Source organism: Magallana gigas, chromosome 5 (assembly GCF_963853765.1).
Source record: "Magallana gigas chromosome 5, xbMagGiga1.1, whole genome shotgun sequence".
In the NCBI taxonomy this organism is placed as follows: Eukaryota; Metazoa; Mollusca; class Bivalvia; order Ostreida; family Ostreidae; genus Magallana; species Magallana gigas.
The window spans coordinates 13,759,385-13,903,563 of NC_088857.1; the positions used below are offsets into that span (position 1 = coordinate 13,759,385).

Below are 144,179 nucleotides of genomic sequence, written 5' to 3' on the forward strand. Positions count from 1 at the left end.
CCACTTTTGAGATAAAGATGTTCGAGTGTTAAAAATAAACAATTGTACAGGAATTTTTCATGTAAAATGTTATCTTTGGGGTCTTTCTATCATTAAAAAGAAATTTATTTTTTGTTCTACGAGTTCACAAAATGTGGATTATGTCACATGCCACAGAAACTGCCGTTTCAACGAATTACCATGTCTCATAAACATTAAATAGGTTAGATTTTATTGACAATAAATTTAAAATAATTTGACAAAAGTTATGAATATTAAATTTAGATCTTAGATCGTCCTTTCATACAATATCTGCAATATTTGCCATTCAGCACACTGTCAGTCACAATAGATAGGTTAGTGTTAGTATTAAATAAATTAAATTGGAATTTTATCGTTCATCTGAATATTTATTTGCTAAATGCTACGTTTTTAGGGCTGTGAAGAAATTTGATAACACGTTTCGGGCAATCAATAAAACTAATTTGGGTTCAAATTAAAAGTTATTAAATTCGAAGAATTTACCTTATCATTCATTAATAATCATGTTGTAAGCACATCCATTGTATTGTAAATGATCTTTAAAAACCACTATAAAATATAGAAGGAAAAGGTTTCATTCAAATTTGGATTTTCATTGTTATGTTCTATTGGCGACGTTTTGTTAATTCTTAATAAGCTCCAAGTGGTTGCAGATTCATGTAAAATAACAACCTATGTAAGATTAAGTAAGAAAATACAAAAAATGTAACCTCTAAAAACTGAAAAAATATTACACCATTTGCAAGGTTCTGCATAACCTTTAAAATTCATACGGCGGTCGATAATTTATGCAAAGGTAGTGTAATCATTATTAGAGTTCAACTCAAACGCGATTTGTCAAATGATTTCAAAGACCTATTTATCTTGAATGGTTCCTTTAAAATGATTTAACACAAACAATCATAAGAACGACATTTTATCATAAATCTATTGATTTTGCGGTCACATGAAAAAAGATTTTTTACACAAATTTTACATTTTTAGCAAATAACAATTTGTCCTTGTGCATTTTAATAACCGTGATATAGCTAAATTTAATGCCAAATAGGAGCTTCTATGTTTTATTAGATTTTATACAACATTGTTAATGAATAAATTAAACTAGAACATTTTGTCCTAATTTGATCAAAACGATCTTTAAATAAATGTAATCGAAATTGTTATATAATAATAGACATTACCTTAGGCCCTATGATGCTGTAAGGACATTGCTACTATTTGAATATATTCTTCCAATATTATTCTTCTCTACAACTCTTTCTTTCATATCAGAATGGTGCATGGAAATATTTACATTGTGTACTTTATTGGATAAGTGGGTTTTTTTTAAACATATCAGGCTTTTCGGGGTTTTTTATCGATTACAACAGAAAAATTTAACTCTAATTTGTATTCGGACTAGGAACAATCTCAAACCATCCCATTCAACAAGTAGACTGTTTGGAACTGTGTTGTTTTCATTTATAATATTAAAAATATATTTGCAGTGCCTTTTGAAATAAATAGGGAGTGAATAAACACATCAGAAAGTAGTTACACATTTTAATAATCTAAAAATATCATTATTATTAATAGTGCGTGAAAAAAGCATTTATGTTATTCATGAACAAACAGATTTCTAAAAGTCTATTAAATTAGGTTTTTAAAAGAAGTTTTCAATTAATTAAAACTACAGTGGCACTTTTAAAAATAAACAACAATTAATTTACATTTTTCACATGTAAAAATTTTGGTTTTCATTTTTACGACACTAATTTGAATAATCTAATGATGAAATATAAACTTACCTTCAATTAAATTATTTACAACAAACTTTGTCTTAAAAATCTACATGTATATATCCATCCTAGACCACTATCCACTGACAAACATTATTTCACGTTTTACGAGCAGAAATGTTCTAAATAGAAACTATTATTCCTATAGAAACAAAATCGTGTCAAGTGAGAAAGGGCAGGGTTTGTTAATTAATTGTAATAATCATTGACACTGTAATCTAATTTAGTAATGCGTTCGACATTTCTGATGTTATAGCATTAAACGATATCATTTTTGATAACAGTTTATTCAGCAAAATCTTTTGGAATATATTGATCAAGATTCGTTCATTTAAATCAACACATTTTTATAGGAAAGTCTTTGTTCTAAAGAGACCTAAGATAATCAGAGAGTTTTAAATAAGATGGTATGAATATTCAATTAGGGATTACGTTTACTCAAGGGCGCAAAAATTTCACATTTAGGAACGAAAACTCTTAATTGTGCATTAAGTCCTTCTAAGGTAGTACTATTTTTCACTTTCAAAAAACTAGGTCAATGACCTACATTTCAATCTAGTCACCTCTAAATATTTATTTAAAAATCCGTCAAAAATGTGTACCCTAACAAAGATTTTCTTTATCTTCAAATTATTACAAATGATAAAAAAAAATGCCTATTTTGTTAGAATTTAAATTAAATAAAGTCAATAATCAACATTTTGTTTTCTGGATTTATTAACTTTTTTTATTTTTCCTAGAACGTGTCGGACATTAATCTGAAACTATACAACAAACTGATAATAAAACCATAAGATATCTAAAATGAAGCCTATTAGTACCAACGCCTTTTTTAGAGGCGTTTTATTGCGAAAAATGCGTTATAGCGCAAATAAAGGCATTATATTGCCTTTTCAAAAGGTGTGATTATGCCTCTTTAAAAAACATCGTAACGCCTTTTCCGAAAGGCATAATAACGAGAATAGAGACGTCATAACCCCTTTTCAAACGGTGTACTAACAAAAAAAGGCGTTATATCGCCTTTTAAAAAGTCAATCTTACACCTTTCTTCGCGTTATGACGCTTTTTTCGCGTTATAACGCCTTTTGAAAAACCGTTAAATATCAAGCCTTTTATTTTATTTTTTGATACATGAATGATACTAATTTCGTTCAAAATAACTTTACTTTTCGATCATACTGTTTTAAAAAGTTTTAAGCGATGTTTTAAAACAAATTGCCCGAAATACCCCTGTTTCAATTTAAATATTATCTGCCTTGGTCAGAGCATATCTAGCTGCAGGACTGAAGCTTCCGGTCTGTAAAAATTCGGATGGACGCCCTTGGAGCTACAGTGCCAGCCATTCAAAAAATTGTATACTTATTGCGCACAAAAACGTGCGCTACTTTTGGACTGATTAACCTCATGTATACGCAAATTCTTTGAAAACAATTAGTACCATTATTTTCTTCAGACTTTCTTCGGCAAGTATATTATTCGGGAAGTATATTAATTCACATCGAGATCGAGAGTCGCCATTTTTACATCAAAACAAACTGCACCACTTCACTTTACGGGGCTAGTGATGGTGTTTAAAAGATTATCAGAGGCAAGTAAAGAGACGATATCAGTACTAGTAGTAAATTGCATGAGGAGGTTGATGATACAAATTGTTTTCACAGAATTTGCGTATTGATAAGGCTAATCAGTACAAAACTATCGCACGTGTTTGTGCAATTTTTTTAATGCTCCCAGGTCGTCCATCCGAATTTTTTCATACCGGGAGCGACAGAACCTCAGCTTGGGCATATCTCCCTCAAATACTGTAAACGTACTACATTTGGCTGTGTATTCTATTTAGCGCTTTTGGCGGAATGCGACTTCCGCTAAATCAAATACATCGCTCAATGCCATGCATATATGTATAAGAATGGCATGCGCGGATCTAGAGGGGGGTCGGGGGGGTCCCGACTCCCCCTGGAAAATGAAAATTTATTAAATTTACATAGTAAAATTATCACGAAAATATGCCTCGGACCCCCCCGGCAAACACAATTATCCTTCGGACCCCCCCTGGAAAAATTTTCTGGATCCGCGCATGAATGGTCACATTCAGTAATACGTTAATTCAGATCTACACCAACCTGTTCAAAAACTAATTTCCGTCAAATGTCGTACACGCCAAATATAATATAAGGTTTAAGTACACAAAAGACATATCAATATTGATATATTTGTTTATAACGCTGTTTTAAAACAATTATTGACCTCACACATTGAACTTTGTAAAAATAATTTTTATCTCTCAAACCCTGAGTTAACTTTATCCGTGAGATGATAATTTTCTTAATTTCTTTTAAAATCCGTTTTTATCAAAGTCTATAATTGTTTACATTGCGAAATTTATTACATTTTGATAGATTTTAACTATTTACGACACTTATTTTAAAATTACTAAGTAATATTGCGCAGTAAAAAAATAAATTGTCCACAATTTGTTTTGTTTTTTTTTAGACTCAAGGGTTACCGTTTACAAAACCAATTTTCACAAAGTTCTTTGAAATAGAGGAAATCCAGAATATATTTTCCTTTTCCTTTATACGAATATTTTATATAGCAAAATAATTCTATTTATTTTCAATCATTTTGCATTTTTTGTGTGTATAATTTCACGTACGATTTCAGATGACAGATTGACAGAAAATATATACAATTTATGTTCTTATTCGTTAACACTCAAACGAACATAAATGATTTATAAAATAAATAACAACACGTATGTAGATGCAGAAGCGCTCTCAGAAGTGCAGTTTAATAATTACATGTATACAAATCACATAAATCAATTTTCTTGTGTTCTTTTTATCTTCAAAAACAAAACAACACATATTAGCAAAATATATATATTTTTCATAAAACCAAACATTTAAGACTATTTATGAGGGCGGGTGGGTGGGGAAACGTCTGATTGCACTGAGAGAGAGCCTTCGAATGACTTAAAACTCAAATCTTTACCAAATCGTGCGTACCTTACGAGAATACCTGTAGAACAGGTTTTCTATAAATATAATAACCAATCAAATTGGTTAGTCTTCATAACAAACACCAGGTAAACACGTGTTCGATCGAAACACGTGTTGTAATACCTTCAATAAATACATAAATAGTTTTAGGTTTCAGAAATCTGGTAGCAGGACCATTGGCGGAAGTCACACTAAATCTATCACTCACGTTCATGATGTCCTCTAGATTGGCATAATTATATCGACTCTGACACCACATTGCGACAAAAATGCAATTCCTCCATTTCAGGCTCTTGTAAACATTAACTACATGGTAGTAAATATGAGAAAACACAACGCAGGATGGTAAATTCATACATCATGATATTTTATTATACATGTTGCAATCATTGGTTGATTTCTCTGAACACTGTGACTGCAAAGATCAGCATTCGGTTGATTTATTGGTGACATACAATATGGTAGACAGTAAATCAGTTTGTTCAATGTATTCAGTAACCAAAAATTAACCAATCTCGTTCCACCATCTTTTGAATTATCAGTTAAACTTAATAACGAATCATTAGGCTGACAGTAGCTTAATGACCTATAATCATTGAACTTAATTGACAAATCAGAATTTATAAACGAAATGCACGAAAAGATTAAGGTAAGATTTCCTGAGCTGTACATGCGCCTTTTTTCCATATAGAATGAAGCTAAAACTTAAATTCAAATGTTGTAATCGATGGTTAAAAGACGAAAAATTTGATTTTTTATCGTTGACGTGTTATTTGGTTTTACTTACAATATGATTGACAGTAAAAAATAAAAATTGAAGATTATTGCGCCATATAGATAATAAAAAGAAACTTACAACATTGTATTGATATGAAAGAGTTTTATTGAGTCGTGTAGCTGTACAATATACGTTATAAGCTACATGTACCAAAAAAGTTATTAATGGTCTTACAAAAGCACAACTGCAAACGTCCACTAAGAGAGCTTGATGGTCATGACCATTTTTTAGACCATATTGATCTCCTTAATGAGAAGAACTCTGAATACAGATAGAGAAAAAAATTCAAATTTTAAAGTAAGAATACACGTCTATATGATTTTTTTTATTTGATAAATAATAGGTCACAGCTTAAATATTTAAGGTAGATCTGAGGGTTAATTCGTTGACCACCCAGCCTCCTTAAAGGGTTGACTCCAATGAATCTGCTAATTGAATGATTACATCAAATTAAGGGGGCGGGGGTGGCTGCCATTTTAGACAATATTGATCTCCTTTTAAAGAAGAGCTCCATATAAAAATAATAGAAAATGATAAAATTTTATATTAAAATATATGAAATTTTTCTATATTAAATAGTAGTTGATAGCTTCAGAAATCGCATATAAAATTTTCAAATAAATCTGATGGTTTTAAATTACATTATATTTCGACCCCCCCACCCCCCCCCCCCCCCCCCCCCAGCCTCCTTAAGAAGAACATGAATCATGAAACTTCTTCATATAAAGACCTTACAATAAGGTTTTTTTTCAAATTTTATTGCAGGGTTGGGATCAGTTACTCTTAAATGTAATTACATATATTATATACATTGCCGATTTTGTCAAATGAATAATTTGCATGGAATTACAATTACATTGGGTTTTTCAAATGCAATAAATTACTCTCAATTACTTTGACAAATGTTACTTTATTTTTATTTAGTGCGTGTTTTATTCTTTTCTATCAGGACCATTTATTATTATTTTTTGTCCTTAAAAGAAATTAGATCTTAGCTTATTGTCCTAGGCAGTGTGTCAATCTGTATAAACAACAGGTAATCATTATGAGACTCCTAATTATTGCACAAATAGAATCCAAGGTCAAACAGGTATGCAAACTAATCATCATTATAAGACACCTTTTTAACTTTTGGCTTGGAAAAAAGATAATTATAAAATGTAATTGAAAATACATGACATTTAATTGGAATGTATTTATATTCATTCAATTATTTGTAATTGAAGACAGACTAAATTACATCTTTGAAAAATGGAATTAATTACACTCAATTACAATAACTTTTTTTTAAATACACTATCCGTTTTATTGCATACTGTACAAATATATATTTAAAGATATAATTTTCAAAAAAATAATAACAAGTGAGTTCTTCAAATATCTCTACAAAAATAAAATTAACATTCATTTCAACTATAGGATGTAAAAAACAGTTTAACTCGATGGTATTTCTCATAAAGTAAAATCTTATAAATTATGTACCTCTAAATTACACAAAAATGAATGTCTAAATTTTTTAAGTTATATTATATTTCAAATAAAATTAGATATAAACAGTTACTATAATTTAAAATGTACAATGTTCAAAAGTAATATTTAAAGATTAAATACATCTCTCTCTCTCTCTCTCTCTCTCTCTCTCTCTCTCTCTCTCTCTCTCTCTCTCTCTCTCTCTCTCTGCATTTACTTTTCTTCTCTGTCTATAAATGGCATTTCATTCTTCTATTTTATCTTACATATTTAATACTTATGGAGGTGGTTTTAACAGAATGTTGCTTCATCCATATGAAAAAAGATCAGGTATTCAGCATGGATCTAATTGTATATTTTTTGGTTGCATTTCAATATGAGTAAGGAATAAGTAATTTTGGCTGCGAAAAAAAATTCAATCTGCAAGGCAACAAAAAATAAAATAATTAAAACTTCAAGAGCGTATGAATCGACAACTTCACAAGTTAAGAATCTTTGATGTAGCTGAACATTTTAATATTTTGCAATGATGACGAAAAGCGCAAAAGTATGATTTATGTCTTCATTGTACTTCCTTCAACTTTAAGCATTGAAATCAAAATCTATAAACGTTATAAACTAAAAGACATGAGTACTTTATCTTCTGCACTTCCTGCAATTATTGAATATTGCCAAAAATAATGAGCCACGGTCCTGCTACTGGTCCCTATTCCCCGGGCGTGGTCCAATCTGACTGATTAAAGGTACGTCTTCCTTCTAACATCAAAAGCCCTGAACCTGTAATAAAATTTATCGATTCGCTCACACCGAACATCAATTGCTAAAACATACATGTTGAAACATCTGTTTTGCGGAGAGGGAAGCGTGATTAGTATTCCCAGCACGATGATCTTGGAAAGCAACTTCTAGCGGCCAATGTTATCGACTTAAAAGCGCCAACTATATAGGTACTGTCTGTCAAAGATCGCTGACATGTTGATGTGTTCATCACACGTGAATCGAGCATTTTGGGTGGGCCTTCCATATTAAGTTTTTATTTATTAACATATTTTTTTATGTTTTGCTACTTTTCATATAATAAATATAGCGATCTTGACGCAAAGCTAACAATTTAAACATATAAGTACTTGTTTTGTTGTTATTTGATCATTTTTATCGTAAAATATATCATCAAAGATGAGAGGCGCCCAAATAACGGGCAGTTAGAAATATAATGCCGACGGATTTCGAACTTTGAGAAAAAAGAACCAAACAACCTACTGTATAGTTTTTTATTATACTATTTACCAATAAGGAGTAGATTGAATTCTATATTCAAAGGTAAAAAAATAACATTGATTTTTTCTTTATTTACAATTATAAAACTGAACAAATAGAATCATTGCTGTTTTTGTACTTTCACCCCAACCACAGGGTTCTGTTTTCAACATTCTATCTGAGATTGTTCTAGACCTTCTTTATAAATCTAGTCAAATATAAAAATTTGCTTTGATTGTTTTCAAATTGTATTTCTAAAATATTTATAGGAATACCTTTGGAATTAATTGAATCATTCTCAGCGAATTGCTCTTTTATAATCTAAGATTTCATGAAATTATGTAATTTTAAAATCATTCCAAAATCAATAAGGGCAATAGATGACACAATATTTTATAATTATTGTCATCTTTTGTCAATTAGTCTACATGTATACTTGGTAAGCAAAGTAAATGTCAGTTTTCCAAATGGTATAAGGACTTCCAGGATTGCTGGGGTGTTATAAAACGTGTCAAAAAGAAAGAACGTTGCATGTTAATATAAAGGACTAGCGTCAAAGCAGTCCCGGATGTGAACATAATATACCAGCGATTCAGATCCAAGGTGGAATAAAAACCTAACGATCTCTCTCTCTCTCTCTCTCTCTCTCTCTCTCTCTCTCTCTCTCTCTCTCTCTCACACACACACACACACACACACACAAACAAAATCTTGAATATCCACTCTACAGTTATGATAAGCATGGGCGTTTTGATGTTAGGCTAAGACTTTTGTGCTTTATTATTAGTGCCGTTAATATATGAAGTGTATGTATTATAAACCCCCTCCCCCCCCCCCCACACACACACACACACACACTTTTTTGCACAGCAAAGTTTTTTTCTCAATTTTATAGGGCCAAGTAAAAAAATTTAATTGAAAATAATGAAATAAGCCGTTAAATTGAAGTTAAAAGTATACTTGTCCCCCCTCCTTTTGGATGAGTCCCCCCCCCCCCTTTCAAAAACGATGCTACGTGCCTGCGATCTGCTCCGATTAATTATATATGTATGTGTCAACAGCACTAAACGTTTTGTTTACGTGTTCATAGTTGCTGTTGCACTTCTCCTACGAGCAAATATTGGTCGAAGAACAAAGATCAGTTCTTTTTAAAAAATTTAATTTTTTGAATTTTGTTGTACGTTGCTGAACGTTGAACTCAACGTTGCTGTATTATCATTTTCAATATTTTGCAGCAAAAACTGTATCTAGACTTCATTAAAGTAATGAGATTATTATCGCTTAAAAACCACATCAAAAGGCTTGCTATTGAACAATGGACACCTGCTTGTGAAATCTTATACACAAGAACAGGTGGCAAGTCAATCATGGATCTCTTAATAAAATTGTTAATTAGAATGCTCGTAGCACCGTTGATACTGTTTCAGAGATATTGTTATGACAGAAAGCAAGTACTTTGACAATGGTATATCAACTTATCTTTACTTAACGTTACTGTACTAGAGAAAAGTATATATACATACATAAAAGTATACGTTGATGTCTGATTTTACGTATAAACTGTAAGGTTATTTGAATGTTACAAGATATAAACATTCGGGTATTTACAAGAAGAGGGAAGACGGACGGAGAGAAAAGTCCAAAAAGTTGCAAATAAACATAACAGTTAGTGCATGAAGAAAGTGCCATAATGTTATATAAATATGTTGTAATGTAACTGCTTACATTATCACCATGAACAATTGTCATGAAATACTGAAATACATCATCTATAGTTATATATCATCGTCTTAATCCGATACCTGTTGGTTTGATCCCAAAAAACGAATTTAACTGACAACTAATTTAAATCCTTGCCAGATACTGATTAATCAACCAATTAGACTGTGTACTTGCTGTATCTGAATACATTTTAGCTCGAGAATTGACTTAAAATGTAAAAAAAGGAAAAGAAAATTCAATTGTTTACTAGTTTTTTTTTTTGTTTTTTTTTTATAAATAGAGACATTGTTTAAATGTTTTAAAAAGTGATTAATATGAGATGCTAAAAAATTCCTACATTAATTTCAAACGTTGATCAGTTTTTTTAAAACAAATCAGGAAAAGTCATTCAGACACAAGCATATAAATTCCACAATCCAAATGAATAAACTGAAGATTCATTGTGAATTTATAACAGATCAGCGTGTCTAGTAGTGCAGAAACATGTACATGTATGATCGAGGCAATCTTATAAATTGCAATTGGTAATCAAGCATAATGAAAGGAAAGCATTATCAAATTCCAAATTGACTGCAGCGATAAACATAGAGCAAGCTTTGAAATGTTTAGTATTACATGTATATGAATATTTGATTTATTTTCAAGTGTTTTGGTGTATTTTGTGTATGTTTCATCTATTTAAAGAGATTGGTTTTGTTATATGCAGATTTAAGATTTTATAGTGTCTTAATCCTCTTCAGCTTGTCTCTCTCACAGTCTCTGGAATAATGCAAATATCTTTATTCAGAAAGTACAACTTTGGGTAGTACAGCCCATCAGTACAAAATTGTAATAATGACATTAAGTATATTGACAAGCAATATTTACATTCCCTTGAGTTTAAGATGTGGGAGGAGGAGGGGAGGTGAAAGTGTTCCACGGTTCACACTTCCTTGTAAATTGAATATTGAAGGTATTAAGGTATATTAAACACATTTTAAGTGTGTCATTTTGTAAAGACATGCAGTCTTAAAACAATTATAATTTGTAGAAGAAGTACTTTTGAAAACACCAGGTATGACAACCCACAGCAGAGATCAAATAAATGCAAACATGTATGTACAAGGGTTGGTCTCAGTATGCACTGCGCTTCTCATTGGCGCTGTATTGTAAAAAATGATACATCAAACTTTTTCTTATAAAAATTCAAATTCAAATTTAAAATTTTAAAACGATTAAAATTCATTGAACGCTTAACAAGATATTGATGTTTATAGCATGATATATATACGTGACATCGCTGCGTCATGAATTTACGTCTTTTTTAAGGTTTGTATTTATGAACAAATTATATGCTTCAAAATTTGTAAAAGCCCGAATAACACAATATTTTGAAACAGATATATTATAAACTTTTTCTAACTGTTTTAAAAAATCAGGGAACTTTACCGTCCATTCGGATATCTATCCAATGCCTTTTGTCTCTAGATCAAGGAATAAAAAAGGCTGGACATGCGAATAGTAATATGATGCATTTTTTGCTTCGATGGATAGAAATCACTAATAATTGTACTGGAATTGATATATCAACCTAAAATTAAGAGCGAGTGAACAGGATACCATTAACATGGTTTCAATATCTAATAAAAGCATATGCCATGTTTTAAATAAATAAATTAGATAGACAGAAGTCATACGCTCTGAAGGAAAGTTAAAGCTGGGTTCTTACGTCAGTGGCTATATCATAAAGCTACGTTCATGACTTCTTGAGGCGACCTCGACAAACTGATCGCACATTAAATAATATACTACTTCATAGATTACAAAAAGATTAATTAGTTATTTTATTCTTTTTAAATGATTTTAAAAAAAACCCGTAAAATAGAGGAACGTAGCCAATTTATATACAGTACTAAATTACAAAATTTTACCAGAACGCCAAAGATCTAGTGTAGCGTGCGGCGACTATTCTTACCTCATGCTCTACAAAATATATTATCTTCCGAAATATATGTTTAATAATGCATTAAAATTTTCAGATCTGAATTAAATTAGTAGATATCTCAAACATGAATTTTTGTCACTTTACGCGGATTTTTCCCGATTTCATCGTATCTGTGACATTACTTTTGGATCAACTCTCGTATATCAGTTATTGTAAAACAAAAGACCAAAGCGGATATATTTACCAAGACCAAGCGAAGTAGATGTATAGTCTGAATTCAACAGCTGAAACAATTTAATACACGTACATGTATCGACAAAGGAGGTTGTCAGCACAAATTATACGACATCTGAGGCGATTTATTTGTTCAATAGATTATTTAATATTTGAATCGAACAACCATAAAATTGTCGTTAATTTACTCAAAAAAAACTCTACATTGTATTCATCTCTTTCGTTATCTTATAGAATTTCATGTGTTTTAATCAAGATATAATTCCGAATTCTGTGATTTCATCACATCGATGAAATGAAATATTTTGACGTGGTCAGAGTATCCGACCGTACCCATGATGTAAACCACATGTACCTATTGTCAATCATTACAAAACAAGGATAACAGTTTGACTTTTATATCCAGGTGAATCATTCAAATGTTTCTTACAATGACGTAGACAACATAGATAATATCTACACGGTATGTCAACTGAGAGGGAAGGGTGTCGCTGTGTAAACAGATGTATCAGTACTCGATGTGTAAAAATGTTTTCTTTAAATGCAATTTTAAGGGTGAGGTTTTAATATTGTTTGTTAAAATACCTGTGGGATTTCACCCGCAATTCACCCCTCTACTGTCAATTACGTATTTAAATCAGTAAACCCCTGAGGCACAGACAGGAAAAGATTTGAAATAACATTTCGTAACGTTCTTTCCGGGTAAAATCCGCAATCGGGGTACATAAGTCACCGCCTTGCAAAAGTTTTTATAATAACAATAAACGTTATGTATATAATCCACTTCGGAATTTTCACTCAAATGATAGGACACAAAAGAAAACCCCTTTAAATAAAACGACACCTCATTTGGTTTGTTATCTTCATTCAATCTGAATTCTAGCCTCTGTATTTTAAATGGTTCATCGCTTCGACATGTTTTCCGGGCATATGTGTCCGGCTGGGAATATAACTTTCATTTGTACGTACATTGTGCGTGGTTAAGTTTACCGACGAAAGTTTAGTGGTCCACCATTATGAGTAGATATTTGTTTCTGTCTTGTTATGTAACCCTTTGTAGTTTTGGTGTCTTACGATCGCAGTCACTTTTTGACGAATATGATTTCCGATGTGAGGAAAGGCGAGACCAAAAGATTGCTGCAAAACTGCAGTTATACGAAGACAAGATAAAAGCTCTGGAAAACCAGATCAAAAGTATTGATCTAAAAAACCAACAGGGTGAGTTAGTTTATTCTAATTACGGAAAAAAAACTATTTTGACTTTGTAAAAATCTTGGTACTCTAAGAAAAATGTCGCCCTGCCAGACAAGTGTCTGTGTTATATTAGTTTTGTCAATGTACAGATTTCAGATACATTTTGAAAGAATGTGACTTCGACCATTCCGCTACAAAAACTTTTGGTCATCTAATTTGTCTAATTCGGGGGGTTTTTCTGTGAATTATTGAATGCATTAAGTTATTTCCAAAAAAGGCACAGGTGACGGTAATTGTAATAAAAAGTGTCATTGAGTAAATAATAAACAACAGTTTGTTCCTAATTTGGGAATTTCTGTAATGTATTAAGCTCCTCTGTCCAAAAAGGAACAGGTGATGGTAATTAAAACCAAGTATTGTAATATAGTGTCATTAAGCAAAGAATAAACAACAGTTTGTTCCTAATTTGGATATTTCTTTTATTTTTATTTTTCAGATGCAGAGAAAATAAATGACAGAATTTTCAAATTAGAAGAAACGTTCCAAAATTTCACAAACAAAAATGGTAACGTTTAGCTATTGACAATCTTGGCAGTTATCAATTTAAATAAAAAATACATTATATTAAGATGGGTCGACATTTTATTCTGTCTGAGGGAAAAAAAATCTCTTAGGCAAGTCAGTGGCAAAGTTTAAAAAGAAAAGATTATTGTATATATTTACTCGGCATAAAAATATTCATTCAACGCTTCAAATGTGTGATCTTCGAATGATAATGTTTTCATACATGTGCGTATTATATAGGTTCGTCTACAAAGCCAGCACAGTTAATGGGCCGGGAATTTTACATGGTGTTTCCTCCACTGTTCTTTGATGGGGGCGACAGTTACTGTGTATTGTACATCGTGTCAATCACCACGGGTACCTGTACTGTAGCGCTGCCACTACTGACCAAAAGATACAACCTAGACCTAAAGCCAGGACAGAATACCCTGTTCCTACTAGCTTCATACATGGCCTTAGAGAATCAAATGGAAGGGAAAGGCGTCCATATTGACTGTAGCACCAGCGTTAACGTTTACGCGGCCAAGCACGACAAATTCACCACCACGGCATTTCTAGTTTTGCCCATTCACTCCAGATTTCATTACAAATATAGATATATTCCTTCCATTGAACCAAAGTCGGTGGCTCCGCAATATTATCATCTTTATAATAGTACTCTGTCCATAGTGTCCAGTGGCGATAATAACGTTGTTACGGTTAATCTGAATTTAACGGAGGGTGATTCAATCACTATTGATAATCAGACATACTGGTACAACGAAAGCATTCGACTTTTGATGAATAAATATGAATCAGTTGTGATATCTCATGGAATGGACTTAACCGGAAGTTCGGTTTCTTCCATTGATCCCATATTCCTTGCCACTGGTAACAACTGTGGACGACTGCACGACGACAATGCGTGCAGCGGAATGTATTCTGTGATTCCATTGGATGACTCGAATGACTCAAAAAATTACGAGAAAGAACATCTGTATGTTGCACCTTTCTTCTATCCATTTTTAAGAGGATATAGAATTAGGATAATGTCGAAGAGTTTAGATTATCGTTTGCAATATACTGTAGGGAGTGAAAATAAAACGGAAGTCTTATTTGTTCAAAGTAACTTTGTAGATATTGATGTGGAATCGAATGACCCCGTCTTTATCCGTGCAAGTAGATTTGTGTCTGTGATGGTTATAACACCTGGAAAAAATAACACTGATGGAGTAGGTACAGCATTCATGCTGCATGTTCCAGAACAACAGAGTCTTCTTTCAGAGTACCATTTTGTGGTACCAGATCTAAATACAACGAGTTATATAACAATCGTATGCAGAAATGTGTCGCAATTAAGACTTGACAATGGCGTCATTAACGGGGAAAGTAGAACTACGTATGGCGTCAACTCTGAGCCATATGAAGTGGTGGCTCTACCAATACCACCAGGGTACCACACGGCAACAAACATCCAGGGCGAAACTTTCTCATTGTATGTGTACGGGAAACAGAAGCCAAATCTTGGCTATGGATTTGTTGCAGGGTTCAAAATACAAGAATAGTTTTGATCTGCGCGATTTGATAAACCTTTATAGATTGTTTTACTTTTTATTCATGTGTTTTAATTTGTCCATAAAAACCTGATTTTTTGCATGCGATGCAAGATTGTGTAGTGCTATAATAATCAAAATGCCTGTGATCACTTGTATTCTAGTTTCAATATTGTTCAATTTACTATGTGAAACTTTTGATAATAAAGATGTGCCAAATAAACTTTTAACATGTTTTAAAACGTGTATTCATTGGTAAAAAAAAAATAAAGTTAATTTTGATATGATATTAACATTGGGGTGTCTAGTCGTATTAGTTAGCACTTTTAAAAAAGGTGCCTTTAAATTAGAGTAATGAAAATGAGAAGATTTCACATCCAGAAGTCATTTCAATGTTAGACTTAGGTCAGTTGAAAATTGTTTAAACCTGATGTCTAGACTATGTTGCCGGGCGGGAAGGGGAAAGGTTTCAAAAGGTGATGCAGAGTTTATAAAAATAGACTTGTTACATGCATTTACATGAATCAAGAATAATCACTCATTTATTAAAATTGATATCAGATGTAAAAGATAATTTTATAATGTGCGTGATAGAGAAAATGGAAAAAAAACCAAGATGTGCCCAACAATTTCTATTTCGTTAACGATATCCCGTTAGTATCGAATAATGCAATAAATTAAGAAAATAAAAATGTAAAAAAAAAAATGTTTTTAGTTGATGCTGCTGTATGAACAGAATTGCGCGATAATTTACGTAGATAAAGAACTATATCTGTAATTCATACTATTTGTTGAAAGGTGAAATTAATTGCAATTTAAAGCTTTGATTTATACATCTTAAGTTAACCATGTTAAAACACAATGATTTAATTTAAGTGTTTATGAATGGATTATCATTTTCGACAATTATAAAAAAAAGCCATATACAAATGTACACGAATGTAAAAACGCCGAATTTTAATGGTGTTTCATCTAAGAAAACCTTACCTGATTGGATATCAAATTAACCTTTAGTAAAACATTATCTATATTCTTTACCCCAAAAAATTAAAAACTACATGGATTTATTTAGTTGGCAAATGTTAATCATTTACATTTGACAGCAATTAAAGTATACACTGCAGAAAAACTGTTCTATGAATAACTCTGCGGCCGTTTACTGGGAATATACATATGCCGAATTTAAAATTTACGACCTAGCGGAAATGAAAGAAAGATTTTTAATTGCTTCTTTCCTCAGTTTCAAAGGGCATCTAATCCGTGGGGTATGAATTTATTAATACTTGAAGAAGCCAGGTGTTTGCAACTTTTTAACAGTATATATTAACGTTTTTATTATCTACTTTCGTATTCCAATGAAATCTTGTTTCCTCTCACGACCATTTGAATTTGATAAAATGAAAAAAAGAATTAAATTGATTTCGCGATCAGCATTCAACATCTGCAGCCTGAATTATGATAAATTTGATGAATATATATATTTTTTAATATCGTCTAATGAAAACAAAATTCAAATTTCTGGTTTCGATGCAATAAGGACATTTAAGTTACGACTTTGCAGCGTGACCTTTGGAAGAAGTGAATGAGGTCGTATATAAATGAGGGGTGGGTGTGTTTGCTTTGACAGACGACCAAGTATCAAATTTTATTTTGATCGATTTCCTGGATCGTCACTTCTACTGTATACGCTTGCACTTGAAACGAACTTAAAAAGTTCACCTTGCAATAGCAGACGAGCGAACCGCTTGGCGTGAATGCGCGCTGAAGATGAGTAATTCGTGAAAGTTTACTTCATATCAGAGTTTGCAACTTTTACTAACCAGAGGGGGGACTATTTGATCCTATCGCTACTGTTTCGAAGGAAACCAAGGCAGTATGTAAATACAGAGCACGTGCGAAGTGATTCAGTGGAAATTAAAATTCATACAACGTCCTTTAAAATTTGTCAGTTCGATCATCATTTTAATTCGAGCTGTCAAATATGTTAGTCATTTTGTTCAATATCATTGATGATACATGTATAAATTGATTACGCATCTGCATTGAGATTCAATATTCGATTGATCGTATGATAATTTGTTTTATTTCAACAGAGATCGATGATGTTGTTATAAATTTAACACTGATTTTTTGGTCGATAATTGAGATGTATAATGTCTTATTTTCATTCACTTTTCATGTGCTTGCAATTATTTGCATGTTATTTCGCTGAGGGGTGTAGAGTTGTCACCTGTTATGCGGAAACCGATCACATGTATTTATAAGTTAATTATGTCTAGAATTGCAAAATGTCTTTTTAAATTAACAATTCCCTCATATAAAACAAAAAAAATTATTGTTTGTATGCCTGCATGGCCAGAAACCTTTATTCAAAAATTTCAGTTTAAAATATACTTTGGTGTGTGCAATCAATTTTTTTTTTAGGGAAGGGGGGAGGGAGGTTAGAATGATATTTTTTCAGTATTTAAGGGCTGAAGCTGTGCGAACAATCGCAGCGTAAGATGTAGTTGTATTTGTCGAAGGTGAATAACATGTCAGTATAATTGTCAAAAAGCTTGTGTAAATTCTACGTTGTTCCGAACTTCAATTATACAGCATGTCACCGTATTGAAACATAGCCGTGTGTTAAAGATCCCCGCGGCCAAGGCATTCATACCTATTTAAGATATAAATCAACAAAATGCGTGGGCGCGATAAGAAAAAAAAATGCATTGTTCATTAGCAGACAAAATATACAGCCTAGATTGTAATTAATCTTAAACAGAAGCATTCTTCGTAGTTATCGAGATCAAACATTGTTAAGAGAAGCTTAGTGATATATATATATATCGAAACGTGGAATAAATATTGCTTCTCAATTAGTTAAAAAATAGGACCATGGATACCGTCTCCTGCACTTTTTCAAAAATGGTCGTACATCGTTCCCAGTTAGTCCTGGAACGTGTTTCATTTTAAGTTTCCTCATCCCCCAGGCTTGGTATCTTTGCCTCGACAGATTTAATGAATTAGATCGCAACCAGTTTCAGCGTACCACTCTGTAAGAGTTAGCTCTCTTATACGGATTTCTGCACACCTTTAATACGTCTTATGATAAGATAGATTTCTTGTTTCAAAAATAATAATGAATGCATAACTTATCACTTATAATATGATTTTTTTAGTTTACGTGCGGACCACCACGATGACATACATGTAATTTTTGTTTGTCTTACAAGTCATAAATAAACCTATTGCAGCTGTACTCTTTACGTCGTGCGTCAACCAACGTCTATTGTGCATTAATAATTGACTATTTTAAGCTAATTACTACATTATTCTTAGAAACTCGTTGGCTAATATTGTCCAAATGTGTAACGTATTTTATGGAAAATGCATGGCGCTGACAATTTATGTAATAAAAATAAACAAAAAAGAAAAAAAAACCAAATAGGAATATTTGATACAATCTTTAAATTCTTATCTAATCGTCGGCATCTGGCATGACAACTAAATATATGGTATAATGAAGCATCTACTAAATATGTGAAATCCACAATACCTCCTCTATAACAGGGAATTAGTATGCAAGAATCAGTCATGAATAGGGGTCCTTTGCTAAATGTACAAAATTCATAACTTCTGTGTCAGGGGTTCTTGTGTTGGTGCGAGATTTATAGTAAATGTGCAGTATTTCCTAAAATATTGAAGCGGACAACATTATAATTCTTTAATTGGATTTACGGGACTTCTGTACACAATTGAACATGATGTTCCGAATGGATGCTCTCTTCTTCATTTATGATTTGAAAATGACCTCTGCAAAAAGAAAGTATAATATTTAGTTTTTTCAGCATACATGCAAAATTGTATTTACGAAAGTATACTGCGTCTTTCAGTACAGTAAAACACGCTATTAGTGAAAACGCTTATAATGAATTGACAATTATTATGTTGAAATGATCTGCATCTCCGATTCTCAAAACGTCGAGGGTCCTGAGTGGAATCGTAGCCGTCCCACAAGTGGAGTCAGGACATTGGCGTGGCGAGGATGCTATCAGTATTGAATAAATATTTGTTTTGGATATTTTCTTTTCTAATTTCCTTGTATCTACTTAAAAATCTTGGAATATGTTGACGAACAAAGTTAATTGTCATATGATCTATTTTTTTAAATTAATGTGCAAGTATGTTCAACAATTAACATGAATTGTTACCGAATTTCTTTGTTTATTTTTTTTTTTTTTTGGTTTGACAGTTTTGTATTTGGGTTTTATTCTTTTCTTCTTTTTTTTTCAATTGAATAAATTGTTAAAAAGGATAGAATTTAACGACAAATGACACAAGAAAGTTCGGTAATGTACAGCGGCATTAAATTAAGATAATATAGTGATGCATGTTCTTGATTTAATTTACACGTGCAAAAAATTATAACAATATTAATTACATCAGTTTTAAATTAGAATATAATCCATCAAGTTTCCCCTCGGTTTTTCTGTGAGTATCATGTTTAAAATCATACTTTCTCGAAGTTTGAAAATTCTAATACGAAACACCTGCCTCCATAAATTATTTAAGAAAATATTAAAAATTGTCAAAGTAGTACATCATCGTCTTTCGTAGATTTAATTTTTGTGCTTTTAACACACTCTGTTTTGGCAGTAATGAACTGAATGCATGCGTGTAGGAGGGTTAATTGACATCCAAATACTAGATAATCGCAGACCAAAAGGTATTTTTAAATGAAGGGAAATCATTAAAATGACAAGTTTGTCAAATTTTCTGATCTTTTCGCTAAAAAATATCTATTCTGACATATTTCATCTACCATTGATGGGTTTGCACTAAAAAGAAGTGTTTTTCTGGGGTTTCCTTCTATTTTATGTTCAATATCAGGAACGATTTTTGAGTTGATTTTGTCTGATTACACGGTATTGTGCAACAAGTTACATCCGGGTGGTTGAGAATTTAGGACTTATTTTGCGTCTTTTAAGATTTCCTTAAACTACAAATAGAAAAAACAAGTCCGTGTACGAAACTCTTAAATAATGAAATAATACGGGGGTTTCCGGTTCGTTTTGCAATCAACGAATTAAAAAGATTTCTATTTGCAGTGTATATGATTGAAAAAAAAAAGCCTACAGTAATCCTGACAAAAAGTTATTTAAATCTCAAAATTCTATAATGCTTCGAATTTATTTATTTTTAAGCTTCAAATATTGAAATCCTTTTTCTCCAATATCAGTTCAACGAGTTTGATAATTAAAAGGAAGGGAATACTAGAGACATGCATGTATCTTTTTATAAAAACCGTGAAAATTAATAAACAAAATAACTTCCGATCGGAAATTAGGGTGTATGAAATATAAAAAATAACATTAAAACAATACATTAATCCATTAGATTTTGGTATTGCATGGAAAGAAAAAAGAAGGGCACTGAAATCAAGTATAAGACTAATGATAAAGACTCTTATTGTCATTTACAGTTAAAAATGAATCTTACACTACATAAACATCATCAGACCAGATTCTTGGATTTTGCACCAAAATGAATTTAAATGAGTTTAATTTGAAATAAGAAGACTGTTGAGTATGATAAACATCGTACTAATTTTTAAACACCTGTGTGTGTGACCACAAGTTTTGAACGCAATGAAAGTTTTGATAGCAATGAAAGTAATGAATAAGGATCTCGTAACTTTTAAGGATAAAACGATAAAAATACCTTTAATTTGAGTAATGCATGTTACCTAAATCAACAAATAGCCTAATTTGGTGTGTAGGTGCTTATGTATTAACACCCAGATTTAATTAATTAGTACTGTGTCTACCCTAACCTTTTAGTTTGGTAATTTCCTTTATAACCAAGACATTTTCTGTTTCCTTTATTGATATTTTCATCTCTGTTCCAAATTTCTCTCAATGAAATGAGTGCATTAATCAGCATTCAATGTACTGTTTGTACCTGGACAGTACAAGAGCACGTACTGTAATATATGCAGCTGGCATACTGACATTTAAATTCTTTTCCTATTTCACATTGTCCTCAGTTACCCTTTTTTATTTCATTGAGAAGATGTTATATGTCACTTTTTTAAAGCAGGACATTGACTTTAAGTAGCCTTGATAATTACATGTCAAATTTTGATTCACTGAGTGTGCAGCAATGACTATGTACTAATATTTCTACAAGGCTGCACTAGTACTTGTATATGATTAAAGATCAAGTACAAACCTCGCCCTTTCCAACACTTATATCCGCAGACTTCCTTGTAAATTATATTCAATTTAAATTCTTAATATTACAAGATATTGTAATTTTTTTCCTTCACCATTTAATGAACAGTTTACTGTTCTCAAATTAAAACTGTGGTTTACAAGTCTTAGAGTAATCCTTAACATGAGAAAATATGAAATAAGACTTAAAATCTTTGAAAAACAAATTTAATACTGTAAATCATCAACAAATATGACACTTCAACAAATATCTCACATCATAGCAGAATGAATATATACAAATAAAATACAGTATCTAAATATCATCAGAAAGTTCTGTAAAAAAGACATCTACAAAACAAATTGTTTACTGACAGTAAGGGAGATAACTGATATTCAACAAACTAGCACTTTTAACATCTCACATGAAACATGATGAATGCAATACATATCAGCAGGTCTACCATGAACATAATATGTAATATGATATATTTGTAGATGCATGTCCATAGTTTACACCTTAAACAACACTTCATATATCTGTCTGTAAGATTTATACACATGACTTGTACACTCTATATCTAACATACAAACTACTGACTCTCAGGGTTTATGTATACATTACAAGAACTTGTATCCAGAATCTCTTAACTAGAGATTTAATGTAAGAAATTCTTTCAGCCATATACAAAAAGATTTGTACTTTTTTGTGACACTGTTGAGACTGGGCTGTTCAATTCATATCAATGTCATCATGTACATGTATATCTATCAGGAATTCTTGTTATAATGAGGATTTCATGGCTTGTCCCACTTTAGAGTGTGTACTTCGTCCTAATGCTTGTGAAATAAATCGACCAGCTTCCACTGTCTTCTGCAGATCAACTCCCTGTGAACAACAGAATCATGATAAGAAAAGGGGTAGGTTTTATCAATTGTTTACAACTGCCATTTTCAAATGCATATGAAAGGCCCATAACTCATTTTGATTAAACCAAATATCAACAGATACAATGCAATAATGTATTTAACCAATGTAATTTTTACATAATTGCATTTGTAAAAGATATTACTCTATTTCAAATTTGCCCTTACATCAATGGTCATTTTTTAAGAAGCAATAATTTAATTTTTATTGGCCCTAACTAATATTTGATAGCAGCAATGAGGGTAATGGGGCAAACTAAAAAAAAAATAGTAAAGATATTTATGTTGACTTTAAAAGTGGCCAGGAACTTATATTCCACATTGAGGGTGGAACTTATATTGTAAGAATATTCTTTTCTGCTTTGGCATAAGAAAGGGAAAGGAGCTTCAAAATTTATTGTTTCTTCACATATACATGAACAGCAACCAGAGTTGTAGCGAAAGTATATATAAGCCCAGCTGTTATTTTCACATGTGAAAGAAGGTATATATCTTGAAATGAAGCAAAATCAGAGTTTCTTACTGTTTTGATTCCAAGCCCATCCAGCATGTACAGTACATCTTCTGTTGCCACATTGCCACTAGCTCCCTTGGCATATGGACAACCGCCAAGACCCGCGGTAGAACTATCCACGACAGACACGCCCATCTATACACAGAAAGAGAATGACTTAAATACTCACTAAAATTACCATATAAAGTGGAAAAGTAAAATCAAATTTTTATCACTTTATGTGCACTTTCATTGATAAATGCAATGCTCAAGTTTACATTTCGTAAATGAATACATTCAGTTCTTTTTTACACAATTAAAAATAGAAACATCTGCACTATCTAAAAATTGCCTTATGTTGTGCAAGAAGGTAATTTGTGCTAGATAAATCTATAAATTTTCATATCAAAAATCATTCTCCTACTTATTCATCCTATGATTAGTTTCCAATATTTATACTGTACATCCAATAGCTTATCAACATTTTTATGCTTTGCTGGATTATTTTTAACACCATTACCTGTAATGCTGCCAGGATATTAGCCAGAGCCTGTCCATAGGTGTCATGACAATGAACAGCCACTTTTTCAATTGGGACATGTTTCGTTACCACGGCAATCAGCTGTTTCATAGCTCCTGGAGTTCCTACACCAATGGTGTCACCAAGGGATATTTCATAGCAACCCATCTCAAACATCTGCTTGGCAACCTGTAATTCATTAGTTTTGATATATCATACATTTTAACGATGCCGGGTCTAATTTGTTCTGCCCTAGATTTTTGAATAAAAATTTCCACTGATATAATTATTATTTTAAGATAAAAAAAATAAGACATTTACCACACCGTTTGTTTAAGGGGTCATCTCGAAGTTTGATAATTTTTAACATAGGACCCTATGGGATTTTGCTTGAAATGTATCAATTTTTTACATTTTTTTTTACATTTTTTTAAGATTTCTGCCCTAGAGATTTCTTTTTCTGTTCTACATATTAAAGTTATTGCTAAAAGGCATCAAATGGTCAAATAAAAAACAAGAGGCCCATGGGCCACATCGCTCACCTGAGGAACAATAGGTATGATAAAGTCAGCTTAATGGAGTCATAATACAAACAATCTGGACAATGTACAATAATACATGTAGATCCTGTAAAAATAAAATCCATTTTTCCCCCTTGGAACTCGGATAGCCCTGATTGCTGCCAACATTTACAAGATCAGACTTAAATCACCGCTTCTGCACATATATAAGGACTCAACGTTACATAGGCAGGGATGACCGCACACCTACGCAACTCAACAGGTACCTCCGTTAATGCAAGCAGGGATAACACTCAATCTATACGTTCCTGTTCAAGTTTAACCCCAAACAGTCGCTCGTCAATATGCAATAGACACTGTCCCTATATAATATGTGCCGGCCTAAAATAATTCATAGTATCTAAAAATTGGAAATCAAAAATAAGCAAACTAATCCGGCCTAACCCAAAACTACTTATGCAGAACAACTTATATACATTGAATATTTATTATTGTATAAGAATAATCATCACAATAATTGGTTAACAGTGGATGCATTAATTAAAATAATCAAGAATCAATAAATCAAGGGCAATAACTCAATACAGTAATACAAAAAGATTCTAATGAAAAAAATAGCTGCCTGCTTCAAATTTATAGTCATATCACATGTTGAGTATTGCAGTTCTCAAAAAGATCCTTTACAATTGTTTATATATGGGATATTTAGCTGCAACAAACTCTGAACCTTCTTGTGAGGCCAAAGAATTGTCCTGGAGCCAAAGTCTTAACAATTATAAAGAATCATCTTGCTGATTAGTTTCTGAGAAGAAGATTTTTAAAGATTTACTCTATATATTCCTATGTAAAACTTTAACACCCCCCCCCCATTGTGGCCTCACCCTACCCCCAGGGATCATGATTTTCACAACTTTGAATCTACACTACCTGAGGATACTTCCACACAAGTTTCAGCTTTCCTGGCTGATTAGTTTCTGAGAGGAAGATTTTTAAATATTTACTCTATATATTCCTATGTAAAACTTCGACCCCCCATTGTGCCCCACCATACCCCCAGAGATCATGATTTTCACAACTTTGAATCTACACTGCCTGAGGATGCTTCCACAAAAGTTTCAGCTTTCCTGGCTGATTAGTTTCTGAGAAGAAGATTTTTAAAGATTTACTCTATATATTCCTATGTAAAATTTTAACACCCCCCCCCCCAATGTGGCCTTACCCTACCCCCAGGGATCATGATTTTCACAACTTTGAATCTACACTACCTGAGGATGCTTCCACACAAGTTTCAGCTTTTCTGGCTGATTAGTTTCTGAGAAGAAGATTTTTAAAGATTTACTCTATATTTCCCTATGTAAAACTTCGACCCCCCATTGTGGCCCCACACTACCCCCAGGGATCATGATTTTCACAACTTTGAATCTACACTACCTGAGGATGCCTCCACACAAGTTTCAGCTTTCCTGGCTGATTAGTTTCTGAGAAGAAGATTTTTAAAGATTTACTCTAAATATTCCTATGTAAAACTTTGACCCCCCATTGTGGCCTCACCCCACCCCCAGGGATCATGAATTTCACAACTTTGAATTTACACTACCTGAGGATGCTTCCACACAAGTTTCAGCTTTCCTGGCTGATTAGTTTCTGAGAAGAAGATTCTTAAAGATTTACTCTATATTTTCCTATGTAAAACTTCGACCCCCCATTGTGGCCCCACCCTACCCCCGGGGGTCATGAATTTCACAACTTTGAATCTACACTACCTGAGGATGCTTCCACACAAGTTTCAGCTTTCCTGGCTTTCTGGTTCTTGAGAAGAAGATTTTTGAAAATTTCTTGAAATTTTTCATTAATTTCTAATTATCTCCCCTTGAAAACGGGTGTGACACTTAATTTTCACAACTTTGAATCCCCTTTGCCTAAGGATGATTTGTGCCAAGTTTGGTTGAAATTGGCCTAGTAGTTCTTGAGAAGATGTTGAAAATGTGAAAAGTTTACGGACAGACGGACAGACGGACGGACAGACGGATGGACGGACGGAGGGACTGACAGACAGACGACAGACAAAATGTGATCAGAATAGCTCACTTGAGCTTTCAGCTCAGGTGAGCTAAAAACCTTTTACCTCCTGGTCTTATCAAAGTTGTTTTTTGTATGCCCAATTTCCCATATTTGTCAGATAATGGCTATTTTTTATTTGACAAAGGCGGAAATGGTGATCTTTACAGTATTATTAAAACATTTAGACTTATTTAAGTACTAAATAAATATAGAACATCACATATTAAGGGCCATAAATATAACATACGTGGTTACTGTCTTGAAATATGAATTAAGCTATATTTAGGCGAGTTAAGAAAACGTGAAAGAGGGCTAGACTTGTTGAACCTTCTTCATGTTTTTGGCTCGAGCCCAAATATAGCTTATACTTTGAGACATTTATGTTTATTCCACAATTAATATCAATTTTACGCATCAAACGAGCTTTTTCAACAAATTTCGCTGAATATCTGCAGTTGAAACTATCACGCCATGGCTTCAACCAAGCAAAAAGATGACGTCACAATACAAATGAAATGCTGCGCGAAAGCGTGCATTCTCGATCTGTACTCAGCCTCGTTAATTGAATTTATCACAATGAAAATTTCAAATGCTTCATAGTGGTTATTGAAGAATTCAAATCATATTTGATCAAAAGTGTGATTATCACTGCTAAAAGTTTTATCATAAGCAGTTAAAGCTTTCAAAACACATTCAACTAAACATCGTTATCAAATATTTTCAATTTACCTGTGCAACCTTCTCTGGTGAGACAATTTTTTCATAAGGACATCCAAGAACACACGAGACATACCTGCAATATAAAGACTTGTACTGTTTGCTTTGCCATTTTTCATAATTTCATAAATTTTCATTAATTGCTGATATATACACAGAACACAGACATTTAACCCTGTACCGGTACATTTTATTATCACTTACCCTCTAACAGGCAGTTTAATTTCCTTAGCTAATTTGACAACTTCTTCAAATCTCTGTAAACTCTCTGATATACTGCAATTTATATTTTTCCTGAAAAACAAATTGATTTTTGATATTTAAACTATCTTGTAAATTTGCAATCTTAAGAATGCTTCAAAGTCTTTATAAACACTTTCAACACACTTGCTGAATTGCACACGATTTTTTCAACAGACCTTTGACCTTTTATCTGATGTTGCTATAGTCTGTCCCAAGATATCTTGGATTCACATTTTGCTTAATTGCTTGTAATTTATATATACCTCAGGGTTCAAACGATGTTCATTCAAAAGTATAAAAAATTTCCAAGATTTCTCAGTCGAAACGCCCCTGTTAGCGTATCAGGTTTCAATACAATGCTAAAAAATGTGATGTCTACGGAGATTTTGTATTGCAGCAAGCCCGGATGATAACGTTGAAAAATTGTGCGATGTATTCCGAGTGTATTCCGAATGGAGTAAAGATGTAAACATTCCCCATTATAAATCTCCGTAAGGAATCTGTTTTCGTTCCTGTGAATTTTTCTGAGTGACAGTTGATAATGTGTCAATGAAATTATCTTGGAAATTATCCCTTTCAACTATTACAAGTGAACTTCTTTCACAGGTATGTGTATTTTTTTTTAAAAATCGTCCAAATATGCTGCATAAATATCTTGGGACAGACTATTCACATTGTTATTTTTAAGAAACATAATTTCCTCATGCAAAGGGAAATCACTGTACCATTATTATACTATTTCTGTGCAGTGCAACTGAGACTCAATAGATTTAGTGATAGATCATCTATGCACTCATGAATCCACGGCCCTACCAGTTTACTGCACATTATTAATTCACTAGATCAATAAACTTACTTGCTAAATGTTTCAGATGCGGCTCCAAAAATTGCAACTTCATTTACACCACAAGAAATCTATGAAGAAAATGCCAATGCAGGAAAAGGTAAAATACATGTGCATGTTTGTGTACGGTAAATTTACATATACCATTCAGATCTATTCTTTATGCTTCAATATTCAAATTGAACAACAAAAAAGTCACACAAAACATTTTCAGATATTAGTTCTTCAAACATTTACAACAAATATATATACTGTTATACATGTAACAAAAGTAAAGAAAGGCCTTTGGTATGTTAAAATGATATAACTTACAGCATCTTTGAGGCCTTTCAGATTTGGAGTGAGAGCTGCATAAGTGACTCCATCTCTCCTCTTGATCAATTTCAGAACTTCTGCATTGTCTGCCATCTGAAAATTAAGACACAAACCTGAAAGTACAATATTACTACATATATATATGTTTCTCTTTTAATCATGAATTATAATCTCTCTCTCTCTCTCTCTCTCTCTCTCTCTCTCTCTCTCTCTCCACATATAATTTTATGATTTCTTGCAGAACAGTCTATGACAGAAATGGTGTTTGTTATGAATACTACCTGTGGGACCCATTTTGGAGACACAAAACTTGTAACTTCAATGACTGACAGTCCTGCATCAGACAGCTTATTGATAAATTCCACTTTGGTTTCTGTTGGCACAAACATCTGTTGAGATAAGAAAATCTAATCTGAATACTGTATTTGGAAGAATTTATTTTTACCCGTTTCATTGTTCACCCATTGGGTTTTCTGACAGTGAACATTTTTTTCTCAAATGTAAACTGGTGCGAAGCTTCGGCAAGCACTGCGAGCTCCAGTGACAATGCCTGAACAAACAGAAAATTCACACTTCTGCTCCCTTTGACATACAGAAAATTCTGTCGTAAGATTCGCACCCCCAGTTACATGTAAATTGCATAAAGCCTCCAATGTCATGTTCTCGTGAGATCAGGTAAAAATGTATTAGCTATTTTCTTGGCAAATTGTTCGGAGCATTGTAACTCTGACAGAAATTGTCCAATGATGTTGTTCTATTAACATGATGTCAAAATGCCTAGACTGAGCATGCAACTTTTAGCATAATGAAAAAATGGATAAGTGGATCCAATTGTGCATGTTTCTAATGAATCTGATAGTGAAATTGGGATCGTGTTATTGGCTTCGCCCTTACAAAGCCACTGCGTACTGTGTAACGTAAATGTTTATATATGTATAGTAGAATGTAAAATATTTTATTTTTATTTATTTTTTATCACATTGATGCATCCATCAGGTAAACCATGTTTTTAATTAATCTATTATCTGTATGAAACATATTTATCAATTCAATTTATGCTGCGTTCGCCCCAATGGTTGCACCTTATACATATTATACTTTACATATAAAGCATAATTTTCATATCTCTGTGTAACTGGGTTACAAAATTCCCGTACTGGAAACTGTAGTGAATTAGAGACATATCTACTTCTTACTTACTCAGTGTAAATTTGAACTACCCCTTAATTATATCAATTTTAACTTTTATGACTAAGTAACAAGTCTCTACATTTTTCTCTTATGGCAAGACCTTTCCAAGAACCTGATCACAGCCTCCAATGTCATGTTCTCGTGAGATCAGGTAAAAATGTATTAGCTATTTTCTTGGCAAATTGTTCGGAGCATTGTAACTCTGACAGAAATTGTCCAATGATGTCTGCTCTATTAACATGACGTCAAAATGCCTAGACTGAGCATGCAACTTTTAGCATAATGAAAAAATGGATAAGTGGATCCAATTGTGCATGTTTCTAATGAATCTGATAGTGAAATTGGGATCGTGTTATTGGCTTCACCCTTACAAAGCCACTGCGTACTGTGTAACGTAAATGTTTATATATGTATAGTAGAATGTAAAATATTTTATTTTTATTTATTTTTTATCACATTGATGCATCCATCAGGTAAACCATGTTTTTAATTAATCTATTATCTGTATGAAACATATTTATCAATTCAATTTATGCTGCGTTCGCCCCAATGGTTGCACCTTATACATATTATACTTTACATATAAAGCATAATTTTCATATCTCTGTGTAACTGGGTTACAAAATTCCCGTACTGGAAACTGTAGTGAATTAGAGACATATCTACTTCTTACTTACTCAGTGTAAATTTGAACTACCCCTTAACTATATCAATTTTAATTTTTATGACTAAGTAACAAGTCTCTACATTTTTCTCTAATGGCAAGACCTTTCCAAGAACCTGATCACATAAGAAGCACCATGCAGTTTTACATGTTCAACTGAAACCTTTTGTAAGGGAATGGGAGAAAAAAAAATGCTGATCAGACTGGGATGCAAATTCGGGCCTCCTGAACATGCTGAATCTGTAGTCAGGTGCTGTACCAACTGAGCTAGAAACAATAATCTTACTGGGACCAGGCTACGCTCAGGTCACAGTAAGAATTGTCCCATAAACTTGCAATGTAGCAGCCGCAAAGCGGATCTGCTTCGCGTCGATTTTAAGTCTGTTGAAAATAATCTGCAGGGGGAAAAACACATTTTTATACACCACACACATTTTGGACATGCATTTGTAAGTTAAATCCACAATATAATCCATTTGATGGTTCGTATCAATGCATATTGTTAATATAGACTTTTGTAGTTGCCTTCCTTTTTGTCGGAAATCGCACTTGGAATGTCTCTGATATTATCATTAACATGGCAACCGTAAAACAGCGAGGTTTCAAATGTGATGTTCAAAGTGGCAGTCATTTTGTTGCAAAAACAGTGAATGTGGTCAAATGGGATTATAAAAGACCAACATTGTAGGTATTTGAGACTAATCATATGAAAAGTTAGGCGAGATACAGCTAGATCGATTTTTTTATTTGCTACGAAGCCAGTATATGGGACGAATTCTATTGTTAAACTAGGTCCGTAGGACATCTGTCATTTTAAAAATAGAAAATTCTTATCTACAACTAAGCTCTGTTTTGTCAGTATTTGTCCTTCCCTTGTTTACAAAATTTTGCTTTAAAAACTCCAGAAATAGAAATGTCTGAGCATGGTAACATCCCCGAAATATTATATCACATGTTTTATGGTTATTAAGGTACACAACAACACTTGCTAATACCCATGTTTAAAGTAAGATTTTACATACCTTTTCATTCTGAAGTCCATCTCTGGGTCCCACTTCTACGATTTTTACAAATGATGGTAAACCTGTACTCTACAGAAAAGAAAGTAGACTGTGCTTATTTTGTAAATCAATTTCGAGGAAATTCGAGATTTCCTTCATTTCATTAGTATATGTTACCCTTTAAAACACACTAATTCGTGTCACGATTCGTAATTTTAAAATAAATATCACAAGATTTTTATTTCAAGAAAGTATATATACATACAGCACGCGTTGAACAGCTCCTTGCTTGCTGTAAACACACTTTGTAAAATGAAAACATTCTAACAAAACAGGAAGCCATTCTGCAGAACCGGAAGCCCAGTTCTTTTTCTGCAGAAAATAAACTAAGCCAAACTCTTAAAAAAGTTCAAAATAAAGTTATGAGACGTAATTACGCATCATTTTATTAATTTAAATGGAGCGGTGATACAAGAAAACTTCTGAAAAATTAATAAATATATCGTTTGCTTTCTATTTTGTTGCAGAGTTGCAAAATGGTAGCCTCCATCATGCCACGTTGAGAAATCCACTGTCAATATTCACCAATTTTCACTTTTTTGCATGGTGTTACAATGTGCAGTTTCATTGAATTAACTTTATTGGGGTTTAATGCTTACTAACAAGTAATTAGATTAAGGATATTTAATCGAAATTGATGTAATTTTAGAGTTTAAAAGAGGTGTGTGAAGTGAAATTACACCGGTTGGAAAGTAGATTCTACAGTATATTATTTGTATGTCTAAAGTCGTAATGTATATTGACATCTTTGTAATTTGTAGGGACATTGTGTAATTAAGACTGAAAAAATTGTTCAAATTTTATTTTTTGGAAATTGACTTTCATTTTGGCAACTGGAAGCCATGCGTTATTGATAATGGTGAAAAGTTCATGAGTGTTTAACATCTTTTTTAAAGTGTACAAAAAGTATTTTCTTTTGACAGAAATTTAGATATAAGATTTGATTTACCTTTTTACTTGCTGACTAATTTTTATGGATAGACTGACTGTATGTTGTTTATAATATGAAGAGTAGCTTTTTTTATTAAGTAAACACATTTTGTATAGAATAAAGTAATAGGAATTTTTAAGTGTTGTCCACACCCTGTGACTTAAACTTTTTAAGACAGTTGATTTTTTTCTCCAAAACTGAACCCATTTCTGTCATTTTAAAGTTGAATATATGTCAGAATTCCATATCTTTAATGAATGAAAAAGAGAGGGTTGGTTTGGAGAACTTTTTTCAAGATGTGGAGGACCATTTAATGTGAATATTATATAATTATAGTTGCCCCCATTAAATCAGCATGATGCTGTTACATGCTATAGACAGGGTTGTCTCTAAGACCCGGGAGGCGGGGAATTCCCCCGCCTAAAGTGACGTAATTACCCGGCTATTATTGCATTTAAAACACAATCTAGCTATAAGCTAGACCTTCCGATCCCCTTCTACTTTTTTATTTCTCCCTTCTACTTCAATTTTTAGAGACAACCCTGTATAGATAATGGAAGCTGCAATACCAAGATTTTATTTGTACATCAAAATTGGGCCATCCAGTACCCTAGTCCCAATAATAAGAAGTGTAATTCTTTAAACAAAGATTTAAATATGTCAACAAAACAAATTTACTGAACTGAATTCATGAATGATTAAATTTTAAAAATGAGTTGACGAAACAAATTTACTGAAATGAGTTTATGAATGATTAATTTGGTAAGGTGACTTTGCCCCTTGTAAAGAGTTATTCTAATGTTGATCGAGGCAGGTTTATTTTATCAGGACTAGGGAATTTCTCAACAATAATCTAATCTGGCTATCAAACATTTTGAATTCTAAAAATTAAAATACTATGTTGAAATAAACTCATCTGATTTTTTTATGTTACCAGTACCTAGAAATGCTAGGAAATTTTCCATAGCAATTAAGACATATGATTTATTTTTAGCTATTTTTTTTACCATATGAGCTTTGTATTTATTGTGTAATCCAGCTAAAAGTTAATTTCATTTACATGTACTTTAGACAAATATTTCTATCTTTTAAAAGAGATGGATTCTACAGCTGTAATTTGGTTGAGAGTTTAAATCTAAAAAAATATTGGTTTGCCCAAAAATTATTTGATCCTTCAATGACCAAATAATCAAACTAAGAAGTCGTAAAGACCAGTGTTTCTAGACCCTGTTTTTGTGGGTGTGTGATAGTATCACCTATGACAGATGTTAATTCTCTTTCTTGCCTTACAACAGTGTGATTTTTATCTTAAAGCATTCTTTTAAATTACCTTTATCATCCTTATCCAGGTAACACCAGCTAAATTTTACATTCTCTTTAAAGGTAATTTTTGTAAAAGCTGTAAACATATGTGAAGTAGTGTTTCTATTTTTGCATGGATGTCAAAATGTTATCTGCACATGTGTCCTATGGTGTGCCGTGTTATCTCATAATAGCAAAGTACATAAACTATTTGGTTTAAGAACTTATCTATTCTTTTTCCACTCAATTATTGATATTGCACCACAGAATAAAATACATTGGACTTAAAGTCCGGTGAAAGTACATTTTATTGTGATTAACAATTTAATTGTGACAGTATATATTGCAGAGATTAATGTGGAGATAGCATTGTTATCATAGAATATTTAGGATAAAATTTGGACTCACGTTTTTAAGATCAATAATGTAGAAAGGTGGGATCAGGTAGGATAGCATGCATTTAGTGAAATTTGGTGGATATTTGATGGTGGTATTATGATTCTTTTTTGTAAAGTGTTTAAGTTATATCAAATATTGCAAGACTTGGATTTTTCAAATGATAAATGTATTTTTTAAAATTTCTTTTTAGTGTGACATGTTCATCTAAAACTGATCTAAAGATTCTCAAGGAGTGTATAGAACAAGCCACAGATTCGCCCTTTTGCTTTGATAATGAGCACAATGCCCCCAAAGCAAACCAAAACCCCAAACGAATCTGTCCAAGAGATGGGGAAAGGTAGGATTAAAAACAAATTATAAAATGTAAATGATTTTAACCATCAGTATATAAACACTTGATGTTATTTTACTTGAAAAGGAGGGAACATCCTTTAAAAATGATTTTGGTGTTGGTTTGACCACATGCAAAGGCACTGCTATTTCAAAACACTGTATTGTGTATCATGTCATATGTATGCTTTATTCAATGAAATTATATTTATACATGTTGATCTATTACAGAAGTGACAAAAGAATCCATTCGCAAGTCCGTGTGGAATTATTTGGAAGACAATGATTTGGTTCAGTTCCCTCGCCCAGTCCATCACAGGATTCCAAACTTTGTGGTAAGGTACCATTCTGCATGTACACATGCTCCTGTTAACCTCTTAACCTTGAAACACTGGCAACCCTTTTAACCCATTTATTTAATTTTATATGTTTAATTGGGCCTTGCTTATTTTAGTGAAAGTAATGAAATATTTCATCAATAGTGATGCTTTTGTGATATTTATTTATACTATGCATAATTTAAATGAAGATCTCATGTATGCTTGTAGGGAGCTGCCACTGCTTCTGAGAAGCTAACAGAACTGGATGTGTTCAAGAGAGCCCAGACTGTTAAAATCAACCCAGATAAACCACAGGAAAATGCTAGATTTCTTACTATGGAGGTATGTTTTATTTGTATTTTTAGTCATAGTTAATTTTGTGTTTGTTTAAAATGGCAAACTTTATACCCTATAGAATGATATATTCATTTTTAGTGGTTAGTGTAACAAAAATGATGAGTTTGATACTCTATAGAATGTTATACAGTATTAATTTTAAGGATGATGTTTACTCAGAATGAAAACAAATTCACTGATGAAAATGAAAAACCAACTATTGTGTGTTATAGACCTTACATGGTAGTGTCATTCAAAGTAGGTCAATGACCTACTTTTTGAGTTAATGGCCATTTGAATATTTTTTGAAAATTTAAGAAAAATCCATAAAAATTTACACTATGATTGAGATTTTCTTAAGGTGGCTCTATACACCCACAGTTTATTCCAATTTTCAATAGAAGACCACAAAACATATACTTATCAAATATTAAAATGATGATAGGGATACGATAAGTATTTTTAAAGAATTTTTTAATGTTATTTCGTGTTTTTGTAAACTGATTTTCAAAAAGTTAACTATTAACAAATTCAGAGAAATTTGTTTATCATATGATGGATATTTCCTTCGGACACCTAAAAATAAACAAAACACTTCTTAAAAATCAAAAATTTTATAATTGCAATTTTTTTTAGTATTTCCCCAAAACAAAATTTTTCATATTTTCTTACTCAGTTGACAAATCATCTGAAAAAGCTGCTTGATGTTATAAGAAAATGTATTTTAATAACTGTGACATAAAAAAATTGAATAAAAATCATTGAAAATAAACACAAAAAATATTTCAAATTTTATTTGGTATGAAAGTTCCTCAGGTAAGAGTTATCGTTCCTAAATCCCAAGGCCCAAACACCTTGGGGACTTTTCATTTCTGAGTTGAAGAAAATTTCCTAAATATCATGTTGAAATGATAAATACATACATATTTCATTAAAGGCCTATAAGTGAATACATTCGCTTTATTATGCAAAACTAAGTCAAATAAATAAAGGGGAAAATTAACTACCGGTAATAGGATTTATATATCCCAACCTGAGAGAAATTCAAAGCCACCCTCCCATCCCGTTAAGGTGGTAAGGAACATCAGTCGAAATTAATGTGGATTAAAGTATATCATAATTGAAATACTTTCACCGGTTTAGAATTTTCTAATTCAATAAAAAAATACGTTTTAGAAAACTTTGGAAAATTAAAAAAATCGTCCTCACCGGGGTTCGAACTCAAGACCAACAGATTTGAAGTGAACCCACTAACCAACTGAGCTATGCGGTATTTCATTGCTAATGGGAAAGAAACTATTAAAAAATTAAACTTAATTTTATTGTTTATTTCGATAAATAATACGACACAACGTGAAGGTGTCACATACCACATTACTTGTAAGTAATGAATTTTCCAATTATGAATTCAATCTAATCATTTAACAAATTTTTCAAAAGAGCGGTCACCACACAATTCGCCTCAGTTTAAATCAGCCAGTACCGGAATTGCATGCTTCCAGATTTACTTTTTTGCGTACTGCGTCATCAAAAAGTGGTGTATAGAGCCACCTTAATTGTGAAAATAATACAAATTGCTTAACTCTTTAACAAATGAAATACAGTTTATGAATGGTAGTGAAATTAAATAGATACAAAGCATTAAGTTTTCATTCACAATTTTTATAGATATTCTAGTCCTAATTTCTTCTATCAGTTTTCAAATTACTACCCATTTTTGATTCAATATAACAAAAAACTGAATGATGATAATGCTAAGACATTGATAGTATTAAACTAAGTATATTGACCTTTCTCTGCTGGCATGAAATTTATATGAGGTCAATGATCAAAGTTTTGAGATATGGTGTCTTTAATTATTTTTAAGCATTTTTCAATGTTTTTGTAGTGTGTGCCATGCGCTTATCTAAACGAAAAAGCAAAATAAAACCAACAGAAAATATGCAAAATTATGTTGACTAACAAATAAAATCTTAACTTTAAATATTATAGTACTACCAAAAATATTTCAGTGGAAAACAAAATCTGATAAATTTAGTCTGAATTTCCTCTCTTTCGCTAAAAGCACAAACTTTGTCAGAGCCTAATTCCATAATTTAGTAAAACTATCTATTGTTATGTCAATAATAATTCATTTCATAAATACTTTTTGTATTTAAAACAAGTTTTACTCATGAATTTGAACTTTTTCACAATCCTGATTTGAGAACTCAAACCCTGAGTAAACAATGTCCTTAATGAGTTGTTTAATAAATTTGAAGAGCTTGATACCCTATAAAATGGTACATTCATTTCTAGTGAGCAGTATAACATACATATAGATATTTTACTCATTAAAGAAAATCTACTGCAATGGTAAATGTAACTTTATTTGCTGCTAAGTATACATGTATAATGGAGACTTCTGTTGATGAATTTTCTGAAGGCTGAGAAGACTCTTTTGGTACCAACACCTCGATTACGCCATGGTCTGTTTAACAAACTGTTGCCCCCACAGGGATGTGGAAAGGAGATTCTCCGCTACTGCTCTACTTCTCAGGTATGTACAGAATTTGTGATCCCACATAGTCGCATACTTCTTTTCGAACCTGGTATAGTAATAACGTATGTTTTCATCTTCAGTTTTATGCAAGTATCACAAACTTACAAACATCATATTGCGAGTTTCAAGAATGGATAATTTATGCAAGAATAATTTTTTCAAATATTAAATCAGTAGGGAAATTTTATTTTTAGTAGTAATATGTACCCAGTCTATTGTTATTTAAAAGGAAATTCATTCTTAAATATTTTCAGTGGGGAAAAAATGATACTTTGATGCATAAATGTGAATTTTATAGGGATTGAAGGAATACAGTGTCCCCATTGGCTTGGAGGCCAAGGTCAAAGTTGATTTGGTTGTTATTGGATCAGTTGCTGTTTCCAAAGAAGGTAAATATACATGTGGAAAAAGAAATGACATGATATATATGAAATAGCATAGTCTGAAAAATTTTGATTCATAGAGTTTGATGTCTCTGACAATACATACTGACTAACTGTAGAAGCAGAAATATTCATTGAGAATTTAATTTTGTTATTTTCGTTGGCAGTAAAAATCAAAGAAATTAAATCCATGATGAATTTTTAACCAAATTTTAATGAATTATTAATGAATACAAAGAGATAATGATATGACAAAATTAAATGCCAACAGAATTTTTTTTGGTTCAAAAACAACGAAAGTTTGACCCAAGGAAAATATGTGCTTCTACAGTATACATGGATTTGCTTTCAAGATTAAAAAAAAAAAACCTTACTATTTCTTAAGTGATTTAGTTGCCATGCACCAGTTATTCATTTGCTTTATAGGATACAGAATTGGTAAAGGGGAGGGCTATGCTGACCTTGAGTATGCCATGATGTGTGCTATGGGAGCTGTGACCCCGGACACCATTGTTGTGACCACTGTTCACGATACCCAGATTGTTGACATTCCCGAGGAGCTGATGGAGGATCATGATGTACTGGTGGACTATATCATCACAGACACCCAGGTCATCAAGTGCAACCGCACTAAGCCTAAACCCACTGGCATCATTTGGTCCAGGCTGACTCCAGAAAAGGTACGTTTTTAGAGGGATAAATATCACACTGTATACAGTTTACCTATGTTATCTTATTAAACACCAAAGACCACGGATATCTGGAAGTCAGTTGGCATTTTCAGTCGTTTTTAGCCCACAGAGTTGAAGTCGGGAGCTTATGCTATACCCTACGTATCAGTTTTTGTCTTTGCTAAAAGTTTTTGTAGCAGGTTGTGAAGTCATATATATTACTAATTTTACCAAACTTGCTCTCATCATTTAATTCTCATATAATGTAGTTGACAGGTTTGGATGCTAAATCTGAGCCATATGTTACGGTTGATGGAAGAGGTAAAAGTTTTTGGAGTACTTGAAAGATTTAGGAGCAGATACTTTTGATAGTCATACGTGTATCTAAGTTATTACTGGTCCAATCTTTCTTAAATTTTTACAGATGGTGCATCTTGTAATACATTTGCAATTCACAGGCTTAAGCTAAAGCATCCAAGGATGCTTAAACTTAGTAATAGATATTGGATGCTGGAGGAATTTAAGGTTTCAGAGCAGGTCCATTTTGATGGCCTTATCCTAGTTAATATTTGACCTAAATCTTTACCAAACTTGCTTGGATAATGCATCTTGTACCGTATTTTCCCGACGACTCGTCGATGCGGACGACTCGTCGAATTGCCCATTTTTAGCCAAAATTTTAACAAAATCCTATGATACGTCGATCTCAGACCATACGTCGATCTTATCACTTCAAAATGGCCTATAAAACTGCAGTAACATTATCAGTGTATGATGCCACGATGTCACCGATATTTCTACCAATTATTATTAATGATTAACATTTAAACAATTACACTTTATACTTATGCATCAAATTTTCAAATACCGGCAACTTCTACAAAGTCGCTTGCATTTTAAACAATTCCCGATATCGCGTGTTATGCAAAACTTAACTTACTTTGTCAGAAATATTTTATTCCCAAGCATTAAAATAAGTATCCACTCTGACTATCGCCAGTGTATTCGCCATTACGTAACCAGCCACCTGTTGACTCGGCGCGTGGTCAATGTTTGTTTAACAATTTCCGGTGTCATAGGCATGCACCTGTCTCGTGTCGGACTTCAAAGGGGGATCTCAATTGCAGAAAGCTTAGCAATTACTTTGATTTGATGAAACTTGTTTACTTTGTATCCAGTAATGCAGTTACACGCTATTGTTTTACATAGACACTGTTAGAAATAGATCGATCATTTGTACGACTTGATAATGACGATATACGACATACATACGTTTCCTAAAAAAATTATCTAACAATAATCAAAGAATTGGACAATAATTAATCAATGAACTATAATCACTCTTATAACGGTACTCTTTATATACACAGGGAGTAAAATTGCCGTAAAGATCTCAGCCTTAGGGCAAGATTATTAACACAACCGGTGTCAGCCTATTGTATAAACAGTAGTATTGATAATTGCCGATTACGTATTTTAAGATTGAATTTGACCATTAAATATTTCTGATTTATACTTTCCACTAACAACTCTTTACAAATAAAATAATTAATTTTAAAAAAACATCCCCCGGACCTACTGCAATATTTTTTTCCATTCAAACTTGGTTTCAATTTTACTGCGCAATGTTATCTTCCTACTAGTGATACAGAGAACCATGTGACGATGTGTTTATAAAAACGGAACGGTAAAACTTTTAATTGATTAAAGACAAAGTAACATTTTTTAATAACTGTTGTTATTATTATGTATTTAAGTGTTGACAGATGAGTGAAAATGATAATTATTAAAGATGAACAGTGAATTCAACAACGTAATTTTCAATCACACAGCCAACTCATGATGATTAAAACCAAGATTTGTAATGCTATTTTTAAAAAATTTCTGACTTCGAGCTTACGACAAGTCGAACAAGACGATAAGTCGGGTGCTCTGCTTCAGAGGAAAAAAATACCGACTAATCGTCGGGAAAATACGGTAATATGTATTGTGAAAAAATAAACTCCAAAGACAATTACTGTTAATTGTTTTTGGTATTTTTATTACATGATCCATCTTGTTCATGCAAGAATATGTCAATTATGCACGTAATAAAAAAAGAAAAAAAACATTGCGGCACCAAAAAATAAATTATGTACATATTTATAAAAAAGCACTTATTTACTGTATGCATTTTTGTCCCCCGCCGCAACGCGGAGCGGGGACATAGAAATGCCGGGCGTCCGTCCGTCCGTGTGTCCGTGTGTCCGTGGGTCCGTGTGTCTGTGGGTCCGTGCGTCCGTGCGTCCGTCCGTCACACTTTTTGTAAGCGCTCTCATGCCTACAAATTTTGACGGATTTTCATTAAATTTATACCAAATGTTTATACCACTATTACCTTGGTCAAGTTCGAAAATCAGCATTGTTCGATACTTTTTGTTGGAGTTATGGGACTTTGACTGCAATAATGACTCTGTTTTATCCAAAAATTGACCTTGTAAGCGCTCTCATGCCTACAAATTTTGACGGATTTTCATTAAATTTATACCAAATGTTTATACCACTACTACCTTGGTCAAGTTCGAAAATCAGCATTGGTTGATACTTTTTGTTGGTGTAATGGGACTTGGCCACAATCATGACTCCGTTTTATCCAAAAATTGACCTTGTAAGCGCTCTCATGCCTACAAATTTTGACGGATTTTCATTAAATTTATACCAAATGTTTATACTACTATTACCTTGGTCAAGTTCGAAAATCAGCGTTAGTCGATACTTTTTGTTGGCGTTTTAGGACTTTGACCGCAATAATGACTCCGTTTTATCCAAAAATTGACCTTGTAAGCGCTCTCATGCCTACAAATTTTGACAGATTTTCATTAAATTTATACCAAATGTTTATACCACTAATACTTTGGTCAAGTTAAAAAATCAGCATTGTTCGATACTTTTTGTTGGTGTTATGGGACTTGGCCACAATCATGACTCTGTTTTTTTCCAAAAATTGACCTTGTAAGCGCTCTCATGCCTACAAGTTTTGACGGATTTTCATTAAATTTATACCAAATGTTTATACTACTATTACCTTGGTCAAGTTCGAAAATCAGCCTTGGTCGATAGACTCGATACTATTATACTGCTTGACCGGCGGGGGACTCTGGAATTCTATTCTTGTAAAAATTAAAGACATGTATACCAAAAGCACAAAATAGAATTCATTATGATGATGATGTGCATTGTTTTTGAATAGGTCCGCCAGGTTCCTATTTTGAAACATCTTAGAGAAAAAGAAAAGGAGGCAGGAAAAGACGTAACCTTGAAAGATGGGCGGGAAGAGGAGGACATACCAGAAAGGGAAGACAGGAGACGCATGGACTCGGACTATGGAAGGATGAGGTTTGTATTGTTTCTAAGCATGAGTTGACCAAACTTAAAATTACTGTATTATTGTATGTCTATGGATGTTAATACAGGTATATTTGTGAGAGGTCAAACTGCTATTTAAGGTGATCTTCTTTTATAGTCTGTTCCAAGTTAACGTTTCCTTTACTTTTTCATGATTTTAAACAAAAAAAACAATTACCTGTCAAAGAAGTACAATTCAAATTAATGAAAAAGGAAAAATCCAAGATTTCTTTATTGACACGTCATCTATTTTCACCCAGAGAAATTCACAGGAATGAAAACAACTTTCCTGTTGAGATTCATAATGGGAAATGTCATCAATTATCATTTGGAAGTCTCTCGTAATACCTTGCCCAATTTTTCAACATCATCCAGATTCTTTTATGTCTTTTGCAATGCAAAATCCCTGTAGACATTTTATTTTTAACCGTGTATTGAAATGTGACACACTAGAAGGGTGTTTTATGGGAAAAATCTTGGTGTTTTTTATGGTACTGAATAAACACTATTTGAATTCTGCATTATTAAAGATAAAAGATAATTTAAGAAAATAAGGTGCATGTATTTATTTTATGTCTAATAGAAATGAATTATTCTGAGCTCTTAATTATTAATAATGTTAACATGATATTCTGCAGTGTGTAAATTTTTTGCTATTCGGTTGTAATATGATTTTACTTAAGAAATATGTTACATTTTACATTTATGGTAGGTTCCGTGGAAGAGGAGGCAGATTCAGAAGGTTCCGTGGTGGACGTAGAGGAGGGGGACCCTACAGAGAGAGGAGGGACACCGAGGAAGACCGTGGAGAGTATGCTGAAAATGGGGAGGAACCTGGAGATGACAAATCTCGTCAAAGGTACAGGAAGAATATATCATTAAGTTGTGTGTTGTAGAACAATAAAACTTTTCTATATAGGCAACTTGCCAGACCATACAACATATCTTGCATTATAGTACGCACCTGATGTACATATAAGAAATGCAACTCCAAAGATGTGATTGGGGTTCAGAGACTTATGTTTCTATGTGTGATATATGCAAGGTTTTGATCCACGTTTATTTCGCATGAAATGGAAGTAGTCTTGATTAAATTGGTAACCATTGAAATCAAGTTACCGTCAAATAGCATTCAATCATTAAGGTAATGTCTTCGACATGTAATAAATAAAAAATGATTTTTACTATTTTATTTTACAAATTCAGATTCAGAAGGAACCGTCGTTTCCGCAGACGTAGAGGACCTCGCCGTCAAGATGATGGAGACAATAATGAAGAATCACATGATGATGAGCACGAAGAGGGTGAAAGCGAGGGGGAGGGTCGTCGTGGACAACCAAGACGACGAAACATGCGACGTCGTCGCCCACGAAGACGTGACGAGTCAGAGAACACCGGAGATGATGAGGAGCATGAAGATTACCGCCCAAGACGACGCAGAGGACCCAGGACCCGTGCCCCCATCCCGACACTGTTTGTAGGAAGTATCCAGAGATCAGTGCGAGTCAGCGAGCTGAAGGGAGAAATTCGCGGTAAGGATGTCAACCCTATCCGAGTCATCTGGAATGGAGCTAAGGGTTATTCCTTGCTCCAGTTCCAGGAAATGCAGGAGATGGAAGCTGCTCTGGATGCCCTGCAGAATCTGGAAATCCGTGGCCGAAAGCTTAGGGTGGAGAAATCTAACCGGCTGAAGCACGACGACTCCGATAATGCACATGACGGGGTAGTGGATGAGAAAGCTGATGATTAAGTAGTGAGGTTATCATGTAGAACTGGTAATGGAAATGTTTTGTTGCTTCTTTCGAGTTGAGAACAGTGAAGGATTGTTTTTTCTTCCATTTTATTCTTCAATTCTTTATTTTCAAATTTTGTATTCTTTTCGTCTATTTTTCATTTATTGTTATTTTGCAAAATTGGGAATGTAGTTTGTTTAAAAATGCATAACTTCTCAATTTTTACCATTCAATATTTGACTTTTTAAATTGTAGGAAATCTACTGAATAAATTTAATTTGTTAATTCGTATTTGTAAAATCATCAGCTTGTTATTCATTACATGAGATTAATTGTAGGGGTTATCAATTATTACACTGTGTCTCAACATTTTACACATTGTTATCATCAAAATTGTTAAAATAGAGCAATAATTTTACCTGTTTTCATGTCCTTACTGACCTTTCCTTTGGCATAACAGTTACTTCCTCACTTTTCACGTCTTTAGTTATTGTTTTCTATGTTTTCTGTGCTTAAGGTTTGCACTGTTGCCAAAAATCCCCAAATAGCTTTGGAATCATTATGTTCACTGTATTTTAAAAATTATTTTACTTAAGAGTTGTGTTAAGTATGATATGTTTTACAAGTTGTTAGAGTTTGGTATTTTTTTTCCTTGTTATATCAAGTATAAAGGTACATTGAATGATAAGCCTCATCCCCCACAAACTTATATCGTATTTAAATGTAATTAGTTATATTCCAATTTTGTAAAAATAGTTTAATTTTAAAGTTTTTTATTGTGTGTAAAATTGGTTGACATATAATATAGCAATATATATATATTTAAACGGTACCAATTACATGTACAGTAAAAGGTTGAGTACTCTAAATGAGATAGGATTTTGTAGAAGGTCAGTTCACCACATCAATGTTTAACACCATGTCCTTATCCTCTGTATGTAGGAGTCTGCAGACTCTCAGTGCTTTTTTCATGCAATATACAGCGTAAGAAAGGCTTTATTGATGATATTTTTTCAGTTGTCACAATCAGATAGATGTTAATATACTGAGAATTAAAAAAAATTGTAAAATGAATAAAGAGTTGTGTTTTATCATTTGAAGAATATTGGAAAAGAATTCAAAATCAAATCACATGGAATAGGTTGGGCATGCACCCTTGATATCAATTATATCATTGAGCACGGTCCTAGCTATAGGATATTTAAACCTCACCCACTGACAGTGTGGCACCTTGTATTTCGGTTTACTGGTTAATATAGTACAATAGGTGAGGGATTTTTGAAAAACCAAGATACCAGAAATGTGCATTAGCATGTACAAATCTGCTTCTTCTTTCACAGTGATTATTATATATTTGACATTTTACTTGAGTAACATAGTATAGGCCAAGCTCTATTGGTCATTTTGAAAGACATTTTCTCTATGATTTGCCTGGGCACCTCTTGGAAAGCATATTGCTATGATGAGCAAGGCAAACAAATACAATGCATGGTCCTTATAGTTGACATTGGAACCAAAAATTGAGACAAGCTTATTTCTGATGTTCAGCCTTGACCGAGTGTGAAGGCCCCGAAATGTGCTGATTGATTGGGGGCTTCATTGAGCTCGAGTTCATATGGTGAAATTATGTACACATGGTTACATTGAGTACTAAAGGATACTCTTAGTAAAGTCGTGAAATTAATAAGCCTGCGTTCACGTTTTGTATCACCTATTTTTAGCTCACCTGAGCTGAAAGCTCAAGTGAGCTATTCTGATCACATTTTGTCTGTCGTCCGTCTGTCTGTAAACTTTTCACATTTTCAACATTTTGTCAAGAGCCACTGGGCCAATTTCAACCAAACTTGGCACAAAGCATCCTTAGCCTAAGAGGATTCAAATATGTGAAAATTAAGGACCACGCCCTTTTGCAAAGGGAGATAATTAGGAATTTATGAAAAATTTTGAGAAATTTTCAAAAATCTTCTTCTCATTAACCATAAGACCAGGAAAGCGGAAACTTGTGTGGAAGCATCCTCAGGTAGTGTAGATTCTAATTTGTGAAAATCATGACCCCTGGGGGTAGGGTGGGGCCACAATGGGGGGTCGAAATTTTACATAGGAATATATAGAGTAAATCTTTAAAAATCTTCTTCTCAGAAACTAATCAGCCAGGAAAGCTGACACTTGAGTGGAAGCATCCTGAGGTAGTGTAGATTCAAAGTTGTGAAAATCATGACCCCCCCGGGGGTAGGGTGGGGCCACAATGGGGGATCGAAGTTTTACATAGGAATATATAGGGTAAATCTTTAAAAGTCTTCTTCTCAGAAACTAATTAGCCAGGAAAGCTGACACTTGTGTGGAAGCATCCTCAGGTAGTGTAAATTCAAAGTTGTGAAAATCATGACCCCCGGGGGTAGGATGGGGCCACAATAGGGGGTCGAAATTTTACATAGGAATATACATAGTATATCTTTAAAAATCTTTTTCTCATGAACCATTAGACCAGGAAAGCGGAAACTTCTGTGGAAGCATCCTCAGGTAGTGTAGATACAAAGTTGTGAAAATCATAACTCCCGGGGGTTGGGTGGGGCCACAATGGAGGATCGAAGTTTTACATAGGAATATATAGAGTAAATCTTTAAAAATCTTCTTCTCAGAGACTAATCAGCCAGGAAAGCTGACACTTGTGTGGAAGCATCCTCAGGTAGTGTAGATTCAAAGTTGTGAAAATCATGACCCCCGGGGGTAGGGTGGGGCCACAATGGGGGGGTCGAATTTTAACATAGGAATATATAGAGTAAATCTTTAAAAATCTTCTTCTCAGAAACTAATCAGCCAGCAAAGCTGAAACTTGTGTGGAAGCATCCTCAGGTAGTGTAAATTCAAAGTTGTGAAAATCATGATCCCCAGGGGGTAGGGTGGGGCCACAATGGGGGGGGGGGTCAAAGTTTAACAAAGGAATATATAGGGTAAATCTTTAAAAATCTTCTTCTCAGAAACTAATCAGCCAGATGATTCTTTATAATTGTTAAGACTTTGGCCCCAGGACAATTCTTTGGCCTCACAAGAAGGTTCAGAGTTTGATGTACGTTTATATCCCATATATAAACTATTGTTAAGGATCTTTTTGAGAACTGCAATACTCAACATATGATATGACTATAAAATCATCCTGTTAGAAAAGGGACTAATGATTATAAACATAAGAATATCCAGGGGAAATATGGATTTTATTTATACAGGATCTTCATGTATTATTGTACACTAGACTTTGACCCGTGCACGGTTGACATTGCATATCGGACATTTACGAAATAGGTTTATCGAAACACCTTATTGCTGACATTTACATAACAAAGCTATAAGCCTACAATAATGCTATTAATTTCACTACACTTTCCTTAGTTTGTATAATATAATTGTGTCTCGTGAAAGGCCCTCACCACAGTTAGAATGCCTTTTATATAACCGTTATGTAGCAGAAAATTGCAGAATCGCTCCGGAACGATTTTGGAGAAAGTTAATGAAGTTGCCTTGAAAATAACAGTCAAATTCAACACAACAAACCTTTTTGAGACTGAGAATACCTTTCAACTAAAAATTTTAATCGATAAAATGGAAGAATTCAACGCCTTTTCACCAACGTACACGTATTTTCTTTGTAAAACTGGGTGCGTCATCTTCGCTAGCCAATGGTTTTCGGTCCACTTTGCTCCCCGTAAACCCTTGGGTTTATGGGGAGCAAAGCAGACCGAAAACCCTTGGCTAGCGAAGATGTGGGTGCGTAGGACATTATTCATTTTTACGATAAAACATATTATATCTTCACTCTCCTAACAAATATAATGTAACTTTTTGGAATGTAATCAAATATTTTTGTCATCCAGAAGACAAAAGTAAGTACTTAGGTGAAATGTATATTTGTTATTTTATACTTTCTCTCATAAGAAATCATTAATTTATATGACCAGAATATATAGCAAAAGTCCAATGAAAATTTACCCGTATTTGTATTATCATTTCTGAGTTTATTCATGCAGATGTGATATTTTGGAAACATAAATTTAAGATCCCGTTAGCGTGAATGTATTGCTCATTCGCAAGATTGTAAAATCCAAATAATCCAGGTGATTTCCGGTAGTTTTTGAGGAATTTTCGTTGATTATTAATTAGCGAAGCTTAACTGAGAAAAAATAAAAACAAATTGGTAATCTTCAAGTACCAATGATGTTTGAAATATACAAAACAAAAGACAGTATTGTTTCGATTTTTTGGTATTAAAGACCAAAAATTCGAGTCTATTATTTTAATATAGTAGTATAGATTGTCCAGATAGTTTGTATTATGACTCCATTAAGCTGATTTTATCATACCTATTGTTCCTCAGGTGAGCGATGTGGCCCATTGGCCTCTTGTTTTCTTTTTGAATTGATTGTACTTAAATGATTACTGTTAAATCCCTCTCCAAAACTCGCATTTTTATGCTTGTTTTAAATAACCTATCACAGTAACAAAAATATCACCCCTTAATCACTATACCCCTCCCCCTTTAACAAAAGCATAATAAATAAGAACATTTTGTGCATGTTCTTTAACAGGGTTTTCTAAATAATACTCAAGTTTTAAGATTTATGTTATGACCAATCTTGAATCTTGTAGCACATCTCGATGGAGAAAAATCAAGCAACTCGGTCAACAAGCATCGCTGTTACAAAATGGAGATACAGATTTTCTGATAATCCACGTGGCTGTGTCATGTCTCCAGCATACACAGTACAAGTAACCCAAAGTTGGTTATGCATGCATATTGACAGTTTCTTAAAGTACACGGTTTTCATTACCCAGTAAAATTACCAAGGGGGAGAAATTATCAGTCGTCGGGTTTAAAAATAAACTTATTTCTATACTTGGTATATGATTCACTCAGCATGAATCATTCCATATAATGGCTATCTTAATCTCTTTCATTCTTATCACCCCCAATTGGTCCCGCGTCTGAAAAGTTTAGAAGACGCAGTTACTAACGTAAACCTTGAAGTCACAACAGCACTATGAAAGCTATCGACAAACCGAGTAACCCAGAAGTAGATAAAAACAGTGGCCAAACGTTATTTCGTTATGACGCGGTTTGCGTATGTCATTCAGAACTTTTGGGTCATTGTATGTAACGTATATAATAAAGTGAAACACCGGCTTAGGAGCGCAGTTTTCTTATTTCGTAGGGAGCGACAGTGTGTGCAATGAACATGATAGTCAGAGCAGCTTTATTTTTTGCAATTTTAATCTGTTTAAATTGCGAACCTCTAAGAACTCAAGCACCGAACGAAGCGGGTAATGGTTCTGACAATGCGCCGCATATTGAACAAATTGATATTGATAAAGAACTGCAGAAAGAAGTGAACACCTTAGAAAGCCGACTTGAATTCGTGGAAAACACTCTTCAAAACTTTCAAAACAATTACAACGCTTTAAAAGAGAACTTCAACGGTCTGAAAACAAACTATAATCAGGCCACCATGCGGATCCAGCAATTGGAGAACCTGACACATCAAACTGTAATGGATCTCCACGACCAGAGTTCCAAATACTTTACCCTAGAGAGCATCAACTCCAACCTTCAGAAAACGGTGGACAACACCAATGTACGGTTAGACGACAAGACGTCGGCCCTGTGGACGGAAATCAGTAATGTTACAGAGGAAGTCGTCAGTATATCCGGCATGACAAACCGGAGCTTTGACATCCTCCGGAACAAGAACGTGCTTCTGGAAAACAAGTTCCAAGAGATTTCCAACAACCAGTCAAACATTGTCTCCACACTAAATCAGATCAGTAAGTATTATAAAGTGGTCTATTTATTATCGCAAAATCCTAATTTTCTCGATCTGAATGCAATTTCCAAAGTTTACTTTTTCTGTTATTACTGGCACATGCAAAAGCTTTTCAGTGCATACGCCTTCTTTTATAGTTATGATTAAGAAAACACACACCAGTAAAATACTTTGAATTTTCCTTCCAGAATTTCCAGGACCTCAAAAGAACAAGCTCGTTGTTTTCGTCGCTCAGCTCTCCAGAGAAATTCTTATATCTACCAACAAAATAATTGTATTCGACAAGAACCAGTTAAACGAAGGGCGTGGCTTCGATCCTCACACGGGGGTGTTTACCGCAACAGCCCGCGGTATCTATACTTTCTCTGCATCCATCGAGTCCACGAATTGTGACGTCAGGGGTGCCATTTACCGAAACAATGAACAATTCGCTCACATAGCTGGGCATTTCGTTGACAGGGAGGGGGCACTGGGGAGTGCCACCAGTTACGTGCATCTAGATGAGGGAGACCGGGTGTGGGTCCAATGGATGGGGGAACTGAATGGACGTGTAGGGCACGTGCAGTCTCAGTTTGCAGGTCATTTACTACATGAGATGGACATATGAATTACAGACAAATAGCTTGATTCGTCCTGAAATGAGCAAATGTTGGCTTTGCAAATGTTGCAGAAATTCCTTGAGAAGTTGTGCAACTCGAACGGTCAGAAGTCAAAGATCAAATGTGTTTGTTTTGTTTTTAAACATTACGTCACGTCCATTCATGTGTTATGCGTACGAAATGTTGCACCATGGACAGCATCATTTGTATTGAACATCACTTTTCCTAACAAAGCATTTTAACGAATTGACTTAAAATAATGTACTAGAAAATATTAAATCATAGATGTTCAAAGCAAAGGTGTTTGCAATGGTTTTTGTTTTGTTTTTGTATATTTTTTTTTTTTGTAATTGTCTGTTTATAAGTTTTGTGATTTACTGCTTACTACAGTGTAGTAGTTAATAAATGAATTCAATTCGAGTCTGGCATTGCGTTTGTTAATTTAAACAATAAAATGCTTACTATGACGATACATACGGGAAACCGGTGTGAACAGAAGGTAGCGACATTGCAGAAAAATTAATCGCAATGATCGAGTATTATGAGGTGATCAAATTCGGTCGGGGGTGATCAATTCAATAAAACTCGAAGGGCTTTATGATAGATTTGATCACGTTCGATCGTATTTGATTACCTCATGTTACTCAAAGAATGATTTCCTCATTACTTACATTTATGTAATTTTCAGCAATTGTACGATTAATTATTAAAATCATCATTGATGAAATTTTTTGGGAATATATATTTCAAAATCGATTCGTAGTGTTATCACAGACAAAGACGCTGGAAAATGTAAATATTTGTTTATATTTACATCTTTCTTCAGCATATTAATGATTTTATCGTAAAGAGTAAGTAAGGTAACTTAATTATTGTTAATGTACATCAGTAAGTTGAGTGAACGGAACAGCCAAGTCGTCTTATATGGAATTGGACTCTGATATAATGATTATTTCGTGCAGTCTGTGATTATTCCTGGGTTGCTCAACTTGCTGATGGTATCGACCGGTCGAATATATCAGCCTTGTTAGCTTCTATAGAGCTATGAATCGCAATCGGTTTTCCTTAAAAAAAATTGAAGAAAAAATATTCGGTAGATGTATATAGTAGCGACGAAATAAATTCACTATAACTATTAACCATGAACCTTATAGAGTCACCTGGTCGCTGAGATTTTTTTTTTTTTGGAGGGGGAGGGGGGTCTACAACGTTTGATTTCTGCTAACGTCATAGTAAATCATTTCAACTCTATAAATTTTGATTAACTTAATTTGTTGACTATCCAGCCTCCTATTTGTGCTAATGTTGAGAAGACATATATCATAGAATTACAGATATAAATACGTATATAATATATATTAGATGACCCCATTGAATTTGAGTTCACAAAGTCAAACTACATTATACAATTATTGCCGTTTTTGAGGTCAATACGACGATTTAGCTCTACCCGAGAAGTACAATATTCACAGAGCCGAAGTCGAAAAAAACAACAATAATTGTTTAAATTCATTATATGATTTAGCGACGAATTGTCAAATCAATTGAGAGTGTTCTCAAGCGAACGTTTTTGTTTGAAGCAATATAGCCGAACAAATGCGATATTTCATTGCATGATTTATTTTCAGTCCAATGTAGAGGAAATCAAATGTTACATGTATATTGACCTCCTAGGTCACACATGTCACATGCAGGTGAATATAACGTTTGAATTTTTCTAGATTGGGCACCAGCCAATCAGAGAGCTATGAATTAATCGATTATATAATAAATGTAAATGTCTTGTCTGCTCAACATATTGAGAGACCTTCTCAGCTCTGAGGCAAAATTGCTCGAATGATTATAATTGTGCTTCAAATATGATTAAGAAAAATAAATTACAACCACCATTTATATGTTTTGCAACACAAGATACAAAAGGAGTTCTGGCACTGTCTTCTCGTGGTAAACCATAGCGCGTTATCAAATAGGAGTTTCTTCTCTTAATTTTGCTTATGACGAAATGAAGGTAGTCCCTAGAACTGCCATAACTCAACTATAAACATATCAATTATAGACTTACGTCAACCCAGTAGTAGACGTAAACTTACGACTGTATTTTGACGTAACGTCACACGTAAGACATTTTGTGAATAAGCAAAATCTTACAAAAAAATCTTACGTCTACGATTAAACGTACGATTTTTTTGTGAATAGATCCCCTGAACAATAGCTGTATATCTTATCAAATCTGCTTTGGAGTGTCAAACACAAAAATCAGATTATTAAAAATATTTCTTTATCTAAAAATTCACACATCACCTGATTGAGATCCCACCCTACCCCGGGGGTTATAATTAGAACAAGATTAAATTACCTGCTTTCTCACAAATTTTTCCAGCCAAATGCTTAAAGATTTTTGTAAATTTATTCCTCTGTAAAAAATCAACCCCTCATTGTGGTCCATCTCTGCCCATGGCTATTTGAACAAACTTGAATTTAATATGCCATCTGAGGATGCTTCCACAAAAGTTCTAGCTTTTCTGACCAAATAATATTTTCCCTTTTTATTTCTATGTAAATATTTACCGCCATCTGTTGTGACCTTACTCTACTCAACTGGGATCATGATTTGAAGAAATTCTAATATACACTACTCAAGGAGGTTTTCAGCCAAGTTAGCTCCTTTTTCAGAGGATGCTCTGTGCCAATTTAGCTTAAAAATGGCCCAGTGGTTCTTGAGAAATTGATAGTGAAAAGTTTTTAGACTGACAGACAGACTAGACAAAATGTGATCCGAAAAGCTTATTCGAGTTCAGGTAAATTTGCCTTTTTCCAACATTTATCATTTCCAAATCAGTATCCACCTTTTATGATTTTTATTTTTATTTTAAATATAATCTATAGGAATTTTTCAGCCATCCATATGATGTCCTCTTTTAATGTCTTAATAGTTACATGTATATATTTACATATGATATACCGATTATGATTCCCTCCATTTCTTACGGAAACTAAGATCATAGGAGACAATTCGGCTGTCGCTTTTAGCAAACGTACTGATGTACATTAACAATGATTTGGTCAATTGTTCTTACTTTTTATGATCAACTTATTAATTTGTTTAAACAAAGATGTAAATATAAACAATAAAATGCTTTCTTTGATGATTCATGTGGGTTTATATGAAGGTAGCGCTAACGCAAGTGATGTATTTTTTCTGCAATTAATTATTTCGCCACCTTCATATGCCGCATAAATCACCAAAGAAAGCGTTTTATTGTTTAAATGAATTATAAGTAGTAGCAACTATTATTGTTACTTCTTGTTACTCTTTTGTTTGAAAATATGACACAACAAATATTTATTTCCTTCGACCAGGACATATTTTATTTTTTTCTTCACTCATACAGTCTTTACTTTCCGGGAAGAATGATACCATCATACTGAAAAAAGAAAAGAAATTTCTTCAGTTAGTGAATGAAATATTTCCAACAAGCTTCTTTACATGAGCTAGGCTTTTGGAAACGATCCTCTATTATCATCAAATCAAAAATATACTCCACAAAGAGAACATATTGCTCTTCCACTACAAAAGTGTTTCCAGTCAATACAACCCAAATATTATTTACCAAGGTATAAAACCACTGACATTGATCTTATAGGACACCAATCATATCATAAAGGACATTTTGTAAGTAAAGTCTGACATGCGTATGAGATTGAAAAAGCCCATCACAATAATCAACTTGTATACCCAGTTTACACTTGGGTTAAGTGCACTAAATTTAAGCTAAGTGTTTCTATTCCTTCACATATCAATGGATTTTCATGTGATAAATTACTTGAACCTTTATCACATCAAACTCTTATGAGATCCAAAATAGCAAACATCAGTAGGTGCACAACAGGAGAGCATGCTATATTTATCTAAATGTCAACATAGTGGTTGGCATTCTAGCTATTACACAAACATATCCTTAAAAGCTTTCCTTGAGATTTTTTTCATATTTCATGGTATGCCTATCTCATTAAAAACTTTTGCACAAGCATCTTGCCAGTTGAAATTATTGAATAAAATATTTTTATAACATATATTTCATTAAAACAGGGAGTTTCATTGTACACAATCCTAAAAACAAATTAAGGTACTAGTCCCTGTAATCTTACAGTGCATTCAAGAAAACTTCACAGCACCTTTCTGTGCGCAATAAATATTCAGTTTTGTTTGTATGGGTGAAACTGAAGCTCTTTGGTCAACCTGAACTTCCCCATGAGCTATAGTTTTGCAGGTATTATATTACATACATTTTCTTGGAAAGAATATTGCAATCAGCATGCTTAATTTACAGAACAAAAATCTATTGTGCATGACCAACAAATACAGCACAGTGCCACTGACAGAAAGCAAATGGTACCTTGTATGGCTGATATATAATTGAACATTTCTAAGACAAGCTTAATTTGACATTCACAAACTAGTTACAGGCAAAAATTTGAAGCTTCAAGTTCATGTATTGGATGGACACAAAGAGTATTAAAATTCTGATGAGCTACTTTTTTACAAACTTTCATACAAAAATCAAAATGCAGTGTAAAGTACAAGACTTAAGAATCTGTTGCAGTGCAGTATGTTGAGAAGTTATGATGTGTAGAATCAACTATGTAATGATATGTCTTCAAAATGCACCAATTTATTTGATTCTATTAAATGTTTGAATAAAAGGAGCAATTTTGTATGCCTTGAAAAGTCAAAGTGTAAAGAAGTCTGTCTAAATCTTGGCATTATAATACTGTGAAACATGCCTATAATGAAGTGTCAGGGACAGGTGATTTATCTTCGTTACAAGTGTTATATCTGTCAAGTTTACAACATGCAATTAAGTCACATGGAATGAAAATCACTTTGCTGAAAGCGTCAATTCATTAAAAGCGTGTTCGCTATAACCGTGTTTTACTAAAATAATTTTAGGAGGCAATGAAAAATAGAGGAATCAGACCACTGGCTAGCACAGATGATCAACAGCCAGAAATAGAGATATTCTACAGTTGTAGACAGAGTGGCTTTGGGTTAATGCAGATAATAAACATACATACCTTCTGTTGAAACCATTTCATGGCTTCCTCCTTTGAGATTTTATGTTGTGGGCCTATCTTACTTTTTCTCTGTCGTCTGTAGGCAATGTTAAAACCTGAAGGGAGAAGGAAATTAGTAAACTTATATGTGACACAGAGCTACTATGTAATCTTTTGATGATAATGTAAACTGTTAATGTCATGCCAGCAACTCAAAGCTTTCATTAGAGAGGTTGAGATTTCAAACGTGTACGGATACGTGAACTAGGGGAATCATCTAAATTCTTTGTTTATTACGTCATCAGTTTTTGTGAAGACACGGTTTCTACACGTTCTCTAAACTTGTAGAGTGTCGTCTACACGTAAGTACAAACCTGTAGCTTTTTACAACAAATAAAGTCTTATTGATGAGTGAATGTATTCTTGTGATACATTATACAGATTTTTAAACTTCATTTGCATGAAAATTGATGAGAAATTTACCATTTATTTGGAATTAACTAAATAAATTCATGTCACAAAACTGCGTTGATTTATGAACACATTTATATCCTACAAGTTAAGAAATCTCAACTGATAAATTACAAAAATGTGTACGTGTAGTTTAACACACGTACGCGTACACGTTTTAAATCTCAACCTCTCTATTGTCTGTAGAATATTTATTTTATATAACAGAATATTTGAGTACTATAAGATGAGACATAGGTTACTAATCAAGGTTTTTACCTGGTCGACTTAGCACAACATAGAAATCCATTCCGTAAATACCAATGCCGGGGTCGTATTTGATTCCCAAATCAATGTGTTCCTGAATACCAAACCCAAAGTTTCCGGTGTCAGAAAAGTTGTTCTTTTTTAACTCATATTCTCTAACCTGGAAATAAATGCATAAGTATTTTTTTTAACTAATATTTATGTTTATGTATTGTGTGTAATAAATTGAATAAAAAATTTTTTTCTAAATAAAACACTTAACCAACACTTTAGTCCTGTTAGCCCAAACACCCAACACTCAACTATAGTATCAACATGACTGCAGTAATGCCCATTGAGATAATAATGAGTTGAGCAAATGACCAGAGATTAGAATTTTCATTCTATCAGGAGAGACTAATATTTTATCTTCTTTAGTTATGCCTCTTAAAACAGAGAAAGCTACTTCATGCTGTTTGATCTCATTTTTAGACTACAAAAATAATTAGCAAGGATCTTAACACGTTGTATTGTTAAAGTAAGACTCTTTAAAAAGATTTCAAGCAAGACGCCCACTATTATTTTTATCAGAGTAAGCTGCAGGACTGTTGATCTATTGAAAACAAGTGGACACTGTTACTCTCATACCTATTTGCTACAAGTTGGTACGTGAAAAAGTACTTGCACGTAAGGCCACATAAAATAAATATTTAGATTTTCATCCTCATTGGCAAAATTTTTCACTTTTTAAAACATTTCTAATTCACCGCTCATGTTCTTGACATAACAACAATTTTAGTTTAATAGTTAATGTTAATATGAGTACACAAACCAACTAGTAATCTTTGAATTCCATTTTGTTTCAACTTAACAGCTAAAACATGTAGACATTTGTATTCAAATAATAAAAAACTTGATTGAAATCAAACAATTATCCACGTCAAGCAGCCATTAAATTTCTGACTTTTATGCATACCCAGCACAATTTTTCCTCTACAATTTTTTTCCCCACACAATTTTTTTTCTTCAAAATTTAAATTCATCAGCACCATCAAGGGCTGCTGGGGATGAGAATCTAAATATTAATTGTGGCCCAAGATTGCAAGTTTTCATTGACAACAGCAGAAATGCAGCTTTATCAGGATAGTATTTTCTCACAAATCTACAGCTGAATGAATGGAATAGCAATTGTTTGGTTTCACATGCCAATTACTCACTTTGAGTCCTCTCTCCAGAATTTCCTCTGCTTTGGCTCCTCTCACGGTGCAATGTACAGCAATCTTTTCGTTTCTTCTGATGCCAAAGGACCTGACAGTGTAGCGGGCTAAATGAAAATAACTTAAGTTATATAACTTTAGAAATATGTACATACAAAAAACAGAATAGAGCACAAGTTGAGGAATCAAGAACAATGGATGGGTTGGAATAGTTAGGACAAAGGATCAATTAAGCAGTATTTCATTTGCAAATTAATTTTAGATCTTTAAAGGTATTGAATGTAGTGCAAGCAAGCAACATTTGCTACATTGTATTTGCATTTAATATCTTACATTGTGGCCAACAACCAATTTTTTGCACTTCCATGCTTCAATGCATAAAGAAGCAGGCAATCGTGAATGGTTACAAAATAATTTGCTAGACTGTAGTTTTAATAAGATACCTTTAGAGAAGACAGGCTGCTGGCCGGTCAGCTGTTCCAGCACCTTTGATGCTCGTGTCAGTCTGTCACCAGACTCTCCCACACAAATGTTGAGGCAGAGCTTCTGAATCCTCAGCTCTCGCATAACATTCTGTTTCTTCTCTTTCTTCTTGCTCTTGTCTTTGTCCTACAATTCAATAGCAACAATTCAATAGCAATACTTGTCAATTATATTCATTTAAATGAACAACATAAAAATCATGGACTTTCACATACGAATATACACAACTGTCAAACATTAAAATAGCACGTCTTCATATGTAACATCAATTTATGGTCGATTACTGCTCTCAGATTCTTACACCGACCGTGGTTGTTTAATTAAGAATTGCTATGTGTAAAAGTGTTCATGAGATACGTTAATCTTCAACAAAATCAAAGTATTGTGGCTCCAATTCAGACACCTATTTCATGGTATCTTCATTTCTACCAAGTCGATGGGTCAAAATACCCCCGTTTTCTCTTTTATTTCAATATGAATGGAAATAACTTGCAATACGTAATATCACCACATAACAGGGGATACGTTAGAACCTAAAGACTAATAAGAAAATGCAGCAATGCATCGATGTTCGTCGATTTTTGACGGCATGAATAAACACAAGACACTAACCGCCATGTTGGCTGTACAGGAAAAGGAAGTTGCATGTTTATTTTTACCGGAAGTTTAATAATAGCCATTTTTTGTAATGGCTGTCCGAGCATAGCAACACAACAAACTATCGGAAAACTAACTGAAATACAACAAATTACGGTCAAACATGAGTTCCAGTGGTGAGGAAGATGAAACTGGACCAAGCGTTGATTCAATGGATCCAGAGGAGAGAATCCAAGCAAGACGAGAGAGAATAAATCGACGAATTGATGCAGCGAAAAGGTACATTTCATTATACACTGTTATAGTTTGAAGTGTAATGCTTGATCAGTTATTTTAGAAAAAGTTGTTTTAAAAGTTCATTGCCAAAATTTATAATCACTGCTTGCAGATATCAGTTTACAGCCGATTTTAACGAATATACAAACTGAAATAAGTGAGGATACTGAATTAAGATACATTTAAGAGCAGTTCAAAGGGGTGATACTAAAACAAGTCCCACGGAGAAAACAAGTCCCACGTAAGTCCCACGGCAAATGCGGCTATATATCGATATATCTATGATTGATTATGATTAAATGTATTAAAATAATATTAATTCACACAACAAAATATTTTTATAAGCTTTTATTACGGATTTATCGATGAAAAATCAAAGATGTTGGTAAAGGTAGATAACTCGTACGTAGAATTCATACGGCAGTAGAAGAAATCTATATGCCCGCCGTTTAATTGATGGATAATTTTAATTTTCTCCAACAAAATAAAATCCAATAGCAGTAAAAAGTTGACTTTATATTCATTAATTAACACAAACTAAGTAAACGTTAGGTAAGTAGACAACTCCTACGCAGAATGCATTCGCCCGCCGAGAAAAGAGCACTCCTGCCGCTTACCCGATTGGTTATTTTAATGTTTTATATTTTCTAACTTAAAAATGATCATATTAATAAAAAAAATGGATATGATTTTTTCATTACCTTAGTTTTTTTTTTAATCAACTGTACGAGGGTTGTTAGAAAACTTCGCGGACAGTGATTTACGGCAAAATTACTGTGAACTTTGTAGGATGGCGTATGTTTTATTTTAAATGACTACCATTTGAAAATAAGTATGAATTTAATTTTTTTTTTCTCCAAAAGATACAGCGATTTTTACTTTGCGTGAATTAGATTTACGGAGCAACATTTCATATTTCCACGAAGTCAGGTGACATCAAACAACTGAAAGTCAAACATGTTAATTACTCTTTTTCAAAGTAAACACCTTTCAGTTCCACACACTTTTTAAGAAATTTAACCGATTTATAAAATGCACGTCCATACCATTATTTGTCAAGCTTTTGTATAATGCCTTTTGTGGCATATCGTAGATCATTTAGGTCCAACAATTTCTGTCTACGCAGTTTCGACTTTCGATGAGGTAAATAAGCGAAATCTATAAGTGCAAGATCCCGGCTGTAGGTGGGGGGGGGGGGGGGGGTGCTGCAAGGGCTAAACAACAGTTTTTCCATCTTTAAACCTCTGTAATTCAAGTTGTAAACGTTTTTCCTATAAAAAAAAAATAGTAGCATTCATATAAGAACCCTTTGGTGACCATCGGAGATTTTTCTGCGTGCACACAAAATTAAATGACGGCCCGGTGCTCCAAGATGTCCATAAATATAACAGACGTCAAAGTTTTTTTTACTCATTTTTCAAGCGTTGTTCGTCCAAGTTCGGCGATAAAACGGTCAGAAATTAATTCTCCAACTTAAAACTTTCATAAAATTACCCTCATAAGTTATTGTGATGTCATATGAAATATCGTTTATTTTTATGCACTTCAACGGTACATTTTCTTAATAAGGAATAATGCGTACAAAATTTTAAAAAATTAAAAAAAAAAAAAACCTGACATGCTCCGTGAAGCATACTCATCAAATAATTAAGATGTATATTTTTTATGGTGCATTTAAAACAAACAAATCGTTTCATATTTCTTAGAAAATAAAAGTTAAATCTGAAAAGTTTCGCTAGTATCATGTAAATAGTCCGCTTACAAGTCAACTTGTCCGCGAACTTTTCTAATAACCCTCGTATACATGAGTAAGAATTCAATAAGAATTACTGTGTTTTAAAAAAGTATACTGTCAAATATTATCATAACTTGTTCGTCTGGCGCGAAAGTTTGTGATCTTGATATCATTTAACTAAACCAATTAACGATTCAACAAATAACTATCAGATTATTATTAATATTAAAACGTAATAAAAACCATCCGTTCATCCAGAATATTTTTAGGGGTATATGCAGGTTTGTTAAGGGAGGGGATCGAGGAAATTTAAGAAATTTGATTTGTTCCACGGGGGGCGGAACTCCAACCCCGCCCCCCCCCCCCCTCCCCCACCCCCGAATCCCATCTAGATTCAGCTCATGAAAAGTATGTGATCGAAAATCATCTACAAAGCCAAAGAAAAATTCTTACATCTTCTCCAAGTTTTTTAAGATGTAAACAGTTACTAACATTGTACAAAACTGATTGTGTGTATACGAAAATGTGCGTGCACTTTGCTTTAAACGTATATTCTTTCTCCATAAAAATTTACTAAAATTATGAATTTTGGAGAACAAATAATTATAAAATCTGGAATGCTTACACAATACGTTAGCCTGTTCTTTTTCATATCTAGATCTAAGACTTTCACAGCCTAGTTCACCAAACTATATGTAAATCTTGAAGTCCTGATTTTGTTTCTAAAAACAATTATTACATACGTCATTCATAAGACTGTAGCAAAATTTTACATTGCATGATATCAGTGTAACGAATGTAACTGGGTATATTTTGGTTTCAGTTTTCACTGGAGAAAAAAAAAGCACCCGGTTCAATGTTTAACGTTGTAAAATGATTCAACTAAGACAACTCAATGACATGGCAATCTTCTTGTCTGTTTCGTAAATAGTAATGAATTATACTTTCCTTTACAAAAACAATTTTGTTTTTCTGTATTTTATAAGCTTCTCGAAGATATTAACACACATGTTTAAATGTTTACGGTTATGAATGTACTGTAGAAATTATACTTAAGTTTGACTAGTTAAAACACTGATGGCTTATAATATTTTTTGATTGAGTGTTGAGTGTAAGTGTACATGAGATACATAAGGATTGAGTGTTATTCGTCTTCAATTTCATATAGATTACATAACGATTACGTGTAAGTTTTAATTGGGTGTCAGAAACTCTGATAATTCTGTTGCATGTAACGACCTTGCTCTATCAACGGGAATAATAAAAGTGGACTGCATAGTATTTTGAAACATAACTATTTTGTGTTTCGTAGATCTACTCGTTCATAACTGTTATTTTTCCTAGTCACCTAAAACATTTGTGAGAGAGAGAGAGAGAGAGAGAGAGAGAGAGAGAGAGAGAGAGAGAGAGAGAGAGAGAGAGAGAGAGGGAGGGAGGGGAGAGAGAGAGAGGAGAGAGAGAGAGAGAGAGAGAGAGAGAGAGGGAGAGAGAGAGAGAGAGAGAGAGAGAGAGAGATGGGGTGGGGGTTGTGTACACGGTGTGCTTCACGGTCGTCTCCCAATATACAGGTAGGTAAAGGTCTATTGTTTCTTAAGCGACAAAAAACCGTTCAATTCACACAGAATATACAAGAAACTAACACGTGTATATATACACGTGTATTGCTATAGGTAGAGCCAACGACCACCAATCATCTTTGGACATGTAGCCCCCCCCCCTCCACTAGCCCCAAATATTATAGTAAAGTAGTAAAGGAAATAATGAGCAAGTTATTTTGTAATTAGTACATGATTTATAGAGATAAAAAAAAATACATTAATCAACGTGTTCGTGTTCAGATTGTGACAATGGTACCGCTTCTTTTTTTTTCTTTTTTCTTTTATACAAAACTCTGCGTGTAACCGTTTGAGGGAAAGTGAAGTAAATGATTGTTTGTCGTATGAAAAACATATGCACATGTCAATAAATACATGTATATACATTAAAAAATCAATAATATTTGGTAATGCAGCTATGCATTAATCTTGCATTATTCTTGATTTTCTTTTTATCAGGGACGTATATACTTAGTATATACGTCCCTGTTTTTATCAAATGTAAAACATTTCTTGACCTTCGATTCATTCTGTTCAGTGTGATTCATTAAAATTGTCGGAATGACATTTTGCTTTTCGAACATTTAGAATGTGAATGTTGCAGTGGAACTCTTACCGACTCGCTACAAAAATATTAAAATAATTTTATGTCTATCAGTTTGAAAATGATTGATATATTGTCACATATTTTTTGTGCATGTCTATAGCTATTTATTTATTTTCCTACACATTCAATCCCGTTTGCTTGATAGTTTTCTCTATACATGTATTTTAATTGTATTGAAAAAATACATGTACTAGAACAGTTAAACGCAGGTTCAACTACATCTCTCTCGATGAGAGAGAGATGGATGGAGAAGACGTAGAAAGGGATGAAGTGAAAGAAGGAGGGAAGACAAAGAAAGAGAGAGAGAAATGCATGTTTATATATACATATACGCTTGTGTGATTCTAGCAGTTATTATGAATAATTCGATAAAATAAGAAGTCGAAAACATTTATTTCAGTAGAAAGTTACTTTTAACATATGTATAGATTTCCGAATAAAGTGGGGGAATATAATGGAAATCTCGAGAAAACAGCTTGATTCCTTGCTGAAAATTGACAAGCAAACAACTATATATTTATACATGTTTTCAAAGCCTTCTCTTTTATCATAAGGGTTTCGAAAAATATGACGATCTCTGCTGGTTTCTATTTTTGAAACACGATTTTTCATTCATTATGTAGAAAAAAACCCCACTTTAAACAGAGCTGGTCTTTAGACCCAAAGATCGTGGAACAGTCTCGACAACGGTAAGCTGCCGTAGACTAGAATGTTCTTGCTGACAATAACAATTTAATAACAATACATGTATATGTTAGTATAACTCATGAACTTCCATCAAATATTATTTCAGTCAACATTTTTTTTGGGAGTAGATGCAAGATTTTTTCTTTGACCTTTAGGAAGATTTTCACCACTAACAGACTTTTCACGAGCTGGGATTCGGAGGATGGGGTGGAATCCCCCCCCCCTGGAAAAAAATCAAATTTTTTAAATTTTCATCGTAAAATGACCAAAAATATGCTTCGACCCCCTCCCCCGACAAACCTGAATAACCCCCCCCCCTACCCCCCCCCCCCCCCCAAATACTCTGAATGAACGCATGGTTTACAACATGACAGTTCTTAGAGAGAACAGAACTGGGCCAAACTTAAAAGGAGTGATATACGGACTATATAAAACTCGTATCACACAACTTCATGTAATATAATAAATTAATCACAGCAATAAGTAAACCTCTCTTCTGAACTTAATCATAAGGCAAAATGTTAACTTTACAGCCATCTGAAATAATTTACAAATAAAATGACATAACTATAAATGGCAGGCGTGCATTTTAAATCCACAGTCGTAAGAATTATTCTGTGTTGGAGTTTTCCCTTTATTTTTAAGTCATTCGCGCTTTTTTCCCCTTAAGAAATTAATAATTTTATCTATGCATTTTTAGTACAAAGAAATAAAAGACTAACATACAAAAAAAATAAAATAAAATAATTAGCATTCAGTTGTTTAGATTATGGATTCTGCGTAATTTTTTTTTTACTTTCATGATTTTTACTCATTTAGTGAGTGTTAATCAATAAATGTGGTATTTTTTTTTATCAATATTAATATGATCATTTTTTAAGTTAGAAAATAAAAGTAAAACATTAAGATCGCCCATCAGATAAGCGGCAGGTGTGCTCTTTTCTCAGCGGGCGAATGCATTCTGCGTAGGAGTTGTCTACTTACCCAACTTTTACTTAGTTATTTAATGAATATAAAGTCATTTTTTTTTTATTGCTATTAGATTTTATTTTGTTAAAGAAAATTTATTAAATTATCCATCAATAAACGGCGGGTATACAGATTTCTTCTGCTGCCGTATGAATTCTACGTACGAGTTATCTATCTTTACCAACATCTTTGATTTTTCGTCGATAAATCCGTAATAAAAACTTATAAAAATATTTTGTTGTGTGAATTTATATGATTTTATCACATTTAATCATAATAAATCATAATTATATCGATATATAGCCGCATTTGCCGTGGGACTTACGTGGGACTTACGTGGGACTTGTTTTCCCCGTGGGACTTGTTTTAGTATCAGCGGTTCAAAGGAATCAAAACAACTCACCTCCAGACAACTCAAGCTGTCTTAGCACCTTAAGAAAACTCTCCATACAAGAAAAAATCCCATTTTTTAAAAATCAGTTCTACAAAAGAAACAAATATAAATCACTTGAAAGAAATACTGATAACTTAGAACTTAGTGATATGAAACACAAATATAACAAAATATCAGCTTCAACAAACTGAGTGTTTTGCATGTAGAACCTTCAGAACAAAAATGTGATTCTTTTTACTGATAAGGCCTAATAAACTGGTAGCTATTTCTTCAATTAATAACGTTCTCTTTGTCACATACTCAATTGTTTTCTATTTGAAATCCGGAAGTTATCCGTCTTTGGTTTTGTCTTTTATGTGTATGAATAAATTAGAAACTAACATGGCTGCCTCCATTGTATTCAACATGGTGTCAGAATAAATCTACAAAATTCGCCCATCATTAGAGGCCATCGGCAGAAAAATACAATCTTAAAAATTGTTAACATACCGCTGCCACCTTTTAAAGACGAAAAATGGAAGGAATAGCAGGAGCTAGCCCGAAGATGGACTGGAATGCACCCGACCTAGTTACACAGTGGAAGTCATTCAAACAACATTGCCAGTTTTGGTTTGCAGGCCCCTTATAAAAGCATCGGAAGCCCAGAAATGCAACTACGTGATGATCTGGATAGGAGACAAAGGTAGGGACATTTACTCTACATGGGATCTCTCGGAGGAAGATAGCAAGAAACTAGACGTACTGTATACGAACTTTGAGAAACACGTCAAACCCAAATCAAACAAAATCTATTCCCGATACAAGTTTCTAAGCAGGGTTCAAAAAGATTCGGACACTTTTGAGGAGTATTTGACAGAACTTAAGTTATTAGTGAAAGACTGTGAATACAAAGATGCGGATGACATGATAAGAGACGCCATTGTGTTTGGAACTAAAGACCACAAAGTCAGGGCTAAGTGTATCGACGAGGGTTCAGATTTGACACTTGAGAAGGCAATTAATTTTGCAAGAACTCAGGAAATATCAAAGGCACAGTTGAAAACAATGAATGGTGAAGATAATTCAATAAATGCTGTAGCTACCAAGCAAAAACAAACCCCTTCTCAGTATGCTCATGGAAACTATGGAAAATTCAACAGGGGAACATCTGAAAAATCAAAATATCCATGCCGAAACTGTGGTGGCGTACACGAACCGAGACAATGTCCTGCCTATGGAAAACTCTGCACAAAATGTAACAAAAAGCATCACTTTCCCTCAGTATGTTTGTCATCAACTACATACAAGGAATTCAAGCCTATGAAACCGAAGCCACATAAACTCCACACACTCCACGTGGATGACAACACCAACTCTGAAAGTGAATCAGAACTATTTATCGATACCATAGAAGAAGTAAACTCTCTGACTATGGATGAATGGAAAGAGACAATCCTTGTGAACAATATACCTGTAAAATTTCAGTTGGACACAGGTGCTAAGTGCAATGTTATGTCTTTGGCAACATTGAAAGCCACATGCAGTGAACCTAAAATCCGGAGAAAAGATGTCCCACTCAAGTCATATTCTGGACATCTCATTAAACCTATGGGCATCACCTCCCTTACATGCCGCCACAGAGATCAAGACTTTCAGGTTGACTTTTATATAGTCAGAGAGGATGTACAAGCTATTCTTGGAGCAAAAACTTGTCAAGAAATGAAGATGGTGCAACGCATTTACAGCTTGACTCCTAGTGCATTACCGGAAGACATAGTAAATAGCAACATGTATGAAAATTTGTTCAAAGGCCTTGGATGCTTGCCTGGCATGCACACTATAGGTGTAGACAAAACAGTCACTCCAGTAGTACATCCACCAAGAAAGATACCTATTGCAATCAAGGACAAAGTCAAGACAGAATTGGATCGAATGACCGAGATGGGAGTTATTGTGAAACAGGAAGAACCTACAGAATGGGTTAACTCGATGGTCACAGTCATTAAACCGAATGGCAAAATTAGAATTTGTATTGACCCAAGAGACTTAAATAAAGCAATTTGTCGTGAACACTATCCTCTTAAAACAGTGGAGGAAGTTATTTCACAGATGCCAAATGCCAAAATATTCACCAAACTGGATGCCACTAGTGGATTCTGGCAACTTAGACTGGATGAGAAAAGCTCAAAATTATGCACGTTTAACACTCCATTTGGACGCTTTAGATTTACACGCTTACCTTTCGGCATCAAATCGGCTCCAGAAGTGTTCCAGAAAGTGATCTCGCAAATGGTCTTGGATATCGAGGGAGCAGAAGCCATTATTGATGACATCCTGGTGTGGGGATCCAATCAGGAAGAACATGACGCAAGATTGAAGAGAGTGTTAGAGAGAGCAATGGAGTACAATCTCAAACTCAGTGCAGAAAAATGTGAATTTAGAAAATCGGAAGTCACATATGTTGGCCATAGACTCACAAGCAAAGGAGTCAAACCTGATCCAGAAAAAATCAGAGCTGTATGCAACATGGTAAAACCGACATGCTTGAAAGATCTACAAACATTTATGGGATTCATCCAATATCTCAGCAAATTCATGCCTCACTTGTCTACAGTCAGTGCACCCCTAAGAACACTGCTGGAGAAGAACACAGCATGGCACTGGGATGAAGAGAAGGAAACAAGCTTCCTTAAACTCAAGGATATGGCTACAAATGCACCTATTCTTCAGTATTATGACCCGAGCAAACCTCTTACACTTAGTGTTGATGCTAGCTCAAAAGGACTAGGCGCAGTACTTATCCAAAATCAGAGACCAGTTGCTTACGCATCTAGAGCACTTACGCCAACTCAACAGAGGTACTCTCAAATTGAGAAAGAGACCCTAGCAATTGTGTATGGTTGCAACAAATTTCATGAATATGTTTATGGACGTGAAGTACTCATAGAGACTGACCACAAACCATTGCAGTCAATTTTCCAAAAATCTCTTCACAAAACACCTCCAAGACTTCAACGACTCCTACTTGCACTAGAAAAATATGACCTTGAAGTCAAGTACAAACCTGGTAAGGAGATGTTCTTAGCAGACCATCTGAGCAGATCATACCTACCTGAAACCAAAGAAATACTAGTTCCTGATATCAATGTCAATGAGATCCATCTCATTTCTCATTTACCAATCTCACAAGAGATGTACGAGAAGTTCCAGAAAGAAACTGCAAATGATGAACACCTACAGGAACTACAAGACGCCATATTGGATGGATGGCCTGAAGAAAAAAGCAATGTTTCCTATAACTTGCGACCTTATTGGACCTTCAGAGATGAGCTATCTGTCATGGACGGACTTCTCTACAAGTCAAGCAAACTCATTGTACCCAGAGCACTACAGAACTCAATGCTGGACAAGATTCATGAATCGCATCTTGGGATAGTCAAGTGCAAAGCACGTGCCCGTGAAGTTCTCTTTTGGATTGGCATGTCAACAGATGTCGAGAACCGAGTTAGGTCATGTGGACTATGTGCACAACATCAAAACATCAATGCAAAGGAACCAATGCTAATGCCAGAGATACCAGATCGGCCCTGGTCGAAACTAGCTGCAGACCTATTTGAACACGAGAAACACCATTACCTACTAGTCGTTGATTATTTTTCCAAATGGCCCGAAGTAATAAAACTAGAAAACCTGTCAAGCAAAACAACTGTCAACTGCTTAAAAGAGCTGCTTTCAAAATACGGACTCATCGATGAAATGATTACCGACAATGGACCCCAGTTTTCCTCTGCGGATTTCAAAGACTTTTCGTCTGAGTTCGAATTTAAACATGTAACCAGCAGTCCACACTACGCTCAATCAAATGGCCAGGCAGAACGAACTGTACAAACAGTCAAAAGGCTCATCATGAAATCTAAAGACCTGTTCAAGGCACTCTTGGACTACCGAAACACACCGCTAGACATCGGATTATCACCAGCACAACTTTTTCTCAACCGCCGACTTAAAACATCACTTCCAACCTCTGCGCCCTTGCTAAAACCTCTTGGATTAGATGCCAAAGAAATCGCAGCCAAATTAAAATCTCGCCAACTGAATAATAAAATCCAATTTGACAAACATGCAGGACCTGGATTGGAACCGCTTAAGGCAGGAGACGCAGTATTTCTGTACACAGAGGGAAAATGGAAACCTGGTCAAGTCATTGAACAGCATGCATCACCTAGATCCTACGTTGTTCAGTCGTCAGATGGAAGAAAATTGCGTAGGAACCGAAGACACCTTCGCGCAACCAACTACCGTGCTGAGAATGCACAGCGAAATGATGGCATGCGAAATTGTGTGAATCCTGAAGATTTGCGTGATAGCATTCAGTTACAGGACCGTTTGGACCACAGTAATGAAAAAGATGCAAACATCACTGCTGAACCAAACAACGCACCTGTTCCAGTTCAACCCCAAACCACGCGCTCAGGCAGGACCGTCAGACCACCAGCAAAATTCAGTGACTATATTGAATGACTCATTGTGTTGCGTTAAATAGCTATTACATTGAAAAATTAACAAAAACAATTAAAAACTGTAATTTAGAGTTTAGAAATTATGTATTTTGTTTTTGCATGAAAATCTAGTCTTGCGTAATTTCTAGTCAATTTTTCATTACAAATGCATAATATTTTGCTTTTGATGGAAAGAGAGGGATGTCACATACTCAATTGTTTTCTATTTGAAATCCGGAAGTTATCCGTCTTTGGTTTTGTCTTTTATGTGTATGAATAAATTAGAAACTAACATGGCTGCCTCCATTGTATTCAACACTCTTGTATTCAGTTATTGAAAGCATATATATAATAAATAAAGAGCCATGAAATACAGCTAAAGAAATAAAACAGGAATGCCTTATCTTTTTTGTAGAGCTGAACTTGGGGAAGATCCTAATGACAAAAAGGAGGTCAAAGAAGAACTCAGCAAGAGCCGGAAGCAGGTTGAACAGAGTCGTCTAAGATTGACAAAGTTAAAGCAGGATGGCAATGAGCTAGTAACAAATATACGAGTTGCTGGAGATTCCCGTGAAGCAGCAAGGCGTGCGGAGGATGATGATGCAAAGAGACAGAGGTATAGTCATATAGATGAAGCAATTTTCAGAGAAGTAATGAAGTATATTGGATTTATTAATTTTATTACAGATAATACAACAGTATTGCTACAAACGTTTTCATCTTGAATCAATGAGGCCTTAAATTCAAGTGTTCAGCTGATATTTGTTAATATTTATCTATAGGTGCATTGGCTTATTTGTAATAATGTTTTTGTAAATCTACAAATTAGTTAAAATAAAGTTGTTTAGAATGAAAGTTGGCTAATAGCTAGTGTTAAGTAACAAGCATGTTCTCCTCTCAGTTTCAGTATTTTAAAAATCCATTACTAGAGTAATAATTGTATGAATTGTTTCAACAAATTTTCATGTTTAAAAATTTTCAGGTCAGAAAATATTAGTATGTTTCATTTAGATCTCCATGTATAAACCTGTTTGTATAGTGTTTAGTTGATACAAATTCATTATCTCAAATAATTCTTTTTAGGAAAGACAGACTGGAGCAGGAAGCCAAATCAGGGGCAGAAAAGTTCGAAGAGGTAAATGAAACTTCTATATAGATATATTACATGTTTGCAGATTCTGGTTATTAATTAATTTACATTTTTTATATAGATCACAAAGAAATGGGAGCAAGCATTACAAAAAGAGATTCCCCAGTCTTTGTATCAGGTGAGAATATTAATAAAAGCGATATTCATATTAAAAAACAAGGTTTTTGTAGATTTCATTATAAATATAAAATCTATAACTTATCATAAAATGATTATTTTTTGTTTTGCAGATGTTGAGACAACAAAAAGATGCATGCAAAGCAATTGTTCTGGATAAAAACAAACTCATTAAAGACTTTCAAGAGGTATGTATTTGTCAAGTTTTGAATGAAAAGGACATTTGCAATATGAATTGATACTGTATGCTAGTATTAATGCCTAATGGACAGTGCTTTTACAGCTGTCTAAATCTTTATTTGTAATTGATAGGAGTTGCAAAAGAAAGATGACTTGTACATAAAGGATCTGAAGAAGCAAGCTGATGATATCGATTTGATGATTGAGAGAATGGAAGAGCAGATCAAAAGTCTGAGTACATCGTACAAAACAGAGATTGAGGAGATTGAGGTGGGTAGTATTCCCGATAGAACATTAGATCAAAGCAGAGAGAGAGAGAGAGAGAGAGAGAGAGAGAGAGAGAGATGGAGAGAGAGGGAGAATAAAACATCTCTATTCAAAAATAAAATGGAAACAATTAAGTGGACATATTTTGTATTGTTATATTCAGTAGTATATTCTCACTATATAACTCTATATAGACGAATAGTCAATAATTGTAATATTAGCTCGTCCGAAAAATATTGACCGGTCAATATTTTTTTGATATTGACCGGCTAGGAATAATATCTAGAGAACATTCCCTCTATTTCAAATAATCGCCTCTGATTTGTTGATTCGTAAACGATGACGTAAATAATCTTTCGCGACTCCAAAACAAGGTGACGTCATAATAGACAGTCAGTCAACGAAAGTAAACAACTGACGCGCAATGCGACGGTTTGCTATGATAACGGATTTAAGGATTTGCGAATTACTGTGAAGTAAAATCAGGTAGAACATCTGTATGTTAATTCTTACGGTCGGCGGAATATCACCAGCGACCGTTTGATGCTGAGGATAGTTTGAAATGAACTTTTGAATTGAATTCGTGAATTCTTTGTTGAGCAGAGAAAATTACGGCGATCTGTTTTCAATTAATTTCTTAAATTTTGGTTTGTTTCTTCATATAACAAAACAAATATTGACTGTGTTTTCGGGCAACATTGATTATATTAGCCCCCTTGGGACGAAAATATTGCCCTCCGCTTCGCGTCGGGCAATATTTCGTCCCTCGGGGGCTAATATTATCAATGTTGCCCTCAAACCCAGTCAATATTTGTATAATATTTTCTACTTAAAAGCTAGAGCATGAAAATTCACATTACAAAAATGATAAAAGGAGAGTTGACTTTACAGAGAGCATTTGTGGCAGAGAGGAATGAATTGTTAGAGCAACATAAAAAGAAATGGGAGGAGAGAATGGAATTCAGAAGACAGAAGGAAATAGAGTACATGAAGGCTCGGGAGAAGAGAGTGGAAGATTATGAACAACAGCTCCATAACATTAGAGTGCAGGATGCAGAGGAATACAACAGGATCAAGATCCGAATGGAAACTGATGTCCAGGTAAAATCAGCTGTAACAGCATTATATTTAGCATGTACAATATTTTCAATAAGCAAGTACAGTTTTGATTTAGTGCATTTTTGAATTTGCCTAATTATATTCATAAATGCATGACATTAGATGATGTACTAGTTTTTTTGTTGTTGCTAAAAATGCCAAATGTATTACACAGCTAAATGTATAATATGTTTACACTATATGCATGATATGTAATGTATCAGTATACATGTATAAAGAATTTTAGCAGATGATATTGCATGTATTAACTACATCATTATAGTTAAATGAGATTAACTACTGTAAATTCTTAATTAAACGCGAAGAATTATTATCCATGTTAAATCGTGAGAAGCACCCTTCACTGAAACTAGAAACTTGCCATTATTTTCTCAGAATTGAGAACAATGAGAAATAAGGTAAAGAGTTCCACATTCACGATTTTATATTCTCGCAATTTGATACAAAACAGCGGGATCGCGGAATTACGTACGTAAACTCACGTAAGATAAGTTTAAACATACACTCATTCATCATGAAAATTATCAAGCATCTATCTCAAGTCTATTCTATCTTCATAGATTTTGGAACAGCAATTACAGCAGATGAGGGCAACTTACCAGTTAAACCAGGAGAAACTAGACTACAACTTCCAGGTGTTGAAGAAGAGGGATGAAGAGAACCAGATTACAAGGAACCAACAAAAAAGAAAAATCACCAGGTAATGTTTGATTGATTTATCATACGTACCACAAGCAGTAAGCTTTAATTCTTTATGATCCTGAATATTTTGTATTAATATTAAATGTTTTTATGGAGAACCCTCATCAGCTTCTTTCCTCTGTTTTAGGTTACAGGATGTGTTGAATGGACTGAGGATAAAGATAGCAAAACAGGAGAAGCAATACAGGTATCAAAAATTGACTTGTACTAAAAATAATTATTGCAAAGAAAGTAGTATTGACTCACACCGACTGCAAGGAAAATTCCAAATATGTTTAACAGTCAGGGATTCTGTGCAGACTTTTTGAATAAGCTACAATTTTTTTTTCTGGTAGGGATGAAAACCAGCAGCTAACTGAGGACTACAAGAGAATCACAGAACAATTCAGAGATCTCCAGAGGAAATCTAGGTAAGAAAGAAAAATTTGAGCAATTTTTTTTTCCTACATACATTTAATTTTGAAATTCATTACTCACAAAGTGTTTCTGGTCACTTCATTCCTTGAAAACCACACAGAGGAGTGGAGCATAGATTTTGGGAAAATTGCAGAGTCTATTTTATGTTAATGAGTCTTTTTGGGTTTCTTGCAGGCATTTTATGCAGGCAGATTCTAAGAAGTTTGAGGATGTGTGGTGCATGAATGAGGCGGAGTGCAAGGAGCTGGTAACCACACTGGTGGAGGCTGATAGGGCCATCCACGAACAACAGCTGGGAATACAGTATCAAAACCCAGACCTGTAAGTATAGATATAATTGTGGCAATTACTGGATGATCTTTACCTGATTTGAGCTTTAGAAGCTATTGTGAATTTGGGTTTTTTTCCCTCATTTATTTATCAAGTATGCATTTTATGTCAGGTAGACACATTTCATTCAATGGTGCTAATTATTTACCAAGCTGTAACCTTCTTTGTTATCTTAGGTCCTTTGCAGACAATGTTGGCCCCATTAAGAGTGCTGCAAGTCAGAAAGGAGGCATGTCTGCTCAACAGCTGGTCCAAGAAATTTTGTCACAAGCTGGTAGGTGCTAGCCTTTTGTCATCTCCTTAGAAGTCAGGGTATATTAGATTACCAATGTCATCTATAGCTGAACAATTCTTAAGTCTCCTGAATTGTTATGTTTCTTCATGATTTGCACGTACTCTTGATGGCTTTGAAATGAATCTGTATATCTTAAACCCATGAGGATTTTTTTTTATTATTTGGTTTGAATATTTCAAATTCATTTTGTTGGAATATACTGGTATATCAGAGAGAGAGTAAGCCAGCTGAGAAATAATTGGTTGTTAGTTCTTTTGTTGTGTGAGCACTTCGGAGCAAAATCTCTCAAAGAGTTGTTCCCCTTGGAATGTGTTGATGTGATATTGTTTACTATTCCAGAGAGCCAGGGCGAGAAGGAGGAGGAGGAGGATGATGACATTCCCTCGGACAGGAAGCTTCCCAAGAGCACCCTGTTGTCCAAGATCTCTGCCACCACCATCAAAAGCGTGCTGGAAGTTCTGTGTGACGAATCGGTGAGTGAAAAAATAGTATCTCAATTCTTTTCATTTATGGTACCCAGAGAGTGATTGTCCACTCTTTTTAAGAGGTATTGAGATTGATGGTGATGACCATTTTTAGACTATATCAATCTTCTCTAGGAGATGATCGAGCTTTGTATAAAGATGTAGGAAAATATCCAAATTGTAACGTTAAAATATTAGGAATTTCTTTTTACTGAACAATAGTTATGGCTTAAAAAATCATCTATAAATATAAGGAGGATTTAATGGTTATTCTCTTGACCATCAAGCCTCCCTAAGTGACATCCTTCTAATGTTTAATGTTACTGTTTGATTTGATAGGGATTTTTGGTTGAGTCCAAGCTGAACAAACTCTTGGCTCCTTTGGAGAAGGACGAAAGGTCTCTGATGAAGTTGGATGCCATCTTCAGTGTGAGTAAAACTTGTCTTTTTTGCAATGGGGGTTAGGGTTTCAAAATATTTTACAACATATTAACAATAAATTACTCTGCAATTTTGTAAATTGTATCAGATGACATACTGTAGATTCCTTATTTTATGCAATTATTTAATTCCACGATCGAACTGTTTTGCATCAAATTGCGAGAATATAGATTTGTAAGTGCAGAATTTTTATCATTGTTGCATTAAGTTAAGTTCTCTTTGAAAAATAAAAGCCAGATTTTAAAATTAGCAAGATGTGCTTCTTGTGATTTTATGCGGATATAAAGTCCTTGTGTTAAATTAAGAATCTACAAACTTTTGAACCTTCAACCTGCTAGATGTACTTTAGTTGATGATAAAATTTACTTTGAAACAACACAGGCTCTAGGAATTGACACAGAGGAGGATGTCCATTTGTTGGCCAGTTACTTCATGCATGTCAAGGGGGGCAAGAAGCCAGAAGAGGAGGAAGAAGAGGTGACAAAGTTTACTTTATTCTAACTTGTCCATGTCAGGCGAAAACAATTAAGACTAGAGAATTTGATTGTTTGAAAAAATTTTAAAATGGGTTCATATGATCTTAATTGAAAAAATAAAGATACCAGTACCATTATATGGTATGGGAAGCTTACGGTACTACTTCCCATTATCTTAATATCAATACGAACATTTTCAAGTATTGTTTGTAGTTTATATTTTATAAATATACTCACAATATTTATTTTGTCTGATTTCAGAAGGAAACAACAATGGAGGAAACCCAGACAGAAGGAGATGTATGTTACCAATTTTTCATGCCTTTTGATTTGTTTGTAAAATGTTTTACTTTACACAATTTTCACCAGATCTTATATGCATTTTCAAGTTACATTTTATTCAACCGAAAATGATATTAATCTGATTTTAGATGGATGATATTGATGCCGAAATCAGAAAATTGACAGGCAAGGAAGGCGATGTTGATTCATCCAAGAGTGAAACAATAGAGTTGATCCACCACAATGAAGTGATGAAGGCTCTGAGAGCCTTTGTAGAGGAGAACAGACAACCATCCAAGTAGGTTTCTTTTTTATTGTTAAATTATGAAAACCTTAACCTCATATTGATTGATCATTATAAAGTTGATTCACACCATTTGTCATTCTGGTGTGCATAGAAGTCATAGATATTCAGAAACACAAAAAATACCGTATATTTTCAAATATTAAGTTTTGAAATACTTCAGCTGGTAGCTGATACGTTTTTTTTTACAACGTATATTTCAGAAGTTGAAGTTCTATATGGATTGAATAAAACTTCATTGATTTGTACTTCATGATGTATTAGAAATGACTCTTATGTGAACCTAAAAATGTGAATAATTGCATTGTACAGAGAGAGGGTGAAACAGTCCCAGTTTAAGATTGCCTCCCTGGAGGAGCGAGATAGTTCAGAGGACTCAGACTACTGGGCCAGCTATGCCAAACTAGTGGATGAGAAGAAAGAGAGGCTCTGGGATGCTCTTGTAGAAGGACTAGAGAAATACAGGTAACTGATTAAATAGAGAGAATCTGGTCATTTTACAATATGTTAACACGAGTAATTCACAGGATTGAAAATTAATATTCTCTTTATGATACGTGCCTATCCATGCTCGCTTGCATATATACCCTTTTTTGGAATAAAAGTTTTAAGTCTGTGTACCCTTGTTTAAATGATACACAATGAGGAATATAGGAACTTATAAACAATGACCATAACTTTTTATCCTCAGTGAGGTTCTGACATCCAGATCTGGCCTCATAAATGAGACTGATGCTCTTCGCCAACAAAATGCCGAACTCCGAATGCTACTCCATCAATATGTGAATTCTAAGGTAGGTTTACATTGATAAAATTAAATTACAAATTGTCAATTAAAATTTATTTCATAAATTTGGGTAATAGTGTTTCTGTCACTAGAAAGGTATTGATCAGTGTGTTAAAAAAGCAGTTTTTATTCAATAACTACAATCATTTAAAAATTATGTTTTTAGGTTAATGCTGAATTGGAAATTCCACCAACAAGAGTTTTACAGCTTGAAATGAATCCTCGATAAGGTGTAAAGCTGTTTCAAAAGATAAGAAAGAAGAACATATTGTTTTTAAGTGATCCGTCCGAACATTCAGTTTAAACTCTGTCAGGAGTATGTGTGATATTTTCTGTTAAATCTGTGTATAACATGTACTATTACTTTGTTGTAAATAAATACAAAACTCCAAAGATTTCTTTATTTCTATTATTTTTAAACCTAATGCGATTTTTATTCTTTATCGGTAAGTAAAAAGTAATGATTTGTAGGTATAAATTAAATCCTTTATTCAAAGAATAACATAAATGTATTTTTCTACAAATTAATATTGCACATACATACTTATTCTAATGAATAACAAGTTACAACAGAATAAAAAAGACAACAGTAGTTTTAACAAAATTGTTAATAAAAAGTTCATATGAATCTCAAAGGTCATCTGGTCCTGTAAAATCATCAATGTAATCTTTATCATCCTTAATGTAATCCTCAAAGAGAACATTATGTCGACTTGTTGGCGGAAATGTACCGGTACCGTTGTAATGGCTGGAATCTGAAAAGAAAAAGATATGGTTAAATGTGTAATGAATATGTAGCTTTGGGATTAAGATATTGAAAATCACATCTTTAGGAAGATCACATAAAAGGGAGCAGAGGATCATAAACCATTGGCTAGCAAAGATGGGGAGATCAGTGAACAAGATAAAACAATGGATACTACAGATACGCTTAAGGTGGAATAACACATCATCACAAAATGGCGGACCTCTGATCAAAACGACATTTCGTTTTATTAAAAGGATTTTATCGATGGATAAATGTAACTTACACCACATCTGAATTGATAACGTGTTGGACTTGTGATCCATACATCCCGAGTTTGAATCCAACAGGGGCTTTTGTTTTTACTTTAATACTGAATTGAATTTTTTAGATATTTATTTTTTATCCCCAAACTGCAAATTTCTCAATTATTTGACATATTTACAGTTTATTTATTATTATATCCTTTATAATCAAATAATTTACTGTTAATTTGAGTGACTTTTTCCAAGTGTGTTATTCCACCTTAAGGACTTTTTTTTACCTTCAGAATCCTCTTTGTCAGTTGTACACAGCTGAGAATCTTCTACACTGAGTCCAGCCAACAAATTTATTAAAATCCTGAAATTTCAAATGTAAGATAGACATAATGTATCAAAGATAAGATACATATAGTTAGAAACATTATATTGGGTGTGAGTTGTTAACACACATCAATCTTTTCAATTTTGATCCAAAATAAAAATTTACTTCTTTTCATACCATTACTATTCAGCATTTACTTTGATTGTATATAGACCTGATGAATATATTATCTAAATGAAATTATGAGTCTTAAATTTTTTTCTTTATCTAGAAGTTAAATATAAAACTAATATGACACTAAACAATAATATGCTGAAATCTTCTCGTTAATAATGAACAAATGATCAAAGCTTTGAGTTGTGTCTCCTGACCTACATATATATGCCGTAATCAAGCTTACGATTTTAAGATAAGTTTTTTGCTTACCACATTGCAAAGTTTGCTGTATAGAAGTCACTGAACACCAAATATGACAAGAAGGAAGCTAAAATCTGAAGATTGAGAAGAAACTGAATTAAAACAGGAGCATATGCAATATGATAATGAACTGGCCGGTATATATAACCATGACGCAGCTTGCACAGATGACAAGTAGATTCTTGCAGACAAGTACATGTGTATAACTGACACAGCAGTATGCTGGATTGTGGATAAATATTGTGACAGGCACTTTCATACAAAATAAATGCTCAAGGGACAATACTCTGTATCAAATAACATACATAACACTTCTTGCAGGTATTGGTGGATAAGCAATTCTAATTTTAATGCAACTTTAAATCAGACAAAACAGAGAAAAAAATCCAAACAATAGAGCACCAATGTCAAAGTAGACAATATAAATTGAATTTTTCTATTAGTTGCTCATTTAATAAAATGAATGCATTAAAAAATTTCTGAATGCTAAGAATACATTGTCCTGAAAAATGGCACAAGAAGTATATATTTGGAAATGTATCATTTGTAACTAAATTTAATAAATCTTGTAGCCTTATATTATTACTTATTAGGTTAGTTACTGACTCACTACGGTAATATATTGGGTAGATCAATCTCATAGATGGGGAGGCGAAGCCGAGCCGTCTATGATTGATTAACCCAATATATTTCCGTAGTGAGTCAGTAACTAACCTTATAAGTGTTTTGTTTTCCCGAGGACTATCAAGCGACATATTTACCTGGTATTCACAAATAGCGATGATCTACTCAAAGCCATGTACAAGATGCCTAACATCCAATTTAACTCATTTAAACTCTTCAAAATTTTGAATCTCACCTTTCAAATACTCTTTAAAAATCTTTGCTTCAGCCATGTTTACAGTACAATGTTTTGTTGCTATTCAATTTTAAATGTTTTCTCCCTTTCCTCTGCAGAGAATTGAGCAAATTTCGACACTGCCATTTTGATCTGCTCCAGACAAAACAATGTGACGTCAATATTCTAAGGGCAACTACTCTAATTTTAAAGAATTTCAAAGGGCAACTACTCCAAATACTTTAAGAACTTATGGCATGCGGTTTATGTATTAAATACTATGAAATGTCGAAATGAGTAAGCGCAGCTTCGATAAAAGACGGCCATATTGCCTAATATTATTTCTCACAGAACAAATATAGAGATATATGAGGCAATCACGTGCTATGTTTAAACCAATGAAAATGTGACATTTCAGTCCAAGGGAAAACAATATAGTATATTAAACACATCTACTCGTATATATAACGGTAGATGTAATTTTGTTAATTAAGCTGCAGAGTACTAGTAAACTTAAAGGTGAGGGTCAGGGCCAAGGAAAAGTACCTTTGAGCAGCCTTGAACTTTGGCAAAATTTACTGGTCCCGATTCTTTTTCTTGTAAGTTTATGGAATGTAAACTTAATAAAACACCAAACACACCACTGAAAAAAAAAAATAATAGAATGATGAAAACTTCCCTACACAGATGTTTTGAAACAAAAAATACAGAATATAAAATAAACTCATTCGATCATGACCACACCTACAGGCCCTTTTTTTTTTTAATCTCGCTACTTATGATTACCAGTACATACACTTCATAGTTATCATTAAATGTTTATACTTTAAGAGTTGTAGAATAATTCGAAGATCAAACTTCACTGGTGTAGACTAACGGGTACACCTACCTTAGAATGCAGCCAAACCAGAACTTTGAAAAATACAGATAAGGAAAGCTGGCTGCTTCCAGTGCATCACCTGAAACAATAAGGGAAATAGTTCTGTACTGGTGTAGCACTACCATAAATATTATATACAAAAAGATCATTCATTTTCTTTTTTGTGAAGGCAATTGCTGATCTATATCAAGCACTAGTTAGTAGTTAAAAGAATGTTTATGCAAGTAATGCATACAGCATCTTATTTGAAATCTTGAATTTTTGCATGTTGAGCTGACAATTGGTGGAAGTGCATTAGATTATTCTAGTGTAATGTAATAAGATTTTTACCAAAGTAAAACAAAATCCACTTACCAATCAAATAACTGGACGGTGCAAACAAAATTATGCTGCAAAGATTACAAAAGTGTAAAGTTAGTGTTAATCCAAATACAAAGCATTGGTATATCACGTAATTAAATACTGGTACCATACATGCATAAAAGATTACTCAACTGTTTAATTAACAGAGGGAAAAAATTGTAATTTATCCATACATATATTATATCCTTATATTTGATTGATGCATGAATGGTATTGCAAGAATACTCTTATATTACATTTATTTACTTTTATCACAGCATACTACACTGCGAATTTCAATCAGTACATAAAGTATAATCTTACCAGTAAATATAATTGCAATATAGCTTTTCTAAAGAACTGAAAAGAGATGGAAACAAGTCATATTAATCAAATTACTACATATACATGTATATGTAAAAATTCATGATTTACAGTTGTGAAAAGAATTACATGTATAGCATCTTGCTTACCTAGCTTGCAATCTCCCTGTTGACAACTTTGAATAAATTTGTAGCCCCCCTGAAACAAAAAAGTATGTATATTGACAGGGGAAAATGGGGAAATTCATGTAAAAAGAGGGCTCAGCAATCAAAAATTTCATACACATAAAATAAAAATAAATATTAATGTGACAATTTTATTTTTCTTACCCGTAAATACAATGTGTAATCCAACCCATATATATCCTTGTTGGTTAAACTAAAAAAAAAGGTAACAAATTAATGATATTACCGGTATTTTGAATTAAGTATAATAAGACTCTAATATTGTACGTAGATAAATACCTGAGGATCACTGTGAATGATGACCACAGAAGATATGACTGTCAACATCATCATACAGTAGGTGAAAAAGCTTGTGAGCTGTCAAAAGATAAATATATAGTTATGTGTTTTACATTCACAGATGTAAAGCAATTACCAGGTACATATTTGTCTGATTATTATCTAAATGACAATAATATACTTTTAATAATTCGTTGTTATAAGATATATTTTTAAAGACAACAAAACACAAAAATGATGATGAAAGATACTATATAATAATTCTAAAAACTAACTATGGAAATTTTCACAACATCAAATTTGTGAAAGTGTACCTAAATATGGTTGGGATTAATTTCCAAATAAGTAAAAACACTATTCTACATAATACTCTGAGACGTGTATACAACATACATGGAATAAATACATTTACCTCAAAATACATTAATGGCCTATTGTAAATAATGAGCTAATGTGTCAAAAAAAAAAAACAAAAAGAAAATTGTTATACGTGTATATAAACTTAAATTTCATAAATTGTGACTGTCAAAATTTAATCCATCAAAGAACTACATTGTACAGTATAGAGGTTCATATTCGCTCATCTTCACTTGCAAATGGTTTCGCTCTATCTTGAAATCGTCCAGACGTAATTTTGTTTAAAGAGAAATTATTTGTGACATTGGATTATGCCCAGTCTTAAATTCCCGACAGACAATGTGGGTGAAAGGGGCGAAAATAAAATCAGGGCAAATATTTCCCTGCATACAGTATATATTGTATGTTTTATTTGCAATAGAAAAATGCTTACTGTTTGAGTAATGATCATCTGGACCCCACACACAATGACTGAGGATAAGTTCTGGAGAGCAAAGAACACAGGCACTGGCTGAAACATGATCCAATATACGTGTTAAAAAGGGAGGTAATGCAGGAAAAAGGTAGAGGGTAGAATTTTCTCAAAAGTGATAGGTTCACAGGGCCCATACTTGTACTTTTAAAAAAGTGATTGGAAGTGTTAATCATGCTTCATAAGATTCATTATTTCTCTGCTCTGTTTACCGAACTCATAATAAAAATTTGCTATATTATATTATATTTAATTGCAAGTAATTGCTTTTCAAATGAATATACATTTAAATTCGAGAAGAACACAAATTTAGAATACCTTGCATGGTAAAATTTCACAAAAACTGCCTTTGAATAAATGAATATGCATGGGAATAAATAGTTATTTATCAAGGGAAAGTTATTTCTTTTACAAAGGCACACTTTAAGAAGGAAAGTAGAGAATACATGTACAGATGATAAAATAAGGAAGACAATTAATAAACAAGGATTGTCCGAGACAACCTACCAGGTTAGCCAGACCTTTAGAACCCGAGTAAACTGAGCCGGCAAACAACATCATGCCTGGTATCCACCGAACCCAGTCCGACCTGTGGAAGGAGACATTCCCATAACTATTGGCAATAACTTGATTTTGTTAAGTCCATGTACTTGATATAAGCATCATTTTTTATTCACGAAATGCCGATGATTTAATAATTGATCTGTGACAATTGTCCTATGGCAAGCAAGACTAATCATTTTTTTCTATAAATCATACATCAAACAGCTTGTCTGGTTAAAAAATATCTGTGAGATTTGTGAACAATCTCACAGAAATGTGATACTGTAGATTCCTTATTTTACGCGAGTACTTAATTCCGCGATTCAACGATTTGCCATCAAATCGCGAGAACATCAAATCGCGAATGGCGAAATTTCATCATAGTTTCATGTAGTTCACATGTCTTCTAAAATTAAAAGCGAGATTTTAGAATTCGCGAGACGGGCTTCTCGCGATTTTACGCGGATATTAATTCCTCGCGTTTAATTAGGAATTTACAGTACTAATGTTTACAGTATTCATTTTCTTTGCCCAGCACAAAAATAATAACTATGTCTGCTGTGTTATCACTTGCACATTATGAAAAAGGCTTAAAAGCTATGAGATCACAAGGACTTAAATGTTCTAACCTTTGAGTGTCTGTCAGCATTGCTGGAACATGTTTTGTAATGACAAGAAGACGGAGCACAATGAATCCAACTAGAGTCTGCCATCTGTGAAGTAAGAAACAGAGATCAAACTGTGATGCAAATGAAAGAAGTTTCAGAAGGAAAAAAATTACATAACTTTGATGCATTACTTCATCTGTATAATGAATACATGTTGTTATATTCGCCGATACATGTATTATTCATTGGTTTTAGGCTGGGGGGGGGGGGGGGGGGGGGGGCTTACATCAAGTTTGCACTGTTTTTTTAATGTAAAAATCATCATCATTGTATAGATTGATACACACATGTACCAGTTACTAAAGAGTAAATTAAATGCATTTTCAAAATAGAAATTTGAATGGAGAGCATGCAAACTTGCCTGGAACAAATTAAAAGATTTGAAATACCTACCCTTGAAACACGGTTGGGTATTTGAATTCCAGAACTGAGAGAACATACTGTGAGAGAAAAAGACAAAATGGCTTGTTACGGTAGAAATTAATTTTTAGTGCTCAATAAATTTTTTTGTTTTTCAGTATGTAAAAAGCATTTAAATGTTTTTAAACTCTTCTTTGGTCATGCAACAAAAGGAAGATAATAGATAAACTACTCCACATTTTAAACTGCAAATAATATAAGTTTAGCCCAAAGAAATGAAATGAAATCACGTAAAACAATCAATTTTTGACACCTAAAAATTTATTTACCTTGTTTACAAAATTTGTAAGGACAAACAATATGGCATAGATTCCTATGGCTGATGCCATTCTCCTGTCCTCCCCCTTAACTGTTAGCATCATTGGTCCCTACCCCTCAAGACACTCTACTGTCAGCTCATAATTATCTCCCTTATCTTCTTTCAAAATATCCTGCTCTGTTGTTCAAACTTTGGTGGAAGTTTCCATTTTTGATTTAGGCTTGATTCTGTTTTCATACAGCCACTACAACAAATCAAAATCAACATCAAAGGTACTACTTACCAATGCTAAAGCAATTTACAGGTAGATTGTGTTACAGTAACTAACTGATGAACTGTAAATTGCTGGAGTTATCAGCAGTAGCTACCGGTAATGATCAACTATTTACAGAGAACATGATAATAGTTTAGTTATTGTAAATACCTGTATATCTCTGTCAACGTGGTTAGAAATTTATTTTTAGTGTCTAATAAGTACCTTAATTAAAGAGTGGATTGAAAAAGGTACAAATGTTCTCTAAGACTGATATACTGTATACAGGGAAATATTAATTCAAATAAGACTTAAAGAGTGAATATAACAGAGAGAGAGAGATAGAGAGAGAGAGAGAGAGAGAGAGAGAGAGAGAAAGAGAGAGATAGAGAGAGAGAAAGAGAGAGATAGAGAGAGCATCGACTCTTTCCACATGAATGCACACAACACACAGGTATTGTTAGGAAATCAACAGTCATCTAGACAGGTGGCTACAGAGTCAGGGTTAGATGATGCAGCCAATTATTGACACTATAGGGTCATTAACAGAACAATCAACATTTATGCATGTAAACTGTATTAAATCAATATTTATAGTATGTACATTGACTTTGCTTTTAATGATTATCAATACTTCTTCAAATAAGCTTTTTCTCCTCCAGTCTGATTGCTAAAAGCACCCAGTAACAGGCTCTGCCAAATTTTTTATGTAATCAAATTTTAAAACAATGAATTTATACTAGATAAATATCATTATTATAAACATCTTTTACATTCAATCATTTCATTGAGTATAGAAATTACACCCCAATAGACCCTGCTGGTCACTCAAGATAAATAACATCTATTTTGATTTGGCCCCGCCTACTTTTTCAATGACTACGATCACAAATTTTTTTTTTTATAATTTTACTTCATTTTCTGTTGCTGACATTCCTGTAGCTCTGGTGAAAGGTGTAAATATTTTAATAAAATAATTTTTAGACAGTGTATTGAACAATTAAATTACATTCTTTTCACAAATATCATAACTGAGATTCCATATTACTTAGTCCAAAGTGGGCCCTGACAGACTGGTCCAAAAACACCTCAGCCCATATAAAGACACCTCCGCCAATATAAAAGACACCTCAGCCCAAACAAATTTCCACAGTGTAGAAATGAATTTATATACAAGGGTCTATCAAAAAATAGGCAGACTTTTGATATAGATTTTTTACTCAACATCTTATTATCACCCAATTTGGTAGATGTGATCTAGCCAAAATCTTCCTTTGAATTTTTTTTAATCAAATCTCAAAAACCAAAGATAAGAAAAATATTTAAATATGATTCCAACAGAGATAGGGAAATTTTGAATTTATTTATCAGGGTCTTTTGTCTTTTAAAATTGGTCAACATGGTCAGGGGGTTATTTTTTAATAATTCTTTAAAAATGCTGGTTTTCAATGAATTATATAGTATGTGAAAAGAAAACAAAATTCACATATTTTTTGCACCTGAGCGTATATTCCTGTATACCGGTATGTAAAAATTATTGAAAATTTAAATTGCAAAAATGAGTTCATGGCGCATGGTCAAATTATTTGTTATGTAAACAATAAACCATACATGTATTATATCAAAAGTAATGTTTCTATAATTTGGACCTAAAACCAAATCATAATATAACCTAAAATTAACTATTGCCCTAACATTCTGTTTACCAAATTTTGACAGGATACAATTGTTTTAATGAACAGATATCAGTTACTAGAAATAAACAGTCCTCGTTAAAATTCACTAAATAAGGTGATGCTGCCACTGAGAAGTGATAACAGTAACTATGTATTCAACTCAGCAAAGAATGAAACTGTGAAAATAAACGATAAATATAAATGCAAATAATGTATCAACAGTTTTTTGCTGTTGCGCATTTGTGTTTAAATGTATGTCTTGACACCATGTTTTGGACATAACCCTGCTCCGAGGTGACAGAACATGGTATTTTTAAAATTGGGTAAAAAAAAATTCTCTTTCAACACTGAACAGATGGAATGAAACTTCACAATACATATATGAAATAAATGTTTGAACATAAATTAATGTGATTAATGTGTTAGTTATGGCTTTCATAAAAAAAAACATAAGAAAGACCGCGACATTTTCTACATTTTTCTTGATTAACCCTCTTACTTATATATACCAATACATATATATTTCAAATATATTAACAGAGCAGATAATTGAAGACATGTACATGTATATAATAATTTAAGATGCACTTTTCTAACACTCAAGTTCTAACATATGCTCAGCGAGATTCGTCGAGACTGAAAATTTTTGACAGACGTCTCTTTGGAAGAGACATCCATAAAAAAAATTTCAGTTATGACAAATCTCGCTGAGATTAGTTCAAACAGTTTGATTAATTTAAAACATTTCTTTAGAGAATATTATTTAAGTACATAAAATCAATTCTTTTTTATGTTTGTACCGTTCAATGATTATTTGTCATGATGCTTCATAAAATAAAAATTAAACTGTCTTTATAAAGCCAAAAAATCTACGCCCGGCGCAATGTTCACACCGTATAAATCAGAAAAAATACAAAAAAGTAAGTTATTTTTACATAGCAGATAAAATAGGGCTATATAATGTATTGATTTTTTGTTATGTTTTGGTATCATGATCTTATGGTGTGTTTTTCCTACAAGTCGATGAATAAAAACTCACCACCTATTCGTTTGCCATCGAATATAGTCACTAAAAATTGAGGAGGATGGGGGATAGAACATGAACCCAAAACGGGAAAAAGAAACAGCTGACTAAATGTCAATGAAATGTGTAAATAATAACTTTCCGGATACATTTGCGTTTTTAATTTTCAGGTTAAAAATTCAATTCAATTGGCCATAAAACCCCTTTTTATCATTATAATGATTATTTTCCCTTTATATATTTTAGCTAGACAGTCTAAAAATTAAGATTACAGCCGTAGATATTTTGTTATATTTTTTTTCGGAGAACGTTGATTTTGGTTTACTTTCAACATTTCAGTCATGCTGTAACTTCCTGCAAAAGCGTGTGTCGATTTTTTGGAATCAAAAATGGATTTTAAAAGGAAAGCAGTAGAAACTGCGGTTGTTCCAGTGAAGAAACCTCGAACTGACATCACAGCATATGGTGCAGGACAGAGTGGAGCCCTGATAGAATCGGTAAATATGCTGAAAATCAATGCGAAATGGGCGATGTCGCGTGGTAATAGCCGCGCCGTTACCACCGGTAGTTATATTATTGGAAATTCATAAATACGAAAAGCTTTTGTGATCATATAGTGATACTGTGTTATGATTCATTGATCAATCTTGATAGGCTGAACTCAGAATTGATTTAGCACTGAAAAGTTTCTAAGTTATTTATTTAGAATTAGCATGCGCCTAACAGAGAAAATTCTAGCTGTGTTAACCCTTTTCCTCAGCCAAACCACAGAGGCTGGTGACAAGTGATGTTCTGATATTCTGCCATTTCTAGATATGTATATATATTCAAACAGCAGAGGGAAACATTTGCTTTCTTCAATTAATATAGGGTCTGAATAACAATGAAATTCGCTGTATGATTTTAAATAATCCCAGCAAAATTTGTCAACTGAAAAGTGTTGACTAACGAGTACTGTACAGTGTTTTCCCCAGGCCGTTTTTGCATGGCGGTACCGCCATGCATAGAAAATCCCCCGCCATGCATCACACAGTGCCGCCATGCTTCCCGCTATGCATACTTATTATAAAGCAAAAAATCTTTTTTTTAATTATTTCACATCTTAACAGTGATAAGTAGATGTAAAATTGTCGTTATTCCGTTCAATCTTCATAAAAACGCTTGCACCCGCAGAGAGCGTCGCTTACTTGGACATCGATCTCAGCAAGGGGTCACACGTGGTTAACGGTTAATGGACTTGGCTTATGATTGAGATATATTGAAAGTGAGTTTATTAATCGGTAATAAATGCACAAATAGAGACGTGATTACTTCTTGTTTTAATATAATGCGCCTTCTTCAACACCTCCGCCATTATTGAATGTTGTGGATTTTCCAAGATCTAAAAATAGCACAGTTTTCACTCGATGGTGTTAGCTTGGTTGCGATATGTTTGAACTGTTTATTTGCCGTAAAAATATTGGAAACTTAAGCAAATGTACACAATAAAGAAAAAAAATACAGTTAACTGCAAGTAATACACGGAAGCGATGTCACATGACTAGAGACATCGTATAGTATAGTAAAGTATGCCTCTGAAAATGATTGTGTGCACATGTATAGGGACTGACTGGCAAGTTATAGCACAGTAACTTAATTTAATTAAATCTAAATGATCAAATTATCACAGGAACTTTCATATAAACCCAACATTTAAACAAAAAATGTCGACTGTCCAGAATAAGTAGAAACAAGATTGCTGTAATTTCATGGTTCTGCCTTTTTCTTGTAACTCCCCCCCCCCCACACACACACAAACACAAGAAGTAACCTCCTCTGTATATAAAAGGTTAAAGAATAAAACAGAAGGTGTTGGAACTGCTTTATGAATCTATATTTCTTGTAAAAGCCTCTTGAATAAATTGATTTTTATAAAAATTCTATTAGTTTTGCTACAAAATAAACCCCAGAAAAATTATGGATAGATATATGAATTACAAATAAAATGAAATAAATAATACTTGTTGATGTAGATTTCATGAGAATGCATCAATTATAGTACATAACTTGTAGTACTATTACGCGCAGTGATTTTGCGCTGGCTGGGGCGCTGTTCCGTTGCACCGCGCACCAACGCTGCGTAACTTCCCCCATGCATTAAACATTTTTCTGGGGAAAACACTGCTGTATACCTTAGGAAGAAATGTTAGTCAGAGTTTTTCAGTTTTGACAAATCTCGCGGAAATTTGGTTTCTAAACAAGTGTTTATTCTACAATAATGGGTTTTTTCAAGTTAAGCCTGATCGACTGTAACATTCGAAAAATTCATTTATGTTGAAGTCCTTTAAGCTTGATAAATGCAAACAAGAGATGTAACCTTCATGGAAAGCTCCTTTGTCTTTTCACAAACTATCCATTGTATCTACTTAATTATTAGAATTACAGCTTTTTCCATACACCTAGAGGCCTAGCTTACTTAGCTGTAATTAGATATCAATAGACAACTAACTTTATTTGCGATCACTTTATTGCACAATTCACTGAAGGTAAACTGGTTCACGGTTGCTAATTTTCATGATCAACACACTATTTGTTATTTAGATGGTTGTGTTTTCTCATAATCTGTAAAGTTTCATTTATCACATTATCCTTATGATGTGCAATAACGCCTGAAGTTTTTTTGGGACTAAGACAGGACTGTTTTCTTCCAATCTGAAATCTTCATTAATCCAATGAATTGTTACAGGGCCCACCAAGGCTCTCTAACCTGGAGGCTCCTATAATGCAGCTGAGTGGACATGAGGGTGAAATCTACACAGCCAAGTTCTCCCCTGATGGACAGATGATAGCATCTTCAGGATTTGACAGATTAATTTGTAATTTTTTATTTTGACATTCTTGGATTCTAAGGGGAAAATATACAATAATATTGATTTAATGAACAAGAAAAAATGTATGTATCAGAGGTAATATATCTTATATAATCTTATAATATATCAAGACAGGAGAGAGTCCTTTCCGATAGCATACATATATCATGTCTGTGGTTTTTATTACTGGAAGAACTATAATGGTAAATCTTTTTTTTTCACTAAGTGTTCTGGACTGTGTACGGTGAATGTGAAAATTTTGCTGTATTGAAAGGACATACAGGAGCAGTCATGGAACTTCAGTTTTCAACAGATGGAAAGTAAAACTAAATTTTTTATAGATACTTATATACATAGTTACACCTGATTATATTTTATTATTCATTAATAAATGTTTAAATTTAAGATCTTTTTTTGAAATCAAGATATTCTGTAAAACATTCGAGATACATGTACCACTATTTCTATATAGATTTAGTAAAGACAAAAATAAAACAAGAAGGTAACACATTGATGTAAATATTGCAGCTCACTGGTCACAGCATCCACTGACAAAACTGTTGCATTCTGGGATGTTGAAGTTGGGGAGAGGATCAAAAAGTTGAAAGGTCACACAACATTTGTTAATTCATGTCAGATAGCCAGACGAGGCCCACAGCTCATTTGCAGTGGAAGTGATGATGGTACAATCAAGGTGTGTAAAATGAATTCGTTTCTACCATCTTGATATATCAATTCAAAATATATGTGTTGGATTAATCTAAACAATTGCTGTGAAATGATAAAAACTTGTGGTGGCTTAAGTTTTGTGGATTCTTTGGGTATCCCTCATAGCGTATTAACATCCTCAAAGAATTTTGAATCAGACATTTTCAGTATAAAACTATATCCTTAAAATTACATCCCCATGCACAATTAAATTTCACAAGTTTAAATGTACAAATTGATGACATTTTTGTTACAGCTATGGGATGCAAGGAAAAAGGGTTGTCAGCAGACCTTTCAAAGCACATACCAAGTCACTGCAGTGTCGTTCAATGATACTGCTGAGCAGGTCATATCAGGAGGGATTGATAATGATATCAAGGTTAGTAATAGTTTCAAATTTACAGTTCTTACATATATATACTTTTCTTACCTTCTTACTTTATTTTTAACGGAAATAAACTCATACTTACTACCGGTATATTTTTTTGTTTCCAATCTTATCTTGAAAGTAAGAACTAGCTGTAACTACAAAGAAACAGTTGGGAGCAATGTGTTAAAAAAATTCAGAATGTTTAGATAATAATATATTGTGAAGAAATAGAAATATTTTTAAAAACTTCTTTTGCTGTACATGCTGGTATATAGTCGTACACATTTTAGTCAGTTTGTTTGGTTGACTTTGTGCAGGTTTGGGATCTGAGGAAGAATGACATTTTGTACCGATTACGAGGTCATACAGACACAGTGACTGGACTTCAACTCAGTCCCGACGGATCTTACCTTCTGTCAAACTCCATGGATAACACAGGTCAGATATATACGAAGGCCATCCGTAAAAATAAGTTTGTTTGGAATTGCCACCTGGAGGTTTCTAGACCAAGGAGGGAGTTTTTTTTTCATCTTTTAAACTTGAAGTTTAGCTATCAAAAATTGGTAAAAAATAAAAATGTCCATATAAAAAAAAAGTCTGTTTATATTTTGCTCATGAAATTTTGTCAACAGGGGAGGTATTTCAATGAGACGGGTGGCAGTTTCAAACAAACAACAATTTTATTTTGGCCAAATCATTAGTGCTGGCTAGTGGGTTTAATGAAAAGACTATATTGCAAGCATTGATTCATAATATTTGTACTTGGTTTTGGCTTAATAGCAAATACCGGTAGGATTTTATCAAATTTTTTTAATTGAAAATTTTTTTTTATGAAAACTTTAGTTGTAGTTCAGATATTCATTCTTCAGCTACTGTGAAATCATAAGATTACGTGGTGGCTCAATTTTTGGTGGAATTTGTGGGTACCTCTCATCCACAAATAAACATCCTCCATGAATGAATAAATAAGGGTTAAATAGTCATATATCCTTTTGTAGATGTAAGGGGATTACGTCCCCATGAACCTGCAAAATCTAAGCAATCCAGTGAATCCACAAAAATTGCCCCCCCCCCCCCCCCAAATTGATTCCACAGTATTTTGCATTCTTCACACAGCATATTTGTTCCTGAAAATCAGATCCTATGAATCTATGACATAAATATTTTAATCCTTTTATGTTCAATTTTATTTCAGTGAGAATTTGGGATGTGCGGCCATTTGCTCCCCAAGAGAGATGTGTGAAGGTTTTTCAAGGACACCAGCATACTTTTGAGAAAGTAAATAATATATTTTTCAGGAAAATCATATTGAATAGTCCAAATTCTAGTTTTGTAAACAAAATACTATAGATATTTTGTTATTGCTAGAGAACAATATGTACATATTGTGTCTTTAAATCAGTAAGGCAAAGCTTGAGGAATGTTATGAAATGCAGTGTTCTAATCTATAGTACCATAAATAATCTTTTTTGTACCATCAGTCTTAAAATTTGAATGAGCAGCTGTAAACTTCATTGCAGAATCTATTGAGGTGTGCCTGGTCACCAGATGGCAGTAAAATATCCGCAGGCTCGGGGGACAGATACCTGTACATCTGGGATACTACATCTCGGCGAATACTATACAAGTTACCAGGGCATGCAGGGTCTGTGAATGATGTAGGCTTCCACCCCACAGAACCAATAGGTATGCATGCACTCATTGGTGCCATTATTAGGTCAACATTTTGTAAACAGTACTTTGATATGTAAATATTTAAGAGTTTTTAATCCTAACCGGCAATCCTGGCATATGTTAAAGCTGGTTTTGCTGTGGTGAATTTTTAATTTACTGGTAACTTTACCAGTATTTGAAACCAAAGAATACCACCCTACATTCAAATACCTTAATAAAAGTATTTTGAGAACTCTGAAATTATTAGCTCATGAAAAGTACATTAGATGTACATTATATAATATATACTGGAATTGTTGTTTTTGAAACATTTTAATAACAAATGTTATTTGTAATTTTTGTTTTTTTCAGTGATGTCATGTTCCAGTGACAAAAAGATTTATCTTGGAGAAATTGAATGAAATTTTGAGATTGGATGCATGTACAAAGTGTTCTTGATAACAAAAGGGGCACCTCTAAGTGGCAGCAGTAAAATTTACAGTGAGTTTCCAGAGTCAAACAACATAGACAACAGAAGTAATTCCTATGTTAGTTTGATGCATAAGTATTGACACAACTAATGGAGGATTAAAGCACACAATACATAGCTATTAGTGAGTTTGAACAAAGGTTATGCATCACAATTCCATATGATTCTGTGCAAGTGAGTGAAGAGATTTTATTGTAGAAGTTGACATATTGATATTTGTATTTGCTGAAATGTTGGATCTGAGAGTATTCATTGATTCTTTTGGTATGAATGTTTATTTCCATTTTAAACATTGATCCCATACACACTCTTGTAATTTTGTTAAAATAATAAATAAAAAACAAATGACTTCAATTAAAAGCATTTTTTATTGAAATTTTCAGTGTCAATTATAAAGATGGTTCATAATTTATCAATGTTTTCATTCAATACAGCGCATTCATAAATAAAATCAAAATCTCAAAAACATCTCAAGAAATTAGTAAATTATGAGTTTGAGAGTTGAGGAAAATTATGTTTTAGTAACAATCATTTTTTCCAGCAAGCACTTTTGCTTTAATGCATATAATCAGCTACTTTCACTTCCAAATTGACGTTACTAGGACCCTTTACATTTTGAATGTGTTTAAAATACAAATACTACTTATCAACCTAAAACATTCCTGACACAACAACATTTTAATATATTTACAGAAATTGAAGTTTAAAAAATTGGGATTGGGTTTGGGGTATTTCTCATAACTGAAAAGGTTATTTGGAACTTTTTGTCTATACAAGATGTCAATTAAATCACCGCCTAATTCGATCACAAGTTCATTTTCAGTGAATTGAGTCCCCTTTTACCATGTTTACAATCTCAATGGTTTCAATGTTTGGCTTGGATGTGGAGCTGATCCAGAGCAAGACTTGGACAATTAAAGGGACTTGGACATGAGTTTAGATCAAAATTTTATTTTTTAGATTAAAATGGGTTACTTGCACATTTTGAATGATTGACCAAAATGTTCATGTTATAATTTAAGTTATAAAGAGATACACAGTTAAGAATTCATTGTTTTGTAAACAAAGTCTTATATTTGTTTAAAAATAATGTAAAGTATGGATTACCATTTCTTCGACTAAATAACTCGTAAGAAACAAGGAAAACTTGTTCAATGTGATTATAAAATATATTATCAATAGAAGAAGGCACATTTGATTGAAACTTATAACAATAAAACACATAGGTATTTAAAAAATAACAAGGCTCGAGCTTTGTTTACAAAACAAAGAATTCCAAACTCTGTATCTTGTTAATAACTCAATATCTGACTTTCAATTTTTCATAAAGCATTAAAAATACCCATATTAATTATTCTTAACATTAGAAATGGAAAAATAAAATTTGAAATTTTGAGCTCAAATCGTGTCCAAGTCCCTTTAAACATTGTTAAAGCCTTGATAAGATCGTGTTTAATGTTACAGTATAATCCTATTGCTTGATCAACAAATATTTGTTCTAGCCTAAACATCGGTGTTTGTAATATAATTGAATGCTGTCAACGTATAACGTTGAGTATAAAGTAAAGAAACGAAAATATATTGGAAAGTAGGACAAACAAGAAAAATGCTATATCTAAATGTACCCCTGTCACTCTGAATTTATTCGTCAATCGAGGCTTCTCATCTGTGTCCGATTCTTCCTTGCTAGTAGAAAAATGAAAATGGACCAACAGAACGAATGCTTCAAGAACAACTACTAATCCGCTAATAACTAACTGGGTTAACAAATAAATAGTAAAATATGGAATAACATCAGATGATTTAGGCATGGAATCGTTGATTATAGTCAGAAATACAGCAAAAGTCAGAAAGATTGCCATAGCAAATCCCATTTTCTCTCCTGACTCGATGGGTACCACGAAACAGAACAAATTCAGGACGGACAAGATAATCACGGGTAACAACGTTGAAACGACAACATAGAAGGCCTTTCTGTCCACTTGTAGAAAGAAATAAATTTGCTGTTGAGTTGAATTCAAAGCGGAGATGAAAACATTATTTACATAATATGTATGGTTCTTGATATCCCAAACTTCGTTGGGTTGAAGATACTGAAGAAGGAAGCTCGAATATTCTTCGTTGAAAGTTAGAAACTCGGTTCCAAAATTGCTATTGCCCATCGCCAGACCGCAAAACTGGGTGTCAAACGGATATTTGGTGACATCGATTTTACACTGCGAGACACTGTCCAAATAAGTTGTATATAAAACGCTCCCATAACTGTAAACTGTCAATTGTTTGTCTTTAGCGTCGAAGCATTTGTCATTTCCAATTTCGTTATACATGCAAACAGATGTAGGGTACCATAACTTTTCGGCTTTCACTTGCACTGATGAAATATTACCGTACATTTTCGGGTCCCAGGATAGACGAGAATCACCCCAGCCTAACGTCACCCAATATGCCCCTGAAAACGTTTGCTGTTTTTCGTCCACCTCTGCTATACTCATGATGTTGAGGGATATTGTCACATAGGTACTTGTTAGGGCGGATTCAAAAGGAGCAATATCAGGGTCGACTTTGTTGATAACATTCTTGAATAATTCAGACCGGTTGGATCCTTTCACTTCACCTTGGAGAAGAAGTGCGGATGATAAAATAACCAATTCCAGTACTCTAAACGTAGCTTTCATGTTTCCCCTTCCATGAAGTCACTTGGCTGTTATGAATTCCAGAGCAGTGATTTTAGCGAAGGTTCTAAGCAATGTTAACTAAACAGACAAAAGCTGTCCGTTTACCGGTATTTTAAACCCCTTTCACAAAAACTCTTGCTCGCTGACCCACGACTAAGGCTTTTCAATTGAGAACAGTTCATTTTACAATACGGGATTTTGAAGTATTCGTAAACAGACATCAACAGTTATTAAAAGCATTGATGATTCAAATACAATTTCTCAATCAATCACGTATATAAAGCAACCAAATTATACTGTATTTGTCTTATCGATCGATCGACAATTAGCGTTAGGAAATAGGTAATATGTTCTGATAACAACCGAACAATAACGCTATCAATGCAAAGACATCAGATGCCACTGTATAATTTATAAATTCAATATAACGGTTTAAACCTACTTACGATTATCCTACATTTACCATTGTGTATTACAATTTCTATGTGAAGATTGTATAAATAGCTAGAGGTAATGGATACATATACTTATTAAGTTTCTAAAATTGCCAAAGTAGTTATATAATGTCCACAGACACCTTGTTAACAAGGGAAGCAATGAATAACTACGACTCTAGTTTGAAAGTAAATTGCAAAACAAAGTTTAACCAATAACAAAATTATGTCTTATTGAACATTTGTTTCACGTTTACAGAAGTAATTTTTGAGAGACGTATAATTTTCCGCTATTTATTTCTGCATAACATTTCATAATGCTTTGATAATACATGATTAACATTCATTTTCTTGCCAGGAAATCCTGTTATAAATAGAAGATTGGTTGAATGCATTTTTAAAGTGCTTCGCTTGAAATTCTGCATAAAGACACAAAGGATATTATAACTGGTAGAAATGCACAAATCTGCATGTTTGAATTTCGTTGAACAAATAAATCTCATAGGTTATATATGTGGAAAATGTGTATATACATATTAAATACAGTAAGTTAGCGACATGCAAAGTGTACATAATCGATTTTGATTATTAACATTAAGAGGTTTTTTTTTTTTCGTTTCCTAAAGATTGTTGGTGGAAATCTACATTTTGAAATTTGCATGTATTTTTTCTGACAGTCAGAACCCTCTTGCAAAAATGTATAGGCTTTTATCTATATCTTGGCCTTTATGGAATCCCTAAGCCTGACACAATTTTTGAATAGGTATCAAAAACATTTAATTGAGTTTCAACATCAAAATTCAAATTTTTCATTTTACTATGTATGCTGAAATTGCTTTGTTTCCCTGTGCTGCACAATGCTTTTGTGTAGATAAAAATTTACCATTGTAATTAAACAATATACCAAGATAGGTAAACTGACTCACTAATTACAGTCCAGTGATAGCACAATAAGGTTTTATTATTTTACAGAGTGGTTAACTAAAATTCGCTTCCCAATTTTCGACATTTTTCCGTGTATATAACTAGTTTTCTACATATGACAAAAATAAATCATAATGTTCTCTTATTGAACTCATGCTCGTTTACCCAGGTAAAATTATTCGTCAAGATTTTTTTGGAGTAGTCTGCCCCCCCCCCCCCCCCCACTTTAAAAAACGATGCTACGTGCCTGAACTAGATGCTTATTTCGAAATTTCACGCTTTAAAATCATGAATGAGAAAAAGCCATTTAGCAATATCGCCAAAATAGATGGATATAACAATTTGGCATCTTGCGTTCTATATAAATATGGCTGAAGTTGATAACAAGTTTAATACATGTATATCACAAATAAACCATTCAATGCCATATTGTTCTCTTATTTGCCCCCCCCCCCCCCAAAAAAAAAACCACTATACAAAATCACTGGAAATAAGTGTTTCTGGTCCCTTATAAATAAGTTACTAGTATACAACAAACATTGCGAATTATTTTATAAAGCAAATCCAGGCAGACAAATATCCAGGTTTGAATTCTGTGGAATTTTTATCAAATGCATATAACGAGGAAATGAACATGGCAAATATTTTTAGAGGTTTTAGAACTACGGGTATTTATCCCTTCAACCCCCTGGCTATTCCAGCACAAGCATGCGGACCATCAAACACTTCAGTTTTAGCGTCTGCACCAACCAGCATTGCAAGTCAAGGAGAAATCCCATCAGGTTATAAAATGCCAGTCTGCAATGAACAGCCAACCCAGGTTCCACAGAGTTCCTTACCAATCTCAGAAGACAATACAGACTGACTTCGGCTTCCAGCAGTTGTCAAAGAACCTACTCGAAGAAAATACTAGGAAAGGGCTTGGTGCTAGATTCGTTACATAAAATGAATTTATCAATGAAATCAGACAAAAAAGGAGGGAGAAGAAAATTAAAGACCAGAAAGAAAAAGAAATCAGAAAAAAGAGCGTAAATAAAAAAATGCAACAAAAGAGATGGAAAAGTTTAAGAAAATATATTGTCCCTAAAAGTGAATCAAAAAAGATTTAATCAAAGTCCAAAACAACTGGAAAGGAGTATGGTCGCCAGCTAGAACATTTTGTATGTTACAAGCACTGATAAAGTTCTTGTTTATGTGTTCTTCTTTCCTGTGTGTTGGAGAATGTGTTGTAATTTATGTAAAATACGGACTCTAATTAGATCGATAATTTTATGCCATTGAATTTAGAAAAAAAAAATACACATGCATTTCAATATTTTCGAGTCCAATTAATTTAATATAAGACTGTGTAAATGTATATTTAAGGTCAACAATTACGAAATTAACACTGTACATTTACCCCCAAATCCATGGGGTAACTAATCATTTTTTAAATTCATCTTCCAAGTCCATATTTTAAAAAAAATGAATGAGTGTGAGAAATACTTTACTAGTACATTAAAAAGAGAAAGAGCGAACTTTCAGTTGGGAGACTATAAGGAAAAAATTTGTTCAGATTAGATCGAAGTATTCAAACTTCTATGAAACCCTTATTGTGCTCCACTTTTCACATATACCCTGTATGTAGAATTAGATTGAAGGCCTGCTGAGTCAACTGTACAGTGTTTAAACCCGAGTTTTGTATGTTACACGGTCAAATTATACACATTCATACCGCTTTTTTTAACAGGTTGTAAAGGTTTTTAATGAAAGAAAGCTAATTAATAAGTTATATTATTTTATTCGTCTGATTAAAACCACCCCTTTTTGCAATCGCCAGGGGTGGTTTTAATCTGACAGTACATATTCCACCCCTTTTAAATCATAATCATTGTGACCTCACATATATACATGCAGCAAGAGAAAGCCTTAATTGTCACTGTGATGGCTTTCACACATAAGGATGCTTTTTGGCATATTGGCCGATCAAAATAATGTTCACTGAGCTTTGACGTCTCTGGGGAATGTTCTATGTTAACATAATTCTCTGCATCCACGATTATAAAACCTATCATTAATAATAGGGTTTAATGAGTTTTTAGCTTTTAACTGTCTAAATCTTTTATTTCTGTGTAACTTTTATTGGGAATGGATTTTTCCGAACTTCAGCACAATGCAAACATCCATTTCCACAACATATTTACCAGTAAATGCGTTCAATATGGTGTCGTGTTTATGAAATGCACTTTATTTGCAAAGCATTTGATTAAATACAAATATTGTTCGAAAATAAAAATTGATGTTTTTATCTTCTTTCTGTTCACATGTTACAGTTAGATAATACTAAAATCGAAGAACTGACATCCATCCCTTCGTAAATTAATTAAGACTATGTATGGAGTAAATTACAATTATGTTTGAGAAAATTGCAATTTGCAAAGCATTCCTACTTTAACTTTATTGTTATATATTTACATTTACCAAGTATTATTCCCTCTATTTCTTACGGAAACTTATAGTTAATTCATCGCTCTATAGAAACAGCCAGACTGAAATCTACACGCCCCATATATCGATTGGTCGAAATCTACAGCGACTGAAACTGACAAGAAAATGACAGGACAGATATCGACACGCCTTGTTTATCGATTGGTCCAAACCTATAGCGACCTAGGAAAAATCACGGACTGCACGAAATAATGATGACGATGTCAGACTTTACCCATATAAATCATTCAAAACATTAAAAAATGGAAAAATAAAATTAGAAATTTTGAGCTCAAATCGTGTCCAAGTCCCTTTAAATAAAGCCTTGTCTGCCTGCCTTGATAAGGTCTTGTTTAATGTTACAGTATAATCCTTTTGCTTGATCAACAAATATTTGTTCTCAACATCAGTGTTTGTAATACAATTCAAAACTGTTAACGTATGACGTTGAGTAAAAAGTAGAGAAACGAAAATATATTGGAAAGTAGGACAAACAAGAAAAATGCTATATCTAAATGTACCCCTGTCACTCTGAATTTATTCTTCAATCGAGGCTTCTCATCTGTGTCCGATTCTTCCTTGCTAGTAGAAAAATGAAAATGGACCAACAGAACGAATGCTTCAAGAACAACTACTAATCCGCTAATTACTAACTGGGTTAACAAATAAATAGTAAAATATGGAATAACATCTGATGATTTAGGCATGGAATCGTTGATTATAGTCAGAAATACTGCAAAAGTCAGAAAGATTGCCATGGCAAATCCCATTTTCTCTCCTGACTCGATGGGTACCACGAAACAGAACAAATTCAGGACGGACAAGATAATCACGGGCAACAACGTTGAAACGACAACATAGAATGCCTTTCTGTCCACTTGTAGAAAGAAATAAATTTGCTGTTGAGTTGAATTCAAAGCGGGGATGAAAACATTATTTACATTATATGTATGATTCTTGATATCCCACACTTCGTTGGGTTGAAGATACTGAAGAAGGAAGCTCGAATATTCTTCGTTGAAAGTTAGAAACTCGGTTCCAAAATTGATATTGCCCATCGCCAGACCGCAAAACTGGGTGTCAAACGGATATTTGGTGACATCGATTTTACACTGCGAGACACTGTCCAAGTAAGTTGTATAGAAAACGCTCCCATAACTGTAAACTGTCAATTGTTTGTCTTTAGCGTCGAAGCATTTGTCATTTCCAATTTCGTTATACATACAAACAGAGGTAGGGTACCATAACTTTTCGGCTTTCACTTGCACTGATGAAATATTACCGTACATTTTCGGGTCCCAGGATAGGCGAGAGTCACTCCAACCTAACGTCACCCAATATGCTCCTGAAAACGTTTGCTGTTTTTCGTCCACCTCTGCTATACTCATGATGTTGAGGGATATTGTCACATAGGTACTTGTTAGGGCGGATTCAAAAGGAGCAATATCAGGGTCGACTTTGTTGATAACATTCTTGAATAATTCAGACCGGTTGGATCCTTTCACTTCACCTTGGAAAAGAAGTACCAATGATAAAATAACCAAGTCCAGTACTCTGTTTCGAGCTTTCATGTTTCCCCTTCCTTGAAGTCACTTGGCTGTGATGAATTCCAGAGCAGTGTTTTTAGCGAAGGTTCTGAGCAGTGTTGACTAAACAGACAAAAGCTGCCCGCTTACCGGTATTTTAAACCCCTTTCACAAAAACTCTTGCTCGCTGACCCACGACTAAGGCTTTTCAATTGAGAACAGTTCATTTTACAATACGGGATTTTGAAGTATTCGTAAACAGACATCAACGGTCATTAAAAGCATTGATGATTCAGATACAATTTCTCAATCAATCACGTATTTGTCTTATCGATCGATCGACAATTAGCGTTAGGAAATAGGTAATATGTTCTGATTACAACCGAACAGTAACGCTATCAAAGCAAAGACATCATATGCCATTGTATAATTTATAAATTCAATATAACGGTTTAAACCCACTGACGATTATCCTACATTTACCAATGTGTATTACAATTTCTACGTGAAGTTTGTAGAAATAGCTAAAGGTAATGAATACATATACTTATTCATAATTCACAAAAAAAAATTAATAAAGTTTCTTAAATTGTCAAAGTAGTTATATAATGTCCACAGACACCCTGTTCACAAGGGAAGCAATGAATTACTACGACTCCAGTTTGAAAGTAAATTGCAAAACGAAGTCTAACCAGTAACAAAATTATGTCTTTTTGAACATTGTTTTCACGTTTGCAGAAGTAATGCTTGAAAGACCTATAATGTTTCGCTTTTTATATCTGCATTATATTTCATAATGCTTTGATAATATATGATTTACATTTATTTTCATTTTCCTGCCAGGAAATCTTGTTATAAATAGAAGATTGGTTGAAAGCATTTTTAAAGCGTTCCGCTTTTCTGCATAAAGATACAAAAGGTATTATGACAGTAAGATATGCACAAGTCTGCATGTATGTATTTCGTTGAACAAATAAATCTCATAGGTTATATATGTGGGAAATGTTTATATACATATTAAATAAAGTAAGTTAGCGACATGCACAGTGTACATAATCTATTTTGATTATTAACATTAAGAGTTTTTTGTTTGTTTGGTTTTTGTTTTTGTTTTTTTTTGTTGTTTTTTTTTTTGTTTCCTGAAGATTTTTAGTGGAAATCTACATTTTGAAATTTGCATGTATTTTTTCTGACAGTCAAAACCCTCTTACAAAAAATTATATGCTTTTTTCTACATCTTAGCATTTATGGAATCCCTAAATTTTAGCGTCATAGCTTGACACAATTTTTGCATAGGTATCAAAAACATTTAATTGAGTTTCTACGTTAAAATTGAAATTTTCATTTTACTATGTATGCTGAAATTGCTTTGTTTCCCTGTGCTGCACAGTGCTTTTTTGTAGATAAAAAATTACCATTGTAATTAAACAATATACCAAGATAGTTAATCTGATTCACTAATTACAGTCCAGTGATAACACAATAACTACAGGTTTTATAATTTTACAGAGTGGTTAACTAAACTTCGCTACCCAGTTTTCGACATTTTCCCGTGTATATAACTGGTTTTCTACATATTACAAAAATAAATCACAATGTTCACTTATTGAACTCGTGCTCGTTTAACCAGGTAAAATTATTCATAAGCAGAAAAATCTACTACATAAAAAAATTATATACAATTTCTTTCAATAAAATATAGTCACAGACAATTAAATTAATTTGATTGACCCTCCTCTCAAGGAGATGTTGTTTAAATCATCAAAGCAAACACGATTTCAATAGGACTACTGCCATTGAGAAATCTCGCAAAGACGTTCGAATGAATGGCTAGGGTGAATAGATGCTTATTTTGAAATTTCATGCTTTAAAAAAATGAATAAAAAAAAGTCATTTAGCAATATCGCCAAAATGGATGGACATAACCATTGGGCACCTTTCTAACTTAGGCCTTTCGTTCCGTGGGGAACGTACAGGCACGTAGCATCGTTTTTGAAAGTGGGGGGAGGGGCAGACTCATCCAAAAAATCTTGACAACCAAAAAAAAAAAAAAAAAAAAATTTCTTTCCAAAATCCTGAAAATCCTAATCCCCGGGGGGGGGGGGGGGGGGGGTATACTTTTCACTTCAATCTTTCACTGTTTATTTTCTTATCTTCAATTCAATTTTTACAGGGTCACAGAAAAGGGGGGGGGGGCAACTCCATGTTAATTAAATATTTTGTTTGTAAATTTAAGAAAAATCTTTGCTGCTCGAAAAAGTTGGGGGGGGGGGCAGCCCCCCCCCCCCCCCGATGCTACGTGCATGACATAGGCCATCAACAACAGTCCTCCAACGAACACGGTTCTGGGCTGCTCTGGCGGCACTAAATTGGGCACCTTGCGTTCTGTATTACTATGGCTCAAGAAGATAAATAACAAGTTTAATACATGTTTATCACAAATAAAACTTTTCAATGCCATATGGTTTTCTCATTTGCATCACACAACACACTAGACACAGTCACTGGACCGAAGTGTTTTTGGTCCCTTAAAGAAGGTACTAGTATACAACAAACATTGCGAGTTATTGGTTTGAAAACAAATCCTGGCAAAATAATATCCAGATATGACTTTTGCAGAATTTTCTTGAATGCATATAATGAGAAAATGAACATGATAAACATCTTTGGAGGTTTCAGAGCTACGGGCATTTATCCCCTCAACCCCCTGGCTATTCCAGCACAAGCATGCGGACCATCAAACACTTCAGTTTTAGCGCCAGTAACCAGCATTGCCAGTGAAGGGTAAATTCCATCAGGTGATAAAATGCCAGTCTGTAATGAGCAGCCAACCCAGGTTTCACAGAGTTCCTTACCAATCTCAGAAGACAATACAGACTGACTTCGGCTTCCAGCAGTTGTCAAAGAACCTACTCGAAGAAAAAACTAAGAACCGGCTTGGTGCGTCATGTTGTATATTTTATTTGATAAAATGAAATATATCAGAAAGGATGCTAGATTCGTTACATAAAATGAATTTATCAATGAAATCAGACAAAAAAGGAGGGAGAAGAAAATGCAACAGAAAGAGATGGAAAAGTTTAAGAAATATATTGTCCCTAAAAATGAATCAAAAAAGATTTAATCAAAGTCTAAAACAACTGGAAAGGAGTATGGTCGCCAGCTAGAACATTTTGTATGTTACAAGCACTGATAAAGTTCTTGTTTATGTGTTCTTCTTTACTTTGTGTTGGAGAATGTGTTGCAATTTGTGTAAAATACGGTCACTAATTAGATCGATAATTTTATGCCATTGAATCGCCAGGGGTGGTTTTAATCTGACAGTACATATTCCACCCCTTTTAAATCATAATCATTGTGACCTCACTTATATACATGCAGCAAGAGAAAGCCTTAATTGTCACTGTGATGGCTTTCACATAAGAATGCTTTTTGGCATATTGGCCGATCAAAATAGTGTACATTGAGCTTTGTCGTCTCTGGGGAATGTTCTTTGTTAAAATAATTCTCTGCATCCACGATTATAAAACCTAATATGTAAACGGTGTGACCGTTGGACCGAGCGCAGATTTAACACAGTGCAGTTTGATTTTTGTAAAATAAAATCTATCTAAAACGCACACAGTAGGATCCGCCAGCATGGTCATTCGTTAAAGTTAAACTAAACGTCGCGTGCTCAGTCTATATTATGACGTCATATTTCAGACGTAAAACGTCTTCGGAAATAGCCGAAGAGACTTACGTGATTCCGATTTTTATTTTATTTCTTCTTTCATTTTTCATCAATTTAATTTATATGAATGCCAATGTAATAAAATTGAATAATTTATTCAGAATCTTAAAGATCAGTTCCTTGACGTCAATGTTTTTATTTTCCATCTGATAATTTGATAAGACATACATAGAACAAGTCGTGTTTCTTGATTATAGCACTATTGAAACTCATCTGGTTTCCTTTTTAATTTCTTTTTATTCAAATTACCTTCTATTGAAACACTGGAACTTATTAAATCGAGTTTATGGGCAACAAACATCGATAAGTACCAATCAATCAATGATCGAACTAACTTTTTAAAAACAAAATGGCTGCCAATATGGCGCGCCCAGGGCTGGAAGAAATTTTTTTTGGCCTTAGTACCCCTGATTCAACTTTCATTTTTCACTGATTTTCTTATATATACGTGTTACCATTAATCCTCGCTTCGCGAGGCGGGCTTCGCCCGCCTCTCGCTGCGCTCGGTATAACTAAAAGGGTTTAATGAGTTTTTAGCCTTTAACTGTCTAAATCTTTTATTTCTGTGTAACTCTTATTGGGAATGGATTTTTCCGAACTTCAGCACAATGCAAACATCCATTTCCACAACCTATTTACCAGTAAATGCGTTCAATATGGTGTCGTGTTTATGGAATGCACTTTATTTGCAAAGCATTTGAATAAATACAAATATTGTTCAAAAATAAAAATTGATGTTTTTATCTTCTCTCTGTTCGCATGTTACAGTTAGATAATACTAAAATCGAAGAACTGACATCCATCCCTTCGTAAATTAATTAAGACTATGTATGGAGTAAATTACAATTATGTTTGGGAAAATTGCAATTTGCAAAGCATTCCTACTTTAACCTTATTTATCGAGTTCCAAGCAAATTTCACAATGATTGATTGGTTCTTTTAAATTGTTCATCCCCCAACAGTTCACATGCAAGTGTTTCTATTTATAGCACGTTTTCAGCAGCAATTCCTTGAATTAAATGTTAAGCTTTATGGTGAACGACAATATTAATTTTTTTAGATGCCACATGATTGTTATACAACAGGTAAAGAGGAATATGCATTGCATTAGAAATCAATCTTTAATATTAGTTTACGCTCGTTGGCAGTTTTAAGGTGGAGAGAAATGATGCTCTTTTATATTGGTTCCAACGGTGTTTATCTAAATAAAAACCAACAAAGTGCTGAATAAACCAACTACATATATTTATTGCATAGGAACGCCGCTAGTTACCGTTTCATTTATAATACATTCTTAACAACATTTGTGCAACATCTGTAATTCGTACTTTGAATTTATGAATTTCATCTACCCACCTTTTTTGTACCTTCTTTCCCTTAAATACCGCGTGGCCCTATGTAGTTATACTGTCTGTATATATACACTCTGACCACGTGACTGAAAACCTATTAGAATACGTTTACAATATAAAACCATGTCGCACAGAATTATAGTTATGAATTCATACCACTGACATTAAAACAATATAATAAAGATTGCATATTATATATTAGCGTAGTACATTAAAGAAAAAGTAAAGTACAGAAAACATATCGCAAAACACTGCACACAAAACAAATGCTATATCTAAATGTACCCCTGTCACTTTTAATGTCTTCTTCACAGTCAATTTGCCATTTTTATCCAACTCTTCCTTGCGAGCAGCAAAATGAAAATGAACCAACAGAACGAATGCTTCTAACATCACAATTAATCCGCTTATAACTAGCTGAGTTATCAAATAAATAGTAAAATATGGAAGAGCATCAGAAGATTTAGGCATGGAATCGTTGATTATCGTCAGAAATACTGCAAAAGTAAGAAAGATGGCCATAGCAAAACCCATTTTCTCTCCTGACTCGATGGGTACCACGAAACAGAACAAATTCAAGACGGATAAGATAATGACAGGTAAAACAGTTGAAATAATCACATAGTTTGGCTTTCTGTCGAGTTGAACGTAGAAAAATATAATTTGATTTGTTTTATTCTGATTTGAATCAAAAACATCGTGAACATTAAATGTGTGGTTCGTGATGTCCCAAACCTCACTAGGCTGAAGATACTGAAGGAGAAAATTCGAATAGTCTTCATTGAATTTTAGAAACTCTGTTCCAAAATTTACGTTTTCAAACGCCAGTCCACATACTTGAGTGTCAAACGGATATTTAGTGACATCAATTTTACACTGCGAGACACTTTCTACGTTTGTCAGATATCCAACAAACCCATAATTGTACACAGTCAGTTGTTTGTCTTTAGCATCGATACACTTGTTGTTTCCAATTTCGTTGATTATACAAACAGATGTTGGATACCAGATCTTTTCGGCTCTGACTTGCACTGATGTGATATTACCGTACATGTTGGGGTCCCAAGAAAGACGGGGGTCACCCCAACCCATCATCATCCAGTATGTCCCTGACACCGTGTGCTGTTTTTCGTCGACTTTCGATATACCCATGAGGTTAAGAGTTATCGTCAGTGGAGTACTCGTTGTGTCTGATTCAAAAGGAGCTATATCAGGGTCGACCGTGTTGATGACATTCTTGAATAATTCAACACGACTCCATCCTTTCACCTTACATAGGTAAAAAACTACCAATGATAAAATAATTAATCCCAGTGCGTTATTTGTAACTCTCATGTTGTCTTTCCTTCAAGTCGATTTGGCTTCAATTTAGGTATCTAAAAGTTTGCTTTAAGAGCTGTTGTTTTCTCACTAAACGGACTGACCAGACTTGACTTGTATTTATTAAATCTTTGTGCACAAATTGTTTGCTTTGTCAAAGACCATGACAATCATCTCTAGATACACAATAGTTTATACCATATTTACGTCAAAGGAGATCTTAAAATGCTCAAATTATAAACGTAAACATTCCGAACAAGTTCTTATTATGAGAGCAAACGATATAAATGTTTCGAACAAATATTGGGTAATGAGCATTCAGCTCTAAACTATCGAGTTAAATGTACCTCTACTGATAATCAGAGCATTGAGAGTTAAGAGAGCTGGTTGGTCGTGGCCATTTTTAGGCTACATTTACCTCCCTGTGAAGAAGAGCTCTATAAAGATTTAGGAAAATGCTCAAATTTTTAAAAAGCTGAAATATTTTGATTTTATCTTTTTTTAAATATGTTAGTTATTAAAGGTCAAAAATGTCATACATGTATGTCAAACCTTAAGGTAGATCTGATGGTTAATATGTTGACCACTCAGCCATCTTAAAGTTAAATGTATTTGTTTAAACGATCACGATTACAACCGACAAGGTTTTAAATTAAGTACAAGAATTTACTGTGTGAAATTCGGTGAAAGAGTCGCAATTTAAAACAAACAAAACAAATCAAAACATTAAGTTTGTTTCAATCCTTAAATATCATAAACTCTCATTAGAAAATGTAAAGTTTTGAAAATGGAATTTCAGCGTAAATATGTATAAATGTTGTTAAGAAAATGACTCGATGGGTAGAAGACACGAGGTCATGTTTTAATCCAGCACTTACTTACTCGCCAGTAAACATTTAAATGCATAATTATAATGTAATTTCACATTACATTACAATGTTTTAAATTTCATCTTATTGATAAGCTAATGAATGATACTATCAAATATATCGACTTCCTTCCAACCAAGATTTGTCTCAAGTAATGACAATTTTATATAATTTGGAATTTTGATTAATTTGCCTAAAAAAAACTTTCATAATAGCTACCCTGTTTAACATTCAGACATACAAATACACAGAAACATCAACTTTTAAGTTTTGATAACTATTTCTGAAGTTAAATTGATAGAAATGGAACATATTATTGTTGGAAAGAGAAGGTAATAATGTGGGGAGTAAAAGATAACGCTCACGAATCTAACAAGTACATATACTGCCAGCAAAGCTCATTTGAGCATTTGAATCAAGTGAGTTGATACCACTCTCGTAAAACAAATTTTTGAACAAAAACCCAAGTCCATATTTTGTAAGCGACTTTAAATCGTTAGCTAATTATAGTAGCCATCGTGTAAATTAAAATAAGGTTAGGTTATAAGATAGGTATCAAAGATAAACAGAACATTTAATTCTTCGTTCCTTTTGTCACGGCCTTGTCATCGCGTTCATTCCATTAAATACCTAGCAAGTTCTAGATTAATGTGATTATATTTACAAATTAACACATTAACCAATGTGTCCGACGCTACAACAAAAACACGCGGAACTTGCCAATTGAAAAAAGATCAAAACTAATACATGTGTACATGTACATTAAACATTTGAGGACAGGATGGCGGGAGGAAGGAGCGAGTCCGGTAAAAGTGATCGTTTGTCGTGGCTTACCAAAGACAAGGAACCGGATAAAAACTCTACAGCCAGTGCCCGTGCCAATATTTATGAGAAATTCAAATTATGGGGACTACTTTCTGCTTCGGAAGCCGATAAAGCCGAGAGGTAAGAAGGTCGGATTTTGCGCATCTTGATTGGATTTGCCAATATACATTTTCCATTGGAACTACATGCATAAATTATGCAACAAAAATGTACACAGTGTGGTCATCTTCATATATACGATTATCATATACGTACTTGTTTTAAACATCAACATCTGCATAATAAGGGGACAAATTCCGGGTATAAACCGAATGTTTTGTTGAGATATTCGATATCCAATAACAAATGCATGTTGAATGACTGTATATGTACTTAAAAACCACTCCCAAATAAAAACATCAACTGAGGCGTCCTTGGATTAAGAACATGTAATCCTCTACAACGATTTACAGGACGTGGAACCTTGCAACGTCTTAGGTAATTGGCCAAAAATTCAATCCAGCTTTAAAATGCAATTTCAACAAGATTAGTTGTGTAAATCGCCCTCTTAATAATATCTTTTTAATCTGGAAAAACTTGTTGAATACAATGCAACTAAACTTCACACTGAATTTTTGATTAATTATACTTTTCTTATAATTTCTTGTCACCCCAACACCGCCGACAAAAGTGGCTACACATCTGATCATCTGGGAAAGTTATGGATAACCTTGTATCATCCTTTTATTAATGTGTTTTTATGTAGAAATTGGGTTCGCCTGACCCTAGTCGTGGCCTCTCCGACTCCAAAATATATTATATATATATTTTTATAAAATAGAGTTCCCATTTTTTTTTTAACATCGAACTATTTATTTGTGAAATAGAATCACTTCTACTTGTTAAGTACTCCTTTAAAAAGCAACCAAAACATGAAGCATCGATAGATAAGCTTGCTTGCTTTTTAAGTCATAGCCTCCAAGGTCCCAAAATGGTTTATCTTATCTGTTTCTAATACTCACTAAAACTCACAGTTGGAACCCTTTCTAGTTCCTGGTTTGAATAATTCAGGCACGTAGCATCAAAAGGGGGGGGGGGGGCTGGTCCCCCAGTTTTTCTCGCAGCAACTAATTTTTTAAAATTTACATATAAAAAATGGAATGATAATGGAGTTGCCCCCCCCCCCCCCCCGATAAGGATTTTGGGAACTCCTAATTTCCTTTTTTTTTTTTTGCTTGTCAAGATTTTTTGAATGAGTCTACCCCCACCCACTTTCAAAAACAATGCTACGTGCCTGTAATTTTTATTATATCTACCATATACTGGTATATAATCTAACACTTTGGATAATACAGGCTTTTTTATAAATCAAAACACTCTATTTTATGCTTACAGTATCAAATATCTTCGCCTTGGGATAAAGTATGATCCCCAACTGCTTTGTGCCAAGCTGGGTTAAAATAAATCCCAATTTCTCAAAGGAATGATTCAACGCTCCCAATAAGTTTTTATCTGGCCACCTGGGGACATTATTTTCACGAACTTAATTTGGAAGCTGATCTGATAGTTTATGACTTATATTAGTAATATGTACTATATATTGCAACATTTGAGGTTTTTGAGAATATTGAGAATAATCTAATTTATTCCCCTTTGTAATAATTAGAACCCCCCCCCCCCCCCCCCAATGTGGCCCACCTACCCCCAAAGATTCTGATAAACTCAAAACTACACAATCTTTGGATGTGTTTACCAAAGTTAAAGTTTTTCTGGGTAATTGGTTTTCGAGAAGATTATTTAAAGATTTTCCTTTATACATATTCTTATGTAAAAAATTTGCCCCCTCCCCTACCATTGTGGCCCCACCCCATCATACCCTCGGGGATCATGAACAAATTTGAATAAACACTACCTGAGGATGCTTCAACACTTATTTCAGCTTTTCTAGCCAAATAGTTTTTTAAAGAAGATTTTTGAAAAATACCAAGAAATAATAATTCCAATAATTCTTAATTATCTCCCCTTTAAAAAAGCAATTGAAATTGGTCCTGTGGTCCTGGAGAAGAAGATGAAAATGAGAAGAGTTTATATCAACGACAGGCAAATTTTGATCAAAGAAGCTTTCTTGAGCCTTAGGCTCAGGTGAACTAAAATAAAATCAGACAGTAGAACCATAAAAAAAGAAGATGAAAATGTACAGGAAAATAATGACAACAGACAAATTTTAATCAGAAAAAAATATTTGAGCCTTTGGCTCAGGTAAGTTAAAAAGGTAAATAAGTATTTAGCTCTTTTGAGCCCTTTGTGAATAGTTTACAATTTTTATAGAAACAGGCCACAAGTTTGGGATCTTTACGTTTTCTGATCATTCAATTGATCGAGATGAAAAATATTTGATAATTTCTATATGATTTGAATGCATTATGTTCAATACACTCTTTTACCCATGAAAGCTTGATAATGAAAATAACAATGAACTTTATTGTTGAATTATTATATAAAGCACAACAAAATAAACCAAAGTGACCCTTTCCATGAGCACTTCAAGTTCAAAGTAGAACATTTATCTGTCAAGTCATTTGAAACTTTAGACATGACAATCTCTCACAAATAGTAAGTGACCTTGAAGCTGTTACAAGTCATTAAGCTTGTCAAGATCTGTTTAATTACAAACGAGCTTTTCCAAGACGACAGACGTTATTTCCCAGTTTGGTAAGTGGTTTGTTTTTTTTTGTTCTTCCTTACGACGTTGATGACAACAGACACAAGTTTGGTAACACTGCAGACGACAGACAATTCCAACATTCGCATGGAGAATCAATGTTATTAACGCACATGTAGTTTGGCTGACAGTTCCATATTTCGATAATCCATATGCTCCTGTAAATCAGATTTTTACAACAACATTCACTGACAAAAAGTTCAGTTGTCATTGTGAGTTCTAGAGAAAGCAAATAACCTTATATAAGATTATTTAAAAAAAAAAAGAAGGCCTATCACCAACCATTGATCAACAGACAAACAATGTGATCTTTTCCAGTGACCTTGTTCAGACAGACAAAAAATTAAAAAGAAATATTCAGACAGACAGTTTTTGACCATATAACACCCATGTACCACTAAAATTTTGATTCAATATTAACTATTGTTATAAAACTTTTGTGATTATTCAATTAAATTACAACAAAATCAGAACTCTGTTTTGGAAAACAATGTAATATTTCAACAAATGCAAGAGTTAACAGTTGTAAAATAAACAATGGTGTAAATATATATGAATAAAGGACTTTTAGGATTGAACACATGGGTGGTCACCAAGGCCACAAGGCTTTCTCACATTATCATGTCGTAAACCACTGACATTTCTCCTTCCTAGAAGTTAAATTGGTACATTTTTCTTTCTTTCCACGAGATCATTTGATAGTACTTACACATACTAATCACAAATCAACTTGAACATTTATATGACCTTCATAATGTCAGTTCTGAAAACTGCATTAGCAGGTAAAAAGTGTATATATTAATGAGCTGTCTATCAAATCGCTGCACTCACAAAATACATGAGTTGGTATCACAATATAACATGATGTAACAAAACCTTTTTCAAAATGATTAAATCAACATCAAGAAACTACCAATATCGAGAAAAATCAATGTACCTTTTGGACAAGATTGAGTTGCTTTAAAAAGAAAACAATGAAAAACTTTACTGATGAACAATTACAATTGTGCAAGAAAATCATCTAAACTTGACACATTATTGTCATTAGAGTTTTCAATGAAACCTGCTAAATCTTGCACATCAGGCAGAGATTCTTCATCACATAACTTTGCATTAGCTGACTTTATGCTTTTAGTGTTGTGTGGGATCTCTAAATTTTCTGGTAAAGATAGATTTAATGCATTGTAGAGATTTTGTAAGACATCACATCCTTCTGATGTTGGCACGTCAATCAGTTCTTCCACGTGGAACGACTCAGGAGAACTAGTACTGGAGTCACTGCAAACAGATTTCCTCCTCTTGCTGTTCATCTCTTCCATGTCTGTAAACTTTCTTTTCTGTAGCGTGTAAGTATCACTAAAGGAACTTAAAGTGGGACTATTTGCACGCGAGGAGTCACCCGATAAAGAGTAAACACTGGAACTACGAAAGAGTCCTGAACCTTGGGGGGTATTAGACTTACAATTTTTCTGTGAAAAATACCCTTCAAACTTCTTTTTTCCCAGTACAGGAGGTCTAAAGTTTGTAGCACTTAATCCTCTCAGCCTAGCTATTGCACCAGTACTTCCATGGAAGGAGGGAGATTTTCCAGCACGACTCTCCGCCTGCAAGACAAGGGAGTTTTTAGACTTTTTCTGAATAAGTGACTTTAGAAAAGAAGGGGTGTATGAACCAACAGGATTTGACAGAGCTGGAGAAGATTTTGCATCTGGTTGGTTCTTTGTGGCAGCAGTTTTTCCAACACGCTTGGGTACTTTGACTTTTGAAGAGCTGCTGTTCTGCAGCACTGGGCTGTAATTTGGACTAGGTGTAGAGGTAACTTGATTTTGAACTTGAATTAACTGTCCTGTGTGTGTCAACTTTACCACCATATTGGGCTTTAAAGAAGACGAACGCAGGGCCTTCACACTATCTTGGCAATCATCTTCTGTGGGAGTGTCAACTGACATTGGCGAATCAACCCCAACGGAACCTGTGTCAGAGCTCTGCAAGTCGATTTTATTATTTTTCATTTGATCTTTGATTAATTGCGCTGGAGACTCTATTTCCATTTTCACTGGTATATCCTTGGTCTTTGCTGTTGAAAAACTTTCCCACATTACAATATGGATCTGTTGAGCTGGAATCCTTAGGTCCACTTTTTGGGGCTGACAAACAGGGGACTTTAAGTCATCACACTCCATCCAAGTCATATCTGGAAAGAGGTCAATAATTTCTATTAAGAAGATCAAATTTCCTATGAACACTTCAAATGTAAAGTAAGATCCGAAACAAAATTTACCATGTTTATTTTTCTCCACAGAACAAATTTTCTTCTCAATACTTTTACCTTTATGTAATTTCACCTAGTTTCTAAATAAGATAATGTAATTGAGGCAATTAATCATGATAATTGACGTACTTAATTAATATATTCTTTATTTCTTACCTTCAGCATTGTGTATCCAGGTTACAAAGTGATCTGGGTTATTAAGATACTGGATCAAGCCCCTCACTCTATACTGTCTTCCTCCGAATGAAAATGATAAGGACTCAATGTCATTACTCTGCAAACCCTCCACAAAGTGTAGAACCACAACTTCTGGTAACCTGACAAAACAGATTTTCAATAATTATTTATATATTAAAATTTAACATTCATTTAAAGCAATAGTAATTGAATGGTCATAAATATGTTTATTTACTTTATCATATCAACACTAAAATTCATAATATTGAATCAATAATAAACTCACTTTTCAAATATCATTTTTCGCTGCTGCCATGGTGCTCTACATTTAAAGCAGGATCGTTCAACTGTTGGTTCTGCTATGGCAATATTCTGTGGAGGTTTAGGTAATGTTGGCAAAACCTGTTCAAAAGAGTCGCTCTGCATGTATCCACATGCCTTACAATGAAAGTCAAATCTATACTTCATCCTCATTAATTTCTCCACTACAGAATCTCCTTTCACCAGAAGAGGGATGGCAAACAATGGACTGTCATTTTTCCCCTTTTCACACTGTAGTTTGGGTTGAAGCTTCAGAAAAACAGTTTCTCTGACATCTTGCAAAATGTTAAATGCATGAAGGTATCTGTCTTCAATTACATTCATTTCCTTGTTAATCTCAGAACTAAATTTAATTCCAGCACCTGTTTTAACTTTGTCAACAACAGACATTTGCTGAAAATTTCGGACAATGTCTGAAGATCTCTGTGATGCTGTTAAAGTTTGTATTACTGGTTGCTGATATTCAACCTTGGTCAAATCAAGTTTTGGACTATCTTGTTTTGAATCTAAGCCATTGTTTAAAATTTTGCAGGCCTGGTTGTATGCAATAAGTAATGTTTTGAGCACAGTTTTGTCATCTTCAGTGTATGACTCCAAGTTTTCTTGCAAATTTTTACAGTGTACAAACAGACATATAACAACGTCTAACCAGCACATTGCCTCTTTGTTTTGCCATTGTGGGAAAAAAGTCCAGTCACTCTTTGATTTGATATTCTCTTCTTCCTGATACGATAATGTTGTTTTTGTAGCAAGGATTTCTCTGTCATGATTTTGTTTTGATTTTCCAGGAATGTAAGGAGTTAGGGGTCGTTTGCCAGTTGGAGAGCATACTCTGTTAATTGGGGTATCTAAGATCTTCTTAATACTTGGTAAGCATGGAATATGACTCCTGCTCCTTAATTTGGCATTGATTGGTTGTGATTTCTGTAGTGTTGTTGGTGTCACTTTTTGGGTTGTTTTCTTTGGAGAAATATCTGTATACTTCCTGTTTAAAATTAAAGAGTCTGTAGCTAGCTGACCAGCAGGATAGGTACACTGAAAAATCAAAGGAATTCTTTTTTAATTTGTTAAAATACAAATTCCATTTAGAAGAAAAGTGTTTATCTAATAAAATGTTATTTTCTTATCTAAAGAAGCTATGTGTTCCCCTTAGCTGAATGAAACAAGAGACCAAAGGGCCACATCACTCACCTGAGCAACAAAAGTGGTAGCTCTGATCAAATTGGCTATATGGTATCAAATGCAAAATATCTTCATAATTTAGTTTATATGATCTTATTTGAGGTGGGTTCCTACCCGGCATTTTATTGTTTTTCTCTTGAAACTATTAGATCATCCCTACGATAAATTTTAAAAAATTAGTCTTATCCAGATATTTTCCTGAAATTTTTTTTTGCAATTCTCCACAAATATGTATACTCCCTTTTTCATAACACATTTACAGCCAATTTTTTGGTTCTTTACTATCAGATTTGAACGAAGTTGAGGAAGCTTTCACACAAAATTAAGCCTTTGTTGTCAAATGGGGAGACCATATTCCTATGTAAAAAAAAAAATCCTTATCGTGTCCCTGAGAAAGGGCCTGGCCCTTCATTTAACAAATGTGAATTTCCTTCACCAAAGGATTCTTTATGCCAAGTTTGGCTTAAATTGGCTTAGTGTTTCTAGAGAAGACATCAAAAAAGAAAAAAAGTTACATACAGACTGACGCCAGACAAAAAGTGATCATAATAGCTCACTTGAACTTTCAGCTTAGGTGAGCAAAAATAAAAAGGGATTCCAAACGACAAATTAATACAAATTTTTACCTTATCATCCTCACAAAAGCGTACTGCCTCGTCAAAATTTATCTGGTAAACTCGGAGTCTACTCGTCTTCCCTTTCGAGGAACAGACATGACAATTTTCTGGACTGCTCATGGCGACCTACAAATTGGAAATACGGTAGGAGATAAGTATTCAGCGTTTAACGACTTTCATACGTTTGATACCATGTGACCAAAACCGAAACGAACGTTTATAAGACGTCCTGATAAATTCTACTAATGAGTGCAATAGTTCAGAGTTTTAAATATGAAAATTCTAGAAATAAAATGTAAACTGAACTAGATTTACCTTTTGTACACGATGTCTCAATTGCAAAAGTACCAATGTAAGACATTACATTTGCTCTCTGAGTCTCTCTCACGGAAACACATGCCCGACGCCATTTTCTCCAATACGCTGAGAATTGTGGGAACAATGATATGGGTAAATAGGGAAATCACTATGTCTGTATTTATGTGAAGACAAATTAAATATCTGTCATTTTTTAAACAAAAAAATCGTAAGATATGCTCTTTAAAATTCGAAACATAATGATTTAAATTTAGACGTCATTTCTCTGACAGATTTACTAAATTTACCCACAGTAAGCGTTTTGTTAACCCGGATCTTTTGTTGACATGCAGCCAGGCAGCAATGAACAGATCGTAGATTTGAGATAATTTCAGCTTATCAATGTAATTAATTACTGGAATCAATTTATGCTCTTAAATTAATTTTAATTGATCTTTTACAATGCATTTTTGTTCGCAATGTTTTGAGGCGAAAGAGTCTTACGAAAAGTTGGTCGAGGCCATTACTATTTATATAGTGAAGCACTGATATATTGATAAAAAACTTAAAAAGCGATCCACGCAGATCAGCTACAAATGATGAATAGTTTCTAAACAAAAGGAAATAGTTTGGTCTTTGAATTTCTCTTATGTGAATGGATATACTGTAATTGTTGTTACTAATTTATTTTGAAAGTGCATGGGAATTGACATATTTATTTGTCCTTCGATATATGTATAAACTGAAAATGCTTGTTTTGTTTTTCAAAGTCTGTTATGATAATTTTTTTTATTTTTTTTTTTACATTTACCAGATACTACACAAGGAAGATGACAGACACATTTGTAATAACTGGAACTCGTCCCCCATCATCTACAGGTAGTCGACCTCGCAGTGGATATCGCAAAGTCAGCAATACTGCAGAAGTTGATGAAACTCTTTTTAGATCTCATAACTTTACCCAACATCATGACAGTCCAAGGAATGATTTTTCTTTGCAATCAAAAACTCCAAAAGATAAAAAGCGAGGACCACCATTGATTTGGGCTCCTAGTTCCACTGACCCAAAGCCTAGCAATTACCATAATATAAAATCTCGCATCAATCACTCTCATGAGTCCCAGAAGTATAGATTTCACAACCACAAACCTACATTTGTTGATGAAACCTTGTTCGGACCTAAATTGGAAGAGCCTTCATTTGAGGCCCCTTGGGCAGAAAAGAAAAAGAAACCTACCCCATTGCATTGGTCACCTCCAGAATTTTCAACACGACAAATGACTCAAGCTAGTTCTGTGATTGAACCATATTCTTTGGATGGAAGGCCTCCTTCTAGGCAAGGAAGGCGACCTGCTAGCACTAGAACCAGACCATGTACTGTGGAAAGTGTGTCAAGTGCTAAGTCTTATTGGAAGCCATAATTCTGTTGGCCATATTTTAACCAACTGTTAGGTACATGGGATTTCCCTAATTATACACAACTGCACTTTGTAAACTAAGCATATTATATTTTCAACAAAATGTGAACTTCAGATGATGAAATAATTGGCAATGTTGAATTTTCATGCTTACAAAGTTTATGTATATTGCCAATGAATCTGTGACAATATACAGTCAGAGTGATTAATGATGTCAAATATTGATAAATGGAAAAATGTAAAGCTTGCATATACAGTATATATCTAGATCATGCAGTCAACTTTTAAAATTTTGTTTGCCCTCTTCAGACGAACTGTTCTGTGGCTCACTACATCTTGAAATAGTTTCTCAGCAGAAAATTACTTGATAATGATCATGACTATTATGAGTCAAATAGGTGAAAAAATATGCAATTTTGAATTTAAAAAAATTATGATTTTCAAATATTTAATTTACTAAATCCCCAGGCCGATTCGAACTCATAATCCTCGGTTCACAATCCCAATACTTCAGCCTCTGAGCTATGATGATATTCAACCAAAACGATTGATATAAAGTAAACAATTTAACAAAATATTTGTTGATGAATCACCATCTAGTGATATTATGTATTGACTTAAAGAGGAAAGTTCTTGATGAAGTGAGGTCTCTAAATTTTTGGTCATAAGATAGGAAAATATTTTTATAAGTTACTTGAAAAACTTAATTTATAACTGTTCTAATGTAGTAAAACATCTTTTAAAAATGCTGATGCCTTGAATGCAGAAAAATTATGTAATCTTCATAGGCGTCGGAACCGGTAAGGTCTAAATTTTTTTTGCAAAGTTAGACCTTACCATTAGGTACGTAGGATCATAGAGGGTCAGCCCCCCCCCCCCCACCCCCCCCCCCCCACTTTTTCTTGCAGCAAAGATAAAAGTTCCTAAATTTACCTTGAAAAGATTGAAATATCGAGAAGTTGGATTACCAGGTAATTGGTATACTAGCCCCCCCCCCCCCCATGGATTAGGAATTTGATGATTTTGGGAATATTTTTATTTTTTTTTTTTTGCTTGACAAGATGTCTGAGGATTAGTCTAGCCCCCCGCCCCCCCACTTTCAATTTGTTTCAATGCCACTGATCTTAATATCTTGCTGTTGGAATTAACCCTTCTCTCGAAAAGGATAGTTTTAAAAAAAAACAACAATAAAAAAAAACAGAGCAGGCTGAATAAATGGAGGGTTATAAAGAGAGAGATAAAATCAAATGTAAAACATTAGTATTAGTTATAATTGTATTTCAATGACTGTGTGTTGTAAAAGCATATAGTAAAGTTTGAATTATTGCTCTTTAGATTGTATGTACATGGACCTTGTTAAAAGAGGATTTAAAATGACATGGTTCAGTGCTTGATTGGATGTTATTTATATCTTACAATGGGTACTTGGACTAGATTTTCAAACTTGAACCAATGTTACACGAGTTATCATTTGCATTTATCATAAGTTCGTTACCATTACTTGTAATTTTATTGATATGTTCATATTTGGTTGTTATATGTACATTTTTTTTGCATACACTATTAAGGGACTGCATTTTTGTAATACATGTATAAGCTTCATAGAAAGTTAAGTTTTGTCAGTATTATTTTATTCAAAGCACTTACATTTTTTTCTTCTTACTGTTTTCATGTTATGGTGGTGTATATATACGTGTACTTATATGAGGAAACAATTTCTGAACATTTTTTTTCTAATTTCAAGGCCTGTGATATTCATGCTACAGTGTTCTCTGTATAATTTTGATGCTTGAATTGCACATTGCACAGTTATATTTGGGAAAGAACTATAATGGCACCAAGACCTAAGCTCAATTTGATTAAAATCATGATCTGTTTTAAGAGGTTTACTCATACCCCCCCCCCCCCCCCCACCACCACACACACACACACACGCAAAATAATAAACAAAATATCAGAGTGTTAGGTTTTTCCCAGTTAATAAATATGGACTTTCAGAAAATATCTTTGACTACATGTAAATTTAAAACAATAAAAATTCACATATATTTATTTATGTGTACTAGTATTAAATAAATATATTAGCATGACATCAATGATTTAATTAACATGGACCTGATGATATAATTCAGCAACTCCAAATTGATTAATTCAACTCATTGGATTACTGGAGTTCTGATGAATTAAATTCAGGCCATATTATAATTGTTCTGTTTTAGTTTGAGATCATTCTCACATAATATATACATGTATGCTTCATGTACATGTATAGGTACTTACCATTTTAAAACTCTTTTACATTTTCATTGTGGCTACATGTACTTACTAGATTCTTTTGGGATCTAAATCACTTGGAAATATGCCAGAGAGAGAGAGAGAGAGAGAGAGTAGTGCATGTATACCTTTTACAATTTTGCAAAAAGTTTGTAGGTCTATTTCATTTTCTCAGTGCCTCAGATGTTTGTTCAATTAACCCAAAAATCTGTTTTAATACCAGTATTTGCTAATAAATCACAAATGTGTCCAGATGTTATTGACATTTGTAGGGTAATAACCACCCATATGCACCTTTTTTGACCTTTTTTTGTTGTTGTAAATTGCAAGATATGTTCATTATTACAAAGGATAGCAAGAAGCAGAGACAGATGCTTTTTTACGGTTGATTATAGAGTTTTCATTTTATTCAGTGGTGTTATAGTATATAGATTGATTGTACTCTTATACTATAATGATATATTTTAAATAAATGTGACATATTTGAAATAAATATCAGTTGCATGTTAATACATGTATAACTTGTTTTCCTTTCGTATTTTTTAGCTTAATTCAAAGAGTCGAGGGGAACCTATTCTAATTGTCGGCATTGGTTGGTTAGAACCACAGGCACCTGATGTTATAATTTTTACTCATAATAAGAATAAATACCTTATAACTAATAATACATTATGTTATTAGGTGAAGGGTATTTATATTTATTATGAGAAAAATTATGTTTGAACTTATTTTACTGTAATATAATTATAATGGGATTTGGCTCAAGTTCTAAAACTTATGTAGCCTTTTCCCTATACAATAATTGACATACACTTTTTTCACATGCAAATAAAATGTCTTAAATTTGTATATAGATACAAAGATTCAAAATAATATTCATTAGATGTTTCAGCACATTTTGATACAAATGTAAATACGTTATCGAAATCTGTTGGATTTTTTTCATAAAAATGTGAATTAAGAAAAACAAGTTATATTTCACAGCATTATTAAGATTGTCATCGCTCCGAACAAAATGCGTATTAACAATATTACATATTGCCAATGCTAAATTTTTTTATTAAATAACTCATCTCTGGGTTCAGCATATTTAGTACATGAGAAAAATAATGATATGCGTCTTCAACCTTTCCACGTGTACATAAAGCAATGTCAACAATATTGTACATTGTATTTGTGTCATGTTGTAAATTTTGAATTTACCGGGCGGTGTTGTAAATTTTGTATTTACTGCCACCCGGTAAATTCAAAATTTACAAGATGACATTTTAATAAGTCACACTCTAGTATGCAAATTATGGCGAAGTTTAGTGTGACTTATATTAACACTCAGAGAAGGATAATCGCAAACCTTTTTAACGTTAAAATACACAGCTTTTGTTTTTGTTGGGTTAAAGGTAAAGAACGTACAAGGCCTGACAAATTCCCTCGTACCCAGGATTTTGAAATGGCATATAAACATATAAAAAAAAATCTGTACATTTGAAAGTGTGCATCAGTACATGTACATATATAATACAGGACTGCATTCTCTGACAAATGAATAATATCAAGGTTGGGGTTATTGAAAAAAGTAATTGTAATTGAGCGTAATTAATTACATTTTTTAAAAGTAATTGGAAGTAATTTGTAATTGAGTCTGCATTCAATTTATTTCATTAATAAAAAAAAAAAAAGAAAAACAAATTTAATTATTTAAATACATTTCAAAATTACTAGTATCATGTATTTTCAATTACTTTTCAATTATATATTAATTACTTTTTTCCAAGTTTAAAATTTCAAAAGGTGTCTTATTATGATGTTTAGTTTGTATACCTGTTTGGCATGTCTTTTTGTTTATACAATAGTTAGTCTTATAGTGTTTAATATATTTATACAGCATGACGCACTGACCAGGGCAATAGGTAAAGGTCTAAATTTGTTCAGGTGCGAACCCCTCTCATACTAAAAAACTCCCCTATTTTAGAATCTCGGGGGTCTAAATTAATCATACTCTTGTGAACTATAGACATACTATTTATATGCTGTACTGCCCAAAAGTTGTACTTACTGAATAAACGTATCTACACAAATAAAAATTCGTAAAAAGTATAGAGAAAATCTTGTTCAGAACCAAACATGAACTCAATGAATGATACTGGATGAAATCAATGTGAAAGAATTTTTTTTTTTTTAGATATTTTAAAGCAAAATCTATAAATGGTGATTCAACTTAACTCTAACATTTAAAAATAAATACCGTACATAACGCTTTATGTATATCTCGGTGCTGTTTATACATGTATTTGTACTCAAGATTTTTTTTTAGAAATAAAAGTAAAGTAATTGAAATGTATATTATTACATTTGTCAAAGTAATTGAGAGTAAATAATTACATTTGAAAAAAATCCATGTAATTGGAATTGCGAGTAATTGATAAAATTATCAATGTTTTTGAAAGTATTTAATTACATTTCAAAGTAATTGACTCCAACCCTGAATAATTTACATTAATACAGGTACTTGGTACTTATATCTCCTTTATTTTATTTGTTTGCTTTCTAAACATTTCTAAACATTACAGCATGATCTCGTATATCTATGCTAGCGCTATCCACATTGTGTGTACAGAACATGAACACTAGTTAACTGTTGTCATTATATAAATGGTATTTGATATTTTTTTTTATAATAATCCTATAAAAAAGTAAAAAATATTTTACTTAAAAGCAAATGAATTAAAAATAAAACGCCGTCTATACGATTCGAACACCCTCTCATTCTAGAATGTTGTACTACGAGCCTCCGCCAATCACAGTGTGCTACGTTGACATAGAGAACAGGTGAATAAATTTAACTGTTTGACAATAATTAGTAAAGTAAAACTTTTTTTGAAAACCACGAATTTGACCCATTATGGATATAGACTCCATTTTGATAAATCAATAATAAAAATAAATGAAAACTTAATCTTCAAATAAAAGTTAGTACTTTTAGGATGGAGCCAAGACCCATTCATACATAAAGTTTGCTATTCTGAACAGTAAATGATCCAAGATTTTGGCATAAAACGATGTGCAGCTTAATTTGGAAACGTATACCTGTCGTGTTTATAGAATGAAAGCACAATATTGACTTCCACCGTAAAATTTATATTAAAAACAATACAAACAAGCCAAAAATTAATATTCTAACTTTAATTGAAATTCTTTCGTCTTCATTGCCCCAATCGGGGGATAGCCTTGTACCCCTCTACTTTAAGAAGCCATTTTTTGAGACCAATTCTCAAGTTCTTTAAGATCCTTATTTTTTTATGATTTTAAAATTTGAAGAATCTTGTGAACTATTATCGTCAGCAAAAAGTCTACAAAACGCATATTATCAGCTGAATCATTCACGTACATTAAAAATAACAGAGGTCCTAGTACTGACCCTTGCGGAAACCCTGAAATGTATTTATTGAAAGTACCACAACACGTGTTTCGATCGATCACGTGTTTATCTGGTGTTTGATATAAAGACTACCAATTGGATTGGTTATCATAATGATATTGTTCTATAGGTATTACATAACTCTGTGTGCTATCGACTGAATAACCATTTAACAACTGAGCAACAATAGGCATGATAAAATCAGCTTCATGGAGTCATAATACAAAATATCTGGACAATATGGTATAATACATGTAGATCCTACACAAACAAATCCGTTTCCCCCTGGATATTCTTATATTTATAATCAAGTCCCTTTTCTAACCGGATGATTTTAAAGTCATATCACATTCAGCATTGCAGTTCTCAAAAGACCCTTAACAATTGTTTATATACATAATATAAACCTACACCAAACTCTGAACCTCTTGTGAGGCCCAATAATCGTCCAGGTGCCAAAGTTTAAAAAACTTTAAAGAATCAGCAATCTATAAAAATGCTTACATATGCTTAGTAAAAGCATATATAATAACATTTCAGTTTTTGTGAACAATTAAAATGTTTTCCTTTGTACAACTGAATCCCCAGTGTGGCCCCACACTACTCCTCAAGATTGTGATTTGAACAAATTTGAATCTACACTATCTGAAGTTGCTTTCACTAAAGTTACAGCTTTTCTAGGCAAATGTTTTCTTATATTCCTATGTAAAAATGTGTAACCCCCCCCCCCCCTTTGTGACCCCATCCCCCCGGGAATCATGATTTGAATAAACTTCTTGAGAAGAAGATTTTTAAAGATTTACTCTATATATTCCTATGTAAAAAGTCCACCCCAAATTGTGGCCTCACTGAACCCCTGAGGGTCCTGATTTTCACATCTTTGAATCTACACTATCTGAGGATGCTTCCAAGCAAGTTTCAGCTTTCCTGGCCAAATGGTTCTTGAGAAGAAGATTCTTAAAGATTTACTCTATATATTCCTATGTAAAATTTCAACCCCTATTGTGGCTCTACCCTATCCTCGGGAGTCATGATTTTCACAACCTTGAATCTACACTACCTGAGGATGCTTCCATATAATTTTCATCTTTTCTGGCCAAATGGTTCTTGAGAAGAAGATTTTTAAAAATTTACTCTATATATTCTTATGTAAAAATTTGACCACCTTTTGTGGTTCCACCCTACCCCCGAGGGTCATGATTTTCACAACCTTGAAATTACGCGAGCTAAGGATGCTTCCACATAAGTTTCGATCAACTGTCCTTGCCAAATGGTTCTTTAGAAGAAGATTTGTAAATATTTTCTCTATATTTTCCTCTGTAAAAACTAGACCCTCCACTGTGGCCCCACTCTGCCCCGAGGGTCATGATTTTCACAACTTTGAATCTACACTACCCGAGAATGCTTCAACACAAGTTTCAGCTCTCCTGACCTAATGGTTCGTGAGAAATTTTTCAATAATTCCTAATTATCTCCCTTTGCAAAAAGGCGTGATCCTTAATTTTCACAATTTTGAATTCCCTTAGCCTGAGAATGCTCTGTGCCAAGTTTGGTTGAAATTGGTCCAGTGGTTCTGGAGAAGATGTTCAAAATGTTAAAAGATTACAGACAGATGGACAGACGGACGACAGACAAAATATGATCAAAATAGCTCATTTGAACTTTCAGCTCAGGTGAGCTAAAAACTGCACACATTTATAAAACTTTACCCTAATCAATGGCTTTTAAAATACAACCATAACACCCCACAGAAATAAGAAATATTCTTTATTGTTAATCTTAAACAAATATTACTCTCATACTATTTGCTTAAATCGGACCTCACCAAGCAGTTTTAAAGAAATTTCAAAGGTAGCAGCAAAGCAGATTGATTAATAAATTCATTGAACTATTTATTAATAATTAAGAAGGATACGTGTTATTTGTTTTCAGACAAAATCAATTATTTTCAATATACATGTAGGTTGTGTATGATCATATAAAACACAATTCGGGTAAATCCTGCATATCCATGACTGAAACTATATAGTTATCTGTAACTAATAGAATTGTTTTTTACGACTATATAGGACTACCTGGTATTTACTTCGGAGTGGGATTACAATATATATAAGTTGAAAAGTAAAATTACATGAAGTTCTTTCCATTGATTCATATAAAATAAAATGTCAAATCCGATCATTTTAATATGTAGAAATTAATTAATTATGATCGTTGTTATTTAAATATTAATCAAAATTGAATCAAAGTTTCTGGAATGAAAAAGATAGACTGAAAGGGTGATCCAGTCGACTTGGAATTCTTTTCAAAAATGCACCATTTTATATAGATCTTCTCTCGTAAGAATGGTATCTTTTCTCGCAATAACGAGATAATAAACTCGTCATAACGAGATCTTTTCTCGAAATAACTAGATAATTAACTCGTAATAACGAGATCTTTTCTCGTTATTACGAGATCTTTTCTCGTAATAACGAGATAATTAACTCGTAATAACGAGATCTTTTCTCGTAATAGGATTAGAAAATAGCATTGTAGTATTTCCAAAAAGGGTATTATATGTTTAAATTTGATCTAAAGTCTGGATATCATCATATAGATATTTGCGTAGCACAACAAACATTCTTGGGTTTTTCTTGGAATAATTTATTTTATGTATTTACTGTTTTGCCCTCGGTCTTTCTTCAGCGCCTTACATTTTTACGAAGTGTTTACGACCAATGGTAAGATAATGGAGGCAGTCGACTGTAAACATTGTTTCTGTATTTAGACGATGGCTTAGGATTGGCTAAATTATACGAGAAGGGAGTTTCTTATAGCCTTTTTGTTAAAGAATCGTTAGAAAATGCAGGGTTTTTCGTGAATTCAGAAAAGTCAGTTTTTGAACGTTGTCAAAGGTTAGAATGGCTTGGAATGTTATGGAACACTAAAATATTTTGTTTGTCTATTCCAGAGAGACGCGTACAAGAGCGCTTTAGTAAGCTTATTTCATAGATTACCAAAAATTACAGCAAGACAAGTGACTTAATTTACTGGCAAGGTCATTTCTATGGGAACGGTTATTGTTAACATTAGTAGACTTATGACGCGAAAGTGTTGTGAAGTTATAGAGTCTAGATTTGCATGGGATAGTCCTAGGCACCTGATCCTACCTCTATCTTTTTGGAGGTCCGTGTTGCTCTGCTTTGAAATTGTATTTCGTTTTATGGATTTTGAGATGGATGAAGGTTTGTTATTGTCATTTTTTCATTGATTAGATTTGATAGTTGACATGGATTTTTGCAATAGCTTTTGTTCTGGTCAAAGAATTTGGAAACTTATAACTGTCGGTTTATGAAAGAATATTCCAAATCATTTGCTATTTTGTGTACAGATGCTAGTTCTGTAGCTGCAGGGACTGTTTGCCAATTATCAGGTACACAACAGTACTTTCACAGTAATTTTTCAGAGGTAGAGAGTGAATTCTATCTGGAGAGAACTAAAGGCTATTCAGCTTGCTTTATTTTCTTACAAAGATATAACCTCAGTGGTAAGTGTGTGAAAATATTGACTGACGGTAAAAACTGTGTTTCTATTGTTCAAAATGGTAGCATGAACAATGCTTTACAGGAGATTGCTTTTTCTATTCGAGGGCCAATCATAAAATACGAAATCACTGCGACTGTCTATCATATATTTTTCATTAAAGTAACAACTAACAAATTAATTTACGCAACAGAACTTATTTTATTGATAAACAAAGTTTCATTCCATTTAATGAAAAGGTATTTCTGTTACCCAGTTTTAAAATCAACATGTTTTGTCACCACAGCGCACGGTAACGTTGAAAGCATAACGTCAAGATGACGCATGCACAGTTAATAGAAGTATTCAATCTTTATATCACCATGAGTCTTATGTGCTTTTCATCATACAATTTAATTAAATATGCACTATTTTTCTTGACATCTACATGTAATTTGTTCACATTTGTTCGAAAATCATAAGTTAGTTCCTCGGAGTTTTCTTATTTTTTACCGCATGTCCTTCGTTTACAGTAAGAACATCCCGGAATGTCAGATGACGTTGTTTATCTTTTTTATAAAATATTAACAGATATTTACGAAAGTCCATTGTACTAAAGCCCATTAGCTCATTTTCGTTGGTAAAAAAAAATCGCGAATAAACACATTACTTTCGCGAATAAACACGTTACTTTTGCGAATAAACGCGAAACTTCAGTATAAATATTGTCATTTCATACAAGAACAATGATATTTAAAATTGTTAAAATATCTGCAGTAGTAAGTGTATCTTCCTTTATTGAATGATTCATGCTCGATTTGCATATTTGTATATAAGGTAAATATTTATTTTCATAAATTTATTTTTGTAATATTTGATATGTACCCTGTATTTGCCAAGTGGTTTTGAGTGATTAAAATCACTAATGAACATCACATAAGGAGAATCTGGTCCGATTTTATTACCTCTACACGTAATAGCTCTCTGTCATATTTCAGATTTTATTGCTATAGAATTCTATAAAATATAAATACGTCTAAACTAAATATATATTTATATCTTTTAAGTGATATTAATTGGAACAAAGGATAAATATATTTGGTTTCTGAAAATTCGCATTACTTCTATGCTGACTTAGAGCATAGGAGGAAATTAGAATCTACGTGTATTAAAGTATGGGTTTCTGATTCCTCACATCGTGAACTTTAATTTATTATGAAAATGGATTTTTTTTGCAAATTAAAAGTTACTTGTAATTAGTAAACGAACTGTCTTCCTCCTATATTTACAACCAGTTTTCTTCATTTATGGAAGGGTCAAATTTTTTTGAAGGGGGGGGGGGGGTCCGACAGGTGTGGTCTATTTTCGGTAACTCATGACTGTGAATTTAATTGAAAAATAATATTTTTTACCCCTAGCTCACCCCCGTGCATGGCAATCTTTTAATGAGATTTCAATTATAGTAATGACACATGAATAACCGGCATCTATGTGCTTGGATATTAACATCAGTTTACAAGTTGTTAAAACTCATCTGGAAATAAGACATGTAAACAAACCGAGTTGGTTTGGGCATTGATTTTAGTATAATTATATAGTTACAATGTTTGAAGACTTAAAGGGACATGGTGACGTACAAACCCATGCTTCAGCAAATATCGAATATTTACATGATTTCCAGATACTTTATCATATGTAAAGATGAACTTTTGAAAAATTACGGTGTTCAAATGTAAATAAATGAAATTAAAAAGAGAAAAATAGAATGAAGCTTTGGGCCAACACAAAAATATTGAGTTTTCCTTCTGCCTCATAGCCACGCAAGCACAGAGAAATGTAAATACTGCAGCGTGGCATACATCATGAGCCAGAAACCTCTCATTGAAACATGGTGTCTCCAAGAACTATATATTTATTAAGATGCATTCTCTATAAATGCATATTTCTTACCACAGTCATTGAATAGCTTCAAATACAAATTCTTTTTTTAGTGTGTCAATCCTATTGCAACTATTTTTAGACAGAAATCGCAATCACGTGACACTAAGCTAATGCCCAAAACAACTCGGTTTGTTTACATCTGCAATTTTCGGATGAGTTTTAATGACCTGAATATAAATTGGTGATGACTTATGATGCGCGAAACCTTCCGTATGATGAAATATCGAGTAGCTCTTTTATTTCCTTTGTCATAATCAAAAAGTAAAACATCTATTTTGAGTCACCGTGCAACTTTAATAAAAAAGTTAAATATTTCCATTTCTCCATTTAACATTTAACGCATTACACATTTAGAAAACACAAATACACATTTTAATATAGATGAATATTCAATCCTTTGGATTTCCATTGAATAATGGTGCCCAAAGGGTTTAAATCTGACACATCCAAGCAATTAATAGTATGCGAATGATATGATATTTATGTAAACTCTCCGGTTTACATGGAACAGTCATCTCAATGTCCTACGTATGCTTCGTCTATCCACAGGGGATCAGCGGTGTAAAGAAGAATATTGACCCCCGTAAAATAATGACCAAGGGTCATTTTTTACGTAGAATAATGTACACTCCAGATGTAAACCTTTTTTTAACAAAAAAACACGTTGTAGAAAAAAACTAGGGGTCAGTTTTCTGAATGTTACACCAGATAAATACTGACCCCTATAGAAAAATGACCCCATCCCAACAAATTTATATAACATTTAAACAAATTGACTCGAAGTGTCAATGTTATTGTATATTATTTCATATATCTTGCCTAATGTGACCTCATTACATTCTTAATTATAAGTCTCACAACTATGATTCAGTAAAGAAACTATAATAACCAATGTTGCAAAATTATGTAGAATATCAAATATTTGAACGTTAAATTATTGTCGAATTCAAAGCCAATTTTCAACTTTAATCTTGGAATTTCCAAATTTTAAGTTGGTTTTCCCAAAATAAATATTAGAATTCCCAACTTTAAAATTGATTTTTCCAAAATTTCTAACTTAAGAATTGATTTTTCCAACTTTAATGTTGGATTTTCCAACTTTAAACTTCTGTTGTTATTATGCCCCCTTCGAAGAAGGGAGGGCATACCAATTGATTTGATTTCTATTAAACACAGACGCATTCATAATTATTATGAAGGCGAGCTTTTCGGTCTCCGAAATCGTCAATCTCGTTCAAATTATTGATGCATTGATCATCTTGAAATTTATTAAATTATGCCGCTGATAAAGTAAGATATAATTTTCTGTTCGAGTACTCTCAGTACTTTGATGATTTTCTTTATTGGCTGCTAGCTTCTACTTGCTTGGCTTTTATTTTTTCTTTCTATCATTATATCGTTATTTAAGTAAACCCTTTATTACTGTATTCGTTGTAAGTTAGTTAAATATCCATGTAAATGTTTTAAAAAGTGTACACTATAAGTATTATAAATATTTATACCTTGATCTCAGATGGACAGAACTAATATAGGGTATTTTTGCCTGCTGTTCAATCCATTATCACTTATATACTTATATGTATATTTTTGAATAAAATATTTTTTAAACTTTATGAAACTTTTAAACTTTAAAGCTAAATCTAAGTTGAAAGCAGATCTAATGGTTAACTTGTTGACCATCTAGTCTCGTTAAGAACTCTGTATAAGGTAACACATTATACTTCAGTAGGTGCCTACACGGTGTTTACAGATGCATCGTATTTACTTTTACCTAGAATTGCTATTGAAACTTAATTAACGTAAAGAATAAAATCTTTAATGTGAACAACATGTAAATATTTTTTTTTTTACCTTATCAACGCTTTTAGAAATAATCTCTTTTTATCATATCCTATCAGTGTTTATTATCTATTGAAGATTTACTATAGTCAGGTACTCTTCACACAATTGCTCTGAGAAAATAAAGTTCTATTCATGATCACAAAACAGGTACAACATTACGACAAATGTTTAGAATATCAATGTATATATGTATCAAATAGAGGAAAACAAAACTAACGTAAATAAAATGATTTTTTTTCTTAAAAATCACTTTCCCCCGAAAGGTAAATACAAAGTATTCATATTCCTACGTTACCTGCCTCCTAAGTCTTTTTTCACGAAAGTTTATGTTATTTTTCTATTATTCTATTCATATTTCCATTTCAATGAATATTGCTTATATTATTACAACAAATATTATTTCATGATTATTGTTCGTTAATTATCACTAAATTTCTTTTGAGAGAGAAAGTTAATTACTCATTGTGTACTTTCAGTTCAGTTCAGTTTATTTCACTCAACACCATATAATGGTACAAGAGGTACATAAGAAGACCAAACATATTTACATATATACAATATAGTTGTTAAGTTCAAGAAAGTAAGTGGGGTGAACGAAGAGTATGATTAATTTTTGAAATAAAGAAACACAATTTTCTTAATGTGATATAATCGACTGAAGACATGATTTCATAGAACTTTTTAGTGTTAGGAGAAGAACAGTAATATGTATCTAAAAACTGACATCGTAATTTACTTAATGCCTTGCATTCTAATATAACATGAAATTCATCACCAATTTTGTTACAATTACACAAATTACAATAACGTTTACTTCTTTCAACAATACCCCATCTTCCTATTTCAACCGGAAGATGATGATTTGTAGTTCTAAACTTAACTAATATTTTTCTTAATTTACTGGGTAACAAGAGTAAGTAGCGTTCACATTCAAAATTTGTTTTATAAATTCTATATATAACACCCTTAGTCGATTCCTGAATATCGTTATGCCATTTTTGTAAAAAATGATCTCTTAACCTTTGGTTAATAGTTGTCTTAATCCAACTGGAGTTATAATGGTACGATTCATGATCACACCATAAATTTGAAAGCCCGCAATTATCTAAAACATTTTTTTAAAGAGCATAGCCATGGATTTAATATTTGTCCCTTATCAAAAAGAATACGTACATACATATATATGATTTTGCTTAACTTGTTTCACTGCTATTGATTATGTTGGCCCAGAATGAAATAATTCTAGTAAAAATGGTCATATACAGAGGAAATCGTCCAGTTTCACCATATACCATGTAACTAGGTGTACGACTTTTCAGATTAAGTATATGTTTCAAATATTTTAAATGGACACGTTCAATAATCTCAATATTTTCATAACCCCAAACTTCGCATGCATACAATAAAATTGGTACAACAATTTTATCAAATAAATCTAATTGACAATCAATAGGTAAATTAAAAGTTCTTATCTTCCTTATAACTCCGTACATGGATTTCTGTGCTTGCTCACATAGCCGTTTTTTTGCTTTGAAAAATGAACCCGTTCTTGAGAAAATTACACTGAGATAATTAAATTCCTTAACTATTTCAATAGGTAAACCATTATATGAAAAGACATATTTGGGTTGACGACCTTTAGAAAACTCAACAATTTTTGTTTTACGAATATTAACAGTAAGTTTCCACGTATCACAGTATCTATAGAATTCATTAAGGGCAAACTGTAAATCGTTTGCAGACTCAACTAAAATAACAGTATCGTCTGCATAAAACAGGATAAACATTTTTAAATATAAAAAAAAGTTCCTTTTCAATTCCCTCAGTAATTGTAGACAGTCCAGTTACGTTTTTATCTAACAAATAATCTTCTAGATCATTTATATACAAGGAAAACAAGAATGGAGATAAACTTTATCCTTGTCGTACACCGACATTACAAGTAAAAAGATCAGATGAAAAGCCATTAATACATATTTTTGATTTTATACCTTTGTACATGTTTTTTATGTATGTAAAACATTTACCATTTATTCCACTTTTAAGAAGTTTGTACCAGAGCCCATCCCTCCATACTGTATCAAAAGCTTGTTTGAAATCTACAAATGCACAGAATAATTTCTTTTTACTGTTGTTCAGTGTGTGTTAAAAACTGCAGAACTAGAATATTGTCAAGTGTGGAAACCCTTTCCTAAATCCCGCCTGACTTTCTTTAATAAGTGAAATATCATCTGCAAAATGTTCAATGCGTGTTCCTAAAATATTAGTAAATTCTTTCCCTAAGCAACTTAATAAAGTGATTGGTCTATAATTTTCTGGATTAGATGGGTCACCCTTATTTTTATATATTGGTCTAATAATGCCTATTAACCATTCCTCTGGGACAATACCAGTATCAAGAATAATGTTAAACAAGTTTTCATACAGTGGTAAAAAATTAGACATTGTAGTTTTAATATGTTCGTTCATAACAATGTCATAGCCAGGGGCTTTGTTGTTTTTTAAACTATTAATTGAATTTACAATCTCTTCCCTAGTGATAGGGCTATTAAGTAATTCATTCACCGTATCCGATTGATCAATAATATTATCACATGTTTCAGCGCCTTCATTTTCATTCAATACTTTAAAAAAATTATACAATATATCAATATCCGCAGAACATTTTTTTGTCTTATTTGTATTGTTAAGAATGTTCCAGTATTCTCTAGTATTCAACGCACGTAGATTCTGCAATTTATTTGATAAGTCATTTCTGTATTTCTTTAAGGATTCGCCCATAACTGTTTTATAATGTTTACTTGTTAACTTTAAGGTGGCCTTATTTTCTGTAGATTGATTGCGGCTGTGCATAGGCTTCGCTAAATGAAATTTCTTCCTTGCTGTCTTACATTTGGAGTTAAACTATGGTTTATCCTTGGAATTTACAGGAGCACTTTGTTTTTTCCCAAAAGATTGTTCTGCCGTTGTAATGAATAATTTACACAATTTTGTCATCACCGTTTTACTATTTTCCTCATTCATATACATAGATACTGAAAAAGCTCTAGACTACATAAAACATAATCTACGGTACTACTATTTTTGCACGTGAGTGCACCAACACGAATATCATTACCAACTTGACCATTTGCAATAAAAAAGTTGTTATTTTTACAGAAGTCTATCATCTTATAACCAAAATTATTACATACAGTATCTATGGCAGCTCTAGAAATAGGGATTCCTAAAGCTTCAAAATAAGAAGCGCAATCAATGTTTTCAGTAACAACATTATGTTGTTTTACATTTGTTAAAAGATCATCAGGTTCAACAAAATCACCAAGACGACCAACTCGGGAGTTAAAATCTCCCATGAAACAAAAATAATTCGAGTCTTTAGAGAAATTAAAAAGCTCTTGTTCTTTTTCCATAAAACTGTCATTAGATGAGTATTTGCTAGCCTCTGGAGGTATGTAAACAACTCCACAGATTACATCTTCATCAGTGTTGAATAAAACCTTGCTTAACTTTAGCCACATAATAAATTTACAGTCAGTATCTATTACATTTATATGTTTCGCAATATTGTCTTTGATAGCTACGATTATACCACCCGATCTAATGTTTGTGAGTTTGTGTCTATTTTTCATTTAGGTTACAAAGCCGGGTATTTGTATAGAATCAGTATCATCTGTTTTGGTTTCTGTGAAACTTAAAATATCATATTCAGAAATAAGGCTTGCAAATTCATCGTAATGAAGTCTATTTTTTAGTCCACATACATTTAAAATATAAGAATTTAAGTGAGCACTGAGTCTTGGGACACCGGATCCGCCGCCCCCCCCCCCCCCCCCCCCCCGATCAGGAGTTGAACCGTAACGCGCTCTTTTGTTTTCACGTCTGCTACCGCGTACACTACTGTCAGATTTTGCATCCCCTTGGGTCCCTAGGGTTTCTTCTGCATTGTCTTCCGGGTTGTAGAGTTTACCGTCAATGTACAACTTGTCAACCACAATCCTAACGTGGCTGTGTTTTTGTCGTGCCAGTCTCAGCACTGGGTAGAGCTTCTTACGTCTCTCCTCAATTTCAGGTGGGAATTGCTCGTTAACCCAAATATTTGTATTTTTAAGTTTCTGTGGCGCACGACGGCGGACGAATTCTCTGTCTTTGAAGAAACTAAATTTGGCAATGATGTTACGGGGTTTTGTTTTGAATTCGTCAGGTTTCCCCAATGCGATGAACTCTTTCGAAGGAAATATATTCATCGATTTTCAGTTTATTTTCGAGAAAGTGGTGTAAGACTGCCTCACAGTCTTCATTTGGGGTTTCTGGAATGCCACTAAAGATCAGGTTGTCACGCATTGACCTACTTTTTAGATCAATAATTGAACTTTGCAACTCCTCGTTCTTTTAATTTGGACAATCGAATTAACACTTCTTTTCAAATTTTCTTCAAGATTTCTGGTGTTATTTTTTATAGACTTTAACTCGCTTTCGTGATTTTTTTTCACGTCATCAAAAATTTGACTAATTGCTTTTGCACTGTGTTCTACAGATGATGTATGAATGTCTTTTTCTTCTGGTTTTCTTTTTTGATTACGGAATGACTAAGCAACAGTTGCAACACCTGCACGGAGTTTTATTCACATACGTGCATGTAGATCTGGCAATTTGTTGCCGATGCAATTGTAAATTAGCGATAGAATATAATTTAGCAAGCTGTGTATAAATTTTGTTAATTAGATATCGTTTTTAAATAACAAAGCTACATAAAATGTTGTTAAGAATTATTTATGGTAAAATATCAAGTGTAGTTCAGCAGGTTTCTACACAAGTGCAGAACAGTGGTTTCTTTACAATTTTGGTATTTATAACTTCAAAATCAGCTGAACAGAGTGAAATTTAAGTTATTTCTAAGTCAGAAACTACAAAAATTTGCTTTAGTTAATATGTATATTATCATCCTAATGTGATAATTTAAGTTATATATATATATATATATATATATATATATATATATATATATATATATATATATATATATATATATATAACACCGATTTATTTACAAGAAATTAGTTCCAACAAAAAAGTGGGACATTCCATGATCAAAGATAGAAATTCCAAAATAAAAGTTGGAAAAGTCAACTTAATAGGTGGAAATCCAAGAATAAAGTTTGAAAAATCAACTTCAAAAGTATAAATTCGAAAATTAAAATCGGAAATTCTAGTTTTAAAGCTTGAAATTCAAAGATTAAAAGTTAAAAACTCAAAGATTAAAGTAAAAATCTCCAACTATAAAGTTGGCAATTCTAAGTTTTTAATTAGAAATTTCAGCTCTAAAGTTAGAAATTTCAAGAAATAAGTTGGAAATCCCTAGATTAAAGTTGGACATTCCAACTTAAATCTTGGAAAATCAACTTTAAAGAAATTCCAATTTTAAGGACAATTTTTACTCAGGGTTTGAGTTCTTAAATTCATTGCCCATTAAATTAAAACGAAAGTCATTGACTTGCTTGTTTGATAGTGAAAAATAACACTACCATGAAGAGGTCTATACCACACAATAGACCACGTGGTTTTATTTGACCCTTTCAGTTTTGCTTTAAAATTCGTGCCTCGTGTTTATAGTCTTTTTCAAAGAATCTAGGTACTTGACCTATTCAAATATAAAATCTAGACATTTATCGATTCTAAACTTTATCTTCATAAATTAGTTGGAGTTTTAGAAATAAATTTGACAATACAAAAAATAAGTTTTTTTTCTGCTGTTGCAACAATTAAAATGTTTAGTAACCCATCGAAATTTCACAGGAACTGAACAAATCTCGGGGAAGTCAGCACCTTTGTATTTATTGGATGCTTAGCAAAAATAAAGAAAATATTCCGAACTTATTTGCAGGGGTGCAATAAATGGTTTTTCAATAGCATCCGTGGAATGTTTATCATTCTGAGTAAATGTAATCACTAAAGTTGGAATTTAAAGGGAAAAATACAGCGTGGCACTAATTGTAGTAGGCTTCTGTAGGTTCTATTACTGAAACGAGCCTTATTTTACGTATATAACCTTGCACGTGTAGCAAGAAAACAGTTCAGTTTCTCAGTAGCCTTATTTTACGTATATAACCTTGCACGTGTAGCAAGAAAACAGTTCAGTTTCTCAGTAGCCTTATTTTACGTATGTAACCTTGCATGTGTAGCAAGAATACAATTCAGTTTCTCGGTACGGCAAATCTGTAACCCGGTTACAAATGGACTTGACTTACAATGAAGCGCATTGAAGTGGTAAAATTTGTTGTTCGAATGGAATGTTCTAAACTTTGTATCGAACATCAATTGTTACATAAGACACGCCCATTTCTTTTGAAACGAGAAAAACAGTATTCGTCACAATGCTTTCGGAACGCTACTCTTCTAAACAGCACAAGCAGGAATTTCACACACGTGCATTATACACAAAAACACACTTTTTTTCTTTCCAAATACATGTTCAGAAACAGTGATATTGTTCAAAATAAAGAGTCAAGAATATTTTTAGTAACAAATTTATTTGTGTTTACATTGTGACGAATACTATTTTCCTCGTTTCAAAAGAAATGGGCGTGACTTATGTAGCAATTGACATTCGATACAAAGTTTAGAACATTCCATTCAAACGTAAAATTTTACCACTTCAAGGCGCTTCATTGTATTTTCTCAGTATATGAATACCATCCCAAACGATATGGTTCATATTGATACGTGGGTCTCAGGGCTGGTAATCATATACTGAGAAAAATAAGTCTAAGTGCCGATTGTACGTAATTGTACACGTGTATGAAAATTTACGAAATAAGGAACACCAATTTGAAACAATATTTATTAAATTTTAATTAAAATGGAAACATTTGTTGTCTGTGCTGTTGGCATGGAAACATCAAGAACATTATTATTGTTGTTAGGTTGTGAAGACAGTTTAAAGTGGTCTGTAAAATAATATGTTACTTAATGATAGTATAAAGACCAATACTTAATATGGTATACATATACATGTACATCAGTTACAATATCGATGGAAAATACATTATTAACAACAGTTAATTCGCTGCGTTGTTGGCATACATTTAACCGTCAATTATGCGATTGAGACATGATCAGGGCAAGTTCTTTGCTTATAAGTACTATGCTATGAAATCCCTCTGTAGGAAGTTACTTTTAAACACACAAGAAAAGGAACTCCCCCATGTAAACAATCGTGTTGAAACCGCAAGGACCAAGACTGACCCAAAATCTGCTCACATTTTCCACACACCGACCGACATTGAATCCCACTTCTTTTGCTCATCGTTATGACATTCTGTTGGTTGTTCGGATTGGAATTTGTTATAAAGAACTGCTGGCGTTGGTCCGTCCTTTTTATACAGCCCATGTGAAGAAGAAGAAAAACTGACAAAAATGCAGATGAGATGGTTGTCATCACTGATTGTTTTTTATTCTGAAAATAAGAAATGACGCAAATAACGACCATGAATAAGATGAGCAGTTTTTAAAATCTTCTCTATGTTATACCCTACTGTATTCTACCGATGGTGAAACGGAAACAGTTTTGATTGTTGTTTAAAATTGCGGTTAATAAGCAAATCCCCCACCACACCATTTTATCAAAAATATTACAAATTGAACGTCTCTTTCGGTTCATATCATTAATATAGAATAGAGAAATAGAAAAATAGAGAATAAAAAAAAGTCCGAGTGAAAATCTTGACAGTTAATTTTAGGTTTGAGCATGTCTTTGTGTACACAGTTATACATGTAAAACAGATAACGTCGGTGCTCATCATTATAGTATAGCGCAAATATATAGAATAGTATGTAACTGACTAAATTATCTCAAATGTTAATTCCTTATGTATTTATTTATTTTCTTCAATTTTCAACTTTCAAATGGAAGAGAAAATAAAGATTTTACAAGAACAAAATGATATTGTTGATCTACGAGGGTCAATCAAAAAATACGAAGACTATTGGGCTGTCTGTCATAAATTTTTCATAAAAGGCATAACAGACAGATTATGTTATGCAACAACACATATTTTATTGATATACGAAGTTTCATTCCATTTGATGAAAAGGTATTTAAGTTAACCGATTTTAAAATCAACATGTTATGTCACCACGGCGCACGGTAACGTTGAAAACACGAAGACAAGGTCACGCACGCACAGTTAACGGAAATATCCAATCTTATATCACCTTGAGTCTTTTGTGCTCTTAACCATACAATTTTAATCGGCACTATATATCACTTGAAGTCTAATTTGTTCACATTTGTTCGAAAATCATAAGTTTGTTCCTCGAAGTTTTCTTGTTTTTGACCGCATGTCTCTTCGTTTACAGTAAGAAAATCCCTAAATGTTAGACGACGTTTATTCTTTTGACAAAATATTTACAGATATTCTACTTTCTTCCGGTCTGTTTGATGTCTAAAATACAGGTACCACAACCCCCGCAAAACGTTAAACACATTTACTTATTTTTTTCACCATTGAGCATTTTCACGGTTTTAATCGGCTTTTCCGAGTTAAATCCATACTGTTAATACTTTTCGTTGCACCGTGAAGTCCGGCGACGTCAATGTTTTTCGTCAATTTTAAGGACGACTAAATGTCTTTAGTTACCTATATCTGTTCAACAAATCTATATATCCCGTCATTATTTAGTACAAAGAATATCATGCCAATTCTTAATTTTAGGTTTCAATATTATTTGGTTTTAAGTCCAATTTATGGAGATATTACTTTCAACATAATATGGTTTATTGTTGACATAACACTAAGTTTGACCGTGCGCCGTGACCTCATTTTTGCAAGATTAGATTCTAAATAATTCTTAGAAATAAAGGAATATATAAACTTTTTTTTTTATTTCAAATTGTCGAAAACAATTATTTAAATATGTCTTCTTAATTAAGTAGTTATATGACTTTAAATAACTATGGCAAAAGTGTTTGTATTTTTTGATGGGCCCTCGTATATTTGCTTACAGGGAAGCATGAGAACATAGTATTAAACAGAGATATGATTATAAAAAAGTTTGATGTTAATTTTTTTTTTTAGGTAATATTTTTGAAATATTAGAATCTGTTCAACCAATGAGTTAAGTCTAATGTAAAGCACATACAGAGTAATATTTACTAAACTTTGAAAATAAATAAATAAAAATGAATTCATTAACAAACTTTGATGCTGAAATCTCTGTTGGCGTATAGAAAATGTTTGTCTAGATTCTTTGTATAGTGCTTATAGTTATTTTTTTAAATTTAAAACCGGCGCAGTGATACTCGCGCGATTGTTGTTATACTTGCAAAAATAGTCCGAAAAAAATAATAAAATAAATTTTCTGAAAAATATATGTTCTAGTCAATTTCTTGATGTTGTTATCTCTGTTCGCGTATAAAAAAAATATGGTTATTTTCATATATATAAATCGACGGTGCAGTGATAATCTCCCGATGATTATCTATATTATAAAAGTCTCAAAAATAATTTATTTCCTAGCAAAAAATATGTTCTGATGAAATCCATTGATTAATTAAAAACGACACGATATTACGTGATAAAGGATTATCATTCAAATATTAATATTTTCCAATATCTTTGTCAAAGACAAAATACATGTAATCAGTCTTATCTTTGCTGTCAGTAACATGTACCTATAAAACATCTGACGTTAACAACTGGTCCTCAATATTCCAACCAATAAACCATCGACAACGACATGATGGGACATCAATGTACCCCCGGTTTGAAATCAGACTAAATTCATCTATTTGTAACTTCATGATGGCGGTTTTAATTATAGATATCCTTTACTTTGTACACATCCCTTGCCACAAGAATATTTAAAATGTACATTAGTATAATATAAGTTTAAATCTTTTTAAGTAAAACTGTGTATATTTACAACGGTACCTGGATCAAAGGTGTCTCTCCGTTGCCTTCAGGTTTAGAAAAGACCAAAGACAAGATACAAATTCATTATATATACGAGTAATTATATTTTTAACACGTATTGTTTCAATATTATTAAGTTTACAAAGGCGTTAATGAAAATCTAATATTAATGACTAATTTAAATGATGACTTATTTAACACACATCGTATAATCTTTTTTTTAATGAAAAATATATTTATTAATAACTCCCACTGCCTGCACTGTTTCGCAAAATGCACCTTTCAAGCCTTAGATATGCCTGACACTAGGGTGTCAAGAATGGCGATATGAACGCGGCTGGTACTCAATGTAATAGCATTGACAGAACCAAGGTGAAATATGCTGTATAACGGGATTTCTCAACTGGATGATAGTTTTGCTCAACTTTGTAATATCAATTAATAGCGCTAAAAAAGTAAACAATCCTAGAAAATGTATATCAAATTTTACTTACACCCTCTCAATTAAAACTCGCAAAAATAAAATCCACCAATATAAAAGTACACATTTTATAGATAAAAATCCATTAATATGCACCCCCCCCCCCCCCCAAATTCCCTCTTGTTATACGGTACATGTATAGAAGAACATATTGCAACATCCGCACCATATATTTTAAGCAATCTTTATGGTTAATTGGGATAGACCCAATTTTAGTTAAAATTAATTGAGTAGTAAAAGTTGACAAACGCTAAACTTTAAAAAGAAAAATACTACAAAAGTGAAGTAGGCATGTACAAATCAATAGTGCATTTAAAACAATGAAGGTATTTCGATGGAAAAAAAAAACCCCTTAAATTGTTGTTAAAATATTTTAGTTATGTAATCCCTTGTTTCTTTTGGCTTCGATACAAGAGAAAAAGCTTTTAAACTATTAAAACAATTCAATAAGTTACCTGTAAGTGTCCATTCTATAAAATACTGGTTAAAAACTGTCAATTCTTAGAAATAATGGACAGAGACAGGTAAAACTAATAACTTATTGGTCGGCTATAGGTCAGTTGGAATCAAGAATGAAGGCATCACATTTGCAAATAAAGAAACCGATTTAATGTTTAACACATTGAGAACGATACAGGTGCTGGCATGATACAGCGAAGAAACACAAAAAACTAGTAAATATCTACTCCATTTTTCAGAATCACATATAAAAATTAATCCACTTTATCATATTAATAGCTTGTAACCACAAATCACATCAGGAATGATCAGAACGTAAACTGAGACAAATTCACTACACTATATGAAATCATGTGAAAAAATTTCTGCATCTGAGCCGGTCAATGCATTCTTTGTTTTGGTGCAAAAGATTTTGTAAGTCATATCAAAATTTGGCACAGCACCCACCCATATCAAAAATATCACTAAGAACAGTGTCAGTATATGCAGTACCTATTTTATATCCTTCAATATTAGTAAATAAAATATTCTCTGCAAAATAAAGTTTGAGATGTTGTCGCTTAGTAGAAGAGTAAATTCACAGCACAGCTTTATAAACCCCATGCACATACCTGAAACTGTCCATTTAGTGAACAACAGAAAGGTATATGCAAGGCTGGTTTTATTGTTCAAATTTTAAAAAATATATTTATCAGCATTGTCAACCGGTTTACATGAAACTGTTCACTCTTTAAACAAAGAAGGTAATATCTTAAGGTATCCAATCCATAATATCCCCAGATTCGATGAGTTTGGAGGCAAACAGATGATTATGTGTTGGACTAAAACTTAGTATACTTGGGCATAATTTTCATGTTTAAGTATCGGCATGTAAGAGCAGAATGTTTCCTAATAAATGACCCTCTCCTCTTATTGAAGAGTTATCCCCCTTTGCTTTTAATCAATAAAAATCAATTATTAAAAAAATGCAGGGTATAAAATTTATTTTCAATAGTTTTTGTACTCCAAATTGATTAAATGCATCTTTCCACCAAAGCATTTATTGATATTCTTAGGTACTTCTTTATTTGAAAAATATTTGAAAAAAATATACTTGTCTCCATAGACCTAAATGCAATCTTTATTTATTGATTACTGCTTAGTAAATAATATTGTTGAAAATCTCTCTCGGTAAAACCTTTTCTACTCTTCAATGCTTTGAATTAATATCAGACTATTTAATACATGATGGATATTCAAGGTTAGAAAAATTAGGTCCTAATATGGATCGGATACCTTAAGTTGAATTAGCCAAGAACTGTCCATTCTGTGAGAAAAAGAATGAATCTCGCCCCTACAGGCCTCGATCAGTTCCTTCTCTCACAGAATGAACAGTTTTCGGCTTATATCCTTTACTTAATAATGAGTACAGCCATTTGGGGTATTCCGAATCATCTAACATTTCTCGGGTCTCGGTGGTTTATCTTTACGCTGTATACATCAGTTTTGTGTGTAATGCAGAGGTTGTAACACTGAGATTGAATATGTAAACATGTTTTAGCAGATTAATGAGAAGAACTACGAAACGTAAAGAAGTCTAGACTCTACAGACTGGCAGTAAAAGATACCAACAAGTATTATAAATCAATAATAATAATTTAATACCACAGCTGTTAGGAACCCTTTTTTTAAGTATTTTGAGGTGATAATTTTGATCAAATCCAAAAAAAGCTCAAAGGGCTTTATGATAGATTTGACCTAAATTATTACCTCACAATATTCAAAAAATGATTCCTTTTTACTTATATTTATATAATTTTCAGCAATTGCACATTCATGTGGCAATGGAATCCTTTTTCTTAGCAAAGGATCTTTGAATCGAAATATAAGGATTGGTTAGAAATGTAATAAATCCAAAGCCACCATTAGAAGGGACTGGAACAAGCACTTTAGAACCCCACTAAACAGCATCCTGAAGACACGATAAGGAAACTAACTGTTGCCCGTGAAAGTTAGACGAGCTCACTTCTGATCTCAGGTTCACTTTTACAAAAGGAAACTTCGTCGTCACCACTGTCTTCCTCCTCTGAAGCCCCTACTACTTCGTATGCATCTCCACATTCCAGTTTGCTTCCCCCGCCACCTTACTAATTTATCCCTAGCACCGATTCAGTCAATCAAAAGCTAGATCAAGTAAATTCAGGATTGGACTTTATGGTTCAAGCAGCTTTTGTGCTTGACAATGTAGATTCAAATAAATGTTCTAGTAGGACAGAAAAAATCTCACCTCATATACTCAATAAAACGCAGGATTATCCAAAACTTTTCTTGCTCGAGTTCAAGTTCAGTTTATTCGCTCAGACCAAATAATTTGGTACAAGAGGAACATATATATAATACATACAAATACAAATCGTCAGAGGTACAGACAAACAAGTACATTTTCATACAGGGAAAAAATATAAATAAAAAAGAACAGACTATAGAATCACTACTTATGTTAGATTTTAGTATAAAGGATCATAATAGGAAAACAACTAAGAGGAGCAGACAGCATCAAAAATTTTTGAAATAAATACACATAATTTTCTTAGCGATTTACAATTGCAATTAGTCATGAGTTCAGAAAACTTAAAAAAATTTGGTTTTTTCCTTGTTTCTTCTAGTGCCGAACATTCTAAAATATAATGAAATTCATCACCAATGAGACCTTTATTACACAAAAGACATAACCTCTCATTCAAAGGAATGTTATACCATCTGCCTGTCTCTACAGGAAAACGATGGTTTGATGTACGAAATTTAATGAATTTTTTTCTTAGTTTTACAGGTAA

At 33.2% G+C, this 144,179-nt stretch overlaps 12 protein-coding genes across 15 annotated transcripts; 7 read left to right on the plus strand and 5 right to left on the minus strand.

The window, feature by feature from the left end:
- The first annotated feature begins 13,068 nt into the window (after positions 1-13,068).
- Positions 13,069-15,631, plus strand: LOC105327781 (uncharacterized). Its single transcript, XM_011428406.4, has 3 exons — positions 13,069-13,404; positions 13,877-13,945; positions 14,185-15,631. Exons 1-3 carry the CDS (start codon positions 13,203-13,205, stop codon positions 15,486-15,488), a joined length of 1,575 nt encoding a protein of 524 aa, XP_011426708.4. The 5' UTR covers positions 13,069-13,202; the 3' UTR covers positions 15,489-15,631.
- A 6,768-nt stretch (positions 15,632-22,399) lies between these two features.
- Positions 22,400-31,559, minus strand: LOC105327779 (hydroxymethylglutaryl-CoA lyase, mitochondrial). The gene is made up of 10 exons (XM_034471180.2): positions 31,433-31,559; positions 31,189-31,257; positions 28,593-28,700; positions 28,309-28,404; positions 28,009-28,067; positions 27,114-27,203; positions 26,922-26,985; positions 23,611-23,799; positions 23,121-23,246; positions 22,400-22,559 (listed from the first exon to the last, which is right to left on the minus strand). The coding sequence occupies exons 1-10, from the start codon at positions 31,508-31,510 to the stop codon at positions 22,455-22,457; spliced, it is 984 nt and encodes a 327-aa protein (XP_034327071.2). The 5' UTR covers positions 31,511-31,559; the 3' UTR covers positions 22,400-22,454.
- Positions 31,560-31,688: 129 nt separating this feature from the next.
- Positions 31,689-44,636, plus strand: LOC105327778 (methenyltetrahydrofolate synthase domain-containing protein). The gene is made up of 10 exons (XM_011428403.4): positions 31,689-31,706; positions 34,050-34,196; positions 34,421-34,524; positions 34,738-34,851; positions 37,271-37,384; positions 37,686-37,776; positions 38,197-38,450; positions 41,671-41,816; positions 42,538-42,684; positions 43,032-44,636. Exons 2-10 carry the CDS (start codon positions 34,133-34,135, stop codon positions 43,573-43,575), a joined length of 1,578 nt encoding a protein of 525 aa, XP_011426705.2. The 5' UTR covers positions 31,689-31,706; positions 34,050-34,132; the 3' UTR covers positions 43,576-44,636.
- A 4,066-nt stretch (positions 44,637-48,702) lies between these two features.
- LOC105338034 (putative leucine-rich repeat-containing protein DDB_G0290503) lies at positions 48,703-50,390 on the plus strand. The gene is made up of 2 exons (XM_011443002.4): positions 48,703-49,372; positions 49,560-50,390. The coding sequence occupies exons 1-2, from the start codon at positions 48,781-48,783 to the stop codon at positions 49,976-49,978; spliced, it is 1,011 nt and encodes a 336-aa protein (XP_011441304.3). The 5' UTR covers positions 48,703-48,780; the 3' UTR covers positions 49,979-50,390.
- Positions 50,391-53,312: 2,922 nt separating this feature from the next.
- On the minus strand, positions 53,313-58,066 carry LOC105338035 (large ribosomal subunit protein uL5). Its single transcript, XM_011443003.4, has 6 exons — positions 58,034-58,066; positions 57,382-57,547; positions 56,939-57,045; positions 55,755-55,902; positions 55,047-55,141; positions 53,313-53,395 (listed from the first exon to the last, which is right to left on the minus strand). The coding sequence occupies exons 1-6, from the start codon at positions 58,037-58,039 to the stop codon at positions 53,366-53,368; spliced, it is 552 nt and encodes a 183-aa protein (XP_011441305.3). The 5' UTR covers positions 58,040-58,066; the 3' UTR covers positions 53,313-53,365.
- A 17-nt stretch (positions 58,067-58,083) lies between these two features.
- On the plus strand, positions 58,084-76,486 carry LOC105327777 (dynein regulatory complex protein 1). Its single transcript, XM_034471181.2, has 20 exons — positions 58,084-58,297; positions 69,175-69,375; positions 69,843-69,894; positions 69,971-70,027; positions 70,140-70,214; positions 70,339-70,476; positions 71,365-71,574; positions 72,153-72,292; positions 72,422-72,481; positions 72,630-72,704; positions 72,886-73,032; positions 73,218-73,315; positions 73,676-73,809; positions 74,140-74,229; positions 74,623-74,718; positions 74,979-75,017; positions 75,149-75,297; positions 75,616-75,768; positions 75,995-76,097; positions 76,257-76,486. Exons 1-20 carry the CDS (start codon positions 58,182-58,184, stop codon positions 76,317-76,319), a joined length of 2,196 nt encoding a protein of 731 aa, XP_034327072.2. The 5' UTR covers positions 58,084-58,181; the 3' UTR covers positions 76,320-76,486.
- LOC105339568 (retrovirus-related Pol polyprotein from transposon 17.6) lies at positions 64,645-69,070 on the plus strand. The gene has a single exon (XM_011445144.3). It carries the CDS (start codon positions 64,942-64,944, stop codon positions 68,779-68,781), a length of 3,840 nt encoding a protein of 1,279 aa, XP_011443446.3. The 5' UTR covers positions 64,645-64,941; the 3' UTR covers positions 68,782-69,070.
- Positions 76,487-76,633: 147 nt separating the features above from the next.
- LOC105327776 (UDP-N-acetylglucosamine transporter TMEM241 homolog) lies at positions 76,634-86,520 on the minus strand. 3 transcript variants are annotated; one of them, XM_011428400.4, is made up of 17 exons: positions 86,373-86,520; positions 83,415-83,648; positions 83,119-83,165; positions 82,687-82,770; positions 82,022-82,103; positions 81,476-81,553; positions 81,098-81,133; positions 80,686-80,763; positions 80,551-80,599; positions 80,371-80,419; positions 80,222-80,257; positions 79,910-79,944; positions 79,565-79,634; positions 79,222-79,318; positions 77,847-77,911; positions 77,380-77,456; positions 76,634-76,845 (listed from the first exon to the last, which is right to left on the minus strand). In XM_011428400.4, the coding sequence occupies exons 2-17, from the start codon at positions 83,505-83,507 to the stop codon at positions 76,721-76,723; spliced, it is 1,101 nt and encodes a 366-aa protein (XP_011426702.3). In that variant the 5' UTR covers positions 83,508-83,648; positions 86,373-86,520; the 3' UTR covers positions 76,634-76,720. The 3 variants fall into 3 exon arrangements, with proteins under 3 accessions (XP_011426702.3, XP_065940291.1, XP_019922595.3); XM_066084219.1 differs by having other exon boundaries at positions 83,415-83,631; positions 86,373-86,477; XM_020067036.3 differs by lacking the exon at positions 81,098-81,133 and having other exon boundaries at positions 76,639-76,845; positions 86,373-86,519.
- A 169-nt stretch (positions 86,521-86,689) lies between these two features.
- LOC105327775 (U5 small nuclear ribonucleoprotein 40 kDa protein) lies at positions 86,690-92,787 on the plus strand. The gene is made up of 9 exons (XM_011428399.4): positions 86,690-86,854; positions 89,083-89,212; positions 89,433-89,526; positions 89,735-89,900; positions 90,171-90,293; positions 90,602-90,722; positions 91,480-91,562; positions 91,805-91,970; positions 92,310-92,787. The coding sequence occupies exons 1-9, from the start codon at positions 86,747-86,749 to the stop codon at positions 92,357-92,359; spliced, it is 1,041 nt and encodes a 346-aa protein (XP_011426701.1). The 5' UTR covers positions 86,690-86,746; the 3' UTR covers positions 92,360-92,787.
- Positions 92,788-105,409: 12,622 nt separating this feature from the next.
- LOC136275847 (acetylcholine receptor subunit beta-type lev-1-like) lies at positions 105,410-107,158 on the minus strand. Its single transcript, XM_066085944.1, has one exon. The coding sequence runs from the start codon at positions 106,870-106,872 to the stop codon at positions 105,736-105,738; it is 1,137 nt and encodes a 378-aa protein (XP_065942016.1). The 5' UTR covers positions 106,873-107,158; the 3' UTR covers positions 105,410-105,735.
- A 1,264-nt stretch (positions 107,159-108,422) lies between these two features.
- LOC117689638 (RBPJ-interacting and tubulin-associated protein 1) lies at positions 108,423-120,335 on the plus strand. Of its 2 annotated transcripts, none has more exons than XM_034471224.2 (2): positions 108,423-108,671; positions 116,933-120,335. In XM_034471224.2, exons 1-2 carry the CDS (start codon positions 108,508-108,510, stop codon positions 117,537-117,539), a joined length of 771 nt encoding a protein of 256 aa, XP_034327115.1. In that variant the 5' UTR covers positions 108,423-108,507; the 3' UTR covers positions 117,540-120,335. The 2 variants fall into 2 exon arrangements, with proteins under 2 accessions (XP_034327115.1, XP_065940061.1); XM_066083989.1 differs by lacking the exon at positions 108,423-108,671 and adding an exon at positions 116,759-116,784.
- LOC105327772 (SUMO-specific isopeptidase USPL1) lies at positions 111,510-116,276 on the minus strand. Its single transcript, XM_020067034.3, has 5 exons — positions 116,137-116,276; positions 115,831-115,947; positions 113,988-115,057; positions 113,681-113,841; positions 111,510-113,446 (listed from the first exon to the last, which is right to left on the minus strand). The coding sequence occupies exons 2-5, from the start codon at positions 115,939-115,941 to the stop codon at positions 112,251-112,253; spliced, it is 2,538 nt and encodes an 845-aa protein (XP_019922593.3). The 5' UTR covers positions 115,942-115,947; positions 116,137-116,276; the 3' UTR covers positions 111,510-112,250.
- Positions 120,336-144,179: the final 23,844 nt, after the last annotated feature.

What these genes read in the sequence shown, in the direction of transcription:
- LOC105327776 (XM_011428400.4), bottom strand. Translation starts at nt 83,507, where the DNA reads ATGATGCTAACAGTTAAGGGGGAGGACAGGAGAATGGCATCAGCCATA. An exon ending in ATGCTGACAGACACTCAAAG is followed by an intron (nt 82,104 to 82,686) that starts GTTAGAACATTT and finishes CTCCTTCCACAG; the next exon opens with GTCGGACTGGGTTCGGTGGA. An exon ending in CTAAAGGTCTGGCTAACCTG is followed by an intron (nt 81,554 to 82,021) that starts GTAGGTTGTCTC and finishes ATCATGTTTCAG; the next exon opens with CCAGTGCCTGTGTTCTTTGC.
- LOC105327781 (XM_011428406.4), top strand. Translation starts at nt 13,203, where the DNA reads ATGAGTAGATATTTGTTTCTGTCTTGTTATGTAACCCTTTGTAGTTTT. An exon ending in TGATCTAAAAAACCAACAGG is followed by an intron (nt 13,405 to 13,876) that starts GTGAGTTAGTTT and finishes TTTATTTTTCAG; the next exon opens with ATGCAGAGAAAATAAATGAC. An exon ending in AAATTTCACAAACAAAAATG is followed by an intron (nt 13,946 to 14,184) that starts GTAACGTTTAGC and finishes CGTATTATATAG; the next exon opens with GTTCGTCTACAAAGCCAGCA.
- LOC105327777 (XM_034471181.2), top strand. Translation starts at nt 58,182, where the DNA reads ATGAGTTCCAGTGGTGAGGAAGATGAAACTGGACCAAGCGTTGATTCA. An exon ending in CAGTATCAAAACCCAGACCT is followed by an intron (nt 73,033 to 73,217) that starts GTAAGTATAGAT and finishes TTGTTATCTTAG; the next exon opens with GTCCTTTGCAGACAATGTTG. An exon ending in ATCAATATGTGAATTCTAAG is followed by an intron (nt 76,098 to 76,256) that starts GTAGGTTTACAT and finishes TTATGTTTTTAG; the next exon opens with GTTAATGCTGAATTGGAAAT.
- LOC105327778 (XM_011428403.4), top strand. Translation starts at nt 34,133, where the DNA reads ATGAGCACAATGCCCCCAAAGCAAACCAAAACCCCAAACGAATCTGTC. An exon ending in ACAGGATTCCAAACTTTGTG is followed by an intron (nt 34,525 to 34,737) that starts GTAAGGTACCAT and finishes GTATGCTTGTAG; the next exon opens with GGAGCTGCCACTGCTTCTGA. An exon ending in CTAGATTTCTTACTATGGAG is followed by an intron (nt 34,852 to 37,270) that starts GTATGTTTTATT and finishes AATTTTCTGAAG; the next exon opens with GCTGAGAAGACTCTTTTGGT.
- LOC117689638 (XM_034471224.2), top strand. Translation starts at nt 108,508, where the DNA reads ATGGCGGGAGGAAGGAGCGAGTCCGGTAAAAGTGATCGTTTGTCGTGG. An exon ending in GAAGCCGATAAAGCCGAGAG is followed by an intron (nt 108,672 to 116,932) that starts GTAAGAAGGTCG and finishes TACATTTACCAG; the next exon opens with ATACTACACAAGGAAGATGA.
- LOC105338034 (XM_011443002.4), top strand. Translation starts at nt 48,781, where the DNA reads ATGAACATGATAGTCAGAGCAGCTTTATTTTTTGCAATTTTAATCTGT. An exon ending in CTCCACACTAAATCAGATCA is followed by an intron (nt 49,373 to 49,559) that starts GTAAGTATTATA and finishes TTTTCCTTCCAG; the next exon opens with AATTTCCAGGACCTCAAAAG.
- LOC105327779 (XM_034471180.2), bottom strand. Translation starts at nt 31,510, where the DNA reads ATGGCTTCCTGTTTTGTTAGAATGTTTTCATTTTACAAAGTGTGTTTA. An exon ending in ATGGACTTCAGAATGAAAAG is followed by an intron (nt 28,701 to 31,188) that starts GTATGTAAAATC and finishes TTATCTCAACAG; the next exon opens with ATGTTTGTGCCAACAGAAAC. An exon ending in ATATCCTGGCAGCATTACAG is followed by an intron (nt 23,247 to 23,610) that starts GTAATGGTGTTA and finishes TTCTGTGTATAG; the next exon opens with ATGGGCGTGTCTGTCGTGGA.
- LOC105338035 (XM_011443003.4), bottom strand. An exon ending in GCAGCCTGTCTTCTCTAAAG is followed by an intron (nt 57,046 to 57,381) that starts GTATCTTATTAA and finishes ATTTTCATTTAG; the next exon opens with CCCGCTACACTGTCAGGTCC. An exon ending in TGAAATGGTTTCAACAGAAG is followed by an intron (nt 53,396 to 55,046) that starts GTATGTATGTTT and finishes TTCTTTTTTCAG; the next exon opens with TATGATGGTATCATTCTTCC.
- LOC105339568 (XM_011445144.3), top strand. Translation starts at nt 64,942, where the DNA reads ATGATCTGGATAGGAGACAAAGGTAGGGACATTTACTCTACATGGGAT.
- LOC105327775 (XM_011428399.4), top strand. Translation starts at nt 86,747, where the DNA reads ATGGATTTTAAAAGGAAAGCAGTAGAAACTGCGGTTGTTCCAGTGAAG. An exon ending in GTGATGATGGTACAATCAAG is followed by an intron (nt 89,901 to 90,170) that starts GTGTGTAAAATG and finishes TTTTTGTTACAG; the next exon opens with CTATGGGATGCAAGGAAAAA. An exon ending in AAACTCCATGGATAACACAG is followed by an intron (nt 90,723 to 91,479) that starts GTCAGATATATA and finishes ATTTTATTTCAG; the next exon opens with TGAGAATTTGGGATGTGCGG.
- LOC105327772 (XM_020067034.3), bottom strand. Translation starts at nt 115,941, where the DNA reads ATGAGCAGTCCAGAAAATTGTCATGTCTGTTCCTCGAAAGGGAAGACG. An exon ending in GCTTTTGTGAGGATGATAAG is followed by an intron (nt 115,058 to 115,830) that starts GTAAAAATTTGT and finishes TTGATTTTTCAG; the next exon opens with TGTACCTATCCTGCTGGTCA. An exon ending in CGAAAAATGATATTTGAAAA is followed by an intron (nt 113,842 to 113,987) that starts GTGAGTTTATTA and finishes CTGTTTTGTCAG; the next exon opens with GTTACCAGAAGTTGTGGTTC.
- LOC136275847 (XM_066085944.1), bottom strand. Translation starts at nt 106,872, where the DNA reads ATGAGAGTTACAAATAACGCACTGGGATTAATTATTTTATCATTGGTA.